The sequence below is a fragment of the Hakea prostrata genome, chromosome 5 (assembly GCF_041222555.1).
Source record: "Hakea prostrata isolate BN-2017 chromosome 5, UWA_Hpros_2, whole genome shotgun sequence".
Taxonomy (NCBI): domain Eukaryota; kingdom Viridiplantae; phylum Streptophyta; class Magnoliopsida; order Proteales; family Proteaceae; genus Hakea; species Hakea prostrata.
This window is the reverse complement of record NC_142604.1, coordinates 4,820,308-4,931,571: the sequence shown is the minus strand read 5'-3', so window position 1 is coordinate 4,931,571 and position 111,264 is coordinate 4,820,308. Positions and strand designations below refer to the sequence as shown.

The 111,264-nt window shown below is 37.8% G+C and overlaps 8 protein-coding genes and 1 pseudogene across 15 annotated transcripts; 4 read left to right on the top strand and 5 right to left on the bottom strand.

The window, feature by feature from the left end:
- The first annotated feature begins 14,394 nt into the window (after positions 1-14,394).
- On the top strand, positions 14,395-24,750 carry LOC149014577 (pyrophosphate--fructose 6-phosphate 1-phosphotransferase subunit alpha-like). Its single transcript, XM_089155132.1, has 20 exons — positions 14,395-14,618; positions 16,140-16,312; positions 16,821-16,933; positions 17,572-17,646; positions 17,776-17,889; positions 17,994-18,061; positions 19,232-19,315; positions 20,709-20,762; positions 21,298-21,378; positions 21,474-21,567; positions 21,656-21,729; positions 21,866-21,976; positions 22,081-22,125; positions 22,242-22,298; positions 22,751-22,855; positions 22,937-23,053; positions 23,154-23,257; positions 23,906-24,071; positions 24,307-24,459; positions 24,536-24,750. Exons 1-19 carry the CDS (start codon positions 14,529-14,531, stop codon positions 24,433-24,435), a joined length of 1,854 nt encoding a protein of 617 aa, XP_089011258.1. The 5' UTR covers positions 14,395-14,528; the 3' UTR covers positions 24,436-24,459; positions 24,536-24,750.
- A 279-nt stretch (positions 24,751-25,029) lies between these two features.
- LOC149014576 (non-functional pseudokinase ZED1 pseudogene) lies at positions 25,030-26,142 on the bottom strand (annotated as a pseudogene).
- A 5,574-nt stretch (positions 26,143-31,716) lies between these two features.
- Positions 31,717-37,040, top strand: LOC149014575 (diacylglycerol O-acyltransferase 2D-like). The gene is made up of 9 exons (XM_089155581.1): positions 31,717-32,461; positions 32,587-32,661; positions 32,762-32,847; positions 33,982-34,088; positions 34,169-34,324; positions 35,247-35,333; positions 35,823-35,920; positions 36,375-36,462; positions 36,750-37,040. The coding sequence occupies exons 1-9, from the start codon at positions 32,262-32,264 to the stop codon at positions 36,849-36,851; spliced, it is 999 nt and encodes a 332-aa protein (XP_089011707.1). The 5' UTR covers positions 31,717-32,261; the 3' UTR covers positions 36,852-37,040.
- Positions 37,041-37,449: 409 nt separating this feature from the next.
- Positions 37,450-44,645, bottom strand: LOC149014574 (protein FAR1-RELATED SEQUENCE 5-like). The gene is made up of 2 exons (XM_089155571.1): positions 42,202-44,645; positions 37,450-38,370 (listed from the first exon to the last, which is right to left on the bottom strand). The coding sequence occupies exons 1-2, from the start codon at positions 44,341-44,343 to the stop codon at positions 38,203-38,205; spliced, it is 2,310 nt and encodes a 769-aa protein (XP_089011697.1). The 5' UTR covers positions 44,344-44,645; the 3' UTR covers positions 37,450-38,202.
- A 2,902-nt stretch (positions 44,646-47,547) lies between these two features.
- LOC149014573 (cell division control protein 2 homolog D-like) lies at positions 47,548-49,779 on the top strand. The gene is made up of 7 exons (XM_089155582.1): positions 47,548-47,958; positions 48,248-48,389; positions 48,500-48,673; positions 48,757-48,850; positions 48,960-49,029; positions 49,127-49,265; positions 49,369-49,779. The coding sequence occupies exons 1-7, from the start codon at positions 47,729-47,731 to the stop codon at positions 49,459-49,461; spliced, it is 942 nt and encodes a 313-aa protein (XP_089011708.1). The 5' UTR covers positions 47,548-47,728; the 3' UTR covers positions 49,462-49,779.
- Positions 49,780-49,910: 131 nt separating this feature from the next.
- LOC149014572 (protein PIN-LIKES 3-like) lies at positions 49,911-62,522 on the bottom strand. Of its 8 annotated transcripts, XM_089155576.1 has the most exons (13): positions 61,835-62,522; positions 61,646-61,752; positions 61,499-61,548; positions 60,683-60,863; positions 59,473-59,552; positions 59,244-59,368; positions 58,889-59,010; positions 54,543-54,767; positions 53,565-53,657; positions 52,864-52,964; positions 51,343-51,395; positions 51,077-51,262; positions 49,912-50,353 (listed from the first exon to the last, which is right to left on the bottom strand). In XM_089155576.1, exons 4-13 carry the CDS (start codon positions 60,815-60,817, stop codon positions 50,229-50,231), a joined length of 1,245 nt encoding a protein of 414 aa, XP_089011702.1. In that variant the 5' UTR covers positions 60,818-60,863; positions 61,499-61,548; positions 61,646-61,752; positions 61,835-62,522; the 3' UTR covers positions 49,912-50,228. The 8 variants fall into 8 exon arrangements, with proteins under 8 accessions (XP_089011706.1, XP_089011702.1, XP_089011699.1 ...); XM_089155573.1 differs by lacking the exon at positions 61,646-61,752 and having other exon boundaries at positions 61,499-61,641; XM_089155572.1 differs by having other exon boundaries at positions 61,499-61,752; positions 62,280-62,522.
- A 3,286-nt stretch (positions 62,523-65,808) lies between these two features.
- LOC149014571 (protein PIN-LIKES 3-like) lies at positions 65,809-83,122 on the bottom strand. Its single transcript, XM_089156959.1, has 11 exons — positions 82,698-83,122; positions 81,875-82,055; positions 80,604-80,683; positions 80,375-80,499; positions 80,020-80,141; positions 70,607-70,831; positions 69,606-69,698; positions 68,975-69,075; positions 67,374-67,426; positions 67,105-67,293; positions 65,809-66,065 (listed from the first exon to the last, which is right to left on the bottom strand). The coding sequence occupies exons 2-11, from the start codon at positions 82,007-82,009 to the stop codon at positions 65,941-65,943; spliced, it is 1,248 nt and encodes a 415-aa protein (XP_089013085.1). The 5' UTR covers positions 82,010-82,055; positions 82,698-83,122; the 3' UTR covers positions 65,809-65,940.
- A 4,693-nt stretch (positions 83,123-87,815) lies between these two features.
- LOC149014570 (AT-rich interactive domain-containing protein 6-like) lies at positions 87,816-97,481 on the top strand. The gene is made up of 13 exons (XM_089155550.1): positions 87,816-88,002; positions 88,143-88,830; positions 88,933-88,972; positions 89,299-89,351; positions 89,936-89,981; positions 91,133-91,225; positions 92,713-92,835; positions 92,925-92,976; positions 93,084-93,159; positions 95,067-95,133; positions 95,228-95,278; positions 96,417-96,509; positions 96,846-97,481. Exons 2-13 carry the CDS (start codon positions 88,187-88,189, stop codon positions 96,948-96,950), a joined length of 1,443 nt encoding a protein of 480 aa, XP_089011676.1. The 5' UTR covers positions 87,816-88,002; positions 88,143-88,186; the 3' UTR covers positions 96,951-97,481.
- A 1,313-nt stretch (positions 97,482-98,794) lies between these two features.
- Positions 98,795-103,553, bottom strand: CSLD4 (cellulose synthase like D4). Its single transcript, XM_089155129.1, has 4 exons — positions 103,093-103,553; positions 101,337-102,567; positions 100,752-101,156; positions 98,795-100,657 (listed from the first exon to the last, which is right to left on the bottom strand). Exons 1-4 carry the CDS (start codon positions 103,551-103,553, stop codon positions 99,359-99,361), a joined length of 3,396 nt encoding a protein of 1,131 aa, XP_089011255.1. The 3' UTR covers positions 98,795-99,358.
- Positions 103,554-111,264: the final 7,711 nt, after the last annotated feature.

The window sequence follows — 111,264 nt, the reverse complement described above, 5'->3', positions numbered from 1 at the left end:
ACTCCCCTCACACTCCACCACATATTCAGAGGGGGAGGGTCCATCCCCAAGCATTATCAAGGTAGACCACATGTGCTTAAAGGTGAACCCTCCCTAAATATGTGGTGAAAGGGTGTTAATGGAGTACAACCCTCTACCCGTCAGGGTATGGTATCCAGACTCATTCAGAACTTGGTCTATTATGGTACAACTTGGCACCCAACTATCACACCAAGTGGCTGCACTGTACCCTACCATATGTACTCCTGATGATAAGACCATATTCAAAGAACTTTTTGAGTCATAGCAAAGAGGGCTTGACTCAAAAGAGGAATCTTTTCGGAGACTTAGGCACCCAAAACAGTGCATACCAGTTTGACTCGTCTTGAAAAGTTTCCTTCATTGCTTAGGCTGACAAAGCAAAATCTCTTGCAGCATTAAGACATAACTCTGCAACTGCAAACTCCAGTCAAGTTGCAATGACAAGTTAAAAACACATGAAAAATGTCACTAACAATTTTGATAGCAATCTGCAAAGAATCAACTTCAAACAAATTGAACTTTCATTATAGAACAAACCTATCAACTCTAGGCACAAAGATGGGATATGAGGCTGTAGCCCCCAATAGCTTTAAACTCACCCAAATTGGACCAGGGCAGTTCACAAATAAGACAGCTCTAACATATTCCTTGCATATCCTTCCAAGGATTTAGAACATTATAATTGAACTAATGAAGTTGCATGATAAACAATGTAATCCCTAACTTGGACCAGTCACAAATATTAACCAGTCAACAAGAAGACAACAAACTATAAGTGAGCAACAGTAAATAATTGATCAGTTCTTAGATTTGCATAAACTCTAGAAGACTAAAACAGAAAATGGAAAATTGAAGTAGCAAAGATGAAGATATAGTAGTTTCCCAAACCCCCCCCCCCCCCCTTTTTTTCCCCCCCCCCCGTCTCCCCCTTTTTTTTAAAAAATTTTTTTTCCTCCTCCCCCCCCTCCCCCCCAAAAAAACCCCACAAAACCCCCCCCCCCCCCCCCCCCCCGTTAAAAGGGAAAAAAAATGTGTCGCAGTCAAAATTCCTCATGCCCTAATCGTTTCGGACCAATCATACAAGGGTAAAAACGAAACAGAGAACAGAGAAGACACCAACTGATGACGGAGTTCGGCTATAAAGCCTACGTCTCCGGGACTCTAGTGTGAATCCAATCCACTATAGGTTTGGGTGATTACAAACTAAAGAAGAAGAACAGCAAGGAACATATAACCTGTAATACAACGTATCTGGTTCTCATATGACCATCGAACGATCGCCTTGCTCACACGATCAGAAGCCCTATCTTTCCATGATCAACAACCACTTAGAACCACAGGTACAGAAGATCGAAGATGGAAGCCATGAACGAAACCCTCAAGAGATGCTTCAAGAACCCGTAGCAGAGAGCAAATGAAAATCAGAAAACCGAGTTACATAACTCGTGCGAACCAAAACCCCAGCCTTATAATAAGACTTGAACCACATGAACCAAAACAAACCGGTTCGGTTCAATCACTAAATACAAGATTACCAGATTACCCCAACATTCTCCCCCTTAATCTGTATCCCCAAAGAACTAACTATAGTGAATTGGATGCGACCGTCATCGTCCACGTATACCTGCACACACAAGACAAAAGAAAACATAGTACAAAACAAATAAAGAATATGCAAAATACCTAGACACACTAACCATGCAACACTAATGACTCCATGCAGATATACCATGCAACAGATCGCACTGTAGAGAAAACCCTAAACATAACTCATAACTCATAACTCACTCATACAACAATGAAGAGCAAACATGCACACACCAGGCATATATCCCAAAACTGAGATAAACAGAATAAGAGTTATAAAAATTTGGGCAGCATCTCCCCTAAAACTGCAACAAATGCAAACCTGATAAACAAACAAATAACCACAAGACACACACCACAATCTAAACAAGTAATATACAAATCAAAAAACTTACAGAACATATGTACTAAACAACATTACCAATTCCCAACAAATCAAGACAATGTAAAAATTTAGAAAGAGGCAATGACTTAGTACCACAATCTGGGATTATGCTCAGATTTACCTTTTCAACTAAAAGTGAACCATCGCTTATTTTATCCCCGAGAAAGAAGTATTTAATATCTATATGCTTGGTTCTATCATGATAAACAGGATTCTTACATAAGAAGATAGCACTCAAGTTATCAACAAAGACAACAGTTTAATCTTCAAAATACCAAGTTCACATAACAAACCATTCAACCATATACTTTCTTTAACACATTCAGATGCAAGAACAAGCTCAGCCTCCGTAGTGGACGAGCAACTATAGGCTGTTGTTGCACCTTCCAACCGATGCAATTACCAGGATAACGAAAAAGAAATAAGAAGATAATGATTTCCTGTTATCTATATTACTAGCATAATCTGAGTCAAGATATCCTTCAAGAATAAGATCACCAGGTGTGGACTTGAACACTAGACCTTTATGAACAGACCTTTCAAATACCTTAAAAGCCACTTAAGAGCAAGCCAATGTTCTTTACCAGGGTTAGACATAAACCTACTCAATACACTAACAAGATGAGCAATATCGGGTCTAGTACATATCATAAGATACATAAGAGAACCTAAAAGACTAGAATAAGGGATCTTTGACATTTCATCTTTTTCAAAATTATTCTTAGGACAATGATCATTTGAGAGTTTAAAATGTGAAGCTAAAGGAACATTTACATGTTTACAATCAAGCATGTTAAACTTCTTAAGCACTTTCAATAAATATAACCTCCGACCAATGAACATAGTATCCTCCCCCTTATCCCTATGAATCTCAATCCCTAAAATTTTCTTGGCTGTCCCAAGTTCCTTCATCTCAAATTCAGATTTCAGCTTGTTCTTAACATCTTGAATCGACTAGAATCAACACAAGCAATCAATATATCATCAACATAAAGTATAAGATATAACACAACAGAATCCAAATGAGAAAATATAGGCAACTCATCATAAACACTTTTCTTAAACCCTACACTCAACACAAATGAATCAAAACGCTTATTCCATTGCCTAGGAGCCTGCTTAAGTCCATAGAGAGATTTCTTCAACAAGCAAGCTTGTGATTCATCTCCACTGCCGAGATGCCTAAAGGTAGTTGCATATATATCCTTTCTTCTAAATTGCCATGAAGAAAGGCGCTTTTCACGTCCAATTGCTCTATTGTCATTTTGTTCGAGCAACAAGGGACAACAACAACCTTATAGTCTTATACTTGGCAACCGGAGAGAAAATTTCATCATAATCCACCCCTTCTTTTGAACAAAACCTTTTGCAACAAGTCTGCCTTATATCTTTTGGAATTATCAATTCCATCATCTTTGATTTTAAATATCCACTTACAAGGTAATAACCTTTGATCCTTGGGCTTCGAACTAATTCCCAAACCTGGTTCTTATTTAATGAATCTAATTCATCATTAATGGCTTGAACCCATAAATCTTTATCTTTGGAACCCAAAGCTTCTTCATAGGAATTAGGTTCTTCTAACCCAACATCGAGACATAAATATCGCCCCTCATGTGCAAAGTTGGCTACAAACCTTCTAGGTGGCCTAATCATTCTCCTAGTTCTATCCCCGCCAATTGGTAACTACTCGATCAGAACTTCTTCCACCTTACCAAGAGAAGACTCGTGAGAGGGCAATGGCCCACTCTCACTCTCGAAACTACAACCTCGACTCTTTATTACCAGAGCTAGGTTGAGGGGAAGTCAAGGGTACTTTTGGTATACTAAAATCAAGAGTCCGAGCAGGACTTAAGAAAACATCAGCCTGCCCTAAATCAAATTGAGTGAAGTCCCCCATTCTTTGATCAAGTGGATTCAAGTTGGTATTGTCAATGGAAAGACAAGGGAACACACTCTCCCTAAAGAGAACATCCCTACTAATAAAGGTCTTAACACCAGCACAATCCTATCCCATAGCTTGTATCCTTTCACCCCCTCAGATAACCTAGAAAGATGCTCTTTTACTCCCCGGGTTCTAATTTTCCAATACTCGATGAGCAAAGGATTCACACCCAAATACCCCGAGGTAACTAAGACCGGGAGGTTTACCCCACCACATTTCCTCGTGGGTTTTAAACCCTAAGGTAACAGAGGGACTCCTATTGATTAGGTGAACAAATGCTGTAACAGCTTTCACCCCGTAAAACCCTTAGGTACCCCCCGAACCGATGAGCATACATCTAGTCTTGTTTAAAATTGTCCTATTCATTCTTTCAAAGAATACCATTTTGCCGAGGGGTGTATTTAATAACATCCTATGCCTTTGAATCCCTTTATCATTACAAAATCCATTAAACATTTCATTAACAAATTCTAATCCATTGTCATCCTTAATGTTTTGACTTTCTTATCACTCAAGTTTTCTACCAAAGCAACCCAATACTTGAACTTTTCAAAAGTTTCATCCTTGGTCTTCAATAAGAAGATCCACACCTTCCTTGAGTAGTCATCAACAAGGGATAAGAAATAAGAATTTCTACCATAAGACAAGACCAAGCAGGTCCCCACAAATCAGCATGTACATACTCTAATATATCCCCGGATAAGTGAGACCCAGCTCCAAAGCTTAACCGGTGCTGCTTACCTAAGACACATGACTCACAAAACTCTAAGTTATCAATGACATCCTTGCCAAACAGGCCTTGTTTACTTAGAGCTTGCATTCCTTTATTGCTTATGTGTCCTAGCCTAGCATGCCACACACTAGTGATATTTGATTCACTTGACAGACAACAAGTATTGGAGATATTATTAAGGAATGTACTACCATCAAAAACATACAAACCAGATCGAGAAATGCCCTTTAAACATACATGAGATCCCTTAGATACGCATGACTACCCCCCAGAGATACAAGTTACAAATCCAGCATTGTCAAGGCTACTAATTGAAATCAAGTTTCTCTTTAAGTCAGGTATGTATCTAACATCATGTAATGTAAAAACAGATTTATTGTGATTTAACAATTCAACAGAACCAATACCAACTACATCACATAAATCATCATTACCCATCATAACTTTGGCATTATTCAACTCAGACAAGTGTGTAAACCAGTGTAAGTGTGGACACATGTGATATGTACAACCTGAATCTAAAATCCATCCTTCTTGCCTACTAACCTCGAAATGGTAAGCACCTCACCGATGTCTTCATAGACATTGGCTTGACCATTCTTGGGTCCAGGCATATCGAATGGGTATTCTCCAATTCCTTCATCTTTCTCTTATAAGCAAAACAGTTTTTCTTAAAATGTCCTACTTTCTTGCAAAAGAAGCATCTCTTGAGGTTTGTTTCAGACTTGTTGTTCCCATTATTATTCTTATTGTTAGACTCATGGCTTTCAACAACTTTCCCTTTTCCTTTTGGTCTCCCTTGTTTGTAAGAGCCCTTGCCCTTTACAAACAAAGTTTTCCCCATCGCCCTTAGTCTTACCAAGCCAATAGTTCGGACTCCCTATTCTTTAAGGCATCAATCAATTGTTCTAGGGAAATGTTTTGACATGCATATTTGATTGAGTTCTTCACAACAAGGTAATCATTATGTAATGAATTCAATAGGATAATAGACAAGTCCCGATTTTCCAATTTAGTCTTTTCACCCGTATTGGCTAAGTCTTGAATAAGCTTCTTAAATATATCTAGGTTCTTGTCAAGGGTAGTTGTAGGGTCCATCTTAAACCCATACAACCTCTCCTTCAAATAAATTTTGTTACCTAGATTCTTCTTCCGGTATATCCGCTCAAGCTTGTTCCGGACTTTTATAGGGGTGTTGTCTTCATCATCAAGACACCCGATGACCCCATCTCGGGATATTCCAGAGCATGCATCCAATTGCATTCTCCATCACTTCATCCTCAAGACTGGATCAATACTTTCAAAGAAAGCATCCGGGTCATCAATAGATCTTAGGAGCTTCGTTGAGCCATTAAGGCTCGAACCTTCCTCTTCCAAATCCCAAAGTCCCCGGCCCATCGAACTTCTCAATGTCTACCCCGGAACTCCCCATAGGAGTATCCAAACTTAGGTAACTAGGGTCCCTCCCTAGTCCTACAGCTCTACTAGAGCCTGTGGTTATAACACTAACCACACTGGGAGGAGTATCCTCCCCTGGTAGACTTAAACCCTTTCTGGGCTCCACTTTGAACCCGGTCCAAAACACTAATCAGTATATATAAGAATTCAATTCACAATACTGATTAATCAATTCTGAAAAATGAAGATTATTCTAACAAAGTGTTAAATAATCAATATTAATTAATCACAAAAAAGAATAGTCTCAGTTTATACAAATTATAAAAACAGCAGCCTAATAATCAGATGTTAACACCACAGATCAATACATACCAAGTATTAGATCAATACTAACACAGAAAAATTAGGCAGCATATATTATAATGAGAAATTCAAGATTGAATGAGATTAATTACAGCCAAAGACATATCAGAATCATATATCTATACTCAGATTGTTTCCTTAACAGATTCTAAACATCTTAACAGAGCAAACAAACAGTTATATGAAGATATAACAGAGATTTATATAACCCGAATCAGAGTCATATCACATACCACACATATGAGATGAGAATCAATTTCATACGTTAATACTTATGACAGAACTTGAATGGAAATTATACAAACAACATAATAATTCATATAACAGAAAATGTCAGCAGCGAAAGAAATTAAAAGAATTTAGAATAACATGTTACAATCTTAACCGTATAGACTATCTTCACAATTTAGGGTTTAATTGATTTCACAAAACCTAAAGCGAGCGGGACCATGATTAACTTAGCTCGATGCCAACTGGATCGCAAGGTCAAAATTCCTCATGCCCTAATCGCTTCGGACCAATCATACAAGGGTAAAAACGAAACAGAGAACAAGAGAAGACAACAACCGATGACGGAGTTCGGCTATAAAGCCTACGCTCCGGACTCTAGTGTGAATCCAATCCACTATAGGTTTGGGTGATTACAAACTAAAGAAGAAGAACAAAGAAGGAACATATAACCTCCGTAATACAACGTATCCGGTTCTCATATGACCATCGAACGATCGCCTTGCTCACACGATCAGAAGCCCTATCTTTCCATGATCAACAACCACTTAGAACCACAGGTACAGAAGATCGAAGATGGAAGCCATGAACGAAACCCTCAAGAGATGTTTCAAGAACCCGTAGCAGAGAGCAAATGAAAATCAGAAAACTGAGTTACATATATCTCGTGCGAACCAAAAACCCCAGCCTTATAATAAGACTTGAACCACATGAACCAAAACAAACCGGTTCGGTTCAATCACTAAATACAAGATTACCAGATTACCCCAACACAAACTCGAGCACTTCAAAAGGGAAAGGTCTAACCTAATCCCTATCTAATAAGGCAACATAAACCAATAAGGGACTAGAATAATGATAGAAACCGACTCAAACCAGGATTCTAAAAAACTAATGATTAAATAATGTTTACATACTCCTTATCCATATTTCAGGCCCATCAAAGAGGCTAATTACAAAGAAACCATCAGGACCTAAGACTTCCATTAAATTATAAAACTTATCCATTTCACCTGGGAACAAACATAATAGCACCCCCAGAATATCTTCTGTAGAATTTCTGGTAGTTTAAAATTGACAGAAGCTAGTAGGTTGCCCAACAGTTTTACAGTTAGCCCCATCTAAAGCAGAATCAGGTGTCCAAATCTGATGCTATTCTCAAAAGCAATATGTTGCAGTTAAAAGCACAATATGCCAGGAAATACTGATGTTATAAATTAAAGATCCTTAAGAACTTAATCATTTGAGGCCTGTCATGCATGTAAGAAATACCAACACAAGGACAGAAAAAGAAAAAAAACCAAACAAAATGGAAATACATGATCATTAAATCCATAAAAGCCATGTTCCTAAGGTTTCTCCCCAAGCACTTCTAAGGCCTCCAGATTCTAAGAATGTTGAAATATAAAATGCCCGAAAAGAATAATAACAGCAATATGGGAGATACTTATCACTGGAGTAAAAGGCTCTGGATACTGTGAACGTTGAAACGTAAAATGCCTGAGAAACTAATAACAGCAACACAGGAAATACTTATCACAACAGTAACAGGAACAGTATAAGAAATCACCCAGGTAGCAGTAATATCTTTTTTGGGGAGCATTGTGAGATGAGATACTCAGAGAGTTAACATCTCGGTATCTTGGCAAGATCTCCCTGGATATATCAGAATTTTACTCTAATTTCATGAGCAATCTAGCTTCTTCTTCAGTCAAAAGAACATTGCCACTACCTTGGTGACATCTCTGTCCAAACCAAGGTGAAAGGTCAACAAGTAGGACAGCAAGACCCGGAGTCCTCAATATCCCTCTTTATTTTATAAATTATTTACTGACACTTCGAAGAAATTTTTCTATTTCTTTATTTTCCTTATATATGTATAAGTTAAGAGGATGGGCCTTAGTGTAGCAGTAAGGTTCCTTCAGGTTTTGAGTCTGAAAACAGCTACTCTGTGAAAACTTTATAAAGCTGCATACATTGTGACCATCCCCAAACCTTGGAAGTAGAGGTGAACTCGTGGGCTAGATTCATAAAATAGTTGCTAAAGAAGCATAGCATGTAAATCTTTAGCATCATTCTAGAAAAAATAAACTAGCATAGGTGCCAAAAGAAGCATAGCATATAACAATTTTATCCTCATTTTAGAAAACAATGCTAGGAACAAAAACAGAGTAAAGTCTCAGCATTAAAATTTGTGAATGTGCAGAACAGAGAACTTCCACACTTCCATTATTTTAGTTCCTTTCTCATGACATCATTCTAGTGTTGAAGATAATTGATAGTGCTTCTCAGAAAACTTCACGCTGAACTAGACAGAGACATAAAACGGTGAAGCTAAGTACCAAACAAGAAAAAAGTAATATGCCAACATTGTGAATCCCAAATAACAAAGTAATTATCTCCCAAATCCCAAAGAACAAAGCAAAGTTATTTCCAACTTCAAAATTTTTTAGCATCAGGGCTGGCCTTGGCATAATTGTCGGTGGACCACTGTTGCAGCCTGAGGTCCAGGTATTGAAACAGCTTATCAGCAAAAATTGTTGGGATAAGGTTGCTTAGAAAAATTGTCCCCCCGCCCTCAAAAAAATAAATTGCTCATGCAAAAGCCTTCAGCATCGGATTCACCCTTAGAATCTTTTCGCACCATTCAATTGGAGATCTTGCTGAGATTATATGGTACACTTCCCCTTGCGCCATGGAGAAATTCAGTGAGATACATATTTGCAGAGACGTCTACTCAACCTCAACACTCCGAAGCTTCAGGTCAGCAGCATGGGCTACACAACCACATTGTATGTGTCAATAATAAGAACTAATGGAGAAAAGTGAAGCACTATATAATATGAATGAATAATATGATGTTGTAAAGTACAAAAAAGAAAATGAACATAACTGTCAAATCTAGCACATTGATTAAAAAAAAAGGGGGGGGGGTCGGGGGTTGGGGAACAGACTGAAAATAGAAAAGAAGTTTCTAATTCCCCTTTTCTTCCAACCTATTTGTAATCGTGAAATCCTTACTTGCTCAACCCCTGATAACTACTCTTAATCAGCCAAAATAGACCAGTTCCCTTCAAGGTTCAAGAAGCATAACAATACTGCTAGGCACCAAATGATTACCAATTAGTAGAACATGCAGAAACACAGAAAAACGTAAAGCGAATCCGTTGAATATGAAGTTACTCTTGAGGAAAGGAAAAGAAATGCAACACCACCACTACTTCGCCGATACAATAATTTTGCGATAAGCAAAGATGCTATGACCTGTCTGTCGATCTACCGAAACTACAGAATAGCAGCAGCATACATGCTTGAAGAAGACGCACCAAATGATAATTAGGAAAGAAGGAACCTTAAATTTCAGAACTGAACCTAAGATTGTAAAAGTATAGCATGCAAAACAAACTGACCTAGCTTCAATGCCATCGAATGGATTGATTTCGAAACCAAAAAGAGGTGAAATCAATAAACCTTTCAGGATTCACCATGGAAATGCTGGAGGAAGCACTAAAGCATACATGCAGCATTACGGCGTACTGGTCCAATACTTTTAGAAAGACGTGGTTCCTGCTAGCTCATCAAAGCAGGCAGAGTTGGACACTGAGCTGAAATAATACTTGGGTTACTGCAGGGAAAGGTGGATTTGGGAACAAGTTCAACTAAATCACAAAGTTACGGGAAAAACGAAAAGGATAGAAAGGCTCTCTTGATCGAGTCCTATTCGTCCCCACCGACGGGGACCACTTTAAACTCCCTACGCTTAGTAACCACGAATTATAGGGTCCCACCGAATGAGGGTGACAGTTAAATATTTTTTAAAATATTTTATTATTTTTTATTTGTAGATTCCACATAATTTGTGATTGTAAATGCATTCGGATAGCATAAAATACTCTCTGTTGTAAGATGCTACACTCCTTTTAGCAATTGTCCGAAATGGTTGGGGCCTCTTTCGGATGGGTTGCAAATCTTTTCTTGTAATGTGAAAGTCTACTAGTTTGGTATTGCATGGTCTGTAGAGTTCCGTGTCCATGCTTTAACTGGGTTGGGCTAATTACTGAAGTCCAGCGTCTTAGTCACCTAAGCAGCTGAGCTGTTATTATATTGAGGTCACATCTTCCATTCTCCATTGAGTGGAACCTTCCACATTCAAAAGAGAAAAAGACATTTACACTTTACCTTGATGTGCATTAAATACTTTCAACCACCTGTGACTGATACAGACAGTCAAAGATCGAAATTCGAACTTGACCGTTAACAGTAGATGCTGCACATTAAATGCACAACATCAGGTCTTGCCTGACATTTTAACCAATGTTTTGAACACTTCCATTTTTATTCAAATTAGATAAACATCAAGTCATGCCCTGTAAAAAAATTGAACAATAAATAAGCAATAGTTTTAAAAGATTTCTTCTACACCTAATCACAAGAAGACATGTTTATTTCAATGACACCAAACAACAATAAAGGGCATTGTCTCAATTAATTGTGTCGACTGCATAGTTGTTTACTTTTCATATAGTTTTGTTTGTCTTGACTAAAAAAAATAATTTTATTTGAAGTTATATTAGACACAAGGTTTAAGCCATGCATATTGTTTTTTACCATTTTTCTTAAGAATTAGTTACAGCTGTCACTAGCTCTTTTAGCTCTGGTTTGAACTAAATTGTTCCTTTGAATAGGAGTGTTTAAATGCCTTCATTGAACACAGTCATATCACCTCAAATAATTTTCTCGTAGTTTATCATTTATAGATCAATTATTCAATTAACTCTAGCTAAATAATGATCACTTTTTATTTATTTATTTTATAATTTTACTATTCATCCATCTTGCATGTTCTACCTTAAAAAAAAAATTAACCTGTTGGGATTTATGCAAATGTAATATATTTTTTGTTATAATTTCTTTATAAACACAAGAGTATAGGGAACAAATATCAATAAGAGTGGAGACTCACAGTTTCTTTAAAGATAGACGGTAGATATGAGTCACCCATATGAGCTCATCAGTTATCATGTGCAACGACATAAGAAATAATCCAATCTTTTGCATGATAAAATATTTTCTATATATATAATAATGACATCAAACATGTAACATTGGTCATGCTTAGGTGTCCGGACCTAATATCTCTGTGGGTAAAGAATTGTGTCGCCCACTGATTTTTACGGTGTTTAATTTTAACATAGTTTATTCCGTCCATATCTTTACAAAACCACGATAGTCGTAAATATCCAATGGTTGAAACTAAATACAATATAAAAATCCATCTTCCTCTGTTTTCATCACTTTTTGGTCTTGAAAAGCTTGGTGGAATGGTAGGTCGTAAAACGGTGGACGCGAAACGGTGGACGCGAATTATTATCCGAGATGCCGAAGGGAAAATGATGAATACTTCATCGATACCTGGCCATTACAATTCTATTGAAGAAGGAGAAATTATTACTTTTAGAGCATGATTATTGGATGCGCTTGCAAGTGGATATTAATCAATTCTTATTGAATCTGACTGTAAGCAGCTAATCAGGTACCTTGATGGTGAAATCCAACCCTCAATGGTAGTGGAGCCCTTGATCCAAGATATTCATTACCTAATGGATAACTTCATACATTGTATCCCTACCTTTATCCGTAGGAGATCTAATGTAATTGCAGATCTCTTAGCCAGGAAGGCCCTTTCAGTTTCAAGCACGAAAGAATAGCCGGCTTCCACATTGTGGTTGGTGGACCTTTGTTCCGCCCCATTCCATGCCCGCAATGAATAAATTTGTTGTTTACCAAAAAAAAAAAAAAAGAAATGGTGGACGCGAAGATTGTGATGACTGATGAGCGAGTGAGTTGAAAGCAAGGAACAAAACTTTTCTACTATTCGTCCGTTCGCTACTTGGTGAAACAGGCAAACTGGTGAGATTTGGCCCAAATTTCAATAGATTTCGACCCCCATTTTGGGAATTTTTTGGTCATTTTAGGAACAAATTTGGTGTTTATCCTAATTTGATGTCAATATTTGATAAATTTGAATAATTTTTTTTATAAATTATTCCATGTAAATTCTCCTTTATAGCCACATTTAACATATTATCTTCTGAGACCTAAATCATTTGGAAATAATTAAAAAGATTACCAGTTGATCTTGAAGATTCTATTACAAAATTTCTTCATAATTTAAATTGTTTCTATAAATTCTTTCATATATATACTCTTCTCTAACCACATTTGGCACATTGGCTTTTGAGGCCTAAATAACTGGAGTATAAAATGCATTATTAATTTGAGTTATTTATAGAAATTATTCTATGTAGATTCTCCTCTCTAATTGCATTTTGCACATTGTCTTTTGAGTCTTGAATCATTGTGATAGAATCAATAAAATTGCCCATTGACCTTGAAGATTATACCATAGAATTGCAAGAGAAATCGCTTCAAATTCAGAGAAATCAACAAAATATCATATATTTTGGCGATATATCGGTTTATTTGGCAATATATCGAGGAAATTTCCGCTATATTTGATATTTTCAAAATTTGGCAAAAGGCTGTTCCATTTGAAAGATGAGTCAAGTGTATCAGATAAGGATACAGGAGGGACGAAAAGCATTCCCTTCTAGCTGATTGGCTAAAAGCTCCACCACTTCATTAAAATAGTAAATGCTGCTAATGGAAGGATAATGCAATGATTGAGAATCTCACCTCTCAGTAGAGAGATGGTGGGTTCAATCCTTACCGGTGGCATATGTAATATCCCATCCCCAATTTTCCTATATATATATATAAAGTGTTTTGTAGAAAGAAAAAAAATAGTAAATGCTAGAGGCCGTTGGTTTAAGACGTAAACGTAAGCATATGCCAGCGTTGTGTGCGCTCCAGTTGACGTAGCCGAAACCGATTCGAACCGGGAAAAAGACCGAAAGTCCGAAATGACAAGACCCACAGGAAAATTTTGGTGGGTTAGGTGGATTCAAGATTGCTATGGGTTGGTGAGCCTATGGGTCGAACTTGAATTACGAAAATGTCCTTTCCAACCACCAGAATTGCTGATAAATGTCCAACTTTCATTGCCACATCGATTGCAGGGATAAAGTATCTTCGGTTTTCCAACCAGAACAGGAACCCAGAGCCCAGAGTTGGTGAGGAAATTCGTAACCGTTAACTTCGCGAGGTTCGATATTTGTACCCTCCTTATGGAGTTATGGCTCGGTCCACTCCAATTTGGATTGGATTGAACCGGTATTTACATAGATACCGAATCAAAACAAAACCTTTCCATTAGGAAAATGACTTCGAATCTAGTTTTCTGCTGATTTTTTTAGTGGGATACACAAATTTCGCATGGGACATTATTACATAACGTTCTTTACTCTACACCGTTTTTTTCATTAGGTTTCTACGGTTCAATTTTAACTAAACCATTGAGAGGTCATTATTTATTTCTCTCATTTGTGGGGTCCAACCGGTCCGGAACAGAATTTGACACGGCTATAGCTGTTCTCGAGTAGCGGAATTTGGTGACCCAATAAATGCCCCTTCTCGAAGAGTACCCGTGATCGTAATTCGAGACCCACCCACTACCTGGTACAGGGTGGGTCCACCAGACAGCGCCGTTAGCCTGTGATTTGTACAAGTTTTAGGGGTAATTCTGCCAGTTCGTAAGTTTATCGGACATTCCATGTCGTCAGTTTTTCGGACAGGAAAAAAATGGTTTATCGGACCTCGTGGTAGTTTAGTAGTTGGACGCTGAACTGGTGGTGGTGATCAGTCTCCGAGCCTAGGTGGTTCCGCCATTACTATAAAACCTTGCACGTTAGAAACGCCCAGTAGAGAGTGTGAAACATAGCGAAGCAGAGCGTAATAGACTACCGACCATGAACTCAGATTACGGCATTCCTCGAGAACTCTCAGATCTACAAAAACACCGTGCTCTCTATGAACCAGAGATTCCTCCATGTCTTCAGGTCACCATTTTTTCTATTTTATCGCAACTAGGTTCATTTTTATGGAATCTGTTTTTTCTATTTTGAATCTTCTTTCGGATCGAGTATTTTCATTAAAGTAGTTCAACCTAGTTCTCTTGGTTTGATAGACCTTGTAATTGGAATTTTAAATTTCTCTTCGAATCAAATTTTTTGGATTGCTTCTTTTATTGTTTATTTTAGTCCTTCGCGGATCATTTGTTCTGTTGCTTCTATCTGCTAATATGAAACTATTAGGATTTTGTTCTTGTTCCAATACTTTGTGGTTAGCAATTTCGCTCTGGGTAAGTGATACGCTCAAAGGAGAGTTTTATGTATATAGATTAGCGCGGTCTTGTAGTTCTGAGGTTTTTGCGCATTCTCAGTCGTTTTACTAACTTGTAATTGTTTCAGTATGTCTACACGTGGATTCATCGACAAAATGATTGGTATAAATCGCTAGAACGCTTGAATTGAAAGTTCCCACTGATTTCTAGTGAGAATTCAAAACAGAAATGTAATTCCCCTTTAGCAGACTGTCTTGGCTCTGTTATTGTGTATATGATAATCACATAGTACAGAAAGAATATACGCAAGTGGTAAACCAAAGGTAACAACCTATGCAAGCTTGCTTACAAGTGGCCTTACAGAACACTTCTAGTTCTCTGTGATACGTAACATTTCCTAAACATTTTCTGTAAACATTTCTTATTTTCGTATCCATTAAGTTTCACTTGTTCTTCAACTAAATATATGAGGGAAGAAAATGGTGAACGTCATTGTTTGTTCGAATTAGAAAACACTTTGGTCATTAGAGGTAAGATGCAATTCCTTGCACAGGTTTTCGTATACTCAGACTAAATTTAGCCACTGTAAAAGCCTTACTCACACCTGCATTACTGAGCCTATCTACTTCTCCCTTTCTTGGGCTTGCTGATTTATTATTTATTTTTTTGAATGAGCTCTTCTGCAGTATACCTCTTGCGTTTGCTTACCTGTGTATGAAACAGTGGATTTTACTATAAAAGATGCTATATTACTCTCGGTTCATTCTAGACTACACTTGACCTTTGCAAACTATTCTCAGTACCTGTATCTGACACTTCATATAAGGCTTGTAAACCATATGAATGGGTAAAATGAAATCTTTGGTGCAACCAAGTTGTATCCATTATTGTATTCTGGTATTGTCATTTTGGATTTCTCCAATCTGGGAATTGTGGACTCGTTTGAAAAGTTCCATTCTTTATCCTCAAAGAAGATATGTCAATTGCACATTGTGCTACTACATTACCAAATCTTCATCAGTGACTTCTATGCATAAATTTATCTAAGCCAATGGTCTTATGTTGGAATATGGGTGACAAATTTTTGCCTTTTATTTATCAATATTACCTGACTGACTTTACATTGACTTCATAGCATTGATTAGAATCAATTTGGCTGTATGTTGTTTTCTTTTCTTCTGTTTCTGTCTCTTCATAAATTAAATTAGATCATTGAATTACATGCTTGTCGTGATAGGGTACTACCGTTAGGGTAGAATTTGGTGGTCCAACTACTGCAGCAGATCCCTCTGATTCACACACCATTAGCCGGTCTTTTCCACACACATATGGTCATCCTCTGGCTCACTTTTTAAGGGCGAATGTGCAAGTCCCTGATGCTCAAATCATAACAGAGCGTCCTCCATTCAGGTATGTGTTTCATAATTAATGTCATCATGGAAAGTTTGAAATTAATTGTCTAGTTACTGAAAAAGGATCAGTTAAAATTCCATTGTTTTTGGCTTCAATTATAGTCTTTTGCCCATTAGCTTTTTCCTTCCCTATTAATTAAGTAATTGTTTCTTGTGGGTTCAGTTAAAACCTAGACTCCAATATGTTATAGAGTTTAGTGAACGCGTCATCTAAATAGAGAGAGAAATATACTGGTGCAGGTTTGCTGATGTGGAAAATTGTCCATATTTGCATCTCTCTTTTTCACTTTTACACTGTCCTGGTTTGCTGATGTGGATAATAGTCCACCTTTTCATCTCTCCTTTTCAGTATCTGCCTTTTACTTATTGCTAAGAGATTTTCTACTAGTATTAAATATATGTTGATCTTGTATAGTATTGAAATGGGTGGTAATTGCTGAAATCCTGTCTGTGCTTTATTATCTCTTGGAAATTAGTATGAAACTAATATATTTGGCTTCGTACAGGGTAGGAATAGTCTTCTGTGGAAGACAATCTCCTGGAGGTCACAATGTCGTATGGGGCTTTCACAGTGCACTTAAGGCTCACAACCCTAATAGCATTCTGCTTGGATTTCTTGGTAGGTAAAAGCTATCTTTCCAGAGTTTGACTTCTACCTTTTAGGGTTGTGCCCACTCCTTATGCATGGTATTAAAAGGTTTTTAAATGATTTGTTATAGTTTAGGACCTTCTGATCTGAAATATCCCTTAGTTAATTGTTATGCTTTGCCAGCATGTCAAGTTTTGAATTCATGGAATTAGTTCAGGATATCAGTCACCAGTGATATTGCTACCTGGCGGTGTCGGCCCAATTCCAAGTCAGAATACCCATTTTTCATTAAAAAGAAAACACATACACACACACACACACATAGGAGTAGGTACTGTCTGAGCCAATCCGTATTGATCTGGTATTGGTATTGGTTAGATACAACTTGGCCAACACAGTCAGGATCTGGTACTGAGACTGCTTGCTCTCTTCTTAGTTATTTCTAGTTTGTGCTCAAGTATAATAGTATTATCATTCTAAATTAAATAATCACTAAAGTGCAGCATATGTTTTGATGTCCTGCAATTCATGGACAGAAATCATATATTTTCTCTGAGAATAATGAATTTTTATTGTCCACAAATCATATGAAAACTCGTTCCATTTGAAGACTTGAAGTTTTTTTTTTGTAACCCCCTCCGTTTTTTTTTTTTTTTTTTTTTTGACAGGGGGCACTGATGGTTTATTTGCACAGAAAACACTTGAAATTACTGATGATATTCTTCCTACATACAAAAATCAAGGTTGTTGATTCGTAGAGTAACATCTTCTAACATCTATTTTCGATTTGACATGAAATCTTTATTAATTTTCTTCTGTCTATGAAGCTGATCAAATATAAAGAAAGAAATTTTCTGTATGTGCTTGTTCAGGTGGTTATGATTTGCTGGGTCGGACAAAGGATCAGATAAGAACAACTGAGCAAGTTACTGCTACCTTGAACACATGCAAAACTTTGAAATTAGATGGCCTCATAATTGTTGGAGGTAGATCCATCAGTTATCCAATAATTTAGGGCATTTAATAGGGACTAGTAGATAGAAACTTGGCGTTCATCACTTCATTGTGCTTACGTATTATCACTTTACAGGTGTAACATCAAACACAGATGCTGCTCAGCTGGCTGAAATATTTGCAGAAGCTAAATGCCCAACGAAGGTACACTCATGGGACAATTTGAAGATGAAACCTAGTCCACTTTTTTTGCCTTAGAGGGTGATAGGTCCCTGTATTTCCCCTACAAGTTCCGGCAGCTCCTCCTTGACCCTCTGGTTTTTCTGGCGATAGTTACTCCCTCAACGTAACCCTTATTCAATGATCCCAAGCTGAAGTGTTTAACAGAAAGTGGGAAAAGATAATAAAAATAATGGAAATGGCATTACGATTCGGAAGCATTAAAACTCATATATATTCCATTAACAATTGGCAACCACCATTGCAAGACTGGTAGCAGCCAATGACTCTAACCTGCAGACATCAGTGAACTCCCCAATTCATTCACCCGAGGGTCTTCGCCTCCCTGCAAGCAAGCTTGCCCAAAAACCTAATTCAATCCCCACTTCACAGTCCCTTTCTTCCCTTAATGTAGCCCCCCCTCCGACACAATCCTAACAAGCTACTTTCCATATTTGGATGTGATCCCATCCAACTGCCTTGTACACAAGCCCTAAAGTGTATGCCTCTCTGTTAAAACAAACTCCAAGAAATCATGAATTGAGATAGAAACAAAACAAAAAACACTTAGAGATTTAATGTGGTTCACACACCAATGTGGTGTGCTACGTCCATTGTCGAAGACGAAGTTTCCACCATGTAGAAGAAAAACAGAATGGAGATCTCTCAACAAGTCGCCATAACGGTGTTACAGGAACTCTCATCCAAAACCCTAAGGCAAAAATCCCGAATCTCACTATGACCTTGTAGACGAACATAAGGTACTTATATATAAACTTCAATTGGATAAATGGGTCGATCCATCAGTCAGGTTAGCCCAAGCCCTCTGCTTCCACTACAAATCTCCATAATTGGGTCATTCAGGTTACCCACCAAAATATGTCGATGCCCGTCAATCTTTGAAGTTGGGTACAAGAATTCGGGTCACAACATAACAACCTCATGTTGGTTTCTTAATAGAGGGTTGCATATTAACATCCGTTTTTATACCTGATAAGATCATAGTTCAATTTGGCACTTAAGAAGCAATGTTACTTTTGTTAAGTTCAACTTAGTATATTTTAGGTTTATTAGTCATTAATTTTTGGTACATTTTGGGTGTCTTATTTTCAATACCATCATATCTAAGTTCTTGTGCTTCTCTGGATCTTGCAGGTGATTGGAGTTCCTGTTACTTTGAATGGGGATCTTAGAAATCAATTCGTTGAAACTAATGTTGGCTTTGATACAATATGCAAGGTATTAATCAATTCTTACATATTCTTGTCACTTGCCATGTTGAGGAACAACTTTCATGCTTATTGTGGGAAGTTGATGTTGATTATATTGTTCACACGAGATTAAATCTGTGTGAAACTATAGCCTTAATTTGTTATTTCTTGTTCTTTTTATATGCCCTTGCTTCCTATAACCAAAGCTTCTGTCATGGTAGAAAATTGAGATGAATGCAATAAGAACATGTTGGGTATATAGAAGTGTGGGGATGAAGTATATAAATTCAAGGTTGATGAATTCTAACCATGAAGTCGGGTTGATCTAAAATATAGAGAAGTTGTTTGTGTATCGGATCTGGGAAAGAGGAAGTCATCAAGTTCAAACCCTAGTATAAAAATATTAATCCTAGTACAGTCCTTGCATAACAGCGATGGTTTCATTTTGATAAAACATAGGCTGAATCTATTTATGTATAAAAATATTAATCCCATAACCGTCCTTGCATAACAGGCAAGGTTTCATTTTGATACACCATAGGCTGAATCTATTTAACACATAAGATTTCTCTCTCTCATTCTTAGCAACTAATATAACAGAGATGTGTGCAGCGGTCATGATAAGACACAGGTAGGTCTAAGATACCAGTTTAGTGAATAACACCGGTATGTCACTGAAGTCATCTACTAAGTATGCCTCTTAATGGCACAATAAAATGACACAAAAACAAACATACAAAAGAGACAAGAGGATTTGTGGTTCATCTTTTAGCATACATCCATGGGTGAAAAGAACAAAATGGTTTACCATGAATGCATCGAGAATACTAGAATGCTTTCTCACACTAGAACCAAATCCCAAAATCCTTGCATATGAAAGAAGGTACGGCAATTAGTTGTCAGCTTGATTCAGTGTCTCAAACATGTATTGACCAACATCCCAAAATCCCAGAATCCTTGCATATAAAAGAAGGTATGGCAATTAGTTGTCAGCTTGATTCAGTGTATCAAACATGTATTGACCAACATTGGTTCATATATAAGTATCAAGTGATACAGGTATATTTGGTTAGTACTGTATCAATGCCTTGTGTTCTGTTTTCTCGTAGGTTATCTTTTACATATTGAACCCAAGGGCTTATTGTGTGGACCCCTTGAACCATTTGAATGTCTTATGTGGTCCTTAAATAATTGCCTCTTACATCTTCAAGCGTTTGCTAAATCGTACCTTATTTGTTTGTTGAGGATATGGGATAGCATTGGTAGTTCCAAGTGTCTGAAAGATTGAACCAAAGTGAAAATGAAATGAAGAACCAGTAGGGAACTACAATTTATTTCCTCACTGTCTATCTCGTTTTCTTTCCTCCTCCCACTTTCCCCCTTTTTCTGTAGTAAGTAAATATGCTTCTTCACTGCTTCAGGTCAATTCCCAGCTCATCAGCAATGTCTGCATTGATGCTCTATCTGCCGAGAAGGTAGTTATGTAATTTATTTAATTGAAATCTTTCCTTTTTATGCAATCACTTTCAATTTCTCTTATTTATTTCTATTTGTCGAAATAGTATAATGTTTAGCTGAAACAATGCTGCTTATGAAAGAGAGGTTACTTAACATATCATAAAGATAACTATGACCACCAGTAAGTGGTTTACATTGATATCGCATCACTCTAGGAAAGCCAGAGCTAGTGCTCAGTGGGATTTTGTTCATGCCCATATCTTGTGCTCTGTTGGTGAATGCATGCAATCCATGTCGTATTTCTTCCCTGCTTTTTAACTTCCCAGTCTCACATTTTCCCCAGAAGTTAAAAAAATTTGTATTGTCAAATTGTCAGCCAGCTGCAGGTCTGTGAAAAGTAGTAAAATTTTCTAATAGTTGCTTGGTTTATATTGGATGCTCTTTTCTATTGTGTCCATGAACTAGTTATGTTATTATGTTGTATTTTATTTTGTTTATTATCTGGAATTTATGTTAATTGCTTCGTCGCTAAATTATCCCTTATTCTTCCAGTATTATTATTTTATCCGACTTATGGGTCGGAAGGCATCACATGTTGCTCTAGAGTGTACTCTTCAGTCACATCCTAACATGGTCAGGTTTCCCCATCTGATTGGAAGTTCTGTTTAATACTGGTATTATTTAAATGAGTTAGGAATAAGACTTGATTTACTGGAACTCTTTGCCAGGTTATCCTTGGTGAAGAGGTTGCCGCATCAAAGCTCACTCTTTTTGACCTTACAAAACAAATCTGTGATGCAGTTCAAGCTAGGGCCAAACAAGGTTTGCAACTAATGTGTTAGATTTCATCTTTGCTAAAAGAAGTGACCACTATTTTTATTGTAAATGATGATTTTCTTAATTGGAACAGAGAAGTATCATGGAGTAATCCTTCTACCTGAGGGACTTATAGAAAGTATTCCTGAAGTGTATGCTCTCTTACAGGTACTCTATGACTTGAAACAATCCACATTTGTTGCACTGATATTCATAGTTTTGGCTCATCTAGGTGCTTACAACTGTCTTCTAGATTCATCTAACTTGATCCATTAACTGGATGCTCTGCTGTGGTGATCACCAGGAAATTCATGGTTTGCATAGGGAAGGTGTTTCTGTAGATAACATGTCCTCAAAACTTTCACCTTGGGCATCTGCCTTGTTTGAATTCTTGCCACCATTTATTAAGAAACAGGTTTCAGCTCTCCCTTCCTGTTCCGTTGATTGGGGATCTCTTCTGTGCTTTATCAAAATCCTACTTAACAATGATGCTCATTTAAAGATTAATTATTTTTGCAGCTGCTTCTCCATCCTGAATCAGATGACTCTGCACAACTATCCCAGGTATGGGTACTAGAGTTCTTGCTGTACTCTGAAAAGTGAATTTGATATCTTGATGTTACTCTGAGAAGCGAATCATGGTATTTTATGACTTCCATGCCTTTTTTTTCCTCCCTCAGATTGAGACAGAGAAGCTTCTAGCACATTTGGTGGAGGTAGAAATGAACAAGCGTACGGTAGGTTTTAAGCAACAGAATGTAATATTTTTTTTGGCTGTTCGTATCTGATTGAAAGAATTAGAGGTGCCATATCAGAGGCATGAGATTGGCATGCATCTTTTCTCTGTTTATTGTCATAAAATGAGCTTGTCTTCCTCTTCCTCCAATTCTGTGGGTGATATTCTTTCTGCTTAATGATTCTTTCTATATCAGATTTCGGGCTTTCTTTTCAAAGAACGGTTAACACTTAATGGAAAGGACGCACTGCAAATATATTTTTAGTAACAGAGGCAAAAAAAAATTTCAGAAGTAGATGCAAACCCCCTCCCATTGATTCATCACATTTTTACTTTTAAAATGCCTGAAAGCGTAAATATAGTACCCTGAAATTGACTGGATTACTGCTGTTTGTTGTTGAGATTTGAAATTCAAATGTTCTGGTAAATTGACTCTTCGGATGACCGGAACAGAAAGATGGCACATATAAAGGGAAGAAGTTCAATGCAATCTGCCACTTCTTTGGTTATCAAGCTCGGGGATCCTTACCATCAAAATTTGACTGTGACTATGGTTATGTAAGCATGATTAGTGTTCCCTTTTTATTTTTCTTGTTAATTCTTTTTATCAGTTGGGTGATCTGGGTTCCTTTCATGTAGGTTCTTGGGCATATATGCTACCACATTCTTGCAGCTGGTTTGAATGGTTACATGGCAACTGTAACCAACCTGAAGAATCCTGTGAACAAGTGGCGCTGTGCTGCTGCCCCAATTACGGTTGGATCTCCTCCTATCTTTTTTTAATGATTCTACATTTTTCTTGATATTTTTAGAATATATTGAAAATAATTTCCTGAACTATTTTTTCTTAATTTAGGCAATGATGACTGTAAAGCAATGGGCACGTGGTCCAGGGGTTGCGTCAGTTGGAAAACCTGCTGTTAATCCTGCTTCCATTGATTTGAAAGGCAAAGCATATGGGTATGTTTTGGTTGCCATTACTTACTGGTTGTTTCGGGGTTAAAATCAGATTTAGGACAAAGATAAGAAATCTTACTAGACGTGGATTTTTTTTGGAAGAATGTATGGTTTCCGCTTTGGAATGTAGGGCCTCTCTTTTGTGATATCAACCGTTTATTCACATCTGAGATTGTTTGGCTAACTTCTATATCATTTTATGTAGTAATCATATCCTATGGTTCTCGCCTAAATCCTAGTGATGATGTAACACTGCTAAATATGAACTGTAGCTTACTTTTTAAGTGTGGAGCATTAAGGAGGATGCTAGCTAGCTAATGGCAGTTATGTATGGTGGTGCTGCCATCCTATTTTTTTAATTTTGTGTTAGCTTCCTTCTTACCTCCAGTGCTGGGTACTGCCTACCTATCATTGCTGTTATGAAGGAGGATGAAATTTTAGTATTAGTCAGAGTAGCAATGCCACTAATGTGTCTACAATGCTAAAATTGATGAAGAACAAAATGTTAACCATGTCTTTTTCTTGATGCCCTTTTGGTCTTGTTATTTTATTCCTAGAAGACGTGATGTTTCCTTCCGCAATGATATTGACTCTAAAAATTTCTCAACTAAAAGTTAGATTGATAGTGGTTGTGGGTACTGTTGGTTTCAGGTTGCTGAGACAAAATGCAACGAAATTTTTGATTGAGGATGTCTACAGAAACCCTGGGCCACTTCAATTTGATGGTCCAGGTTCTGATGCCAAGACATTCACCTTGAGTGTTGAAGACCAAGACTACATGGGCCGGATAAAATTGTTGCAAGAATATCTAGATAAGGTACTCTGCTACTTTAATCTTGTCTTTGAAAGTAGTCTGACTCTTATCAGGTTCAGGGGCAATCACAAAAAGACTAGGCTTCAGTATAATCACATTTAGCTCACTCTCACATCACTGTGCACGTCTGATTTGTTCTCTGGTTTCTAATTTAACTGGTCACTTATTATATTCTGCTTGCTCCATTATGGTATATTATTACATTTTTCTTCTCATATGTTCTCATCTGCTTTCTCAGGTAAGAAACATTGTGAAACCTGGATGTCCACAGGATGTCCTAAAAGCAGCTTTAAGTGCCATGGCTTCAGTGACAGATGTTCTTTCTATAATGTCAGCACCTTCTTTCAACAGCCACACACTCATCTAGCAAGATTGGTGCTTGCTCTCCATGGTATTATAACTTCATAAGTCAAATACTTTTAGTTTACATTTACATATCTTCTTATAATTTTGTTTGGCGTTTTCAGGAAGTTAGGATCTTCCGACATGTATAAAAACCTCATATGTTCTTTGGAAGTTTCCCTTAAAAGTTTTGGCACTTGGATTTTATTTTGCTCAGTAACCATGAGTTTTCTGTAGGTATGCAAAATAACTATGAAAACAGTCCATGAAAGAGATGAAATTTTGTATCCACTTTTCTTTTAAATTCATTTTTCCTCGGGGCTGATTCCCCCCTTCTTTTGGGGGGGGGGGGGGGGGGGGTTAGAGTGGAGTAATGCCTCTTTAATTGGCCATCGAACTCTGTTCCTGTTATTATGTACACGAGCCAAGCCACCGCACCATCTAATAGATTAGAGTCACTAGATTTTAGCCTCTTTTATGAATTCAAGCATGTCTTTTGGACTACCACTAGTACTATGGATTATCTGTCAATGGTAATAGTGATTTACTGATTTGTCAAACGGTATTTACATCATGGCGGTGAGGTAAGATTGCCACACTGGGAAGTTGACTCGACATGTTACTGTGGAGGCACTGGACCGAGACATCTTCTAATTTGTCTAAGCTCTTTTGCTACTTCCATCATAGTTGGTCTTTCATCTACCGCCTTATGGATGCATCTCATTGCCAGTTTGCGAAATGCTTGCAACTGTTCCTCAATCCCTTGCTCTTCCAAAATTGCAGGTTCCACAATTACACTTAGTGGGTTATTTTCGACAAGTGATTTCACATGTTCACAAAACATGAAATCTAGATCTTCAGCTTGTTGTTGAAACTTGAGAGGTGTTCTTCCCATTAGAACCTCAACTAGAAGAATTCCAAAGCTGAAAACATCAGCCTTTTCCGTTATGAGGCCTTTCTTACAATACTCTGGAGCAATGAATCCGAAAGTCCCTCTTATATCGTCTTTGACATGCATTTCGCCCAATGGGATCCTTATTGCGTGTGTGAAGTCAGTCAGCTTGGCAACACAGTGTTGATCCAAGAAAACGTTACTGGTTTTGATGTCTCTGTGTATTATGGGCCTTGAACCGGCCATGTGTAAATAGGTTATTGCATCGGCAACCTCTGTGGCAATCCTTAACCTACTCTCCCATTTTAGTGTTAGCCGAGTTGTTAATGTTGAAGGTTTGTCAGGTTCACTGGCACAGACCTGGCTGTAGAGATCCCCGTGTGGAGCAAATTCATAAACTTGGATTGGAATTTGGGTCTCTAAACAGTAGCCCAAGAATTTCAACACATTCTTGTGATTCATCTGTGATCCTATGACTATTTCATTTACAGTCGCATCTACGACTCTACAAATTTCGTCTTGATTCTCCAGCTTATGCAGGTATTTTTTAACCAAGATTTCACGGTCTCTGTAGTTTCCCTTGTACATGCCATAGCCCCAGTCCTTGAATAGAATTAGGTTTTGATTGTAGTTGTTGGTTGCTCTCTTCAGCTCCTCCGCAGAGAAGGTCTGTATGGGATTACATTTCCCGTCACAAGAGGCTATCAATCCTTCTAAAATCTGGCTTCCGCTTTTCAGGAAGAGTCTCTCATTTGTTTCTCTCTTCTTTCTCCGGGTCCACCAGGACCACATTCTTTTCTCTGTCTCGCAAATCAAAGAGACACAATTAGTTGCATCATGCATGGTTCCTACACCTTGACCCTAAAAAAAAACACACAGAGGATTGCAATTTACCATTTCACTCCTATGAGAAAACGGGGTAAAGCGGTCATTCAACTTAAAAGGGTGTGTGGTCAGACCGAGATCATGCAGTGGTATCATCTAAATCCTTGATCCTCTAAAACCAAACACAAGATTGCAATTTACCATTTCACTCGGCTATGGTGAAAACATTCAAAAAATTTTCTTATTCTTCTTAAAAAGTATTTTTCACCGTGGACCCCACTGATTTTTGTGGTCGAGAGAGAGAATGCTCCCCCGTGTGAGCATCTAAATCTTGATCTCTCTACTCGGGTAGGACATTGTCCATCCCCCATCCTCTGAATTGGGCTGCCTGTGTACCACACTCAAGCCATGTGTTGCCCATCCAAAGGGGCGGGTGGATGGGTGAATGCCCCCGCTTGGGCAGAGAGAATCTCGATTCTGTCATTTGCATTCAGCTTAGGAAGCTTTTTCTTTTAATTGTTAAGGATGATAAAAATAAGATAAAAAATGGATAAATACTATTGTCCTTTTGTATTATAGTTTAATTTCTAAAAGAATTCTGTTCTTTTATGAAATTACTGTTGAGATAGTTAGAGTTGAATGTTTAATGTCTATTTTGTCCTTTTAAAATTAAAGTCAAAAGACAATTCTATCCTCATTTATAAAAAATAAATAAAAACCATATCAAGTACCTAATTTTAGAGAGTTGTATTCTTATTATTTTGAAATCCAAAAAAATATTACCTTAAATTATTTTTTTTTGCAAAGAAAATGAAAAATTTTAAATTTGATAATGCCAAATTAGATAGTAAATAAATGAAAATCTAATGGAAATGAGAACTTCTTAAAATTGATAACATCAAATTGAAAAGTGAATAATAAAAATTAAAAAACAACACTAAATTGAAAAGTAAATATAAAAAAACTAAAAAAAATAAGGAGCTACCTAATTATGGTTAATTTTTTCTTAATTACTAAGGTAATAATATAATTTATTATAAACGTATAAATAAGTAGAATAAAACCTTAGCACTATTTTGAGATTTTTAAATAAATAAAAATTACCACATCATCACTTAACTAACGGAATTTAACACTAGAGGTAACAGTAATTACAAGTAAAGTTTAAGGTTGGATTAGTAATTTCAAAAAGTATACAAGATAAAGTAGTAATTAAGTTGTAGTTCAAAGGGCAATAATAACTATTCCAAAAATAAATGACAAAACAAATATTTTAAGTGTTCTCATCATCTGATGGAGGAAATTCTAGTATAGTTCTTCTATGGTCACAGAAAATCTACCAAAAATAGAAAAAGAAAGATCCCAAAACGATGACATACCATTCAAGCCTTCCTATCAAAAATCAAGTTTTTCTTCTCCAATCATTCATTACCTTTAGTCATGGTAGACTCCATTGGTTCCCTTGTAAATGGAACAGGTCCAATCCTCGTGCAGAATTCTACCTTTGTCTGCGAGATAATAGTTGCAGTTGTGTTTGCTAATGTTTGTTTTCCTCTGAGACTCTCATGCCAATACCCAGATGAGATTATCTCTTCTGCCATTAGCAGGAGGTAGTAAGCAAGCAGCAGCTCCTGTTTCACCTCCCCAAGTATATAGAAAAAGTGCTACCTTGGTCTTCAAATCTAGTTATTTATACAGAGAGAGCCAGAGAGGAAGGTGATGCAGGGTGCTGCCTTGTTTTCAAGTCAATTGAAACTTCTTGGCAATGTACTTTATGTTTACGTACCATACAAGTTGTAATGGTGTTTCTGGAACTTTTCTTATTGTTGGAAATACAGTTTCAAATAAGTTTAATACAAATGTGAAGATCATGACTGCCTAAATGATCAAAAGGAAAATTACTTCAAAACATCTAGGTTCTATTTGGTTAGTTGGGGTGGTTGGGGTGGAAAGTTAGGAGAATGGACTCCATAAGTTACGGTGCTTTCACCTATTCTTTGATTAAGAATGGATAAATGAAGAAAAGTTGCATTTTCCTCCCCATTTTCTTGCCAACCAAGCGTAGCTTCCTGCAAATTTCCTGTCAAGTTCCCAAAGGAGTTCAGGAAGCAGTGTATGGAACTCTTGGAATTTGGAAAGATGAATTTGGGAGCATCAGCCCTAAGGCGCCTTATCTAACCATCTATTTAGAACAGTCAAAGAACCCAGTCAAAGAACCGACCTCATGAATTCTTGTACAACTTCATTTGGAATTGGAAAGTCAATTACCAAATCTCTGGTCTGATTTTCCTTCAGAATTTTCTTACTTTGAAGAAACTGGTGTCCACAGTCATTGGTCTTTTGTTGAAGATTCCAAGACTTCAAAGCATTTTGAGATTAGAGAACTGGATTTTCTTAACTTCAAACATAAGTTACCAAAAAACAGATATAGCCATGGGAAATATCAAATAAATCAATCTTTCTAGTTCCTACATTACATAACCACCCACTTCAGCTTTCTCCTCTCAATTCTTTCTCTGGGTGATTACCAAAAAAAGTAGTTTCTAGATCCCTCTCTTTACCCCGGCTGGGCCAAGCTCTGATTCTCCTTCAGAATTTCCTGACTTTCATGAAACTCGAATCCACAGTCATTGGTCATTTCTTGAAGAATCCAAGACTTCTGAAGCATTTTGATATGAAATAATTAGAGAACTGGGATTTTCTTAAGTTCAAACATAAGCAAAAAACAGATATAGCAGCCATTGGAAATATCAAATAAATCAATCTTTTCTACATTACATAACCACTCACTTCTCTTTCTCATTTCAATTCTTTCTCTGGGCCAGTGCACCCCTTGATGGACCGTTGCTGGGCCTCCTTCCGTTGGCCCATCCCATCCTTCCCCCTTCTTCCCTCTCCCTCTCCTGATCTATGTTTGGGCATTGCTTCTTGCGATGAGCTTGAGGACTTGGGCTCTTCTGAGACTCCCTCCTCTCCCCTCTGGGATCACAGGCAAAGTAGCAGGGCTACTAGAGATCGTCATAATTTCGACAAAGATTTCGTCATGGAGCTCAATTTTTCAAAGAAGAAGAAGAAAAATCGAAAACACTAGTCTCCTTCTCAATGTTTGTCCAGGCCTTATGGCCTTGTTTTCTAATTGTTATTGTTTAATTTTGGTGTTGCTTTGCTAAGATGTTTGGCGTGGTTGGGCTTAGCCTTTGTCCCTTGTATCTCTCGCTGTCTCCCTCCCCATCTCCCTTTTTTTTCCATTGGTTTACGAATTTTTTCATTCATCCAAGAAAGAAAAAAAAATGTCATTCATGTCAGCAGCAGAAAAACTAGTCAAACTAATCTACTAGAGTAGCAAGTCCTGATACAACATCTGAGGTAATTGCAACAAAACACTCATTCACTTTGGGCCTGTTTGATTATCTAAATCTTAGGATTCCAAATTCCATGATTCATGAATCGAAGATTTATTTTAATGCATATTATGGATCCGACATCCGGTTCTTTGTGTGTCCAGATGTCGTCCATTCAATAGTTGAATGGACCGGACGCAGAGGATCTTTATGCCGAAATAAATAGACTTGTAAAGGACAAAATGGTAAAAGCATTATTTTACTTTATTTTTCAATGTAAAATTTTTATGTCATTATCATGCCAGCTTTACACGAAAAAACCTCTAAAAATATAAAAATCTAAAAATGAATATATCATAATCAAAGAAGTGAGACATTTTTAGAAATTTTCATTTGAAAGGTGAGGAATGTTTCTCCTCCCAAATCTCCTGAGGTTAGTTAGAAAGCTTGGTAATTTTCACAAAAAACATTAGATGTCAATAATATTAATTTACTAAAGACCAAATTAAGGTGCAACAAACTATTAACCCTGTGACTAAAAAAAAATCAAAGCGTAAGAACAAATGAAGTCTGAAGTACAGAGATAAAAAATCCATAGCGTAACTGATATTGATGGCATTTGAAGTGAGTAAAGACTAGCTAAGAAATATTAAATATGCATGGCACGCTATCCTTTTTTATTAGCAGAGTGCATGTCACGTTATTTATTTATTTATTTATTTATTTTTTTGCTTCCTCTTTTCTTGGTTTCTTGGCTTTGCCTTCTTTAATCCGGTGTTCGATTGCTGTCTGGTCGCACACCTGGCTGTAGGTGGGTGAGTCTCCCAGGGGAAGGATTTTTTGCATCCACAAGGTTTCTATACTGGAACCTTGCTTAAGCACACCAAGCTGCTTACCACTTGAACCAACCCCCATTGGTTCAGTGGTTCACGTTATTTTTATTCTAAATGGCAATATAAATTGCTTGAAACAGTCTTAAAAATCTTATCAAATTATCATAAACAGTTCAAATTTAATGGCAGGATATTCAGCTATATTTATGCCTATAAAATATGTATAGTTATTGACATGCAATCCATTTGAGTACTATTTTCGCAATTTGGGTCTAAAATTGATCACTCGTTTCACCTCATTTCTAGTAAGTTGATTTTTTTTTAATAGCAAAACGAATGGTCCAGATTTCCTCTCGACCCCAACTTTCAATCTAGACTGTAAATTGCATGGTGCAATGCACAACACCCAAATAAGGCTCACTATTTTCAATGAAAAATAAATGATTTTTAGAGAGACAAACTCCACATGCACCCAAAAAAAATTATATCATTGACATTGGAAGCTCCGCATTAGATAGAAAAAAAAGTCGTCAACAACATAAACAAAATAAATAAATAAAATAAAATTTTAAAAGTAGGTGTAATTTAAGTTGATTTGATCCATTATTATTTATTAAGTGTGTCAATTTAGGTGTATTATCGATAACCTTCTGTAAATATATAATTCCTTAAATGAACTTGAACCCTATAAATATTCTTATAGAATCAACATTAGAAAGATAGTTCTAATCACAATTTGATCAACTACGATTTCAATTTCTCAAACCCAAACCATAATCACTAGTTTGGAAAAAATATTTCCCATGATCCAATTGGAAGCTTAAGAGTGCCTTAGATTTTTTTTATTCCTTAGATCTACCTATCAAAATATTCATTTAGGTGATTCTCATCCAAACATAGAGTCTTATAAATTTATTAAATTTTCTTTGAAAATGAAATCATCTCCATTACATTTAATTAGTCTTAAGTTTTGTTAAGCTCAATCCAGTTACAAATAAAATAATTAGTCTTTAATATATATGAGGTTTTTTTTTAATGATAATATATTTTTATTCAATCGATGACCATTCTATAGATAGTAAAATCAAAATCAATACAAGCATGAATGAATCAAACTAACCAAGCACACTCAAATAATTGCAATCCTCTCTTAATTAATGTTGGAGAATTGACTTACTTGATAAAAACCGTTATCTCATAATACGAGATTAAGAGTTCAAATCTCTTTAGAGTCGAGGCGGAGCTCTCTAAGGCCGGAGGACCCGGACGAATATCGGTTTGAACCCTCTCTAGATCCTCCATTCAGTGAAATTGTTAGTGTATACAAATGCCGGTTGGACCGGGATGGGTTGACTTTGTTAGACCTTCTCCATCCACGGAGAACCTTGGAGAGCTTTCATGGTGTTCTAGGCTCAGCAGTGAATAGCGAGAGTGAAAATGATGGGTACGGGCGTACAGCCAAGAAGCTGCGGCTGTCGCCTCAAGATTTGCAAACCCAATTCCCTCTCTCTCTCTCTCTCTCTCTATAATAAGTCAAGCTACGGTAACTCGTACGCAATCACCAGAAAGAAGAAAAAAAATCAAATACGCAAAGTTCTGGGCAAAATTATACCCACCTGGCCAACCATCTTCACCGCAAAAATAGTCATTTCGTTTTCTTTTAGAGGGGGGGTTTTGGAAGTGTGCAACTGCCAATTACACCTTCCATCACGATCTACACACGAAGCTAATTTTTAATATATATTTGAAAGCAGATTAATGGTTGGTCCACCAGATTCACATCCTCTCATGTTCTTATTTCTTAAGAGTTACCCTTGTGCTCAAATGAAGTTTAAATAGAGCAGAAGAACTTTCACGGTCCTTCCCAAGTCGTCTCTTAGAGTCTTAGTCCTAATTTTTCTGCAAGGGTGTCTCTGGTGGCGAAGCTTACTATCTGCTTCTAAGTTCTTTAGTCGTCAGCATGGAGCAAACTAACGGCAATGATGAACCTGTATCTTCCTCCGTCAACTCCAAGGATGATCAACTGACGGTTTTCCGGGGGAAACCATCTTCCGGTCTGCACCAGATAATAGCCCTTTTCATATGGTTAGGGGGTATTCATTTCAACGCTGCACTGGTCTTATCGGCTTTCCTCTTCCTTCCCAAGTCTTTGGCTTTGACGTTAGTAATCTTTTTCTCTGCTCTTTTCTAAATTCTGATAAACCCTTTTCATTTTCCCACTTCACCCTTTTTTTGATTCCTAGAATTTTCTTTCTACCCATTTTTGATTCGTTCTACCTTTACAGGGTTTTGGGGTTTCTCGTGTTGCTGATGGTGATTCCGATTGACGAGAAGTTCAAACCCGGACGGAGATTAGCCAGGTATGTAATTATGTAAATGTTTGATTTGCTTCCATTCAATGCTCTGGTGTCTTGCCCCACCCTTGTGAAATTCTGATTTTTTTTTACTCACTACTTCCAGGTTTATTTGTAAGCACGTCTGTGGTTACTTCCCAGTGACTCTTTATGTGGAGGATATCAAGGCATTTCACCCGGATCAAGCTTATGGTAAGCATCAATTCAATAATTTAATGCATGATGACCCCTATCGCCTCGGCTAGGGTTATCTAAGCATTGAACTTGCCTAACATTCACATCCTCAAGGTTAAAAACAGGGCATGGTATTAAAGCCCTTGTAAACGTACTCTTTTTTTGATTACTGCGTTTAGTATTTATGGGCATTATACATTCTCTGATTGCTGAGCTACTAAGCCTAGTATTCATGGGTTTTGATGTGGTAGGCATCAAATCATGTCACTACCAATTCCATGTAGTCGAGTCTCTGTCTGATCCAAGACAGTTATTTGCCTGGCAGTGCCTTTGGCGGGTGCACGGAACTGCCTGATAACTGATTAGCGACATTGATCTTCACTTAGCACAAAACTTAAGTAATACAGCTACTTGTGTTGCTGGTGGGCACTGGGAAGACACTGCTTCAGTACTTATACTGATCTCCATTGATCACAAAATTAATGTTACCATATCTGCCCTCTCAAAGATCTGAGTCTAATGAGGGGAGAAATGTGTTAAGTGTGGTGGGGTTTTGGTGGAGATGTGTTAAGAAGGCTTCTGCTTTGGGGTTTCTGGGAGAGCTCATTTAAGGTTATGTTGGGGGAACAATCACATGGAATTTCAATACCAAATAAGAAAGGGAAGCAGATCTAAATATTATTTAATTTGTGGTAGTGCAAGAGCAGTAGGAACATTGGCCAAGAAGGGTGGTGTTCAACTAGAGTTTGGTGTGGTGTTGGCAGGGTTGTTAAAGAAGAGAAATAAACAGATAAAAGAAAAAGTGAAACTTTTGAAGCAAAACAGGGATGGGTAATTGCTAGTTCTACCAAACTGGAATATGGGAACCTTCTTAGTTGGCTTTAAGCAAAGAGCCTTTAGTTAACTTCTGTAGTTATTTTCTAAAAGCATGCCTCTTTACTTTAATTATATTGTTTTACGCATTTAACTGTAGTATATGTCATTATTTAACTAAAGTTATGTAATAAGGTTTGTCTTCACTGTAGCCAAGATCTTGTCTAATGCTCGCCATGATGCTTTGCCTTTCGCTTCTTTTGATCAATCAATGACTGGACTGTATAATTTATGCACTTCTTTTGTTCAATCAATGACTGGATCGTATAATTTATGCAGTCTTTGGCTACGAGCCACATTCAGTTTTACCAATTGGTGTTGTTGTTCTTGCTGATCTCACTGGTTTCATGCCTCTACCGAAAATGAAAGTCTTGGCTAGCAGTGCTGTAAGATCTACTACACTCAATTTGTGTAAGAAATGGGGAGCCTTTTCTTAATCCATTAACACTTTTCAATCATTGGTCAGGTCTTCTGGACACCTTTTGTGAGGCACATATGGACATGGCTGGGACTTACACCTGCAACAAGGAAGAATTTTACGTCACTTTTGAAAGCTGGATATAGTTGCATTATAGTGCCAGGTGGGGTGCAGGAGACCGCTCTTATGAAACATGGTTCTGAGGTCTGTTTGTATCTCTTGCACTCCTTTTGTTTTTATTTGAAATCAATATTCCTTTGCATTGAGATACTGAAAAAAAAATTTCATAACAATACTTGAGGTGCAATTTGTAGTAAATTTCTGGTTTACCTCTTTTATTAAGTTCTATTGTAATTTTGTTTCAACTGATTGAAGCGTTTCTTCTGAGATGTCACCATTCCCGGTATTCCTAATTTCCAAACTATAAAGCAACAACTTTAAAATTTTAAACTCTATTCTCAACAAATGCAATCTGAAAATATTCATGCTCTGAGTAAAATCTCAATTGGTCCTGCTTCCATGGGATCCTTGTAGCGGTGGACAGGATCGGTCCTTGCGTTAGGATTCAAATGGCTGCCCTTGGATTCAAATTTTCATCATGGCAGCCTAGTATTGGTTATTGCATCAAATGGCCATATGTCTTCAGCAGTTACTTAATAGCCAAAAACTCATTGGGAATCTCTATGCCTCCTGAGGAGCATCCTCAAAAAGTGACCAAATCTGGAATGCACCAACGGATTGTTTGTTGTTTTCAAACCTCAAAACCAAAACCTTTAATTCCCCGACTGGGTAGACCTCTTAACACTTGCATTCTTGCTCCCTAGCCACTGTTGAGCACTCTGAGGTTCCTTGACTACAATCTTCCTTTCGGTGATTAGTCGAGACTTTTTTTGGTTTTCCCTTTCTTTGCCTGTTTCTCCTCGGATGAAAGACAATTAATGTGTACTTGTGCCCATTAACAGTAGATCCTAGCTGGTGGGTATATTTATCAAATGAAATCACCTTTTTCTTGTTATGATTTAGCTGGGACAATCTTATCAACTACAGCCTGAAGTTTTTGTCTAGTAATTATTGGTTTTCACTTGTTAACGGTTATTTCTTTGGGTTTTGTTTGATTATTTTATAGATTGCTTACCTTAAAAAAAGAAAAGGATTCATCCGCGTGGCTATGGAGACAGGTCGACCTCTGGTTCCAGTGTTTTGCTTTGGTCAGGTATTAAAATTTAATTACAGGTGCATGAGGTGCTTCACTACTTTTCATGTTCTCCTGCTTTGGCCATTTGTTTTATGGTTTGGGCATCATCTCATGTTTGATGTACTCCAATATGAGTCGCCCCCTTTTTCTTCTTTTCCTTTTTTTTCTTTTGTCTGGTTGGGACTACAAGACCACCTTGTAATATCCTGCTGTATCAGTATGTAGCCTTATAGTTTTTGGTTGCTTCGCGTAGTAAATTGGTTGTGTAGGCCCTAATTTTGTCGTTCCAATATGAAGATTGCACCCGTTTTTCTCCACAGTAACATGTGTCACTCCCTGTTGATGGTTTAAGCACAGAGATATTTCAATGTCCTTTAGGCTTAAAAAAATTTATCTTGTCATTGTACCAAAAGGTGCTAGAGGCTGTAGAAGTTTTGAATTTGCATTTGTTCTTTCCTGCAAATGGAATAATATCTCTTGTTTTTGTTGTCAACTTTGCAAGTGCAGTCAAATGTTTACAAGTGGTGGAAGCCCAGTGGGAAGTTGATCCAGCAGATTGCCAGAGCTATCAAGTTCACCCCAATTGTCTTCTGGGGAATTTTCGGGTATGAATGTGATAATCCAAACTTTTCTGCTACTCATAGTCAAATGTTTTCTTGTACCATCTTTTAATTGATTGCATATTTGGATAATGCCTATCATGCATATTGTAGTGATGTTGCATTTGTCAAGTTCATTGGTGACCAAAGCTTCCACTCTCTTTATAGTCACTCTTGCAATATTAAGGTTGATGAACACAACACTGATGGCTCATTTAAAGCATAAACATTTTACTGGATTACCTATATCTGCTGCATTGCCCATGCCTCAGTAAACATGCCCTGTACCGTACTTCTGCCTTCACCCCTTCTCCGTCAATGGCTATAATTGAAGTTGAGAGTTATTAAGTAAGCAAACGAAAATGGTGAACAGAAGATTAAGGAAAACTGGACATCACATTCGTATGTCTTGACAAAGAAGTTCTCTATTTATTTTCTAATTTGATTCCTCTACTTGTAGAACACCTGTGCCATTTCAACATCCCATGCATGTTGTGGTGGGTAGACCAATTGAGCTCAAGAGAAATTCACAACCCACAATGGAAGAGGTATGGACGTTCAACCTTATTCTTGTTGCAAATATATTACTGCCCTGCCTAGATGGATGTGCATCCCTAATTTGTCCAATCAGCCTACTTCACACTATGTTGCTGCCAGAAACAGAAATTAATGCTGAAGTATGGTGCTATTGCCATGGATTGGAAAGTTAAAAACTCCACAATTTATTTTTTTAGCCAGTGTCTCTCAAATGACTTAGTGACCTTTTGTCATTCCCCGGAGAATTCATACTTGACCAGGGCATGTACCAGATCTCATGTTTTTATCATCTGGGCAGGTCGACGAAGTCCACAGCAAGTTTGTTGAAGCAATGCAAGACCTGTTTGAAAAGCACAAAGCTGTGGTTGGTCAAGCTGATCTCCAGTTGCAAATTCTTTGATAGATGCCTTTCTGCCTATTCTAATCTTCGTTGAATTTGTATTTATGTGGTCCCCCGCTGTGTTTTTATGTAACAATTGATGCGTTATTAAATCAATGAGTTGCCGGGTGGTACTCATTCAATGTAATCTAATTTGATGCACATACAACTTATCCACAATTTGGGTCTCTGTGATTCCAACTGATCTTGTGCATGGCACGGTAGGGGCAGAGGACAAAGTTAAGGTAGCCCGACCTGCACCGGGTGTGCGTAAGGGTACCTGGGTAGGAAAGAGAACCACGTTAATGCTGCCATGAGAAGAAATTTTGTGGATGGATAACCCTTAAGCCATAGTTGAGCATGAGGCAAGAAAAACGCGTCCATAAGAATCACAACAAGACTGGAGCTGCTGAGCTGAGGCAAATGCATGGTAATGTAGAAGAAAAGATTTAAGCCCATAGGTTAGAAATCAGTATCTAGATATCCCAGTGATTGAACTTGCCACAATGTCCTCCCATGGTAGTAGACCCGTGGAAGAAATCCACCCACAATACCTTTTAAGTGGAGGAGGAAATGGTAGAAGCAATTTTTCATTGAACAAGAGATAAAGCTAATTGGTTTTGAAGTCGTCCATCAATGCAAGGACCAGCAATAGCAGTAGGAGAAGCATTGATATGGGTGTGTATCCTAATTTCACCAGAGCAGGGTAGCAGATACGTGTACTCTTGTGTCTAGGTACGTGTTCTTTTTGCTTCCTTTTTCAGGGGACTTTGTGGGCGGAGGGAGCTGGTTTTCATGCACAGGCATTAAATAATGGAGGGTGTTCATTTTAATTTCATATTGTCCAACCTGGGTTCCGTGTCATACACCATGCACAGGACATTAAGATAGGTACAATTAGGTTGAGAATATGATACATCACCACCTCCCCTATTAGTTAGAAGGTAAAAGATCAAACTTAACTGAAGAAGAGAAAAAAATAAAATAAATAAATAAGAAAAGGTTGATCCGTATGCCTTCACCAATTTTATCTTTCCATACAGATTACCACAAATATTCCATCATTGAGCAGATTCAAACAGAACCCGCCAACAACACCCACTCTCTCCCCTCAGTCACCCCTATCCAATGTACAAGAACACATATTCCATTTACATTATTTTCCCTACGGGTAATAAGGCAATCAACAGTCATTCTTCGTGAGAATTACAGATACAAAAGAAACCCATCCTCTCAGCAAAGCGTGAAATTATGAAGACCAAATATGAGGTCCCTAGAATTATCAAATGAAATGAGCATAAACAGATTAGTCTGGATGATCTTACTTACAGAAAAACAAAAAGCTTCACCTATATCTAACCCTGTTTAGAGATCACTCTTTCATACCAAGCTTTACATTTTGAACTTTGACTGATAGCTGTAGTTTCTGCGCTTCAATATCTTTCAAAACTGAGAGCAGGTTAGCTCGATATACTTCATACTTACGATTTACACGATCTAGCTCTTGAGACAATTCCTGAATTTTCTTGTCTTTATCATCCTATAAAAGGTTGTTAACATAATATTTCATTAGACCAGATCACAGGAAAACATTAGAAAAAGAATATCAAAAAGCGTTGCAGCAAAACCAGCTTGACTGGTGTTGAAAATGCTGTTTCCACTTGCTTATCATCATTTCAACTTGAAAAATAATCATCAAAAAGTTACGGGGGACATCAACAATACCATGAGAACAGAACAAGAAACCGATCAGCAAAAAGATCCTTGTCAATGGCAACATAATATGTGAAAGACTCCTTGGTAATACTGTATTCCCACATCAAGTATATTCATAAATATCTCTGCAAACATCAATGCCTGTTTTTCCTGTTGGTGCCTTTGTGAATATGTTGTCTGTGGTCTAGGGTTCATTCTAATCCAGGCTAAAAATTGCATGTCAAATATGGCCATTTGTAAAACAACTTCTGTCAGTATTCATCACAACAAAAATCCTCTTACTTCTTCCAAGGATGGTTTAACTATTCACATCAGAGGAAATACATAAATATGAGAGATGAATATGAGCTCAGATAACATGAAATGAGACAACTATCAATAAAATCAAAGGGGCATACCTAGAGCAGGAGGCTCCCACAACTGCAGGGGGAGAGGGTCATAATTTATACCATCTTATCCCTGCCTTTGCAGAGAGGCTGTTTTTAGAATTATCAATAACACCAAAATAGGTTGATCTTCTGCTAGAAAACAGACAGCAATTGACTACCGCTAGAAAGAGGATAAACAAATAAAGCTGCCTTAATTATCAAGCGTCCCCTAGGTACCACCAGCAGTCCAAGCTCTTTCTTGGGACCAAGGCAACAATATGCTTGTTGACATTTCACAAACTTACATTGTTTTGTGCTTATTGTATGCTGATTTTCTGATAGTAGGACATCAGTAGCATTAACTATACCATATTGCATTGATAGAGCTTATATTGATGCATAGAAGCATATTATACAAAAAAAGTTACTACTAGATTGAATATATTTGCCAAAACAGCACATCTAGGACACTTAGACAACAGTAGGCACCCCATACCATCAGTGGTGGAGCCAGGATTGAACCCCGGGGGGTAAGTGAGAGTGAGCACTAATGCCTTTTCACCACAGATATTGTGGGAGGCCCATGTGGGACCCACAGTGGGTCCCACCTCTGAATTATTTTATCATATTTAAACATGGGGCCCACATTAAAAATATAGGTAAATTATTTCAACTTAAATATAGGTAACACAATTATAGGTAAATGATTAAAAATATATTTACATAAAGAATGGGGGCTAAAATTGTATGATTAGATTTGTTAACATTTAAAACTTTAACAAATCATGAATAGTGGTTACTAAGTTTAGGAGTAAATTACTGAGAAAAATAATTTTAAGGAAAAAAAAGGGTAGCAGGACAATTAAGTAAAAAGAAAGTCAAAGACAAAAAATGGCACAATAAAGGTAGAAAAAACCTAATAAGTAATTTACATAAGTGAAGAACAAGATGTAGAAGTAGAAGAAGAAATAAAGAGAAGAGAGAGAGAGAGAGAGAGAGAGAGTACTCAAACGAGAGAAGAAAGAAAGAAAGAAGGTAGGGGAGAAAATGTAGAAGAAAAGATAGGTTTGAAGTCCATTAACTAAAAAGGGGGAAACAGTCAATTTCTATAAATTAAGTGGGGAAAAAAATCCAGTGGTTACAATTAAATCTGATAAAATCAATGGTTCAAATTCCAAACAGCCAACTAATAAAACATAAGATTGAAATTGTTATTAGGAGGGATTGAAATTTTAGGAGAAAGTTTAGGGATTCATGAATCAGTTTCTAATTAGGTTTTGAATTGGCAATTCCTTAAAAATAGGGTTTTAATCGTAACCCTTGGATAATTATTGAGAATGACCTCTACCCTAAAGATTTATTTCTAATATATATATATATATATATATATATATATATTTTTTGGGGGGGTGGGGGTGTGGAGGCAACAATGTATTTCACACATGGAAAGAGAAAATCAAGGGAAAAATAAAGAGAATATAAGAATTTTTTAAACAAAACCAGGGGGGGGGGCCATGGCCCCTGCCTCCAAATACCATGTCACTTAGTCACCTTTAGCAACTATAACAAAATCAAATCCCCCAAACACATCAGGTCTTGGATATTGATGCTGCCATTTATTAGAAAATGAATGTATGGACATTTGGCAAGATAAGAAAGCGACACTGTTTTGTTAAAAAAATCTCCTGTTTCTATCAATTAAAGACAAACTGAAAATACCACCATTTCAGAAACAAGAAATGCTAAGGTGACTATTATCTTCTCTTAGTTGCCAGACATGCTACCCAAAGACCCCAGTTCTACTACTACTACTACTGAAGAACTCAGGTTTAGCAATCAAAATTTAAAATAAAAAAGGATCAGCAAATCACATATCATAAATTTTGCATGATGGGAAACATCATTTAGCACTGCTCTTGAGAAGCATTTGCAAAAAAATGGAGGGTCCCAGCACAGGGAGGTGTACTACAAATCAGCTGTAAGAGTTAATATCCAATTTTCGTCAAAGCAACACTGTTTTGTTAAGAATCAAGCTGCCAAAGCACGTTTATGTAATGCATGTTCAATCCCCCCCCCCCCCCTCTCTTTTCCTCCTTTTAGAAAAGGACACAACGAAGGCTTCTTCAATATAAAAATTCAAGAAGATCAAAACCAGCTGCAAAGGCAGCCAATCCATCTAGATTGTATTTGGTTGGTAGAAATTTTTTTCTGGAGTTTCCACAATGATCAGACAGATTATTCCTTGAGGAGAAAAAATCAATACATGTCTAAAGCTGGCATGCTAAAAACTGCCATTTGATGAGTTAATTTTCAAATAAAAACTTGGAAGGCAAATAGTACTAATTCTTCACCCAAAAAAAAAAAAGTAGTACTAATTCGAAATATCTAAAACCTTCTATCTTAATAATTTAACCAACTTCATCTATCTGTATTAATGCAGGCTAAGCACATGATAATAATTACTATACTACTGATGGTATCTCCGTAAGTAGTTTGTTGTCAGAACGATGATATTAGACTAATATGACTCAAAAAAGGAGGTTCTGGAAGACCTATCTATTGTAGTGGTAGGCAGGTAAGCTTACTCTGAAAGAACTATCTATTGTAGGGGTACAGCGCTCTTGCTTGCCACTACCAACAGGATCTCAGTTGATTTTTCTTCCTTTAGCTACTCAGATGTTTCAGTTCGTTTAGTTTGAAAAGTCCAAGAGCGCAAACTAGCCACGAAAGGAGCAACCTTCTCCCAGTCTACTATGTGGATTCCCGGCATCAACCGAGGATTTGACATCAAACCAATGGAAGAGGTGTTGTATGCAAACTTCTCACTACCTTTTACTAATCATTAAGTACAAACTCTCTGAATCTTTTAGGAGACTCTCAACCCTTGTCAAGAAAATACATAGAAAGGAAAATAAACCTAAGAAGACCACAAATATCATACGAACAACTCAGAGATGACTTTCTTCCAACACATAGTTTTGGCAAAAGTTGGATATGCAAGTGCACAACCTGCATGAAATGCAGTGAGTTGGCATCTTAAATAACCAAAACAACCCCACCCACTCTAAAACCAAGTCAAAGGGAAGGATATCACATGCATGAACCCTGTTCCCAATAGTTACATAGGAAAAATTTCCTAACTTGATCGCAAACAAACTCCAGACAAGATAATATAGTCAAAATCCAAAGAAGAAGTATTAAAGGGGTAGGGGATGCCAGGGAAACTAAAAACCAAAAGCAAGAGAAACATTTAAAACTAAAACAGAAAGCAAAGAAAGTGAATTCACCTGAGTTTGTGGCTGACCAGAAACCCAATGATACTGACTTCCATCTGTCAAACCGTCTTCCCGGCTAGTTCCATTGACCAGTAGAAGTTTCCCGCCATTCTTTTTAGCAAAAGCAACTTTTTTGGCAGCTTCTTGCAAAGCACTCAAAGCCACATTATAGATTTCAATGTTCTTAACCCCTTCATCTACATATTTAAGGGCTTCCTGGCGCAAATTATTGTATCGTACAGTAACAGATTCTCGAGCACTCAGCAGATTGCTGGCACGCTCTTCCAGTATAACCCCACTTTTAGCATTTCTTGTCCATCTTTTCAAAATGTAGTGTGATGGAAGGGTTAGAACATTAGTAACCCTAAAGACGGTCAATATGTGCCTGCAAAGGAGACCAGAAAACTCAAACATTTGGCAGCTACAAGAAGCCTTCACCTCAAGAACATTGAGTCTGACAATGTAACACTTGTGATCTTCTCCAAACTTTGCTACACGAAATGTAGTCATTACCCCATCATCCTCAATTTTGGTTGCCATGAAAGTAAGAGTCTCAACTAACTCCTCTTGAAATTTAATAAATAACTTTTTAGTGTAAACATCAGCAGCTTGTTTCTCCATTGGAGATGGGGTCTTCAAAGCAGGGGCTGTGTTCATTGTATCATAATCAGCTTTTACCTCTTTCTCATACCGGCTCTCCAGTGCCTTCTCATACTGCTTTATTAACAGCTGTAAAGTGGTTGAAGCATTTACATACCCATCAAAAAAAGAGTTCATACTGTCATTTCTTTGTGCTATAGACATTTCTGCAAAGAATGTGTCCCGTAGATACACTGGCACCCACTGCCTACGAGCATTGTATATTGCTTGAAGCCAATCATGCTCCTGAAGATTATACCTATCAATGAGCGCCATCCAACAAGATTCAAACTCATCAATGGATTCAGCCAGATTGACACATTTGTGGAACTCTGCTTCAAAAGTCGGATGTTCAAGATACACATGAGACAACTTCTCCTGACCTTCCTTGAAGATGTGCCACTTGCAGAAACGGTGACGAGTATCCGGGAACACTTGCGTGACTGCCGACCGTATCACCCGGTCATGATCAGTCGTGATGGACACAGGAGCACGTCCTGACATTGCTGTAAGCCAGGTCTTGAAGAGCCAAACAAAAGATGCTTCAGACTCATTTACGAGGAGAGCACAACCAAACAATACAGGCTGCCCGTGATGGTTCACACCAGTGAATGGAGCATAAGGCAAACGATATCGATTCGACCTGTATGTAGTGTCAAAAGTAACTGTATCGCCAAAGTAGGTATAGTTACTTCTCGCCTTAGGATCTGCCCAGAAGATATTGCTCAAACACTGATCCTCATCACCCTGGATGGCATAGAAGAATGCTGGGTTTTGAGCATGCATATGCTTCAAATAATCCAAAAGGATCTGGGTGTCTCCTCCAAGGGTCCTCTGACGACTACTTCTCATATAATTCCTGCAATCACGCTCGGTGAAACCAACATTGGCTATTCCACCATATTCTTTAGCCAACACAGACATAATCCCACTAGGGCCAATTCCAGCCGCCTGCAACGTATCAATTAAGGATTTTGCAGAACCAGAGACATGCCTGTGGGAACGCAGGCAATGCACCTTATCTGGCGGAACAAGTTCATGATTGTGTTCCTTCTCAAACCCAGACACAGCCCATTTCCCTGATTCTTGTATCTTCACCACCAACATGGCCTTGCAACCGACTCTCGTCACCGCCCGGGGCCGTTTGACTTTGCCATCACTGCCAGGGCGCTCTTTCTCAGATCGAAACCCTTCCTTGGCACACACAAAAGATCTCTGAATGATAGCTCCATCCCTTCTGGAGCGACGAGACATGCTAACACGGGTGCTAAACCCGATTCTCCGAGCATAGGAATTGTAAAAAGCCTTAGCAGCCTCTTCGGACTCAAATTCCATCCCCTCGTAAGGTTCTAGGTTCATGTCAGCCTCAGAGATGTATAATTCCCTGCCAGTGGAACTCTCCAGCATCTCATGATCATCCTCATCAACGGGATGCTCGATGTCCACGGTATCATCCGTCAAACCCATGTCGAATTCAATCACCTCATTTTCCATGTTCAAAGGTTCGAATTCCATGGATTATAATAAACTTTTTATTTATTCTGCTGTAATCTAAAATGAAACCCAGATAACTAAAGCATTGTACAGAATCCACACCCAAGTTAAAAACTTAACTGACCGTTATTTCGATACATAGCAACAGGCTTCGAACGGATCTTCGCTGGCAAAATTCTCAGAAAAGAGGCTTGAGGAGGTTGGGGGAAAAGGTGCAAAGTTCTGGGGAGTATAAATTAAGTGGTGAATAGGGCTTCACCCAAGAAATTACAGAAGAAGAGAGACATGGTGAGCGCTACAGAAAGAGAGTCAGAGAAAGGAAGAGAATTATAGAAGAAAAACGTAGAACCTCAGAACCCCAAATACCTGGATTCCGACGTTCTTCGTATTTAGACGCTTTCTTTTGAATTTTAAGAATAAAGTTTCTTTTAATCGATGAAACTTTGAGGGTAGTTGCAGCACGGACGGGAAAGGAAGGAGAAGAGCTAGGGAGTGACCATGAGAGAGAGTGGAAGAGAGTTGAGAGACGACACAGGAGCGCGTTGCTAGTTTCGACGATGAATTCTAGGGCAATGATCCAGTATTTGACGAAGACAGGAGATTAAGGTCCTACAACCGCTGGATCAACTTCTGATCGAACGGTACAAAGGTGCGTGGAAATATTGGAATATGTTGCTGATACATATAAAAAATTTGTGTATGGTAGCTTTTAATGATAAGGGGATGAGGACTTGAACCCAAAAAAAAAAAAAAAATCGAGCCGTGACGTCTTCAATAAGAGGTCCTTGGATAGTTTTTTTTTTCTTCTTCTTTTCACAATCAAGTCACAAGGCCTGTAGTTTTTAACTTTTAAGTCTCAATCATCTTTTTGTCCGAGAAGAATAATATGCTCTCATAATGGGACTACTGAAATTTTTATTTTTAATTTTTTAATATTTACAAGTGGGCCCCACTTCACTATTGTGTGGCTCAAAATCGTCTGGAGAGAAAACGATGGACTCTGAGGCAACGAACTAGGGGAAAGCAATGGCCGAAGAAATCGATCAGATGAAGCGCAACAATAAGAAGATGAAACGTGTGTGAGATAGCTTCTAGATGGAGGCCTGACTGGGCAAAGAAGTTTGTTTACACCTTATATTTTATGTGGTATTGGAAGAAGAGGGATGTGCAAGAAGAAGACTATATTAGGCGAGGCAAACGGTGTGAGCATCATTGAAGACTACTATGCAACTATCAATTATGTTTGAAGTCATGCAAGAAACCAATCCACAATCTAGCATAGGAAATCAAAGGTGTGGGTTGGAAATGTCCTCCACAAGGGTGGTTTAAGTGCAACATTGATGCTTTCGTTAGGTAGTCCCAAATTTTGATGCTTGAATCCAACAAGGTAGATTCAGAGGGGGAGGGGTTTATTCGAGCAAATCAACATGTGTAAGGTGTTGGAGGTAGAGTTGTTAGCAATCCATGAAGGGGTGAAAGTGGTGCTCAAATTAGGAGCTTGGCCGGTGGAAATAGAATCCAACTCGTCGGAAGCTATTTTGATACTTGAATCCAATGTAGAGAAGATGGGAAGTTACAGGAATTTAATTAAAGAAACTCTGAGTTTGTTCATATCAATGGGACATGTTCGTTTCTATCATGTGCCACGGAAGAATAATAGAGTGGCAGATTGGTAATCCAATAAGTCTATTAGAGCCGAAGAGGATTTGATTTTGCTCTCAGAAGCCCAGCCGGAGCTGAGGAAGATTATTGAGGATGACCTCTAGGGAGGTGCCTCGTAAGCTTATTTTGTTTTTCTGTATCTTGGGTTTTTGACCTGTATTTATACCCAAAAAAAGAAAAAAGGGATAATATAAGCGTTGAATTCTTATTTACAAAAAGTTTAAAAGCCAAGGGATTTTATTTAGCGAAACAATCCACAACTCCATTGAAATGACCAACTGAAAAAGGTGTCTCCAATAGAATTCACATACCATAGAATACAAGCAAAAGAGTAAAACTCAAAGGATTGTTGAAGCTAAGTAATATCTTGAACAATAGCGTCCACCTCTGGCTCTATGGTTGGCTAGTTAGCAAGGAAAACTTGATCGTATATCTCAACCAAGACTTTTTATTATTTTTTTCTTTTTTTAAATTCCATTTTTGCAGGCCTCAGGAAGACCAAACTGAATAGCCAACACCTTAATCAAGAGAGGAGATTCACAAGCAAGACCACGAGAATGTGATTTACAAGGAAGATGTAGGACCATGATCCAACATAAACTTTGATTTACTTGCTGAGAAACTAATGTACATTTTTTAAGGGCAACTTACATATAAATTCGCTGGATTTACAATCAATTACATCTACTAAGCCTAAAAATAAATCAATTACAAATATCATTTATTGTTAACTAGTAAAGTTGTATGATGCTAATAACTGTAAGGAAGTATTTGTAATTGATTTCTTTTAAGGGGTAATAGATATAATTGATTACAAATTCAGGGAGTCTATATGTAATTTGCACATTCTTCTTAGCTTAGATTTGATGCATTGTGGATCCTAACCTCAAATAGTTCTAATTTTTTCCCTTTACTAATGTGCTTAATACTTTTAGCATGACAAAAGCTCTTGCATCCCTCCTCCCATTTAACGCTAAAGGAGATCAAATTGCACCCCATGTCACAGGCCTCATTAAATATGCATGATTATCCAATAAGACATTCTGAACCGTCAAATCAAGATTTCAATCTCAATGGTTAATAATCTCAACCGAGATCTTGAATCCAATGGTCCAAAATTTCGCAAAACAATCCTGCACATAGTTTTCATAATATTTAGACTCCTTTCCGTAGATGAAAAAATTCTCAATGAGTTATAAGATTAGTCACGTGTAAAATACACGTTGTTTGATCCTATAATTCATTAGGCATTTATTGGAAGAGACCCTTAGAAAGAAAAACCAAATCCGGGTTGGATGGGATACCAAAACCGATATGAACCGGCGAAATGACCGGTCCAACCCGCATTATGAAAGGAAAAACCTGTCGTTAGTGACGCTCCGGCAATCAAATATGCTTGTGCAGGGGCACGCAGCCTTCAGCCACCCCATATGACCGTTAACTTATACAAATGTTTTTTTTTTTGTAAACCAAGTGATCATTTGTCCAAGATTTGAATTTCAAACAGGATACCGTTGGACAACGAGCAAGAATCCCCCAACGGTTATAAATTGATTTCGATCTTCCTTGTCTCCACAGATTGAAAGTTGTGTTATTGTTCACTGAATCCATCAACGGCTATAGAAACGATTTCGTAGGTTCCGCTCCTCCTTCAGTTTATTTTTTCAGAGATTCTTTTGTGAGAATTGAGACAAGAATTAACCACAACACCTAGAGAGCCTAGAGAGCCAGTGACTGAAAGAGAATGGAGGTGTTCAGAGAAAATCAGAAATCTGCCATGGACGCGTTTGAGAAGCTGGAAAAGGTTGGAGAAGGAACATACGGCAAAGTCTACAGAGCGCGAGAGAAAGCCACTGGGAAGATTGTGGCACTCAAGAAGACTCGCCTCCATGAAGACGATGAAGGAGTGCCGCCTACTACTCTACGGGAAGTTTCCCTGTTGAGGATGCTTTCCAGGGATCCTCATGTCGTCAGGTAATTTTCATTTCAGCTTCAATCTGGGTTTTTCTTTTCTTTCGATTAGCAGGATTTTCTTGCTCCCTTTGTTCTGTTTCTGTTGTTGATATTTTTCTAGGGTTTTATCTCCAAAGATTTCCACCCTTTTCTTTTAAATTTTCTTTTTAAAATTAGTACCGGTGTTTCTCTTTTCTTTTCTCCCGTCATTCTTGCGATATCGATTTTCATTTCTGCTCAGCGTCCCTGTTTGCCAAGGATTTAGTTTTTCGTTTTAGATTTTTTCTCATTATTGTTGGCGACCCTGCAGATTGTTGGATGTAAAACAAGGCCAGAACAAGGAAGGGAAGACAATTCTTTACTTGGTTTTTGAGTACATGGATACTGATCTTAAGAAGTACATTCGATCATTTCGCTCGACAGGAGAAACTGTTCCCCCTAAAACCGTCAAGGTAACCCAACCTATGATTTTCATTAGAACTTCTAATTCAGGGGTCCCAAGTGCAAGATCTCAACTAATGGATTATTGATTGTTGATGTTTCTTTGCGGTTCTTAATGCAGTGCCTAATGTACCAACTCTGCAAAGGGGTTGCGTTCTGTCATTGTCATGGAGTATTACACAGGGATCTGAAGCCTCACAATCTTCTGATGGATCGTAAAACAATGATGCTTAAAATAGCAGACCTTGGACTTGCTCGAGCAGTCACTGTTCCACTCAAGAAGTACACACACGAGGTATCCCCTTTCGCTAGCTTTACTTCTTAAATCTAGAACATAGAAGCCAATTTTTAGACACTTAACAAAAGTCATCGTTCCAGATCTTGACCCTGTGGTATAGAGCTCCTGAAGTGCTTCTTGGCGCCACACATTACTCAACGCCAGTGGATATGTGGTCTGTGGGCTGCATATTTGGTATGAATTCCCTTCTCCCTGAGATCCTTAATTTGAAAGGAATTGTGATCAACGATAATTACCTTTACAAATGTAGTCTTATAGATTTTGCTGTTTATTCTGTATCTAGCTGAACTGGTCACCAATCAAGCACTGTTTCCTGGAGATTCTGAACTGCAACAGCTGCTGCATATTTTCAGGTGGGGGGTGGCCCCCATTTGCTTTCCTTTTTCTTACCCAGATTATTCTTACTCTTGAACATGTTGGGATGGCTGATAGGTTCCTATACTAATGCAGGTTACTGGGTACTCCAAATGAAGAAGTTTGGCCAGGAGTAAGCAAACTAATGAACTGGCATGAGTATCCTCAATGGAGCCGAAAAGATCTGGCAACAGTGGTTCCTAATCTGGATTCTAATGGATTAGATCTTCTATCGGTAAGTGGGCTCTGAGTCAATATTGTTTTACACGGCAGGTCTAAAGTTTCTAGAAGTTACAGCTTGATGCTGACTTGCACGACCTGTGTATTTTTGGTTGCAGCAAATGTTGCAGTATGAACCCTCAAAGCGGATCTCTGCCAAGAAAGCTATGGAGCATCCATACTTTTATGATCTCGATAAAACATATCTCTAAGATTTCGCAGCTTTATGCTTGTCACATTATGTCAACCTATCTCCAAGATTCAAGACCTGCTGATACCTCTTTTTCATGTATTTTGCTTTCCTCAAGCATTATTATGCACCATGACTTTGTTAAATAGTAGTTCATTGGAGCTATGTCAACAACCTGGTTGAAAAGACACTGATATATTCTCTTTTGACTTCGATTAGAATATTAATTTCTTTCACTGTTGACTTCCTTTGAAAATGGACACGGAACCAATCTTAAAGGGACCTCCAACTCATTTATAAAATTGTAGCTGAGAATTTCATCCATTTTTCATCTCTGTAAGAGATCCTTCCCCCCCCCCCCCCCCCCTGCTCTGCAAATAATTTTGTCAAATTTTGTTTACCCCCCTGGCCCAAAAATATTCGAACAATTATTGACCATGAGTTTAGCTTACTTTGTTTTGATCCATGCAGCCCCCAACTACATTTAGCTAAAGTTGATTTGTTATTGTTGTTGCTGTTATAATAGTGTTATTTGAAAAGCCTTCTAAAAATAAATGAAACCAGAGGTAAAAGAAGGGAAATATATATAGAACTATGCAAATTCCATTCTAATAGAACTATGCAAAAATTCCATAAACATGCTGCCATGCAAAAAATTTCTTCTATCCGGGCTGGCATGCTGTGCATCTTGAAGAATTCATGAAAAAATGCTGCCTGCTGCACCATTGTCTGCAATTAAATGGGGGGGGGGGGGGTTTCCTCATACGGACTGTGTAATTGCAACCGAAGCTAAGCCGCAAGCCACATAAAGAAGGTTGACCAAAGGGTAAGTGCGATTGAAGCTATTCCATAGGCCCATAGCATAATCACAGAACATTCTTTCTCACCAGCACCAAACAATTGTGTAATTGTTCCTGTCAATTTCATGAAAAGCTCAAATAAGAACCGAGGGAGGAAGAAGAACAGTATTTTCATTGGGGACATAAAAAAGTTAACCTACTCATATGGTTTAAACCCATTCAAATTAACACAGTTGTGGCCAACACTAAGGTTTTCATAAGGAGCTCAATGTTAGAGTTGAAATACTGCCTAGCTCCGAAGAAAGGAACTTCTTCTCAAAGACGCAACACAAAGTATATATCTTATATTGCTAGTTTTTATCCTCTTCAAAAGCATACTACATGTACTAATGATGATTTGGAATCTACTTTAAATAATTTTATATATAATGTTACTTTTCAAGTTTGCTTTCCTAGTAAAAAAGAAAATGAACTAAAAATTGAAAAACAAGTCACCATGAGGAAACATTAGATATGCTTTTACTGATACCTTAGACGATATCTTAGAAGAAACAATAGCAGATGACGACTCCTCATCACAAAGAGATCCTAGATCTTATATAAGTCTACAGATATAGGGGAACTGTTCTCTGTTAACCGTTCTTGGTGTAGACTTGTTTCTTCATTTTGGGCAATAGAAACATTCTATATATCATTCTCCCAAAAAGAAATTCTATATATCTTTTGAGTTTATTCAAAGAGAAAAGACCTTTCTATTAATCGACATAAAACAACTCAACGACGACAACAGATGAAGCACATTTAATTAGCAGCTAAAATGATGATAAATTAGCATACCTATGTTCATTGCTGGTGGAACTGCAAATTGAAGAAGAAGAACAAAGATATACAATGGATCTGACTGCAACAGGCCAAAATACAGTGCCCCTTTGATAATAAGAATGCCGAACAGTGGAAGTGCAATGTAACGAACTATTATAATCCCAGTAATAAGGGACATATGAAGATCTGACCCTCGTAAACCTGGAGTATCAGAAAATAATTGGATTTAACAAAGTCAATCCACCAAATCTAGGAAGTTAAGTGTAATATTCAGTAATTACCTCTAAGAAGGTTTGCTCCCATTATCAAGGTTGTAGCTGGGATGGCTCCTTCACTGCAAACCCAAATGAAAATGAAATGAATAACAATGATTTTAAGTAATCAGGAGCGCAAATGCAAAAATATTGGAAGGCATCCGAGTGGACGAGGTTTCACTAATGCAGGGTGTGGGAGGGAATAGCATATGCAGCTGTATCTTCTTTGCAGGAGAGGCAGTTTCTGAGTGCCAAAGCCGCAACCACCACATTGCAAATTGCAATAACACAACTTAACCACAGACGTGCACAAATAATTGGGTGATCCAAATTGCATAAGACAAAATATGAATCTGATTGGCATGACAAATGAAGACAGATGATTTGCTTAGATCTACAGCATACGATGCAGAATAAATGCAATCTTCTCTGATAGAAAAAGCACCGAAGTCATTGATGGTTTAGGTTATCCAGTCAAGAATAGGAGTATGAATCTGAAAAGGGGCCTTGGTGGTTCAAAACACCAACCATTACATCACTAAGGTTAGGATCCCCCAGCTTGTATAACCCAGTCAATCAGCGTCCATTTGATGGTTGCACACACACTATCCTCATGACTGGAACGATCAATATGTCACCCATCCAAGAGGTAGCATTAAGGCAATAAAATGTATAGTTCCTTGATGGAAATGAAACACTTCCTTAAGAAGTCCTTCAATGTGGTTTAGTATTTAAATAAAAATTAAAAAAGAAAAGGTGAAATGATACAGTTTAAAATATAGGGTTTCTAATAGAGATGGAACTCCAGACACTGTTAACTGGGATAACTTGAAACAAAGCCATGACTTATATAATAACATGCAGCCATGCATCTGAATTTATACAATACCCAAAACAAATAATATGTTCCTCACTTGTTGAACTTTTGGGATAGCTTCCGAATACCCAATAGTGGTCCTAAACATGCACTTGGCTAAGCTTTCCAGCTTCTTTTTCTGGGCTTCTAAAAAGCCATCCTTGGGGGTAAAAATGACTGGTTCAATAGGAACACTGTGTTGGACTCTTACAGCCATATGTGAAAAGATACCAAGAACTCCCCTCTACCTGGTTCTGAGTGTCTCAAACTTCTAATGGTAAAAGTTTTAGACAAATGATCTTACATTGAACTAAACTTCTTGCATACCATTGAACCCCAAAATCTGGTTTCTAGAACTCCAATAAGCTTAAAAATATGCTTCTATTGTAGTTTTATGGACTATAGATTTAGTTATCTGACATGAATAGAGAAGACGCATAAGTATTTGATTTGTTGAGTCGGGGATTCAAGATTTCTATATATTTCAAACATCATCTCTCTGACCAAGAAAATATATGGTTCCAGGAAGGAAAACATAAAAAAATAAAAACGTTGAGGGGCAGGGTTCCTTCTGAGTTTTGCTGGTTGCAAACATAAACTAGATAATCTCTTGGAGCATAAGCATGAGTAGTTCAAATCTGAAGAGACTATCTATGTGGATCTTGAGCATGAGTTTCCAATAGGCCACATACCCAACCAAATAAGCTGACTCTTCAATGACACGAAGAGGAGCACTATCACCAATCATTAACCATCGAATTAGAGGGATTACTCCAACAAAAAACCCAGCAATCTACAATGAATTAAATAAAGCAGTTAGAAACTAGACAACTCAAGAAGAAATTTCAATTCATTTTTCTTCCACTTATGATGAATCTTTCTTAAAATAAACTCTATGTAGACAATTTTTGAGAAGTAATGCTGATAGGAGGAAATACAAACAAATGTCAAGCTAAAAGTGTTTTCTGTACAACATATCCTAGCATGCACCTGGAGAGGGGGGGGGGGAAGGGAGAGTGTGTGTATTTGTGGGTGTGAACTACACTACTCATGTGATAAAATATAAAATGTTATGCCCTTAAAGGAAAAGGACGAATATCCATTATTTTACATGTCATTGTGTAGGAGGATATATGAATACAATACTTCCTTGACGGAAGGAATTTACACCTGGAACACATCTGGAGTCACAAGTAGGTCTGTAAAAAGAACTCAAAGAATGGATTGCCAAAATCATCCAACCAGTCCTATTTTGAACAAAATATCTTCTAAGATGGCACTATTACAGGACCTCTACCTCAACATGTTGCTAGATATATAAGGGACTGGAGTCTGTAGCTTTATTAATCAATCAATGCTCAGGAACACACTAGCTACTGCAGAAAAACATTACCGCTCCAATGGTTGAAGGCGCGAACAATGCCTTTAAGTTGATCTTTTCTGAAAGCATCTTTAAATGTTCTTTAAATTTAACTGAAACTGGAACCTGTCATGAAATATTGGGAAAACCCCCAAAAAAAGAAAAACAAATAATCACTTCCCAACCTTATCAAGATTAATAGAATAAGGCAGAGAGTCAGAGACCATGGCTCATAGAGTAGTGAAAACTACAGAAGGAATGTGCATATTGTTGCCAAACTTAAGTATTATATTTGCATTTATCAATTCACAATCTTCCTGGGTGTTGAAATCATGAGTAAAAATGATCAATACTTTAGATGGATTCTGTTACACTGTTATACAGATCTAATAAATATCTTTATCATCAAGACAAAGACCCCATTAGAAGTGGTACAGAAACTGAAATTTATACTTAATTATCCCCTGCAATAGTAGGAGCTCACTTTGTAAACAAAAAAAATCTTAAGAATAATAACCAATTCTATCTTTCAATTACTCCAGGGCTTTAAAATTTGAATTAGAATTAGTAGTAGTAGCCAATTTAACTCAGAATCAACTTAAGTCAGCTAATGAACTCTGGTTCTTTGTTTAATGAGTTCAACATTATGGGGCCATCTCTGATTGGATCAAAATTTTTATAAATGGAGAAAATCTCATACCCAATTCTAATTTTTTAACCTTAGTTAACATTTCCTATTATATACTATTTCTTTATTAATTAATTCTGAGTTCAGGAATTATATTGCTACATGAATTTATTTCAGCCTTGCAGGGTTCCGTACCCCATGGATCAATCACATGTTCTGTCTACAGTTCGCAGATCCATGGCCCATTATTGATCTTACATGTGCTCTTTTAACAGTCCATTAGTGTATATATATATATATATATTAAAAAAAAGAATCAAAGGAAGCGGGAGGGGAGGTGGCAAGGAGAACTTAGTTGTAATAGTGGTAAAGCAGGAAATAACCTGTGGTTTTGCCTCTGGTGAGGAGCATGGAACTACAAAATGGTCTGCTTGGTTCTCCAAGAGTGATAAATCCTTTGAAAGTAGCGGCTCTCTGCAACTTCCATTCAGTACTGTTGAAGGTTCTTCTGAAGATTTACTTTTGGATTCATCAACAGCTCTGGCGTATGTAATAGAAGATATCCGCACAATATTGTACACATAAGACCACAAATAAATAGCTCCAATCTGATTTATCACACAACAAGGAGCAAAAACAGGCTGAAATAAGTTTGCCGAGAGTCAGAGGCCAAAAGAAATACCAAAAGTTGAAAAAGAAAAGAAAAGAAAAGAAAAGCTCTTGCACTCGCACAAATTTAATTATGGATGTGCATATGATATAAATTCGGTCGAAAATGAGATTTTTACGGATGTCTACCATTGTAAGTCAATATATAATCCAGGTAAATCCATGATAGACGCTACCTACTTATTAAAGAGGCAGAGACTTGGGGAAACATATAGAGGTAATAAAAAGGATCTCCATATGGCTCAATTGACTTGAAAAAAGCCTATGATTCTGTCCCTCTTTAATTTGACATGTTCCAATAAGAAGAGGAGCGTCAAGTAATATGTGGATGTAACAAAGATATATATGAAGGTTTCCAATTACAACTTGGATACATCATGGATCAGCCTTGAGCACTTACATATTTTCTCCTTTCGTCTAACCAAGTCCATTCAAGACGTGGTCCCTTGGTGTATGCTCTTTGATAATTATATCATTTTGAAAAGAGCAAATTAACTCCAAGTTAGAGGTTTGGAGGTCAATGTTGGAAACAAGAGGCTTTAAAACCATTAGAATGAAGACGGAGTATATGATGTGCAATTTTAGTCACACTTTGGTGGATTATGACATGGTGTAAATTGGGGAAACACAGAAACTGCAAAATGACTATTTTAGATAATTGGGGTCATTCATAAATAAAGAAAGTGACATAATGAAGTGAAGAGGTGCATCTAGAATGCCGTATGATCAACCTACTATTGTATAGCTTAAACCAAAGTTCTATAAGACCGTTGATTGACCAGCTATGATGTGTAAGGGCAGAATGTTGAGCTAAGAAGTTTCATATGAGAAAGTAGATGTGAGGCCATTAAGATGAATGTGTGGAATAAAAAAGAAGGATAGAACACAGATTGGAAGTGTTAGACAAACTTATGGATGATCCAAACAATGACAAGACCTAATAGAGTTGTTTAAGGTGGCATGGTCATATTCACTAGAGGCCTATTTACACTCTAGTAAGAAATGATATGATTCAATTAAAGGAGCTAGAGGCAGGCCTAAAACGACCACAGGAGAAGTTGTGAGGAAGAACATGCGTAGCCTAGTTCTTGTACCGAGTATGACCTCAGATAGTGTATTGGAGGGCACAAATGTCACACCCCCAATCACTGGAGCCAGGTGGGGCCCAATCGGGGATCCAATTATGGGTCCCTCTAGTTTCAGAAAATCACACTGATTATTTCCCGGTCTTCAGCTCAGTCTAATTCCACTGTACACGGGGTCTACGAGTGATACTAGGTTTCGACTCAACACAAGGATTTGGATCCCAGTTCTATTTTAAACTATCCTCTAATTACACCATAGCTTTTCTAGTTAAACTATCAAACAAATCATCCTACGCATGGTCCAACCATCATAGTCATTTATAACCTTGGATATAGAATCATTCTAGCTCAGCATTAAAATAATAGTATAATAAGATACGGGGCATCAGAACAAATCCATGTAGCAGACCCCATTTGACTAAGATTCTCCTAATGTGCTGGTCTTCGCTTCTTTCCTCTAAAAGTCTTTCATTCTTTTTTCTTTATATTAAATTTCCATCTTCCACTATTAGAGTTCCATTTTTCATCTTTCACCATTCCCCATTTGGATTAGAACTCATTTTCCCCCACTTTAATCCATGTAGCCAACCCCATTAAGCTGGGATAAGGCCGAGTTTGTTGTTGTGGATCTGTATGCAATATGTGCAAGAGTGGGCATGTAGAAATGAGGGAGACAATAAGAAATGGCATAGGGTGTTTTCTTTCTTCTTCTTCCTTTTTTTTTTTTTTTTTTTTTTTTGACTAGACACGAGTTCTTTTTCCTTGATCCTAATATTGTGCATAGGGTTTAACTATGAAAAAAACCTCACTGCAAATCAGTCACCTCTCAAATTGTCAAAGCCAAGATGACCTTGCTTGGTTGTCGTCTCACAAAGTAACGGGCAAAGATACACACTTCAACGGATATAAAAATTAAAAGGCTGTACCCAGTGCACAATAGGGTATGCGCAGAGGTCAAGTGTACACAGCCTTACCCCTGTTTTTAGAGACGCTGTCCCAAAAAAGGCTACAAAATCTAAAACCGGTGGCTAGAAAGTCGAATCATAATTTTGAACTATCTAATTGGTAGAGTTGAGCTCATTTGTTTAATTCTCCAATCTTTTTACCTCTACTGGTGTGGCATCTTCCTTATCCCCAAGTCTATTACCTCGGCTATGGAATCCCTCTTTTGTGCCTTTCTCTGGAATGGCCAGGACTCCTCCCGTTTCCTCCAGCCCATCAGTTGGTCTAATATCTATTGATCTAAATCTAAAGGAGGCATAGGTATTCGACGCATCCAAGAGGTCAATTCTGCTTGTCTCCTCAAATTCATCTGGAAAATTGTCTCCAAACAAGATTCTATTTGGGTCAATTGGGTCAACTCATCTCTCCTCAAATCTTATTCCTTTTGGACTATCTCCACCCCTTCTAACTCCTCTTGGACCTGGAGGAAGCTTCTCCTATTAAGGCCTTGCACTCTCCATGCCATTACCACCCATATTTCTTCTAGCTCTTCTACCTCGTTCTGGCTTGACCCGTGGCATCCAATGGATATCCTCTTCTCCCTCCTTGGCCCTCGTGTTGCCTATGATACCCGCATCCCCAAATCCACTTTCATCACCAATGGCTCATGGGCCCCCCTCTCTCACCTTAGTCTCACACATGTCTAGAACTTGCTCCCTCCTATCTCGACTTCCTCCTATGACCTCCTTGTTTGGCTCCCCTCTACCACCAAATCCTTCACCACCTCCTCAGCTTGGAACCTTCTCCACTCGCCTTCCCCCTTGCCCCCTTGACCCCCTAGTTTGGTTCAAAGGTCATATCCCCCGCCACTCCCTCACCCTCTGGAGAGCCCTAAACCTAGCCCTACCCACCCAAGCTTTTCTCATTAATCGCCATATCCCAGCTAACCCCAACTGTACCCTTTGTTGGAATGGTTCGAAGGATCTAGAGCACCCATTCTTTTTTTGTCCTTTCTCCAGTTCCCTTTGGAGAAAAGCCCTAGCCTCCATCTGCCCTATTCCTAGCGCTACTTGGGTTTTATCGTGACTAGTCTTGCGTTGGTAATTCCATTCGTGATCGGATTGGTAAGCTTGTTTTTTGTGCCACAGTTCACCATCTATGGTGGGAGTGCAATCTTAGGCAATGGACTTCCAAATTCTGCTCCATAGACTCGATTTGCAATGCCATCCAGTTTGATGTTTCAACTAAGCTTTTTCTCTATTTCCCACCCCCCGGTTGTTGATTCCCCAAGGAATAGGCTCATTGTTGTCTCTAGGGTCTTAGTTCCTCTTTCCAGCCCCCTAATAAAAGGCTGGTCCCCCCCCCCCTCTCTTCTATCATTCTTTGTCCTTCATGTTTTAATATAATTATTTATCCATCCAAAAAAAAAAGAATTCTTAGCTTATGCCCATCCAAAGGGTGTCCAACTAAACAAACTGCCGCATCACTACATGATCACTATGTAATGGGAGGGGATAATGGATGATCATAATAACAGACATTTTCTATATTTTTAGTAAACGTACCACAAATTATAGAACACATTAATCAATAAACAGTAATAATAAAATAAAATTTTGATAAATATTAATTTTTTATTTTAATTTAAATTTGAGGATCGAGTTACACCGTTTTTGGCTACATGTCAACATTCATATTCCTTCCAGAAAAAGAAGACCACAAAAATGAACTTCATTGTCAAGATAGGAAAACTGATCTAATTAATTTCAATATATAAATGAAAATTAAGAAAGTATACAAAAGAAGTGAAGAATTATAAGACAAATTCACCATTGTAACATTGTTGAACTAGAATTGGTTCTAGTAGAAAATATAACAAATAGAATTCCTTTTTTTTCTTTCTTTTGCTGGTAAATATTTCTCTCAGAATAGCATACAGATTGGTATGTGGGTTAATATACCTTACTATATTTCCTAGAATAAGCATGTGATTATTTTCAGAAAATTAAATCCAGAGAGTTAAAGAAAAGTACCGCCATAGAAAGTGCAGCATAGGCCAGTCCATATGTACTGCAGACATCAGAATCTCCAAATGGACTGCCTTTCTCTTTACAGACTGCTGGGATAATGATGACAAATATATTCCCTAAATTTCCTGTTTCAGTTGTCCCAAAAAAATGAGGTGGCGCACAATGCAGAAACCAATCAGGGATTCAGGATGTGTATTATAGTCAAATAGTTTGACAATCCTAGAATATTTCTAACACTGGTAGCAAGATTAACATTTATATGTAAAACTTTCTAAAACTTCTTTTGATCAGGTTCTGCAGAATCTTTTACAGAATGAACAGAAGAATTTAAGGAATCACATAGAAGAAATTTTTTTACCAGCAGCACAGCAACCAATTATCAGTCCCCGTAGATGTTGTGGAGGTCTTGTGATTTGAATTAGAATCCATCCAAGTACAGAACCAATGAGAAATGTAAACAAAATATTTACAGGCATGAACCACCTACATTACCAAAAGAATATCAGAGGGAGAGACAGTTGTCTCCAAGTGAATCAGACATAGTATTTTTCATCTTTAAGTGGCAAACAGGATAAAAAGAAACTCACAGTTTAATCATGCTTTCGTAAGTTATTGTTTTAGCAAGGTTGGATGCCACAAGTGCTGGATTAAATACAAAGAACACAACCTGTTCACAACAAAAGTCGATTGGGCTTCAAGTAAGAAGTGTCGATTCTATTTTTAAAATGAAAATATTAGAAAGCCAAGGTTTCTAACACAAATCGTTTAATCTTAACACCTTAGAAGGACATGTTCGAGTTAACTAGGTTCCTTCATATTGGACCAGGACTGTTTCCATGCAATAAATCCTGTGTCTTTAGTCAATTCAGAGTGCAGGGGAATATCGCTGTTCCTTTAAAGTTCACCCATGAAACTTTAACAACAGAAATGAATAACAATCAAAGGCCTTATTACCAGTAATTTGGGTCAGCTACAAAAATCTAGTTTTATCACTGCATGTTGCAAAAGAAACAATAGAGGAGAAGGTTGGTGAGGCCAGTTTGAAGGGCTCACCGAGTTGACCAGGTATCTCTCTATATTAGTTCTTCTGAGTCTAAGATGGGATGCAGCATTATGGAGGTTATCTTTGTTTGGCACAAGAAACAGCACCACCAAAGGGTACTCAGGTTCTTTAGCAGCTGGGATGTTAATATTTGTTCTATGCTCTGCCGGTCCATAGTTCTTCTATTTTCATCAAATTTTAAATGCTACAACCATCTTTTAGGACTGATTGTCCTTGTTTGATCGGTGATGAGATGAAGAGCCAAAGGTTTGCATGCAGGAAAAAGAGGAAGAGGTCCTGGAATCCTATACTAGGTGCAGCGTGTCAGTTATCCCTAAAAAAAAGGGACCACCGTAGCCTTAACTCTGCCAACCCTTAAGAATTTGACGCAGTAGTTTGATTCTCTCGCCCCCCCCTCCCCCCCCCCCCCAAAACCCTCCTTCCTACCCCCCCCCCCCCCCCGCGCCGTTCCTTCTTTCTGATGATAGCCCATTTGTTTGAGACTTGGGGCGCGTGCTAATGCTAACTACTAGAATTTTTGGTAAGAATGGGAATTTGGCAGAAACATGGACTGTCTCACACACACATGCAGGCATGGATGGACCCAAAAACTTTCTGGATATCTTGTATAAAGATTGAAGACCATATACATAAAACCGCACTAGCAATAAATGAAAAAGTCTTGATAGGATTATCAGGAACTGGATTTATTCTTGTCGAACCACAGAAAAAAGATGCAGGAACCAAAAACTCACTTTATTCAAATGGTTCTTTGCATCCTCACCCAAAATACTAATGCCATCCAGTGCAAGGAACGACCCAAGAGCTGTAACCAATAGGACTTTCAAGACTGGATTTGATGCAACGATGAAGAGATCCAGGAATCCCATGCTGAGAACTCCTTGGAAATCTTAATTGTAACAAATTTGTCCACTCCTATCAAAGAAAAACATAAAATAAGTTAATACCCATCATCATGATATTCTATCTCTAGGGGAAGAACAATCCTCAACTTCTCCATTCCTCAACTTCTCTGAATGGAGAAAAAAAAAAAACAATAATAATAATTAAGAATGAAACAGGTTTGATAGGGAAGCAAAAGAATCATGTTTTCACATAGATTTTCCTCAGTTACTGAGAGCAAGCTTGAGATGAATGGCATTAAACCATAAATCTTCCGGGCAGAAAATAATATATAATTTGAGCTCCATTCTCTCCGAGGAAAACTCATATATGGCTTGCTGCGTGAAGTAGACCACCACTGAAATCGCCAAAGAGAAATTTCGACGATCAACACAGGAGATGACTGGGAAATGATTCCCAAATGTTACCATAGTTTCGAATCTCATTTCCTCAGGGATCAAAAAACAAGTAAATCCTTTAAAATCATTGCGAAATGTAAAGATCAATAGAAGATTAAAAATTAAAAAACTGAACTCGAGAGAAAACAGGATAACGGGTCTGGAGTTTCGGAAGAGAAAGAGACTGAAAACATGTCATGTTGTCTGTTATGATTCATGCAAATAAATGTTTAAGAAACGATTACAGAATAAGCCCACAAAGACACCAACCGATTCAGGGATGTTTGGAATAGCTACTGTAAGCTTCCTTCTCCTCTTCTCTGCAAGAAGCCAACAAACACCTCGTGGTCTTGAGTTCGATTTCTTCGACGCAAATTTCAATATGGGTTTCTCTAATAAATTTCATTTGGAACCTACATTGCACTATTGCAGTATTTGAAGCCGAACAAAATAGGAAAAAATTGAGGTACAGAGTCAAGCAGCCACCTCAATGATTGTATGTATCTATCAACTTCTAAGTCAAACTGTAAAAGAAATCAAAACAAAATTCTCAACAAAGAGTAGGAAGCATGAGTAAGCATGTAAGAAAGAGTTCATTTTGTTTACCTCCCAAAAGAATGAAAAGGAAAAATGAGTAAGCACGTAAGAAAGAAACAAGGGCAGAAATCTCTGTAATAACTGTAGCAACTTCATTTGTTTTGGTAGTTATTGCAAATCACCGAGTTGGTGGTGGGAAGAAGCCAATAGATAGATAGAGCCAAAGCTTCCCAAGAATCTATTTAAAGTTACTGAGAAGCAGTTAACTAGTTACTCTGTTTTGTTTTTTTTTTGCAATGAGAAATTCTAGTAGGAGAGTCAAAAAAAAAAAAAACTCCTGAGAACGAGGAGCGAAAATAAGCCAAACCTAAGAGCATAACTTCTTCATTATTGAAAAAAATTAAAGCACTGTACTGTGAGTGAGTAGAATGAAATGGAAAATTTTCAATCTCTGTTGTAGCCTTCTGTAAAGAGAGAGAGTTTAACATTTTGAGACATTGCAGAAATTTCTCACATCTCATCCTTCATTGCTAAGACTAGCTCCTTATTTGTCTACTCAAATCTTTCTCTCCATTACTCGTTGTGTTTCCTGAAATTTTTTCGAAACTTCACGAGATAATTCATAATATGGTTTGCATCGTCATAAAACACTCAAAATAGCTCCAGCTTCGAGACCTTTTCTTTCTTCTTTTACCCCTTTATATAAGAACTCAATTTGAAAAAGATAAAATTTTCAATCTCTCTGGTGTCAATTGAACCCACTTGAAGAGTTGAAGTTATGATTTGAGGGTCTTAGTTGGTGGGCTTTTAATGAGATGAACGTGAGATCTATCCAACACATTCAATGCATCTCACCAGCATGTTGTGGCATTCTTTATTTATTTTTTTTATTTTTTTGGGTAATTACGTTCTTTATCTTATCATTGCTTTGTATCTTCATTCTCAGCCGTCAAGCTCTTATTTTTGTATATAATAAGTAGTCTCGAATACCACACTAGCAGTTGCGTTCGAATCATTTTGTTTACTGTATGAAATCAAATAAAGGTTCTCAGGCCAAAAAGAGAAAGATAAGCTAGCAGTCTTTCCTCTCATTGACGTGACCTTTTTGCCTTTCTCTTCACGTTTGTGGATCCTTTTTCCTTTTTAAAGAATCAAATTTTCTACCATCACCATAAAGACTTCTGATTTTTTTGTACTTTTTTACCACACATTAAGGGAGACATTAACACTTTTGATTCATCTTGTCAAAATCTAGAGGTTAGATCCCCTCTTAACATATGGTGAACAAATACATAAAAAAACACAGAACTCTATCTCGATCGATAAAAGACCCAACTCTTTTCTTTTGTATAAAGAATAGGAGTTAAAATTTAAGAAAAATCTAAAGTAATTATAACAGAGATTACTGAGCTGTATGAATAAGTTACTTAATTATTGATTTTAATTTGAAGGTGACTGATATCTAATTTCCTATGCCCCATTTAAGTCCTTTCTTAAATACAACTTTTACTTCAACAATGGTTGGAGAATTGGAATGGGATAAGGATTCCATGAATTTAGATTAAGATAATTCATGATTCATGAACCAATCTTATGGCCATGAGATCATAATAAAATGAATTTAATTTTTAATACAGAGGATTTGGCATCATTGATTTCTAAAGAATCATTACATTCAGAGACTTGAAGTCAGAAAAATATGGGAGAGGAGTGAGGACCACCTGAAACACCATGTAAAGTCCAGAATTGACAGGGCTCAGTAACCCTATTCATTTCCTTAGGAAGTGAGGAAAACCTCTATACAAAAAAAAAAAAGTAAGATTACCTTTTTCAAGTTCCACTGTGAACAATCCTCTTGTTCCAATCTCTGGAACTTCATAGATCAATCTCTTGTATCTCCTGCAACTCTATCTGGGATTTTGTTTCCATGGAACAGTAAGAAACTTCACTATGTAGAACCACATCAAACAGAGAAAAAAAGTTGGAAGAAGAAGAAGGGAAAAAAAAAAACGTTTACTCTTGTGAAATGTGAATTTGTGGTTCAAAGCATAAATCTATTTATTGGGCCAGGCCCTGTGGAAAATGTCTGGTTTGTGCAGAACTGCCCTAGTTTGATTGGAAACAAAAACATAGTTGCAAATTGCAACACCACAGATTATAACATGTTGTTGAGATTTTTTTTTTGGTCAAATGTTGTTGAGATTTAAGGAAACTCAATAAATGCAATCCTGTCTAACGCAATGTAGATAACATCTACCAATTGAATGCAGACAAGGACAAAATGGGTGGGCATATGGTGGGTTGAGCAAGCAGAATGTCTGCTTCAAGTCCAAGAGAGAGTCCAGATGGTCATTACAGGGGACCACAGGGTTAGATGATGGGATTTATTTTTTTTAATTATTATTTTTTACTTATTGGTCCCACATAATCCATGGTTGTAACGTCGCTGGGGAGATGATCCACACTCCAACACAAACGCTTCATCTCAACCCTAACTTCGACATTCTCCAGCCAAGCCAATTCAACATAAACTGTTATGGGTAGGTGGTTTCGGGTTTTGCCCGGTTTGGTTAGGCTAGTTGGGTTTGAATTGGTATCATATATTGTCCGAAATGGATGGTCCAACATCACATCAAAAGGTTGAAGTCCATTTACAAGTTACATAATTTTTTTTAAAATTTAATTACAATTTTTTGATGTGATTTATAATTGGATTTCAACCATTTGATGTGATGTTGGGACGCATGTCATACATCAACAAGGAAATGAACCACTCAAGACTGAAAACAAACCCAAATAGCCTATATCCACTACTGTGGGCCAAAGCTAAATCCCCATAAATCATGTAAATAAGCCCAAGATAGTCCTAAATCAGCTACAATACGATCCACCACTTCAACCACTGTTGGCGAAGGCAGATGGTTATGTGTAACCTCTTCGTATCAAATCTAGATCATCTCCCTAGACTAAGAACACTCTATAGGTGATGGGTTTTAAAAAAAAAAAAATATATTATTTTTTACTTGTGGGTCCACATAGTTTGTGGTTGTAAAACCATCGAAAGAGCACTCTGTGCTCCCCTGATCCACACTCCTTAGCATTTGCGACAAGGGTGCATGCTTCTAATATAAAAATGTTGTAATATGTTCATTATTAGTTTACCAAAAAAAAATGTTCATTATTCAATCTCCACAATGTTAAATCATCCGTCCCACCTTAAAAATCCGAACCATTGATATCATATTACGAGAAATTAATCTTTTACCAATTGAACCTCTTCTCCATGTTGGAATCGTGCTCCTGTGATGCGTTCGATGTGATGGTGCATGTGTGCACACTATTTTATGCACACCATGGGGATTTCATTAAACTCGCTTAAGACATTACGTGCACATTTAACTAACTTAAGTGAAACAATACCTTTTTTTTTTTGCTTCAAATTAATCGAATTTGTATTGAATGGTCGGAATTTAATAGAATCAATATGGCGTGCATCCAACGTGAGCACAATTTGTTTGTTAGAAACTTAGAATAAATGTGAGGTGGGAAAAAAGATAGTGAAAAAAGAGTTTGAAAAAATAAATTTGTCTATAAAATCTCAAAATAGGGTTTATTTAATTTATTGGGGATTGAAAAATTAGAGACAAGCTTGTCCGCTAAGGTAGAATGCTAATTTTTTTCATCCAATGCATTTTTAAAACTCCACAAAATAATTGAAATATTGTAAAAATATGTAAAAAATAAAAAATTAGGCCCACATTAAACATTTTTCTACAAAATCCCCTGCTCGTCCCATTATATATGAGGCGCAAATATTTATTTTCCTTTTTTTTCCTTCATCCATTACACATGAGGCCAAAATTTATTTGTTTCTCCCATTTTCCCCACCCCCATGTTGCACATAAAGAAGTCACAACACGGCTGGAATAAAGGTGAGGTGGGAAAAAAAAAGATTGGGAAAATTCTTGAAAAAAACAAAATTTTCTTATTTTTCCTTTAAATCCTAAAAATATATATTGTTTGATTGTTTGGGGTGGGAAAGTTAGAGACAAATTTTCTTGAAGAATTTATTAAAAAATGCTGCCTGCTGCAACAAAAGAATGCTGTGCCCAATTAAATGGGGGTGTTGACTGGGTTCCTTGTTCGGAAAAACACTTGTGTAATTGCAACCGAAGCTAAGCCACAAGCCACAAAAAGAAGGTTGACCAAAGGGTAAGTGCGATTGAAGCTACTCCATAGGTCCATAGCATAATCACAGAACATTCTTTCTCACCAGCACCAAACATTTGTGTAATCGTTCCTGTCAATTTCATGAAAAGCTCAAATAAGTTAACCAACTCATATGATTTAAACCCATTCAAATTAACACAGTTGTGGCTAATTTTTTTCATAAGGAGGACACAATCCATGCCATAATAACCTGCACCCACCAGGATTTGTGCCCGTATGCAGCACAATTCTCCAGTCATTGATTGTGCACTGCACATTATCCCAAGCTTAGAGGGGAGCTCAATCCTAAGGATGTTACTAGTGCAAGGGAATCGGATCTGCACACAGTCTGATCTAAATTCATGACTATAAAATGACTGACTCTCTCTCAGTCATATAATGATTGACAATAGTAACATCAATTTGATTACCCAACAAGCTGCTTTCTTTACAAAATCCTTAATCAGAACTGTTTTGCAGAGATACTGCACTAAGCTCAATGTTGGAGTTGAAATACTGCCTAGCTCTAAAGAAATACTGCACTAAGCTCAGTTTTTAGTTCATTTGCTTTTGCTAGTTTTTCTCCTCTTCAAAAGCATACTACATGTACTAATGGTGATTTGGAATCAATTTGTAGTGCTTTAAATAATTTTATATATAATGTTACTTTTCAAGTTTGCTTTCCTAGTAAAAAAGAAAATGAACTAAAAATTGAAAAACAAGTCACCATGAGGAAACCTCCTTAACCCTGATATAAGTTTCTTTATATAGGTATGCTTTCTGATACCTTAGACGAAATCTTAGAATCTACCAAAAAAAAAAAAGACGATATCTTAGAAGAAACAATAGCAGATGACAGACTCCTCATCACAAAGAGATCCTAGATCATTATATAAGTCTACAGATATAGGGGAACTGTTCTTTGTTAACCATTGTTGTTGTAGACTTGTTTCTTCATTTTGGGCAATAGAAACATTCTATATATCATTCTCCCAAAAAGAAATTCTATATAACTTTTGAGTTTATTCAAAGAGAAAAGACCTTTCAATTAATCGACATAAAACAACTCAAAGACGACAACAGATGAAGCACATTTAATTAGCAGCTAAAATGATGATAAATCAGCATACCTATGTTCATTGCTGGTGGAACTGCAAATTGAAGAAGAAGAACAAAGATATACAATGGATCTGACTGCAACAGGCCAAAATGCAGTGCCCCTTTGATAATAAGAATGCCGAACAGTGGAAGTGCAATGTAACGAACTATTATAATCCCAGTAATAGGGGACATATGAAGATCTGACCCTCCTCGTAAACCTGGAGTATCAGAGAATAATTGGATTTAACAAAGTCAATCCACCAAATCTAGGAAGTCAAGTGTAATATTCAGTAATTACCTCTAAGAAGGTTTGCTCCCACTATCAAGGTTGTAGCTGGGATGGCTCCTTCACTGCAAACCCAAATGAAAATGAAATGAATAACAATGATTTTAACTAATCAGGTGCGCAAATGCACAAATGTTGGAAGGCATCCAAGTGGAAGAGGCTTCACTAATGCAGGGTGTGGGAGGGAATAGCATATGCAGCTGTATCTGCTTTTGCAGGAGAGGCAGTTTCTGAGTGCCAAAGCCGCAACCACCACGTTGCAAATTGCAATAACACAACTTAACCACAGAAATGCACAAATAATTGGGTGATCCAAATTGCATAAGACAAAATATGAATCTGATTAGCATGACTAATGAAGACAGATGGTTTGCTTAGAGCTACAGCACACGATGCAGAATAAATGCAATCTTTTCTGATAGAAAAAGCACCAAAGTCATTGATGGTTTAGGTTATCCAGTCAAGAATAGGAGCATGAATCTGAAAAGGGGCCTTGGTGGTTCAAAAAAACAACCATTACATCACTAGAAAGTTAGGATCCCCCAGCTTGTATAACCCAGTCAATCAGCATCCATTTGATGGTTGCACACACACCATCCTCATGTCTGGAGCGATCAATATGTCACCCATCCAAGAGGTAGCATTAAGGCAATAAAATATATAGTTCCTTGATGGCAATGAAACACTTCCTTAAGAAGTCCATCAATGTGGTTTAGTATTTAAATAAAAATTAAAAAAGAAAAGGTGAAATGATACAGTTTAAAATATAGGGTTTCTAATAGAGATGGAACTCCAGACACTATTAACTGGGATAACTTAAAACAAAGCCATGACTTATATAATAACATGCAGCCAATATTTTTCTAATAGAGATGGAACTCCAGACACTATTAACTGGGATAACTTAAAACAAAGCCATGACTTATATAATAACATGCAGCCATGCATCTGAATTTATACAATACCCAAAACAAATTATATGTTCCTCACTTGTTGAATTTTTGGGAAAGTTTCCGGATACCCAATAGTGGTCCTAAACATGCACTTGGCTAAGCTTTCCAGCTTCTTTTTCTGGGCTTCTAAAAAGCCATCCTTAGGGGTAAAAATGACTGGTTCAATAGGAACATTGTGTTGGACTCTTACAGCCATATGTGAAAAGATACCAAGAACTCCCCTCTACCTGATTCTGAGTGTCTCAAACTTCTAATGGTAAAAGTTTTAGACAAAATGATCTTATGGGGGCATACCATTGAACCCCAAAATCTGGTTTCTAGAACTCCAATAAGCTTATAAAAATATGCTTCTATTATAGTTTTATGGACTATAGATTTAGTTATCTGACATGAATAGAGAAGACGCATAAGTATTTGATTTGTTGAGTCAGGGATTCAAGATTTCTATAGATTTCAAACATCATCTCTCTGACCAAGAAAATATATGGTTCTAGGAAGGAGAGGAAAACATAACAAATAAAAACGTTGAGGGGCACCTTCTGAGTTTTGCTGGTTGCAAACATAAACTAGATAATCTCTCGGAGCATAAGCACAGGTAGTTCAAATCTGAAGAGATTATCTATTTGGATCTAGAGCATGAGTTTCCAATAGGCCACATACCCAACCAAATAAGCTGACTCTTCAATGACACGAAGAGGAGCACTATCACCAATCATTAACCATCGAGTTAGAGGGATTACTCCAACAAAAAACCCAGCAATCTACAAGGATTAAATAAAGCAGTTAGACAACTCAAGAAGAAATTTCAATTCATTTTTCTTCCACTTATGATGAATCTTTGTTAAAATAAACTCTATGTAGACAATTTTTGAGAAGTAGAGCTGATAGGAGGAAATACAAACAAATGTCAAGCTAAAAGTGTTTTCTGTACAACATATCCAAGCATGCACCTGGAGAGGGGGGGGGGGGTCATGCCCTAAAGAAAAAGGATGAATATCCGTCATATTACACGTCATTGTGTAGGAGGATATATAAATACAATATTTCCTTGACGAAAGGAATTTACACCTGGAACACATCTGGAGTCACAAGTAGGTCTGTACAAGAACTCAAAGAATGGATTGCCAAAATCATCCAACCGGTCCTATTTTGAACACAATATCTTCTACGGTGGTACTATTATGGGATCTCTACCTCAACATCTTGCTAGATCTATAAGGGACTGGAGCCTGTAGCTTTATTAATCAACCTATGTTCAGGAACACAACTAGCTACTGCAGAAAAACATTACCGCTCCAATGGTCGAAGGCGCAAACAATGCCTTCAAGTTGATCTTTTCTGAAAGCATCTTTAAATATTCTTTAAATTTAACTGAAACTGGAACCTGTCATGAAATATTGGGAAAAAACCCCAAACAAAGAAAAACAAATAATCACTTCCCAACCTTGTCAAGATTAATAGAATAAGGCAGAGAGTCAGAGACCATGGCTCAAAGAGTAGTGAAAACTAGAGAAGGAATGTGCATATTGTTGCCAAACTTAGGCATTATATTTGCATTTATCAATTCACAATCTTCCTGGATGTTGAAATCATGAGTAAAAACGATCAATACTCGATGGATTCTCTTACAATATTATACGGATCTAATAAATATCTTTATCATCAAGACAAAGACCCCATTAGAAGTGGTACAGGAACTGAAGTTTATACTTAATCATCCCCTGCAATAGTAGGAGCTCACTTTGTAAACAAAAAAAATCTTAAGAATAATAACCAACTCTATCTTTCAATTATTCCAGGGCTTTAAAATTAGAATTAGAATTAGTAGTAGTAGCCAATTTAACTCAGAATCAACTGAAGTCAGCTAATGAACTCTGGTTCTTTGTTTAATGAGTTCAAAATTATGGGGCCATCTCTGATTGGATCAAAATCTTTATAAATGGAGAAAATCTCATACCCAATTCTAATTTTTTAACCTTAGTTAACATTTCCTATTATATACTATTTCTTTATTAATTAATTTTGAGTTCAGGAATTATATTGCTACATGAATTTTTTTTCAGCCTTGCAGGGTTCCGAACCCTATGGATCAATCACATGTTCTGTCTACAGTTCGCAGATCCAATGCCCATTATTGATCTTACTTGTGCTCTTTTAACAGTCCATTAGTGTATATATATGTATATGTATATATCTATATATATATTATAGAAAAGAAAAAAGAATCAAAGGAAGCGGGAGGGGAGGCGGAAAGGAGAACTTAGTTGTAATAGTGATAAAGCAGGAAATAACCTGTGGTTTTGCCTCTGGTGAGGAGCATGGAACTACAAAATGGTTTGCTTGGTTCTCCAAGAGTGATAAATCCTTTGAAAGTAGCGGCTCTCTGCAACTTCCATTCAGTACTGTTGAAGGTTCTTCTGAAGATTCACTTTTGGATTCATCAACAGCTCTGGCGTATGTAATAGAAGATATCCGCACAATATTGTACCCATAAGACCACAAATAAATAGCTCCAATCTGATTTATCACATAAGGAGCAAAAAACAGGCTGAAATAAGTTTGCTGAGAGTCAGCGGCCAAAAGAAATACCAAATGTTGCAAAAGAAAAGAAAAGAAAAGCTCTTGCACTCACACAAGTTTAATTATGGATGTGCATATGATTTTTATTTAATTCGATCGAAAATGAGATTTTTACAAATGTCTAAGTCAATATATAATCCAAGTAAATCCATGATAGAAGCTACCTACTTATTAAAGAGGCAGAGACTTGGGGAAACATATAGAGGTAATAAGAAGGATCTCCATATGGCTCAATTGACTTGAAAAAAGCCTATGATTCTGTCCTCAATATTTAATTTGACATGTTCCAGTAAGAAGAGGAGCGTCAAGTAATATGTGGATGTAATAAAGATATATATGTGTTGAAAACATGGACTGAGGTTTCTTAATTAGAATAGGATTATGTTTCCTCATAAGTCTAGAGTTTTATTTCTATATTTCCTTTTCCTACTAAGTATAGAACTTAACTAAGTTGTAACTATAATACCCTATTGGAGTCTTGTGAATAATATACTTTTAGAGGAGCAATTCCTCACATTACAATATGGTATTAGAGCAAGGTTTTGTTTTCATCCTCCAGAGGTGCTATAGAAATTTTTTTTGAAGTCGCTATTCACGTGTTTGTTTTCTTTTCGAGTATCCTGGAACTGTATATTGGGTGATTAAGTGCATGTTTAGGAAAATTTGGTCTAAGGAGTTTGGTATTTAAGCGGACCGTTTTTCCCTACAGTCTTTCCTAGAAATTTCCTGGTGTACTTTGATTCAACAATATACCAATTGGAGGTAACCTGAGGAGATACTTTTCACATGAATTAGTGGGAGTAATTTTGAAAATATTTCAGGGACTTAGGATTTTTTTGCAATTTACAACAATTTTAGGGGACTTTTTCATAAATTTTGAAAAAGTTCAGGGACTTTTTGAATAATTTCTCCTTGCAATTATGGCTGATCCCATATCTCCTTTATCTGTTCATCTGAAGAGTCTCCCATGTCTTCCATTCATAAGGATCGTGAGTTTTCTCCGCTTCAAATAACCACTGTGAAACTTAATGGGACAAATTATCTTAAATGGTCTCGTTCAGTTTCCCTAGCTGTTGGTGCTCATGGTCTTACAGGCCATCTTGATGGGACTTCTACAAAACCTTCCACACCTGGTCTGCAACTTTCCAAGTGGTATACAGATGAGTGCTTGGTCATGGGTTTTCTCATCAACTCCATTGAATCTAGCATAGCAAAGAGTTATCTCCTCCTTTCGCCTTTCTGATGCGGCAACTATTTGGAAAGTTACTAAAGATACATACTCCAGAGTTGGCAATAATGCACAGTGCTTTGAAATTAGACGGAAAATCAATCAGTTACAGCAAAAGGACCTTCCTCTTTCTCGATTATAACAACCTTCGGGGATATTACCATACTTTAGATTTCTATAGGAAGTTTACACTGAAGAATGTTGAAGATGCTATCGCCTATCAACAATGGGAAGATAAACAGAGAGTTTATGATTTTTTGGCAGGATTGAATATAGAATTTGATCAAATTCGCGCACAGATCCTTTCGAGAGAGACTTTCCCTTCTCTGGCTCAAGCCTATGCCATGGTAGATCTGAGACGGTCAAGGACCACTATGGTACACACTCGAACATCTCGATAGATCTGCATTGGTGGCTGGTTATGGCAATAATAAATCTAGTTGTAATTTTCGCCCTCCAGTAAAGTGCGAGTATTGTGGAAAAGAGTGTCATACAAAGGACAAGTGTTGGAAGTTGCACGGACGTCCAACAAATTCCTGTGGAGGAGGTAGAAATGGAATCAAGGGCAGCAATCAAACATCTGCGAATCAAGCCAGTTCTGACACCCTGAGTACTCCAACACCTGTTTCCTCAGATGAGCTCCAACACCTTCGCCAATTGATGTCCAACTCATCTTCTCTAGTACAGACTTCTAGTACGAGTATAGCCTCTGTCATTGATCCCTCTGTTGATCCACAAATCCCCACAGGTATTTTTGGTTGTCACCATATCAATTTGACTTATCCCTCCTAGGTAATCGACTCTGGGGCAACCGACCATATGACAGGCTCATTTACTTTGTTTCATACTTATTCATCTGTCCCTATTGCTCAAGATGTTCGAACGGCTGATGGGTTTCTCTCCCCTATCTCTGAGAAATGATCTATTATCTGTTCACCTTCTCTTACCTTATCTAATATCATGCATGTTCCTAAGTTTTCGGCTAATCTTTTTTCTATTAGTAGCCTTACTCGTGATATGAACTGCAAAATAATTTTATTTCCTTCTCATTGTGTGTTTCAATACCTGAAAATAGGTCTTACGATTGGCGTGGTAGACAGAAAGGGGGGCTCTACTTAATGGATGGGTCCCCATCGCTCTTTCTACGGTCTCTAGTTCCACCTCCCCTGCACTTTTTACCTTATTACAGTGGCATAGTCGTCTTGGCCACGTTCCTTTACCTATTTTGTCCAAATTATTTCTTGATCTGATTAAAATGTGCAATTTAAATGATTTATATTGTGAGGCATGTATTTTGGCCAAACAGACCAAGCATGTTTACCCTATTTCAGATAATCGTAGTAAAATTCCTTTTTCAGTCATTCACTCTAATGTGTGAGGTCCTTCTCGGGCCGTGTCTGTATCTGGTCATAGATGGTTTGTCACCTTTATTGATTGTTGTACTAGGACCACATGGGTTTACTTACTTCACCAAAAAAGCGACGTTTTCTCATGCTTTCAAAATTTTCATAATATGATTAGGACTCAGTTTGGGGCGACAGTCAAAATCCTTCATACGGATAATGGAACTGAGTACTTGGGTGGCGCATTCCCTTCCTACTTAGCAAACCATGGCATTATACACCAAACTAGTTGCGTCGACACTCCACCTCAAAATGGGGTTGCCGAACGCAAGAATAGACATCTACTTGAGGTAGCACGTTCCCTCATGTTTTCTATGCATGTGCCTCTTCGGTTTTGGGGTGAAGCCGTTCTTATTGCGACATATCTAATTAACCAAATGCCTTCCCGAGTCTTAGACCAACGCTGTCCCCTTGAGGTTCTTTTAGGTACAACAGTCTTTATAGTCTCACCTAAGGTTTTTGGATGTGTTGCCTTTGTCCGGAACCAACATGTTCATGGAAAGTTAAATCCTTGTGGGTTAAAGTGCATTTTCTTAGGTTATCCTCCTACACAGAAGGGGTATAAGTGTTATCATCCTAGTTCTCGTCGTTTTTTCGTCTCTATGGATGTTGTGTTCCAGGAACAAATTCCTTTTTTTTCCCCCACACTTCTTCAGGGGGAGAGTTTTAGTGAAGAGGTTCCAATGTTGATTCCTCCTTTCGATTTTTCTCCTAAGATTCCTACAGATGATCCTCCTTTGGAAGATGGAATGATCGGACAAGAACAGCTGGTGGATGATATACAGGGGGAGACTAGACCTCTGAAGACCTATAAAAAAAAGCAACAAGTGACCCCTTCTGAACCAAGCCAGTCAAAAGCTTTGGTTCCTAGCCCTAAACAATCCGTTCCTCCAGGTGAGTCTGCCTTTGACCCTTCATCTAATCCTACTTTAGACTTACCAATTGCATTAAGAAAGCAGCCTCGAACTTGTACCAAACATCCTATTTCCAATTATGTTTCATATCAGTCTTTATCTCCAGAATTTCAAAGTTTATTTCCTCTTTGTCCTCTACTTCTATTCCTAACACTTGGCAGGAGGCATTATCTCACTCAAACTGGAAAGAAGTTATGGATGAGGAAATGCAAGCTCTGAAAAAGAGAAAAAAAAAACGTGGGACTTGGTGACTTTGCCCATAGGAAAGTAAACTGTTTGGTGCAAATGGATGTTTGTGATCAAGTATAAGGTAGATGGGACTGTTGAAAGGTACAAGGCAAGATTGGTGGCCAAAGGTTTCACTCAGACTTATGGCGTTGACTACCAGGAGACATTTGCCCCTGTTGCCAAGATGAACACAGTTCGTACTATTATTTCATGTGCAATTAATAAAGGGTGGAGTTTACAACAATTAGATGTGAAGAATGCATTTTTGCATGGAGAACTCCAAGAAGAGGTATATATGGATATGCCACCCGGGTATTCTACTACAGAGACTTATAGGAAAGTGTGCAAGTTAAAGAGGGCTTTCTATAGGCTGAAGCAATCTCTAAGAGCGTGGTTTGGAAGGTTCCATAAGGCAATGATATCTAATGGCTATAAACAGAGCAATGCAGACCACACTTTGTTTATTAAAAGAGATGGTTGCCACACTACTATACTTTTAGTATATGTGGATGATATTGTGATCACAGGCAGTAGTGAGGATGAGATTTCAGCATTAAAGACTTTTTTAGGAACTGAATTTGAGATCAAAGATATGAGAAAACTAAGATATTTCCTAGGTTTAGAGTTGGCATATTCTACTAGTGGTGTATCTCTATCCCAGAGGAAGTATACATTGGATCTTCTTGAGGAAACTGGAATGCTAGGATGTAAGCCTGCTGAGACTCCTATTGAGCCTAACCTACACTTGAAGGCAAAGAAAGGAGAACCAGTTGACAAGATAAGGTATCAAAAATTAGTGGGAAAGTTGATCTATCTATCTCACACTAGACCTAACATCACATTTGCAGTTAGTCTTGTTAGCTAGTATATGCATGATCCCTATTCCTCACATTTGGATGCAGTATATCGGATCTTGAGATACTTGAAGACTACTCCAGGAAAAGGAATTTTAATTTCAGCTCATGGACATTTGAAGATTGAGGCATATCGTGCGATTGGGCAAGATGTCCGGATGATGGAGGTCTCCTCCGGGTATTGTGTATATGTGGGAGGTAACCTTGAGACTTGGATAAGCAAGAACAGGCAGTAGTTGCGCGGTCCGTGCCGAGGCCGAGTTTAGGGCGATTGCTCAGGCATTTGTGAGGTATTATGGCTTAAAGGGCTGCTTCGGGTTGGGACAGATTTGGAGGTTCCTATCAGTTATACTCGGGATAGTAAGTCAACAATCAGCATAGCTCATAACCTAGTACAGCATGATGAACTAAGCATGTGGAGATTGCGACATTTCATCAAAGAGAGCTTGAGGCTGGGCTGATCCATATCACCTTTGTTACTCAACGAGCACGGCTGATGTGCTCCAAAGGCTGGCACAAAGATATTCAATTATATTATGAGCAAGTTAGGCATGATAAATATCTATGCTCAAACTTGAGGGGGAGTGTTGAAAACATGGACTGAAGTTTCCTAATTAGAATAGAATTATGTTTTCTCATAAGTCTAGAGTTTTATTTCTATATTTCCTTTTCCTACTTAGTATAGGACTTAACTAGGTTGTAACTATAAATACCCTATTGGGGTCTTGTGAATAATATACTTTTAGATGAGCAATTCCTCACACTACAACAATATGAAGGTTTTCGATTACAACTCGGATACATCATGGATCAGCCTTAAGCACTTACATATTTTCTCCTTTTGTCTAACCAAGTCCATTCAAGACGAGGTCCCTTAGTGTATGCTCTTTGCTGACTATATCATTTTGAAAAGAGCGGATTAACTCCAAGTTAGAGCTTTGGAGGTCAATATTGGAAACAAGAGGCTTTAAGACCATTATAATGAAGACGGAGTATATGATGTGCAATTTTAGTCACACTTTGGTGGATTATGACATGGTGTAAATTGGGGAAACACAGAAACTGCAAAATGACTATTTTAGATTATTGGGGTCATTCACAAATAAAGAAGGTAACATAATGAAGTGAAGAGGTGTATCTCAAATGTCGTATGATCAACCTACTCTTGTATAGCTTAAACTAAAATTCTATAAGACCATTGAATGACCAGCTATGATGTGTAAGGGCAGAATGTGAGCTAAGAAGTTCCATATTAGAAAGTAGATGTGAGGCCATTAAGATGGATATATGGAATAAAAAAGAAGGATAAAGCACAGATTGGAAGTGTTAGACAGACTTATGGATGATCCAAACAATGACAAGACCTAATAGAGTTGTTTAAGGTGGCATGGTCATATTCACTGGAGGCCTATTTACACTCTAGTAAAAAATGATATGATTCAATTAAAGGAGCTAGAGGCAGGCCTAAAACAACCACAAGAGAAGTTGAGAGGAAGAACATCCGTAGCCTAGTTCTTGAACCAAGTATGACCTCAGGTAGTGTTTTGGAGGGCGCAAATGTCGCACCCCCAATTACTAGGGCCAGGTGGGGCCCAATCGGGGATCCAATTATGGGTCCCTCTAGTTTCAAAAAATCACACTGATTATTTCCCCGTCTTCAGTTCAGTCTAATTCCATTGCACGCGGGGTCTACGAGTGATACTAGGTTTCGACTCAACTCAAGGATTTGGATCCCAATTCTATTTTAAGCTGTCCTCTAATTACACCACAGCTTTTCTAGTTAAACTATTAAACAAATCATCCTAACGCATGGTCCAACCATCATAAACATTTAATAACCTTGGGTATAGAATCATTCCAGCTCAATGTTAAAATAATAGTATAATAAGATACAAAGCATCATAACAAATCCATCCATTTGGCTAAGATTCTCCTAATGTGCTGGTCTTCGCTTCTTTCCTCTAAAAGTCTTTCATCATTCCCCATTTGGATTAGAACTCATTTCCCCCCCACTTTAATCCATGTAGCCAACCCCATTAAGCTGGGATAAGGCCAAGTTTGTTGTTGTGGATCTATATGCAATATGCGCATGAGTGGGCATGTAGAAATGAGGAGACAGTGAGAAATGGCATAGGGTTTTTTTTTTTTTTTTTTATTAAAAAAAAAAAAAAGGGGCAGACACGAGTTCTTTTTCCTTGATCATAATATTGTGCCTAGGGTTTAACTATGAAAAGAACCTCACTACAAATCAGTCACCTCTCAGATTGTCATAGCCAAGATGACCTTGCTTGTGTTGTCGTCTCACAACGGGCAAAGACACACACTTCAATGGATATAAAAATTAAAAGGATGTACCCAGTACACAAGGCTCCTGCAATCAGTAAGGTATGCGGAGGGTCAAGTGTACACAGCCTTACCCCTGTTTCTAAAGAGGCTATCTCCAAAATGGCTATAAGAACTATCCCCAAAAAAAGGCAACAAAATCTAAAACTAGTGGCCAGAAAGTCGAATCATAAGTTCAAACCATCTAATTGGTAGAGTTGAGCTCATTTGTTCCGTTCTCCAATCCTCTTACGTCTACTGGTGTGGCATCTTCCCTATCCCCAAGTCTATTACCTCGGCTATGGAATCCCTCTTCTGTGCCTTTCTCTAAAAGGGCTAGAGCTCCTCGCCTTTCCTCCAGCCCATCAGTTGGTCTAATATCTGTCGACCTAAATCTGAAGGAGGCTTAGGTATTTGACGCATCCAAGAGGTCAATTCTACTTGTTTCCTCAAATTCATCTGTAAATTTTGTTTTCAAACAAGAGTCTATTTGGGTCAATTGGGTCTACTCATCTCTCCTCAAATTTGATTCCTTTTGGACTGTCTCCACCCCTTCTAACTCCTCTTGGACCTGGAGGAAGTTCCTCTTGTTAAGGCCTTGCACTCTTTGCGCCATTACCACCCATATTTCTTCGACGGCTATTCTACATCGTTCTGGCTTGACCCATGGCATCCGATGGATATCCTCTTCTCCCTCCTTGGTCCCCATATTGCCTATGATACTCGCATCCCCAAATCCACCCCCTATCCACTTTCATCACCAATGGCTCATGGGCCCCCCTCTCTCACCATAGTCTCACACAAGTCTAGAACTTCCTCCCTCCTATCTCGACTTCCTCCTGTGACCTCCTTGTTTGGCTCCCCTCTACCACCAAATCCTTCACCACCTCCTCAGCTTGGAACCTTCTCCGCTCGCCTGCCCCCTTGGCCCCCCTAGTTTAGTTAAATGGTCATATCCCCTACCACTCCCTCATGCACTGGAGAGCCCTAAACCTAGCCCTACCCACCCAAGCTTTTCTCATTAGTCGCCATATCCCAGCTAACCCCAACTGTACCCTTTGTTGGAATGGTTCGGAGGATCCAGAGCACCTATTCTTTTCTTATCCTTTCTCCAGTTCCCTTTGGAGAAAAGCCCTAGCCTCCACCTAGCCCCATTCCCGGCGCTCCTTTGGTTTTGATCATGACTAGTCTTGGGTTTTTGAGGAACTTTTCTGGTACTTCCATTTGTGATCGGATCGGTAAGCTTGTTTTTAGTGCCACGGTTCACCATCTATAGTGGGAGCGCAATCTTAGGCGATGGACTTCCAAATCCTGCTCCCTAGACTCGATTTGGAATGCCATCCAGTTTGATGTTTCTACTAAGCTTCTCTCTATTCCCCCCCCCCCCCCCGTTGTTGATTCCCAAGGAATAGGTTCATTGTTGTCTCCTAGGGTCTTAGTTCCTCCTTCCAGCCCCCTAATTAAAGGCTGGTTTCTGCCCCCACCCTCTCTTGTATCATTCTTTGTCCTTCATGTTTTAATATAATTATTTATCCATCCAAAAAAAAAAAAAGAATTCTTAGCTCATGCCCATCCAAAGGGTGTCCAACTAAACAAACTGCCGCATCACTACATGATCATTGTGTAATGGGAGGGGATAATGGAAGGTCTTGTGATCATAATAACAGACATTTTCTATATCTTTAGTAAACGTACCACAAATTATAGAACACAGTGAGTCATTGATCAATAAACAGTAATAGAAAAAAAATTTTGATAAATATTAATTTTTTATTTTAATTTAAATTTGAGGATCAAGATACACAGTTTTTGGCTACATGTAACATTCATATTCCTTCCAGAAAAAGAGGACCACAAAAATGAACTTCATTGTCAAGATAGGAAAACTGATCTAATTAATTTCAATATATAAATGAAAATTAAGAAAATATACAAAAGAAGTGAAGAATTATAAGACAAATTAATTCACCATTGTAACATTGTTGAACTAGAATTGGTTCTAGTAGAAAATATAACAAATAGAATTCTTTTTTTCTTTTCTTTCTTTTGCTGGTAAATATTTCTCTCAGAATAGCATACAGATTGGTATGTGGGTTAATATACCTTACTATATTTCCTAGAATAAGCATGTAATTATTTTCAGAAAGTTAAATCCAGAGAGTTAAAGAGAAAGTACCGCCATAGAAAGTGCAGCATAGGCCAGTCCATATGTACTGCAGACATCAGGATCTCCAAATGGACTGCCTTTCTCTTTACAGACTGCTGGGATAATGATGACAAATATATTCCCTAAATTTCCTGTTTCAGTTGTCCCAAAAAAATGAGGTGGCGCACAATGCAGAAACCAATCAGGGATTCAGGATGTGTATTATAGTCAAATGGTTTGACAATCCTAAAATATTTCTAACACTGGCAGCAGGATTAACATTTATATGTAAAACTTTCTAAAACTTCTTTTGATCAGGTTCTGCAGAATCTTTTACAGAATGAACAGAAGAATTTAAGGAATCACACAGAAGAAAAAATTTTACCACCAGAACAGCAACCAATTATCAGTCCCCGTAGATGTTGTGGAGGTCTTGTGATTTGAATCAGTATCCATCCAAGTACTGAACCAATGATAACTGTAAACAAAATATTTACAGGCATGAACCACCTACATTACCAAAAGAATATCAGAGGGGGAGACAGTTGTGTCCAAGTGAATTAGACATAGTATTTTTCATCTTTAAGTGGCGAACAGGATAAAAAGAAACTCACAGTTTAATCATGCTTTCGTAAGTTATTGTTTTAGCAAGGTTGGATCCCACAAGTGCTGGATTAAATACAAAGAACACAACCTGTTCACAACAAAAGTCAATTGGGCTTCAAGTAAGAAGTGTCAATTCTATTTTAAAAAAGAAAATATTAGAAAGCCAAGGTTTCTAACACAAATCGTTTACTCTTAACACCTTAGAAGACATGTTCAAGTTAACTAGGTTCCTTCATATTGGACCATGACTGTTTCCATGCAATAAATCCTGTGTCTTTAGTCAATTCAGAGTACAGGGGAATATCACTGTTCCTTTAAAGTTCACCCATGAAACTTTAACAACAGAAATGAATAACAATCAAAGGCCTTATTACCAGTAATTTGGGTCAGCTACAAAATCTAGTTTTGTCACTGCATGTTGCAAAAGAAACAATAGAGGAGAAGGTTGGTGAGGCCAGTTTGAAGGGCTCACCAAGTTGACCAAGTATCTCTCTATTAGTTCTCCTGAGTTCGAAGATGGGATGCAGCATTATGGAGGTTGTCTTTGTTTGGCAGAAGAAACAGCACCGCCAAAGGGTACTCAGGTTCTTTAGCAGCTGGGATGTTAATATTTGTTCTATGCTATGCTGGTCCATAGTTTTTCTGTTTTCATCAAATTTGAAATGCTACAACCATATTTTAGGACTGATTGTCCTTGTTTGATCGGTGATGAGATGAAGAGCAAAAGGTTTGCTAGCAGGAAAAAGAGGAAGAGGTCCTGGAATCCTATACTAGGTGCAGCATGTCAGTTATCCCTAAAAAATAAGGGACCACCGTATCCTTAACTCTGCCAACCCCTAAGAATTTGATGCAGTAGTTTGATTTCTGTGCGTGCTAATGCGCTGTGCAAGAAAAGCTGCATGCTAACTCACAATGGTGCAAGTGACATTGCTTCTTTCTAGATAGATAGCCCATTTATTTGAGATTTGAATCAGGCGCGGAAGCAATTATTAGGTTGGTGGGCACCTTACTCTTGCTAACTACTAGAATTTTTGGTAAGAATGGGAATTTGGCGGAAACATGGACTGTCTCACACACACATGCAGGCATGGATGGACCCAAAAAACTTTCTGGATATCTGATTCCAAGAGTAATAATGAAGGACAATGGCGTATAAAGATTGAAGACCATATCCATAAAACCGCACTAGCTAGAAACGAAAAAGTCTTGATAGGATTATCAGGAACTGGATTTATTCTTGTCAAACCACAGAAACAAGATTCAGGAACCAAAAACTCACTTTATTCATATGGTTCTTTGCATCCTCACCCAAAATATTAATGCCATCTAGTGCAAGGAAGGACCCAAAAGCTGTAACCAATAGGACTTTCAAGACTGGATTTGATGCAACGATGAAGAGATTCAGAAACCCCATGCTGAGAACTCCTTGGAAATCTCAATTGTAAAAAATTTGTCCGCTCCTATCAAGGAAAAACATAAATAAGTTACTACCCATCATCATGATATTCTATCTCAAGGGGAAGAAAAATCTTCAACTTCTCTGAACCGAAGAAAAAAAAAGAAACAATAATAATAATTAAGAATGAAACAGGTATGATAGGGAAGCAAAAGAATCATGTTTTCATATAGATTTTCCTCAGTTCTGCGTGCAAGCTTAAGATGAATGGCATTACACCATAAATCTTCAGGGAAGAAAATAATATATAATTTGAGCTCCATTCTCACCGAGGAAAACTCATATGGTAATTAAGAAACAGAGGCTTGCTGCGTGAAGTAGACTACCACTGAAATCCCCAAAGAGAAATTTCGACGATCAACACAGGAGATGACTGGGAAATGATTCCCAAATGTTACCATAGTTTCGAATCTCATTTCCTCAGGGATCAAAGAACAAGTATATCCTTTAAAATCCTTGCGAAATGTCAAAAGGAAAAGATTAATAGAAGATTAAAAATTAAAAAACAGAACTCGAGAGAAAACAGGATAACGGGTCTGGAGTTTCGGAAGAGAAAGAGACTGAAAACATGTCATGTTGTCTGTTATGATTCATGCAAATAAATGTTTAAGAAACGATTACAGAATAAGCCCACAAAGACACCAACCGATTCAAGGATGTTTGGAATAGCTACTGTAAGCTTCATTCTCCTCTTCACTGCAAGAAGCCAACAAACACCTAGTGGTCTTCAGTTCGATTTCTTCGACGCAAATTTCAAGATGGGTTTCTCCAATACATATCATTTGGAACGTACATTGAAGTATTTGAAGCCGAACAAAATAGGAAAAAAATAAGAAGAAAATAGAAAATTGAGGTACAGAGTCAAGCAGTCACCTCAATGATTGTATGTATCTATCAACTTCTAAGTCAAACTGTAAATGAAATCAAAACAAATTTCTCAACGAAGAGTAGGAAGCATGAGTAAGCATGTAAGAAAGAGTTCATTTGTCTACCTCCCAACAAAAGAAGAATAAGAAAAATAAGTAAGCATGTAGGAAAGAAACAAGGGAAGAAATCTCTGTAATAACTGTAGCAACTTCATTTGTTTTGGTAGTTTTAGGAAATCACATAGTTGGTAGCGGGAAGAAGTCAATAGATAGAGCCGAAGCTTCCCAATAATCTATTTAAAGTTCAATATTGATAAGCATTTAGTGTTTTTGTTTTTTCTTTTAATGAAAAATCTATTTATTGAAAAAGCGTAGTGTGACAGCAAAAAACTCCTGAAAGCCAAGAAGCAAAAATAGGCCAAATTTCAAGGGGTGGCTCAGTTGACAAAAAATCAAAGCTTCCACATAAGAGGTCAAAGTTTGAATCCTCTTAGAGCCGGACAAAACTCCGCCTATATTAATTATATAAAGCTCATATGAAGATGTAGTCAAAGTGCATATAAGCTGAGCATAACTTCTTCATCATTGAGAAAAATTAAAACATTGCACACCATATAGGATAAAAATAAAAAATTTCAGCTTTTGTTGTCATATTTTGTAAAAGAGAGAGTGTTTAACATTTTGAGACATTGCACAAATTTCTCACGTCTCATTGAAAACACTACCTCCTCATTTGTCTACTCAATCTTTCTCTCCATTACTCATTGTGTTTGTTGAAATTTTGTTCTAAAGTTCACGAAATCATTCATAATGTGGTTTGCATCATCAGAAAAACACTCAAAAGCTCAACATCCAGACCTTCCCTTTTACCCTTTAAAGACACCTCAATTTGAAAAAGATTTGAATTTTTAATCTCTTTAGTGTTAGTTTTTTCAACTGAACCCACTTGAAGTTATGATTTGAGGGTCTTAGTTGGTGGGCTTTTAAAGAGATGAATATGACTTCACCTATCCAACACATTCAAAGCATTTCAACTGCATGTTGTCCCATTCTTTACCTTTTCTTCCTTTTCTTTTTTGGGTAATTACATTATTTATCTTATCATTGCTTTGTATTTTCATTCTCTTACGGCAAGCTTTTTTTTTTTTTTTTTATATATAAGTACTCTCGAATGCCACACTAGCAGTTGCTTTCGAATCATTTTGTTTCCTTTTATAAAATCAAATAAAGGTTCTCCAAGCCGTGAGGAGAAAGATAACCTAGCACTTTCTCCACTCACTTTGCGGATCCTTTTCCCTTTCTTAGGAGTCGGATTCTCTATCTTTACAATAGAGACTTGGGCTTTTCTCGTACTTTTTTACTACACATTAAGACAAATCTATTAGAAGTTTTATCTTTGATTCGTCGTGTCAAAATTTAGATGTTGAACCCCTTCGTCACGTGTGGTGGAAATATGTAAAAAAAAACACAGAACTTTATCTTTATCGATAGTAAATCCAACTCCTTCTTCGTAGAAAGAAAAATAGTAGAAATTTAAGAAAAATCTAAAGTATTCATAACAGGGATGACTGAGCTGTATGAGTAAGTTACCTAATTATTGAATTTGAAGGTGACTGATATCTAATTTCCTATGCCCCATTTTATTCCTTTCTTAAATACAATTTTTACTTCGACAATGGTTGGAGAATTGGAATGGGATAAGGATTCCATGAATTCAGATTAAGATAATTCATGAACCAATCTTATGGTTTCTCCCATGGAATCATAATATAAAGAATTTCATTTTTAATACATTGGCATCATTGATTTCTAAAGAATGTTTACATTCAGAGACTTGAAGTTAGAAAAAGATGGGAGAGGACCACCTGAAACACCATGCAAAGTCCAAAATTGATAGGGCCCAGTAACCCAATTCATTTCCTTTGAAGGACGTGAGGAAAACCTCTATGAAAAACAAAACATGAAAAAGTAAGATTACCTTTTTCAAGATCCACTATGAACAGTCCTCTTGCTTCAATCTCTGGAACTTCATAGATCGATCTCTTTTATCTCCTGCAACTCTATCTGGGATTTTGTTTCCGTGGAACAGTAAGAAACTTAACTATGTAGAACCACATTAAACAGAGAAAGAAAGTTGGAAGAAGGGAAGAAAAAAAACGGTTACTCTTGTGAAATGTGAATTTGTGGTTCAAAGCATCAATCTATTTATTGGGTCAGGCCCTAAGGAAAATGTATGGTTTGTGCGGAACTTGCGTGGTTTGATTGAAAACAAAAACATAGTTGCAGATTGCAACACCACAGATTAGAACATGTTATAGAGATTTAAGGAAACAAAATAAATGCAATCCTGTCTAACACAAGGTAGATACCATTTACCACTTGAATGCAGACTAAGGACAGAATGGGTGGGCATATGGTGGGTTGAGCAAGCAGCATCTCTGTTTCGAGCCCAAGACAAAGAGTCCAGATCGTCTTCCTTGACAGGAAGCACTTATTTTTTTACTTATGGGTCGCACATATTTTGTAGTTGTAGCTCCGGGAAGTGATCCACCTACACAAATGCTTCATTCACCCTATCACATTTTCTAGGCCATTATGTTGGTGATTGGGGTTTATTATTTTACTTATGGGTTCGTTCGATTTTCACGGTAGGTTTTGGTGGTTATCAGCTACCATATTCGGGATTAAATCGTCTGCGGCGCTCAGAGGGGGCCCCCCGCGGCGCCCCCCTTGGGCCGGAAGATGATCCACACTCCAACACAAACGCTTCATCTCAACCCTAACTTCAACATTCTCTAGCCAAGCCAACTCAACATAAACTGTTATAGGCAGGTGGTTTTGAATTTTGTCCGATTTGGCTCAAGCTAGTTGGGCTTGAATCGGCAAGATAAATGCTTCATAACTATGAGTTCAGGTTTCGAATTCTTTCACGGCTAGGGGTGAAATCCCTTTAGGTGGTTATCAGCTACCATATTTGCCTTTGAATGCACCTTTGTTTTGATAATACAAGAGTAGTATATTAAATGCAAGACTGAAAAAAAATCCAAATAGCCTATATCCACTACTATGGACCTCACATCAAGATGGGCAACACATGGACTTCTAGTTTCCATTATACTTGGTTTCTCGGTAAATCATGTTAAGTAGGCCCAAGACAATCTATTGGGAATCTGTTTAACTATATATAATCGATCCACCCCCGTTGTTGAGAACAGGTGTGAGACATGCAAATAGTTATGTTATTATTAGAAATTTATCCAGTCCATTTATGATAAAGAATTTTATTGTTGGTGTATGACATGTGTTCCAACATCATATCAAAGCCTAGTTGACAATCAAGAGAAGTTTAGTAAATGCAAGTTGACACCCATACCCCCCCCGACCCCCCCCCACCCCCCCCCCCCCCCCCCGGTGAGGGGGAAGAAAAGAGAAAAATTCCCCCCTATTAAAAAAAGATTTTTTTGTTGGTGAGAGCCCCCCCCCCACATCAAAAGATAAAAAATTATATTACTCAAAGAGTAATGATTAAATTTTAAAAAAAATAATGTGACTTGTAAATGGATTTGAACATTTTGATATGATGTTGAGACACATGTCACACATTTATAATTAGAAATAAACTAGATATTGGTCAGTTATTGTGCCTTCTTAGTATCTACCTCAAGGGTGTAGGGCCCATGCTTCTAATATAGAAATGTTGTAATATCTTCATTATTCAGCCTCCACAATGTTAAATCGTCGGCTTATCTAAAAAGATTCAAACCATTGATATCGTATTACGATAAATTAGTCTTCTACCAATTGAACCAACCTCTTCTATACATTGGGATCGTGATTGTGTGGTGTGTTTGATGTGATGGTGCATGTGTGCCCACTATTTTATGCACGCTATGGGAATTTCATTAAACTTGCTCGAGATATTATGTACAAATTTAACCAACTTAAATGAAACAATATCCTTTTTTCTTAAATGAATCAAATTTGTATTAAGCGGTTGGAATTTAATAGAATCCATATGACATGTATCCAACATGAGCATCGTAGACATCACCACGTTAGACGCATCACACAAGTAAGATCCTATGGCATCGTTTTGTTTGCTGGAATAAAGGTGAGGTGAAAAAAAAAAAAGATGATGGAAAAAAGTTTGAAAAAACAAATTTGTTTATAAAATCTCAAAATGTGGCTTATTTAGTTTAGTAGGAGTAGAAAAATCGAGAGACAAAAAAAACATATGTGAAAATATTAAAATAAACATATGTGAAAATAATAAAATAAGACCCACATTAAATCCCTTTATTTCAATTTTTTTCTCTCTCATTCCGTTACACGTGAGGTCCACATATTTATATCAATTTCTTTCTCCTTCATTCCATTATATAAGTCCAACATATTTTTTCCTATTTTTTTTTTTCACTTCACCTTTGCAAACCATAGCAGTCATAAGAAGTCACAACCTCGGAGGAATATATATCATTTCATTAAAAACAATAAATAAAACAAAAAAAAAGAATATATATGAAATGGGCCCAGATGCGTGTCACATAGGCTACCAGATCTTGGGCCATCCAAAGTGTCCACTTTCCAAGGCCCAGCTTAGCAAGTAACACCCACTCAAAGAGGCACGAGGCGCCTCGGCATCAAAACTCTCCACAGGACCCAAGAACCGGAAGGAGGTCAGAAACCGGTGGCAGCTGAAGAGATTGCCGTTTCCGGTGTTCTCTCTCTCTATCGACGTTTACGTCTGATTTATGGGTGTTCTTAACGCATGCGGTGGTGTATTTCGAGGAAAAGGCAACTCTGTATACCTCACACATACGGTCGAGTTTCTGTAGGTGTGGCGTAAAGTTTCGAACTTCACAGTGAAAACCCTAAATCGCCATTGAAACTCATTCAATTCCTTAAACCTGCTGCTTCCTTTGGTTTTAGAGCTTCTTTTCTCGTCTCGGAACTCCAAAACAGTCGAGATTTACCTGTTCATTGTACAGAAGAGCCATAGCTTCCTCGGCGGAAATCGGCATTTGCGGCCCGGGCAAATCCCAAACCCTAGCTTATACATACCGCAGACTCGGATAACTTACTCAGGTAGTCCCGGGAAACACTTCGTTAAAGTTTATTTGAGAAATATTTGGAGTGTTCTTGTTCTTCAGCAGCAGAGGAGAAGCTGAATGAGTTAAATGTGGTTCTTATATTAAGGTTTAGGGCTTCTATCTCATTCTCTGCAGAGAGCTTCGAAATTTCAATTTGCATTCGTGTTTTTGAGATCAAAATGAGCGAGATGAAGGAGAATGGGGAAGGAGGGCCTGATGTCCCCGAAGCGGTAGACTCCGAGCCGGTTGTCGAGGAAGTCGACCAAGAGCAGTTGCCTCACTTAGATGAAAACCAAAACCAGAGTGTTGAAAACGGGCATGCACTGCTTGCAGCATCAGAAGACAGGAACGTGGAATTGCCTATGGAACCTCATTTGAGCGATGATCAGAATTATGTTGAACCGGCTTCTGAACCTCCTGCTGATGCTGATAACCCGTCTGAAATTAAAAGCGATGTTCACGAGACGGATCCGGTGAATGAGTTCCAGCCCGAAGACGGGAAACAAACTGAGGAATGTGCAGTCACCAAGGTGGATGATGAATACGGGGATGAATCTAAGAACGTGGTGATAGGTGAGGAAGCAATTCCGTCTGAAGAAAATAGTTTTAAGGAGACTGTGTTCCTGGTAGCTGAAGAGTACCCTGTTAAAAAGGAAGAACCCAATCATTCGTTTTTTCTGGAGACGCAGTCGTTTGAGGGTGACGATTCGGGAACAGAGGAGGAACAAGCTGCATTCATGAAAGAACTGGAGACCTTTTTCAGAGAGAGGAGCTTGGAATTCAAGCCTCCGAAGTTTTACGGAGAAGGATTGAATTGCCTGAAGTAAGCCAGCAATTCAAATATTTTTCAAACTTAAGATTTAAATTATATTTAGCTGTGAGCTTTTAGGGTTGCCTGATTCTTTTTACTTGTAACTTTGTTAAGGTTGTGGAGAGCCGTCACAAGGTTAGGAGGCTATGACAAGGTATGCCTATTATTGGGTTTTTTTTTCTTTCTTTTTCAAATAATTTTATAGGATTTTATGTGGTCCTGTTTGTGTTATTCGGAGTGGGTGATGTGGTTTCTGCTTGAAATGTGAAAAATATAGTCAAAGAAGAATGATCTTGACCCAGATTCTCAGTAGTTCTACACACCCTAGCTTTCAATCCTTAACTTAAGTTTTGCTATTGTACTTGCTGGATTTAGTCTTTGCAACATGAAGCCTTTTCCCCTTTACTATGACACGTGCATTGTATTAGGTTTCACTAATACTATATTTGATCAGCCTTTTCATGTTTGTGGAATCTTTAGGTAACAACATGCAAGTTGTGGCGACAAGTTGGAGAATCTTTCAAACCCCCAAAGTAAGAATTCAGAAGTATTAAGAAATTGGTTAATTCCACTTGAGTACAGTGGATGCATACAATCTCCATTTGCTATTTCATGTGTTTTTAATAGATGAAATGTACTGTGTTTTCTTCCTAAACTATTTATCCCATCCTGTTGTGGTAAATTGCCTGCATGGCTAATTTTTCATAAACTTACTGGAAAGGAAGTGTGTTAAAGAAAAAAGGGGGAAGAAGAAGAAGAAAGAAAGAAAGAAGCACATTGAATTTATTGCATGCAAATTTGCTGTATTCTTGCTGTTTCTCAGTACAAGTTCAATTGCATAATCACAAACTGGATTTGTAATTGGAAGTCTTCTATTTGTTGCTTACTTAAACTGATGAATGCAAGTTTGCCCTGTTATATATTTCTGTTTTAGTTATTATTTGAAGACCATTTAGGTTCTTTCTTTTTTTTTCCCCTTTTTTTTGTTGGGTTGTTTTTGTGGGGTGGGAGGGTGGATGGCGAGCTTCTTTTTGGGTTCCCTGCATGTTGTTGCTATATTTTATTGTATATGGTGACAACAGGTGCTACCAACACTCACCTTTGTTCTGATTGGCAGGACTTGCACTACTGTCTCCTGGTCATTCCGATGCTTCTATGAGAAGGTTTGTTAAAGACTCACAGATTATTTCTTCTTGTTTTAAACATCTTTCTTAGAGATTTGCATTATTTTGCTCTTTTTTGATATATCTAGATTTTTGCATTTGACTTTGAGGGTTAAAAATTGGGCCATGTAGAATAATGAAACTCGGATTATTTCCTTCTGTTTTGGAAATCCACCTTTCTACTCTTTCTGATGCATCTAGATTGTTGTGATGTTGTGGGTGGAGATTGAAGTTGTTGTTTATTTTAAGATTATTTGAGGTTGAGGGTGAAATAGTGGGACACTCAGTGTACTTTGCTTGCTACTTATGTTTGTAACTTGTGTGGTTGAGTGTTCTGAATTAGAATTAATATTTTTCAAATTTCATGCTTACAAAATGATGTAGGTTTTAGCTTGTCTGCATAATTTAGTCTCTCTTTCCTGCCTGGGTGGTTCATAACTTGTTTGTTCACAAATTTAGATGCTTTAAAAGGGCTTAAGACTCAAGATTACCAAAATACCCCTGGTTGGAAAAGGCACCTTAGTGTATGGCTACCACCTGCCGTAATTTGAACCTGACTCTGGTTCACATCAACTGCAGTCTTGTTTTGATGAAACCCCTGCCTCGGTAGTTTACTTACATCTATTTATTTATTAAATATTTTTGGCTATTTCTTGAGCTTTGAAATGCTGGCTGTATTTTTGTTTTTGGGCGGGGGGGGGGGGGGGGGAATAAGAAAAGGAACTAAAAAAGTAGAGGATTAAACCTCAAGGCATGCTTGTGTTCAGGGAGCCTAGGCATGTTTTGTAAGGGATCTACCCTAAGCTGCTAGTCTTTTCAGGCACGATGCACCAATGCCCTGTTTGACCATTCAAATTGCTGTGATAAGCAAGTCCTTCCTCGCTACATCTGTAAATTCTTTTTCTGGCATCTTACTGAAAGGAGGATGGTACACCTATTTACGTTAATATATTTCTCTGGATATAGATGCTTAATTTTCTTTTATCTTGTTGTTTTTTCCTTTCCATATGTATGAAATTTTTGTTATAAAGATCTTAGGGGTGTCCGAGACATTTCATTGTGCTGTGCTTCACCATGTAATTGGTTCCATCATTTGTTTGTATCCTCTGTCCTTGGTTATCGTTGACGTCCTAATTTTTCTCTTTATTCAGGCACTCCTTGACTACGAAAGGCACAAAATTCGTGGTGGAGAGTTCCATGGACCTGTTTCTTCTCTTGCAGAGAACATGAGTGTTGATAATCAGGTAATGCCCCAGCCTCTTTGATTTTCTTCTTCCCTAGGGTAAGAGATGTATTTTATCATTTATTTTTCTTTTGCTTGTCTGAGGGTTCAGCCTTATTGCATTGGTTTTACATTATTTTAGAGGCTACATGGTTCACCTTCACCACTGTCATTAGAAACAGTATACTTTGCTGGTTAGTTTCAGAGCTTTATTTTTCTCTGTGCGAGGAAATGATTTGTCATGACTGTCCATTATGAGAGTTATTCTGGGATAAAGTGCTACAGTATGTATTTCCTGTATTCCTTTTTAATGAAAAATGAGACAAGCAGGGGTCCTTAAAAAGGGAAGTGAACTGTCACAAGATTTTGAAGAAGTTTTGGAAGTAAGTTTCAAATATTTGTCTTTGGTTATAGACAATAGTCAGGGGCGACAGCCTAAGGCATGATTGAAGATCTATCTCAAGGCCCAGGTCACCAACTCAAGAAAGAGAGTTGGCTTGAGATCTCACTGGGTTGGTGGAATTTTTTTCTCAACTCAGATATGGGGAGTCAATTGGGTGGGTATGGAACTTTCTGTCCAGCCTATTTCAGCCCTTCTGAACACACTGGTAACCTAGTATTTATGAAAAAATTGATGTGAATGTGGTTCCACTTTGGACGCCTAGTGGGAAACCACAATGCTGAAGTGAAACTTAAAATGACGTATTGTATTTATCATATACTCATACACTGATGCTCAAAGTTCAAAATCCAAACAAGTTTTATACATCACACATGTTCATAGTTCACATGATAGTCCAATTGTCAAAGTTACAATTCAAGAGTCGACACTTGAGACCCTATGTGCAAATCGTATCATCTTGTATATTATCTTGTCTCTAGATGGAAAAAAGAGATATCTTGAGCAAAATCTCACCCATCACATCTCGTGCATTGTCTTGACTCGCTAGATAGGAAAGAGAGATATCTGGTGAGATTTTCAGAGTTCTCTTGCAGACAAATAGACTTGGCTAACAAATACCACATTATTGCCCATGATTTGCCTTTCTGCATGGTTCCCAGGTTCCTTTTCTGATTGGGATTCTCTGTATATCTGTTTGATACTGCAAGACAATTGCATTCAGAATGTGACTTGTGGAGTCTTTCTAACTTTATGTATTTAAAAAGGTTACTAGATCACTGACTTGTCTGGAAACAGGCTCTCTGCGGATGCAGGGTTAGGCTGCATACGTTACATAACCCTTGCCAGACCCCACTGCAATGGGAGCTTCATGCATTGGGCACACATTTTAGAGTGGCTAATTTGTGCAGAAGACCTATTTATTGTTAAGAAGTTGCTTGTCTAAATTTGAAAGGGATGTATCGTGTATGATATCGTGTGTGTATGATACCATCATCATCTATCTCATGTTTGGTAGCGGATGTGCAACATTTTCTGTTAAACTGGTGAAGTTTTCTCATCTTCTTAGGCTTATTTACTGTTGTTCCTTAAATTGTTTGTGTCAACAGGCAGGTGGTATTCAAGCGTCAGGGTCAGGTAGGGCACGGAGGGATGCTGCAGCTCGTGCCATGCAGGGATGGCATTCCCAGCGTCTTCTCGGTAATGGTGAGGTTGGCGATCCAATTATTAAGGTCTGTAGGGTTAATTAGTAAGCGTTTAATAGTCCTCTTTGTGGTACCTATTCAGTACATTGACCTTTTTTTAACCCTCCATTTTGTAGGATAAGACTCCTGTTCCTATACCAAAGCGTGAAAAACCGATTAAAAGCGTTGGTATGGCTAGTGGGCGGGATTAGTATTCTTAAGAATCTTAACAGCATGACTGAGTCGACTAGGTTTCTTGGCTGGACTTATTTATGTTCTCTTTTTTTTTTATTTAGGTTTACATAAGCGTAAAAAACCATCCAACCTTGAGCGTGCTGTCAAAGCTGCACGTACTAAAGTTGTGAAGCCACAGTAAGATCCCCTGCCTCTTCATATATCTTTTTGTTCCAATGATGGTCAATTGATTGGTGCCTGATATTTCTTTTTGACATCATTTAATGTGTATTGCAAACGTATCCTATTAGGTTCAGTATTGGCACATCCAAAACAACATAAATTAATTATACCCACACAGTTTAAAATTGAATTGAACTTGACTAGTAATAGGGATGGGTACTTAGAAAAGTAATATTGAACATGGATAAACTAGAAACGGCTGATGAATTATCCTAAAATCTGAAGTGCATTGGAAACTAATGAGAAAATGGTTAAAAGAAAGAATATGAGAAAGAAAGGGAATTGGATGGGTCATCTCTTCTCTCTCGAACCTGAACAATGAAAACATGCAGGTCTTACTAGAATAGGACTTTCTTGTTGGAGGCTCAGTATGTGAAATTTCAGTTAGGTGTTGTGTCACTCCAGCTTTTCAAAATCATCTAGACAAGGCAATAGACTGATAAAGTTTGGTGGAGATCCAGATTTGATTTTCTGATTCCAACCTAGTGTCTTTGTGCAAAATCTCAGATTTCAACTGTTTAAGAAAGAGTCTCTTGCCCTATAGTTTCAGAACAGTAGAATGGGTGTGTGAGGAATTCCACTGCTGGAGACCCAACTCAGATGCTTTTGGAGGAGACTATTCATTATCACATGGTGTTTCTCAACAAAAGTGAGAACCGTATGAAGAGAAAACGGTAATGAGATTCAACTGAAGCCAACCAAAAGAAATTACTACTTGAAACCTCAGACTTGAAGGTAGGCTTACTCTTAAATAGTTTCCTAACCACTTATTGCTACTGATGAGCAAAAGTAATCAGAGTCACTGGGATCAAACTAAATAAAAAAACAAGGGCTATTGTATAAGTCACAACTGGCTTCTCAGTTTGTGTCCGAAATTACCTGTTAGGGGGCTGATTGCTGAACCCAGTATTGATGTCTGGTCTAGATCCAATGGTTTGATTGGAAGTCATGCCACTGCCACAGAATTATTAACTACCAAAACCAGCCTTAGAGAGTCTAAATTAAACAGATTATAAATGAAAATGATTACTTCTAAAATACAGCAATAGAGTTAGCTGAAATAAATCTTCCAAATTAGATTAGTAAGGAAATAGAAGTTTCACATTTGGTAAAGTGGAAGACAACAGAAACTGTTTATCGATGTACCTGGTGCACCATGATCAGGTCACTAGAAGACTCCAATTCAAGAGGAATGAACATATTGCTCAGATGTGAGTTGATAGAAAAGATAGGGATGAGAAATTGCGAGCAGTTACAGCAGTATGTTCTCCAATATGTTAGCGACACAACTTCTGAAGGCAGGCACAGACAGCTTAGAAAAAGAACTATAGGATCAAGAGATTGAGTGGAAGACGAAGGACAGAAAATGGATATGTTGGTCTCCCATCAACTAAAGATGGCCTCTCACCAATCTCCAGCTTGGAAACTCACCAGGGTTTGCCGCATCTTACAGGTTTACAGCATGGGCGTCTCTCACAGTCACAAAGCACACACAGTTTGGCTGTCAAAATTGTGGGAGGCGAGGGGTTTCCTACACCTTAATTAACTGCATTGGTACAATGCCAGAACTCTCCTTGGCTAATGGAGAGAATTACAAAGTATTGACTAAATAAAACTTCAAAGACATAGATTCCTAATATTTTGGAAGACTAGGAACCAGAAATTAACTACATAAATTCCTAATATTTTCTTTTGGTTGAGCAAATTCCTTAAATTTTGATCTTATTGGATGGGATGGGCCCATCAATCCCAAAAATATAAAGCGCATTGCCCAATTAGCCCCTTGGCGCAATTTGATCATCTGCTTTTCTGCTTTCTTGTTCTTCTATACTATGTTAAATCTGGTTTTTCTTCTCCGGCAGAATGGATACTATGGTTGTTGATATTGGAGCTCCTGCTGATTGGGTGAAGATCAATGTGCGGAAAACTGTAAGCTAGTCTGGACACTCAAGTTGAAGATGACAACATATTTTTGCTTTATTTTGATAAATTTTGACTGGCTATGCATATTTGCCTTGTACAGAAGGATTGCTTTGAGGTTTATGCTTTAGTTCCTGGGCTTCTACGTGAAGAGGTACATGCAATTTACCGTGAACAACACATCTTTCTAGCTTTATATATGTGTGTTTGTGTGGTGGCTGCCTATATCTGTCGCTTGGAAAGCTGCACAGGTCAATGTATAAAAGTTTCTTTTTGATTGGCTATGTCAAATTATATGTCCGACCAACTTCTCCACATATTTGCAAGTTCTGGTCAGAAAATCGGGACCCCTTGTTAGATGCGTCTTCAGGATGAATGGACTGATTAAAACCTAGGGTCTTCCAATAATTCATTTGGATGGTTGAGATTTTCAAATACGGTTTGAAAAGCACACTGAAAAGTATGAGAGGTTCAAATGCCTAAAAATTAGCTACTCCTATTTGGAGGATGCAGGTTTGAAGATGTGGCTTCAAATTGTAAGGGGCGGTGCCACTTAATGCTGCCTCACCGTCCCAACCCACCAACCCCCGAAAAACGAATAAATAAATGGAAACAATGAAAACTGCATGTAGGATATGATGTTCCAAGGGTTTATCTTTCTTCTTTTCTTTTTCCGTTGGTAAATGAATAATTTTGCCTGTCAAAAATGTTTGCTTTGGAATGGTTTTGCAAATTATTCACCAATTGTGAGCTTTCTTTGCAAATAATGAAAAGGAAAATTAGTTGAATGGTTTGGTTGGCCGCTGAAAATGGTGTCAGGAGGGGTTCAATTATAAATCTCTTATATGTTGGAATCTCCTTGGAGACTACATTGGAATACATTTTCTTTTAGGATGAATAACATTAAGATATTACTTTTGCCTTTGTGTATGAGTGTACCGTCACTTTTTCCTATAACGATTGCATCATTTGCATATTTACATTCTCGGGGAGCCTGTTGATGGAGTATATTCATTAGAATGTTATGAGGCCAAGGATTTGTTTGCTTGTGTTACCACTGCTTTAACTTTTGGTGGATGAAAAGTCCATTGCAAGTTAATGTTGGTATTCATTAATCATCTACTTTATAATTGTATCTCACTTTGAAGGGTTTTTTTTTCTTTTCTTTTCCCCCCGGTTTTGTGGGGGGGTGGGGGGGGGGGATGGATTTCTTACCTTAAAGTCTATACTTACCATGTAGTAGGGATAATTTTAGTTCTGACAGTACTAATTTGTTATTTGTGAGCTTTCAGGTGCGTGTTCAGTCAGATCCAGCTGGACGATTGGTTATATCTGGTGAACCAGAGCAGCCCGATAATCCTTGGGGTGTCACCCCCTTTAAGAAGGTGTGTTACTTTTTATCTGCTGGGGAGGAAACTTAGTAGCTATTGGTTCTGAGTTAGAAAGTTCAATTACTACAATATTAGGATGGTCTAAAGTGATCTAGCTGTTTTGGGAACAGAGGGGTATTGGAATCAGTTTGTTGACACAGTTGATTGTCATACTTGAAGATGATCATTTTGCCTATCTATAATCTTTTTTCATGACTCTTTATGATCAGTACTTCAAAATTGTTGGCCTTACGACTCACTAACAAATATTACTAGCGGCTCTTCTGTTAGTTTCCATCGCATAGAATACATTACAGTAACTGAGTAATGGAGTATTGTCTTTTATTCCAGGTAATCAGCTTGCCATCAAGAATTGACCCTCACCAGACATCTGCTGTTGTAACTCTGCATGGCCAGTTGTTTGTACGTGTGCCTTTTGAGCAGACAGATTTGTAGGATGTGATTTAACTCTCTTCCCATTTCGGGAGATAACAGCAGTTGTGTTAGTTTCATCCAGGAAGGTTTCTGGGAGTACTTCAGACATGAAGCTCAAATGTGCATATATGAATATTTACAGATTTTGAATATTTCCTACTGAACTACGTGATTTCACCATATTGATGTTGTAGGCTAATCAGACATGAAGCTCAGTGCCTAATGTTTATGTCAATCTGATATGTAGTGTCTAATTCATACTGGGAAAGCTAGGTTTTTGATTTGCATTGCTCTTTTCAAATCTTGGTGGATCATTATTATCTGTTTTTTCCTTTTTGCGAAGAGAAAGTGCAACAAAAATTTTGGGGATCTGTTTGGTGCTCTACCTTATGGGCCATGAAAAATTTTGAACTGATGTGATCGCCGAGTAGTGAATGATAAGTTGGATCAAATTGGACCTGGTCTGGTCATTTCCTGAGGTTGGATCTCTTGTATGTTCAAAGGTCAAAACTCTCTGATTTCTCCTCGGCAATCAGAAATTTCTTGGTTAATTAAAATTTAAAATGGAGTTCAGTGTATCGAATTTCCGATCTAGTCTTCCGGTTAAACCACCTACAAAAACTAGGCATGATTTGCAGAGTATCTAAACAATGGTGCAGAAGACCATAGGCAAAAGGAATTGCTGAACTTAATAGAATTGGTAAGTTCGTGTTTATGGTCTATTATCACCGGGGTGATGGTTCAATACCGGAGGGAGGAGTATGCTCTCTTGATGGAAGAATGCTCACTCCCTCAAGAATTGAGATCCCGTGTTCGGACAGGACGCCGGCCTCTGGATGCGGTGCACGTGGTGCCCGTGATACCCGGAACCAACCCTGGTACCATGGGCAGCTTATCTAGCGGCTTGACGCCCTGCCTGGATGTTGGATCCCTCTGAACAAACAAACCTTTGGAAGGTTCGTGGTAGTGGCATGGATGCTTGTTTGCCATTTTACTTTTGGTTTCATTTTCGAATTCATTTCTAAACCATTCCCCGACTCTCCCAACAGATTGATGGGTGAGGGATGACAGGTTTGTTCGTTAATGTTGAGTCATTCTCTTGGACCTTCAAAATATTTATAGCACATTACATTGACACTCTAAAATGAATGTTTTAAAGCATTGACACATAACTTTATATTTGAAAAAAACACATCCCCCAAAATTAGATTTTCATTGGACACATTAGTCCAATTTGTCACTAAAAACTGTTAAATCATTATTTTTCCCCTTTCCTATTTTGATGTGGATATTCTTAGAATTGAAAGAAAATAAACAGTGATTTAACGGTTTTTATTGACATATTGAACTAATATGTCCAATAAAATCTAATTTTTAGGTGTCTATATTTTTCTAAATATAATGTGAAGACAAGTTGTACTAATGTGTCCAATAAAATCTAATTTTGAGGTGTTTATATTTTTCAAACATAAAGTAGAGTGTCAGTGTTTTAAGGCCTCCATTTTGGAGGTGCTGGTGCAGTTTGCTCAAATATATATATGTTCACTTGACCAAGCTTCAGCCGGTCAAATTGATATAGTTAAAAAGGTTTAAGGGTAAAAGAATTTGAATGACAGCGTCGAAGCCCAAAAATGATGAAAGCGTTATGAATGTTTTTTCCTTTTGGTGGTACAAATTTTCTGGGAGGTTCTTAAGATTAAATTTAGAGACTTAACCTGATTGATTTAGCATTCAGAACTCTGAAAAGTTTTTGCTTTCAAGCTCTCAAGGTTTCTTCCAGAAAAGAAAAAGAAAAAAACTCTCAAGACATTCATTCTTGGGAACCAGAAGTTTGAATCTTAATTCTATTATTATTTTGTGTATCAGTTGCTCAACTTTCACATTTAACTGTTCAAATCAATTTGAGCTTCTGTAAAATGCATATATTCATCATCTTCCATCACAAACTGAATCAGCTACGGTATACACTCCTCTATCTCTCCTGCATATCCACCAAACAACCCATCATAGATATGAACTGATCCTGCCACTAGAGTTCAGGAACCCATCTCCAAGAGAAGCTTCTCTTCCACGTTCAGCTTAAATCATCTGCAAGCACAGGATGAAGAAAGAACTTCCCTCACTGCATTGGTTACATTTATCATTTGGAGGAGGATAAGGAAAAGGAATTCCACATTAATCAACACACAAAAGTTGAAAAAATCTCTAATATCTTTTTTCTTAGCAGCTCTTCTGTTTCTTTTGAGTGAAGGAAATAACAAAAACCCACCCATACTATGTCTACTTTAAACATCACCGGTCGAAAGTAAATCAAGAGCCCATCATCACCTAGAAGAAAGATTAGGAAGACAGAAGAAAAGAAAGGGAAAAACTTCAAGCTTTCCTATGAGGTTGAAGTTGAAACTGAAGATAAATGGATCATCATCTGGTCATGGGAACTGAAATCCTGAAGTAGCAGTTGATGCAGTTGTCCTTTGTGGATTAACGGCTATCCAGAGTAAGGACAAAGTAATGGCAATCAGACCTGACCAGACAAACACAATGGTGGGTGTCTTGCCTCCCCTCCCCATGAGTCCCTTTGCGAAGGGATAGAGATGAGTTAACACCCAGAGACTGAAGAAAGCTCCTCCCACAAACTTGTTCCATTGAGGAGAGGAACTATATACTGTTCTCGCAAATGCAGTAGCAATAGCAATGATGTTGACCATGCCAATGACGATGGGAGGAATCATCAAAGAAGTCCATTTGACCAAGTAGAGCTCTGCAAAAGCATCTTCATTCTCATCTCCCGAAGACTTGGAAGTTAAAGTGAATGAGATTTCTATCCCTGCAACAACCTTAAGCAGCCCCTGCAACACAGCAGCCAAGTGGGCACTAGTGCCTGAAATGAGCCAGAACTGCTCGTTCCTCCACCACTCCTCCAGGGCAATCCCAGACCACTTGACCTCCAAAATAGCAGAACCAATGAGGCAAAGAGTGGTAACAAGGAGGTATAAGAGGAAAGTGACACTCAAGGTTTTCACAATGAAATGCCCTGAGAAGAGGGAAAGTGCAGGGAGGAAACAATAAACGATGAGAAAGAGGGAAGTGAAGGGGTAAACACCGACATTGATGTAAGACAAGCGTTGCAGAAGCTTGACCTTCCTGCTGGCAAGAAAGGCATTATTTCTGGAGAAGAAGATTTCAACAGAACCAGTAGCCCATCTCAACACTTGATGAAGCCGATCAGTGAGATTAATGGGTGCTGATCCTCTGAAGGCATCACGCTTGGTAACACAGTAAACAGAACGCCACCCACGGTTGTGCATACGATATCCCGTCACAACATCCTCTGTCACTGACCCATAAATCCAACCCACTCGATCTCCCCACTCTGTTTTGTCTTCATACCAACAAGAAACCACTGAAACAGCTTCAGCGACTGTGGTGGCATCAAGGGGCTCGCGTGGAACAGTAAGGATTCCAGGTGGTCTTCCATACTTGATTGCAGGGTGATCTGCAAGTGGGCGACCTTGGAATTCACAGATTGGTATAGACTCTGCAAGTAAGGTTGAATTCCCAAACCGTTTGGGAAGCATGTTCACATCAAGATCAGGATCAAAATCTGTGGGTTTTAGTGCATTTGTTTCTTGCTCTCCATTCTTCACCATTTTGTTCACATTTGGTGGATCAAATCCATACAGAGCGAATCGCCTGAACATACATCCAGTCCCGACATAAAACGGGCCCTGCAAAATTCCCAAATTTCCTTCCAATCTCTTAAAAACCTTGGTTCAAAAAAACATTTTCACTGTATTCTATCAAAACAAAAAACAATCTTACCTGTACCCCATCCAGTGCTCGCATGTTTCCATCGAAGAAGACAGTATTGTTGTTGGCATAACGATCTGAAGGATCGATACCTTCAAACCTCTGGGGGAATTGGATATAGCAAATGTCTTCACCTCCCCGGTCCATCATGAAGCAGAGACCTTCCCTAACGGCTTTGCAATTGTAGATATAATGGTCACAATCGAGATTTAATATGAAGCCGCCATTAGAAAGAACTGCTGAAGCACGAACCAGGGCATTCATGGCTCCTGCTTTCTTGTTATGATCGTAACCTTGACGCTTCTCACGCGACATGTAAACAAACATTGGAAGCCTTATGTCGACATCCGTGAAGTCTATGATCTTGTCATCTGCACATCCCAATAATGTGTCTGGACTTGGTGGCTTCAGCATCACCTGCAACAACACCAACAACGAAGAATCAGTGAACGAAGGAGGTTAAAGTGTTTCTACTTTCAAAACAGGAGAAACGTTTTTCAAAAATCACAAAAAATATGATAGTTTTATGACATTATCAAACAATTTTCAACCAAAATTTCTACATCAAAAACAGTTTTTAGTAATTAATTTTCTTACCTGAAGGATACTAGCATGGTCACCTCTTTTATGATCACGGGAGGGGCTGGCCCAAGTACCAGGCCAGTGGGTCCCATCAGCCATCCACGTGGCCTTTTGGACTTTAACAGGCTCCAAAGGATCACCACCAGTTTCTCTCATATGCTTCAACATCTTCATCTCTTCCCTTGCGTTAAACGCATCAGATCTCCTTCGAATGGAATCTGGGAGACCATTAATCCTGACCTTAAACTCATCATACTCTCTCTTGATCCTTCTCCTGTCCTTAACAAAATCTGACCGTCTCTTGTTCTTGGTGGGGTCCCCCTTCAAGGCAAAGTAAGAATCTGGGTTCCTTGGTTCGATGTCATGTTTTCTACAGAAAGGGACCCACAAATCAGCAAAGCTACAGGCTTCAGCCATGGCCTCAAAGGTCAGAAGAGCACCACCATCATCAGATATATAGCAAGCCAGCTTCTCAACTGGGTAATCCACAGCCAAGATAGAAAGAATGGTGTTTGCAGTAACTAGTGGTGGTTCCTTTTCTGGGTCTGCAGTAGAGACGAACATATCAACACCAGGAAGATCAGAGCGACCAGTTGGATTGTAAGATGTGGGCATGTCAAACTTGTCCCTTAAAACATCCAACTCAGTGGAACGATTCACTGGGCAGATCTTAGGGACCTGATCAAGAATCCAAGAGAAAGCAAACCAGAGCTCACATATCACAGACATGAACCACAGCCACATAGCTTCTTCATTTGGGTGCTGTAAACGCCATGCCAGGAAGAAGCAGAGTATGATGAACCTCAATACAATCAATAATCTGTAAGGGCTGATGATTCCTGCTGGCATTGGAATAACTCGGCTCAGTGGCCTCCATGGTTTGTCTGCTGTTTCCACCATTCCACCTTGGAGCCCTTCATCTCTGTCATCATCACCATACATGTCATCTTGAGGCCAGAAAGCATTCCCATAACCATAAGTACCTTTGGTCTCGAACAACCATCTGTTATGGTCGAATTCCCCAGTTTGGGACCTAAGTAACATAGATTTATTGTTGTTTGAATTCATCACTGACATGCGACGATCCATCTTTGAGTCTTCTGGCCCTGGCAATGGCAGCCTTCCACTCATCATGTCTTGCATGTCATCATCGTCGTAGTCCCCAAGTTTGTATAGCTCTTTGCACCCTGGGCATAGACCTGACCCTTTGGTTGCATCTAAGAAGCAATCTCTGCAAATTTTGAACCTATAGACGCAACAAAACGCAATTAGTTATAGTGGTTGGTCATACTCTTGGATTTCTTCTGTGCCACAAACTAACCCAGGGCCTGGGAGGCCACGAGTCCGGATCATCTCCCTGTTTAAGAGAGGTATGTGCTCTTCTAACGTTTTTCCACAGTACAATAAGAATAAGATTCACATGAGACCCATTGAAAGTCATATCTAAATCATTTTTTAAGTACTCATGCCCCCTCCTGTCCCTCAATTTTTTGAAATTTTTTCTTAGTCTTCTTACCATGTTGAAATATCAGTATTTGACCCCTTTCAAATTTTTCGTTCTTTTTCCATATGTGAAATATCAATTCTTGCTCCTCCATTGGAAAAAAATTTCAATAGTAAAGATGCTGGGTAGAAAAAGTCATAGTTTTTTCTTGTGAAATATCAATACTTGGCTCCCTTGTTAAATCTTGGCTTCGCCCCTAGTGCCATTCCATGCAAGTTCTAAAGAGTTTGAGAGAAGAAATAGAAATTTTCTAAGCACAACACATACCTGCATTCGCAAGGAAGGATATCATGTCCTCTCTCATCTCTCATCACCTTACCATCACATGCAGGCATTGAACATGAAGAGACACCTCTGGCTCCAGCCATCTGAGGATGAGAGACTTCAGAATCGATGACCTTATCCATCAGGTGAGCTCTGGTAACACTGTTAAATCCTCCAGTGAAGAGAGAATTCGCTACATATTGCTCCTCGGCTTTCGTCGCCACCGATGAGTCCATCGGCTGGTTATCTGGTGTTGGAGGAATGTGAACGGTGTAGTTCATGTAGTCACCACCAATCTCTCCTGACATGTCAAGGTCATCCCTCTCAAGGCTTACATAACGACCACTTGAAGTCCTCCTTGCAAATTTCACAGTTTGCCCACTTGAGCTTCTGCTTGGCTGAGAATCCGAAGCCCTGGGACTCCTTATAGCCTTCTTTGATGGGTTTGTGTTTAGAGATGCCATATATTTCCCCTTCGACTTTCAGCTCTGCAAATGCCTTTTCTCTGAACCTTCCTGTTCAATTAACAACCCCAGAATCATCACTTATTCTATCAAGATTTAAGAACCCAAGTGAAACATGAAGAACTTCAACCAAAATACCTTACAGAATAACCAAAATCATCCTTAGAAGTGATATCTTCGGGGCTCAGACGACTCTAATGAGACTAATAGAATAACCAGATCATAAAACCACCATTAAAAAAGCTTACTAAACCATATTTATTTTTTGAATAATTTTTATTAACCAGACATGGGTCTTGTAAGACTGGAGATATTAATGCACGTCTGAACGCTAAGGGAAAAATTGATACAATTGGTGGTAGGTTGAAGAAGATGTGATCATTGAAGAAGCCCTTTCTACCACCTACCGAAAGAACCAATGTGGAAGAACAAAAGAAGAAGAAAAACAATGAGAGAGAGAGAAGGAAAGAAGAGAGACAGAAGATAGAAATTTTTGTTGACGGTCCGTTGTTGACGGTCTGTTGAGGGTCAAAGGATTGTCTCTATGAATTGATGGTGAGAGACTCAGTCATCGTTTGTTTTTTTGGGTTCTTTCTTGCTTGTTTTAAGGGGTATATGTTTGTGGAGGAGAGAAGCTAGGGCTTTGAAGATTTGCTTTGGAAAAGCTTGTTTTGAATCGTTATAAATCCTCTCCATGCAACAAAATGATAATAATACTACTGGCATGCAATTTGTTCTGCTTCCTTCCTGTGGGAGAGAGGAAATTTAGGAACTTCCTTCTTTGAGTCCTTATCAGGATCGTTCCAACTAATTTAGATTCCAATTGGCCGATCTGATCCCAATTATTTGTGATAATTTATGCAGATTTCATGCTATTTTTGGAAAATTAAAACGGGAGCTCCATGTATGTTCTGATCATAACCTCCAGCTTAAATGAGTTTGGATTGGCTATCTACATGGATATAGGTAAAGGAGTTGAGATCTTCTGCTGCCATCCATTGGGAGATTTTGGTTCAGAGTTGATGTTGTAGCCACAGATCTAATAAATTTGAATGTAACGCTGAGTGCATGCATGGATTGATCTTTTTTGGAATAGCATACTTTAAAGCATGAAACGCGCATCCCAGTCACAGACTTCAAAGTCTAACTGTGGACTAACTGGTTCGTTGCAAGGCCAAGCCTGGTTATTGAGAAACAAAAAAAGTGAGTGTGGGCCGCCGCTTAGGATGATGAGTCACCTCTAATGGTTAAGTTAGAATCCTCGTAGAAAGGAGTAAATGTTCCAAGAATACGAAAAAAGAATGTCTCCTTGGGTAGTTGCAGAAAAATAAATGACTAGAGTGCTGGAAATGTTTTTCATTTACTTTCTGTTTGTGTAGAGTATGGGAGAATATATACCCAGTTCATACCTTTGGGCTGACCTAGATACTTAGTAGCCCTTTAATTCTTTTATCCTAGATGAAGGGTTGTGATGGCTCACAATGGGTTAAGGACCCAATCTTCTTGAAGAAGCCTCTAGACAACTGTGCCTTTTCCCCTCAGGATCTAATGGTCAGAATCAAGTTGATGTGGATTTGGTAGTAACCCCTTACTTTAGCAGACAAAGCATAAGGGTGCAATACAAGGGGAAGTCCTAAGCGAATGAGAAACTTCTTCGCCATTATTGAACATTTAATGAATATCAGTGCATTCAATGCAGAAATTAATGCATTGATTGACGTCTGGATGAAGATGCACCGAATCCTCTTACAAAGTTACTTTTGCCGAGATATAACTTGTCGGGTGCTTAGTCAAAGGCCATCCGAGAAGTCCACTATAACAACTGGCTGTCACCATGAAGCGTTCTTCTCAGCAAATATTCTACTGAGAAGTGTCATGCAGAGAAGTGTCTTATGAACCCTGCGAACCGAGATTGAACCAATTGTACCGGTCTATGTGGTCCACTCAGGTCAAAGGTTTAAACCATGATGTTTATAACACAGACAGAGTTGAGATCTTCTACTTATCAAAAAAGAGGATTGTGTTCTCTTCACACCTCTCCACTGGTAGAGGATCTGGACTCCTTTAAATGTGAGTAGACCCCCCATGAAAGGTGAAGACATGTCTCTTTGTTCATCTATGTGGATAGCTGATCTAGTTTCATTATTGTTCATAATACTAAGATCATATTCCTCCACTGTACATTTAAGAAGAAGACCCGACCCATCTCTTTGTGAGTTGACAAGTTGGACCCATTCCTAAATGTGTGGTAAAGAGGTATGAAAAGGTAGTACTATTTTCTACCCTTGAGGGATAGAGGAACTATACATGGTTTCTCAGATTACTGTTGATCTATGGACCCTATGAAGTAATTTGGTGTGTTGCAAGCCCACAGAAGTTGTGCAGTGTATGAGCCACGTTTCAAAAGGGCTCAAAGAAAAAAACCTCTACAGTTGCTCTGGCGTGCTATATGCTCACAAAAGGTGCTCAAATGATGGTCTTAGTCATATAAGTTTAATGTTAATCCATTAAACCCTATCTTCTTCACGAGTTCCCAGTGAATTCAATCACCCCTCTCGTTGTAGGAAAATGGATTCATCAGAGACAAATGCCAACTCGAAGTTCACTATAGTTTCCTCTACCATGGCCGAACAACCTCTTCTGGATTTCGATGAAACACAGATGATTCTTCAACTAATCCTCAGAACCCAGATGGTACTTTTCCATGGTCATCTGGCCTCTTCGACTGTTGTGCAGATGTTAAGAACTGTAAGTCTGATTAATCTGATTTTGCTTTAGTGTCTAGCTGCTGCCACCATTAATTAATATAAAGCTGTTCATTTCTATCCAAATTAAAAATATTCACAGGTTGCACAACAATGTGGTGTCCAGGCATTACCTTTGGTCAGATCTCAGAAGTCATGAATGAGGGAACCACCTGTGTTTCACAAGGAGCAATCTATGCTCTTGTCATGTGCTTACCAGGCTTAAACTGTTGTTTCTCGGCCGGCAATCGTAGGTGTATGAGAGAACAATTTAGCCTTGAAGATATTTCCTGTGGAGAAGCACCCTGTAGTGATTTCTGGGTTCATTGTTTCTGTGAGCAATGTGCTCTTTGCCAAGAGTATAGAGAGCTCAAAAGCCAAGGATACGACATGAATATAGGTGAACTAAGCTACCATCATTCTAAATTGAAAGAGATCAGTCGTTTTAATCATCTTTTCTTAAGTGTGAATGGATTATATATATTTGCAGGATGGAGAAAAAATGTGGAAAGGGAGATCCGAGCAATTGTTGTGAAGAAAGCTCCCCCTCTGCAATTCTTCGAAATAACATAACAGAAAAGAAAACAGAAAGAACACAGCTCTGCACTAGTAACTCTAGCTTCGTTTGAATTTGAAATAGAAATTTAGGTAGTGGCTCATGAAGACATCTTTTAATGTCATTTATTTCTAGCTAGTTGCCTCTGGTTGAAATAACAGATCTCGTGATTGTGTATCCTGGGCTTCAATTTTATGTTATTCCAAACCAGCTTCTCTCATCTTTGAACGACTGGGTCATCATCCTCATCAACTGAAACAGAGGAATGCTTGATGAACTCCAAGCAATCAGCTATGGCTTCTGAATAGAAAGAATTTGATCGGCCATGGTTTGTCAACTTACGATCAGACCCACCAAATGGTACTCATTAGAAGACACGGTTTTTGTATAACCAACCACATCCAGTTGGAATAAGGATAAGTATTCATCTAATCATTTAAACAATTGAGATTTTTCAAGTAATGATTGGATCTATTATATTTGGATCCGGTTCACACCTACTCGGTTCCATATATAAGTAAACATTTAATTTCTGTATTAATATAAAAAGCTACCGAGGAAAAAAAATTTCAATTACATTTATACTCTTTATAATTCAAATAATATATCAATTGCAATTTAGTGTTAACACAAAAGACGACTTAGCATCTAATGTATTTTTGAAATTTCAAAAATTGCTTTTCTCTAACCTCAAACTAGGGGTGTAAGTTGATCGGATTAGGATCGAATAGTGGTAATACTATATCCGCATCCTATTATATTCCGAGGGATTCGGATAATATTCTATCAGTTTTCTTCTACCTATTGACATCTTTACCATTTTATTTGTGAGGGCTATGTTTGAAATTTAAGAATTTAACAACTTTGATAGCTATTTTATGGAACTGTTAATAATCAATAAGAAATGGATATACTATATCTACATCCTATTAGTAATCTGGTGGATTCGAATGCAAATTCAAAAGCGGACTTCGGTTATCCATTTACCCCAACCTCAAACCCATTTTGACTAAAATTTGTTTTATACCACCAAAAAAACAAAAGGAAAAAGAAAAAGAAATGAAGAAGAAGAAATAAAGAAGACGCAAGGAAAAAGACTCAAGGGAATGAGAAGGGGGGGAGAAAGGTGTGGAAGGAAGAATATTCAAAGTCAAGACTTCCTCAAACTAATTGCTTTTACGTGAGAGGCCATCACTACTGTGTCAAAAGCACATCCATATATAAGAAGATTTCAACACTAAAACTAGAGGTATTAGGTAGAAGGGGTATGTAATATAAGAAATTGAATGTAATGTAATTTACACTAACAAAATATTTATTTTTTTGGAAAAATGGAATTTTTATATATGAATAAAAAATGAGTTATACAAAATATTTACATTGGATAATACTTCCTACCATCGGCATCGTCTTTAACCATAGAGGAGAAAGCTGATGGCAAGGCATCAATAGAAAATGGATCTTCTTGGGGATATGTAAGAAATCCTGCTAAGAAATCACACTAGTTAACTTCACTCATATGATGTAAAAAAAGACCACGAATAAAAGAATGCTTTAAAGCCCTAATCTGTATGATCAAGTCAAGGGCCCTCCAAAGAAGAGATACCGGTAAAAAAAAAGGAGAGGGAACATTACATGATTATCTGCTTTTAGGTTTTCCCTTACAAAAATAGTCACTCAATGTTTCACTTTAGAAAACTAGCTAAAACTGAGTTTGCATTTACAAAACTAACCAAAATAGTGTTTTTTCACCTCTTTGGACATTTTTACCCATAAAATTGACCATATCGGCATAGGGTAAAAATGTCCAAAGGGTATTAAAAAATAATGACTTTGCCTTTTTGGACAAAATAGTAATTTTCCACGCTCGATGTGATCAGTTTTAGGCATAATAAATGTCCAAAGAGGTGAAAAACTAATATTTATGCTAGTTTTGTAAATGGAGTTTTGGCTAATTTTGTAAAGTGAAACATTGAGTGGCTATTTTTGTAACGGAAAACCTAAAAGCAGTTAATCACGTAATTTTCCCAAAAAAAATCTCAATAGCCACCCATGAATCTGAACGTGATTCTACATGTTGCAGCCCCATAGAGTGCACCATCTCCAAGCCACACTTGATTGCCATCAACTCCATCTAAGTGATACTATCATCCCTCGAAAATATTCATTTTTTCCCATAAAAAAAATGTATTCCATATTTGAAAGCGATTGCAAACCCTAGCCCGAAAGGCCAATGTTTATACAAATGTTGATAGTATGGCTCTTATCTACTTCCTGGTTGAACTGCCCTTGTAGGCCGTCTACTGCGTGTCCTTCCGCTGAATAAATTTGCTGTTCATTAAAAAGAAAAATTAAAAAAGATTGCAAACCAATTAATAAAACCATAATTTTTTTTTGTGTGTGTGCAGAAAACCATAATTGCTTTCAGCATCACCATGCGTGAATCACCATATGCGTGAATGAGCTGAAATCAAATTAAACCAAACCATTTGAAAAACCTTAAATAAGACATTCTAGAGATTCAATTTTCAAAATTTTTTGGGAGGTGAACGGTAATATTGCTGTAACTGTCAACCCCACCTTTGAAATTAAAATCATGGAGTTATCACTATTCCCTCCTTCACCATACCTAATTTGACAACAACATTTACATAAACTAATACAAAACATCAAAATGAAGAGGTAGATGGACAACCTCAGCTGACTTAGATACCATTTATTTCAATATTTTCTTGCTGCCGACCATATAGCATGGACCTTACTCTATTTCATCATAAACTTTAAAAAAAAACCAACAAAGGCAAAACCCTTTCACTAATCAAACACTAAAATGGTCATTATCAGAGAATCAAAATCATCAAAAGTAAGCTAAAAGTTAAACCAAAAGTTTTTCCTTTCCCAATACAAAAAGATTAGAAAGATGACAGACACGAAAAGATTTAATTAAGCCACTTTCCTACAAACTTCTATATTCTCCTCTGTGATTCACATCGCTTATATGTATAATTTTTTTTCTCATTAGTTTAACAATAAATCTGTTCATATCCACGTTGTAAAACTCGTTCACCTTTCTGTAAATTAATGACTTTCTTGTCCAAAACCTAACCATCTTCTCCGTATCTTCGTGCCCTTTTAAGATCTCAGCTTCCACCATTCTTTGTCTCTGTGTATAAATAGTGGATTAGAGAGACTGATAGAGCTCTGTTTCATATACGGTGTTGATTTCTGGAAATGGGTCAGTCTGAGATGAGCTTAGATAAGGTTGGGAAGAGATGGAATCGCACAAGAGGTTTCCGAATGAGCCCAAGAAGGTTTTCTGTGTATCGTCTGCGCGTGAGGTTTCTTTATTTCGTAAGGTTCTTCAGCAGATTGAAGTCTTCATATGTGCAAGCCGTAGGTTCCTTGAAGAAGGGCATCAGTGGCTGCAAGAGGAGCACCAAAGGAGTTGCAGTAGTGGAAGAAAGAAGCTTTGGTGAGTCTGATTATAAGCTGAGAAACTATGGCCGATCAAATTCTTTCTATTCAGAAGCCATAGCTGATTGCTTGGAGTTCATCAAGCGTTCCTCTGTTTCAATTGATGATGATGATGATAATAACCCAGTCGTTCAAAGATGAGAGGAACTGGTAGGAATAACATAAAAACATGTTTATATGTAGCTATTGAAGAATCATGTGTTGGGTTTGTTTTGTTTTCTGTGTTTGATCAAGTAGCCCCTGTTCTCAAGGTTGAGACTCTGGAGCACCATCAATCTCTGTGTGCAACTCTTGTCCACCTTATTTTTGTTTTACGAAGAGAAATGAATTTTTTTTTTCTTCAGTTGGCTTTGAGTTAAATTTTCTTTTTCGCTTCCTAGATTTCATGAAATCTCTGTGGAAAATTCTGAATAATGGGAATAGACATGTATATATTTTTCTTTCTCCGCGTGGAGGGAATCGTAGTGTAGTTGATTGAATGATTAAGCCAGAAAAGAGAGAAACAAGAAGTAATAAATAAACAATAAAGGAAGTATACTCTGAAACAGAGGGCATAGAGAGAGAGATTCTCCTCTGGTTTCTCTTCCTCTCAGAGCCGTTAGAATATTTGGATTTGAAAATTAAGAACCAGAAAGGCAAAGGGGAAAGACAGCGAAGATTGACAGTCTTCTTTGAATCTCTATTATTAATTCTGTAATAATTGATGCAACTTTGTGGTGTGGGGAGCACTAGGGAGAGTTTAATTGACAAGAAAACTGGAAAATTGTTGGTGAGGATGAGAACTGTGTGGAGAACCAAGATAGAAAAATCAAAATTATAGGTGATGGTGAGAAGAACTGAGAGTAGTGTAATGCTAATGTTGCAGAGAGTGATGTGTTATACTTAACTACTAACAGCTACGATGAGGAAGGAAATCTTTTATTAATGATATATTTTG

Excerpts from the sequence above, each read along its gene's own strand:
- LOC149014577 (XM_089155132.1), top strand. The coding sequence starts at position 14,529 with ATGAACTCAGATTACGGCATTCCTCGAGAACTCTCAGATCTACAAAAA. Across the intron at positions 18,062-19,231 it reads AAGCTAAATGCCCAACGAAG|GTGATTGGAGTTCCTGTTAC; the intron begins GTACACTCATGG and ends TGGATCTTGCAG. Across the intron at positions 22,126-22,241 it reads ACTCTGCACAACTATCCCAG|ATTGAGACAGAGAAGCTTCT; the intron begins GTATGGGTACTA and ends TTCCTCCCTCAG.
- LOC149014575 (XM_089155581.1), top strand. The coding sequence starts at position 32,262 with ATGGAGCAAACTAACGGCAATGATGAACCTGTATCTTCCTCCGTCAAC. Across the intron at positions 35,334-35,822 it reads CAGTGTTTTGCTTTGGTCAG|TCAAATGTTTACAAGTGGTG; the intron begins GTATTAAAATTT and ends TTGCAAGTGCAG. Across the intron at positions 35,921-36,374 it reads GTCTTCTGGGGAATTTTCGG|AACACCTGTGCCATTTCAAC; the intron begins GTATGAATGTGA and ends CTCTACTTGTAG.
- LOC149014574 (XM_089155571.1), bottom strand. The coding sequence starts at position 44,343 with ATGGAATTCGAACCTTTGAACATGGAAAATGAGGTGATTGAATTCGAC. Across the intron at positions 38,371-42,201 it reads CTGGTCAGCCACAAACTCAG|GATGATAAAGACAAGAAAAT; the intron begins GTGAATTCACTT and ends AACCTTTTATAG.
- LOC149014573 (XM_089155582.1), top strand. The coding sequence starts at position 47,729 with ATGGAGGTGTTCAGAGAAAATCAGAAATCTGCCATGGACGCGTTTGAG. Across the intron at positions 49,030-49,126 it reads CAGCTGCTGCATATTTTCAG|GTTACTGGGTACTCCAAATG; the intron begins GTGGGGGGTGGC and ends ATACTAATGCAG. Across the intron at positions 49,266-49,368 it reads ATGGATTAGATCTTCTATCG|CAAATGTTGCAGTATGAACC; the intron begins GTAAGTGGGCTC and ends TTTTGGTTGCAG.
- LOC149014572 (XM_089155576.1), bottom strand. The coding sequence starts at position 60,817 with ATGGGATTCCTGGATCTCTTCATCGTTGCATCAAATCCAGTCTTGAAA. Across the intron at positions 59,553-60,682 it reads CAAAGAACCATTTGAATAAA|GTTGTGTTCTTTGTATTTAA; the intron begins GTGAGTTTTTGG and ends TGTTGTGAACAG. Across the intron at positions 59,369-59,472 it reads TACGAAAGCATGATTAAACT|GTGGTTCATGCCTGTAAATA; the intron begins GTGAGTTTCTTT and ends TTGGTAATGTAG.
- LOC149014571 (XM_089156959.1), bottom strand. The coding sequence starts at position 82,009 with ATGGGGTTTCTGAATCTCTTCATCGTTGCATCAAATCCAGTCTTGAAA. Across the intron at positions 80,142-80,374 it reads AATTGGTTGCTGTTCTGGTG|GAAATTTAGGGAATATATTT; the intron begins GTAAAATTTTTT and ends CAACTGAAACAG. Across the intron at positions 67,294-67,373 it reads GGGAGCAAACCTTCTTAGAG|GTTTACGAGGAGGGTCAGAT; the intron begins GTAATTACTGAA and ends CTGATACTCCAG.
- LOC149014570 (XM_089155550.1), top strand. The coding sequence starts at position 88,187 with ATGAGCGAGATGAAGGAGAATGGGGAAGGAGGGCCTGATGTCCCCGAA. Across the intron at positions 89,982-91,132 it reads TCCGATGCTTCTATGAGAAG|GCACTCCTTGACTACGAAAG; the intron begins GTTTGTTAAAGA and ends CTCTTTATTCAG. Across the intron at positions 91,226-92,712 it reads ACATGAGTGTTGATAATCAG|GCAGGTGGTATTCAAGCGTC; the intron begins GTAATGCCCCAG and ends TTGTGTCAACAG.
- CSLD4 (XM_089155129.1), bottom strand. The coding sequence starts at position 103,553 with ATGGCATCTCTAAACACAAACCCATCAAAGAAGGCTATAAGGAGTCCC. Across the intron at positions 102,568-103,092 it reads ATCCTTCCTTGCGAATGCAG|GTTCAAAATTTGCAGAGATT; the intron begins GTATGTGTTGTG and ends TTGCGTCTATAG. Across the intron at positions 101,157-101,336 it reads ACCATGCTAGTATCCTTCAG|GTGATGCTGAAGCCACCAAG; the intron begins GTAAGAAAATTA and ends GTGTTGTTGCAG.